The sequence below is a fragment of the Antennarius striatus genome, chromosome 15, assembly GCF_040054535.1.
Source record: "Antennarius striatus isolate MH-2024 chromosome 15, ASM4005453v1, whole genome shotgun sequence".
NCBI lineage: Eukaryota > Metazoa > Chordata > Actinopteri > Lophiiformes > Antennariidae > Antennarius > Antennarius striatus.
Window position 1 is genome coordinate 5,847,588 of NC_090790.1, and position 139,306 is coordinate 5,986,893.

The window sequence follows — 139,306 nt, forward strand, 5'->3', positions numbered from 1 at the left end:
AGACATGAGGCAACATCCACCTCCAGGATGGCAAAGTTTCTCCCCCAACCGCCCCAGCATCCCTATATATTCACAGGGGTGGCATCACAGGCTTTGTGGGCTCTTTGTGTTCTCTTCTTCCGCTGCTGCTGCTACGGGGAGAAAGTGACACTGTGAAGTCTTAATTGAGGTTTACCTGGTGTGTGTTTTTTTTTTTTTTCCTCAGTGTTGTTGAGGCGTTAAAGTGGTGGTTAAACTTTATAATCAGGCCTACAGGGTTTTTCAGTGTGAAAGCGGAGGAAAAAAGCGAGGAGCGTGTGATGACATTACAAACACTGTTGTTTACCGGGGCTGCTAGCTATCTTGCCACCTGCATCTGGCGGAAGAAACAACAACAACAACAACAACAACAAAACTTTGCGACATCATCGCTGTCAGTCAACAACTCCACAAACAAATGTCTCAGTGTTAACAGAAAAAGGAATTTAAGCAGAATGCAAATAATTTTTCACCCTTTTTTTTTTTTTTTTGTGTGCATGTTTGAATGGCTCTCGGTACCCCCAACCCACCACCACCACCACCCCATCTCACTTCTTGTCTGTCAGTCTGTCTTTGCAGAGATCTGGGAGGGACTGAGAGACTGATGTCTCAGCTCCTTCAGGATCCCACCAGGAACGCCTTTTGACAGTTGCAGGAGCAGCAGGATACAGCGCAAGGATGTTGCTGTAATTGCACCTGGTTGCGTCATGAAAAAGTAATAATTTGCTGTCAAGGACGTCAAGGTGTCAGCGTTCGGCAGGAGTTGATAAGGTATTGACTGCCTCCAGAGTGCTCACTCACTCACTCTGTCATACTCCTTTTATAAAGTTGACTCCCAGAGAAAGAGGGAGACAGCAGAGGTTTGGGGGGGGGGGCAGGGGGGTGGAGGGGTGGGAGAAAGAGGGAAGTGAAAGAGAAAGGGGGGAGATAAAAAAAAAGACAGAAAGAAGAAGAGAAATGAGCAATGGAAAATAGGCTAAAGACAGCCAATGTGCATGCGCTGAGCTCCGAGATGTTAATTGCACTCTATTTGCCACTTCACAAGCCCTGTTCATTTATAATACATGCACAGATTGTGTTAAATTATACATAAGTGATCAACAGGCTAAAGCAGTGTAGGTACGTGCCCCGCAAGTTGAATATTACACCATTACCACCTGGCTCACTCCTCTATTCACTTTGATTACTGTCACATGGGTCACGGCTCGCCACTGATTGACCCTCAAACCAGAGAAAAAGACCGAAAACAAAAAAAGCGGTGACTTCATGTTGCAGGCGGACCCCCGCTGATCCCAGCGAAGCCCGATCTAACAGCCAACAAGAAGCCTCATGGGAGTGTTGACCTGCTGACGGCGAGCACACAGGAGAGATGTGTGTCATTGTTTTTGTTGAATGAGAGGTCGAGGCACTGAAATCAAAGATGATGTGTGTCTGTGACGCATATGAATGACAAGATGGGTGTAAATCCAAAATGATTGTGTTTTATGGTTGTTCTCACATTCCTGGACAGTCTTATTTTGAGATTTAAAACTTGAAACTAGAGTTTCAAGAACTTTAGGAAAGTAATGCAAGTGTTGTTTAACTACTCTTTAAAGATCACTCAACAGCGCAGAAACAAAAATCCCTTCTCCACTTTCGTTTCTTTACAAAGAACCAAACAGGAAGACAAAATCCTGCTTTTTTTAAATTTTAGATAAGCAGCCCGGGTTCTTTTGCGTTTCCTAAGAAGAAGACGATTTAGAATCTCTGTTCCGGGATTGTTGATCCCATCCTCCAATCACATGATAAGGATCTCCAAAACATGTTAAGGATCTCCAAAACAGCATTGTCAAATGTCACTGCCCCGTCTTGTCTTTCTAACTCGTATTTGGCACCACCCCTTCTGATGACAGAGGAGGAACAAAACAGACATGGATTTTATACAAAACATTGGGGCTGAATAAAGGAGAACCATTCCCTGTGTGAATCTAGAGGTAGATAGAAGCAGAAAAACCAAACCAAACAAGTGAAGTCCTTTTTGGACAAAGCTGAACAGTTGGTCATCAAGCTGTTTCACCAAGTCAAATTGTCAGTGATCATTGAAAGAAAGCAATTTTACAAACTCCAATGACTTGTGTTGCTCTGTGCAGTCATAAATTAGAACACTATCTTTCTTCGTGTTGAGTTGCACCATCACAACAAACCGATTATGACCCAACGATAAACAGAGCAACAGGTTGTAGAGGTCTAGATGACATTTAGAGACAGCCGAACACTTTCAGTTGAGGGTTGAGGTATCCAGATACATATAAGAAGTGTCCCATCGTCGGATTGTCACAGCTTGATCATCGTGACGCAATAAAATTCACAATAATTACATTATCCATTCATCTGCATTTCCTGCAAACTTGGCATGTCTACCAACACAATGTGTTTACGATGGGACTCCTCAAAACTTGGGCAGTCTTTAACATTTCTGCTGCAATGGAGATCAAACATGCAGCCTTCATTTTTAGGGTAGTCTATCCTCAACCAGTATTCCACGCAGCCGCGCTATGATCCTCGACTCGCTGCTCCATCTCTGATCGGAGACAGGCCGTCTGAAGCAGGACGAAACCCCCCCGTCTCCAGCTTTATTGTCCGCCTCTCCTCTTGATGTTGTCCAGGCCCTCTTCATCATCATCATAGAGAGACAAAACGGAATGACGACGGCACGTTTGGCTGTTAAAACATGCAGACCAGCATCTACACCTGCTTCAAATCTTTTGCCTGATTCCCCCCGGCTTAGCGTAAGGGGAATGCCCCCTGCTTCAAAAGCTGGGGTGACGTAAGCTAAAAGCTCTCTCTGAGAGAAAAAAGCGAAAGCCACCAATACAGCAATGCAAGCGGTTATCTGTCCTCATTGTTGCTTAATGAAGCATCAATGGAGCAGCTTGGACCAGCTTATAGACTTCTCATTGTTGCAGGGGGGGCTCCTGGACTTGATAGATTCAGCATTAAGGGTCAGGATTTGCGAGGCCAGAGGCACAATCCTTCAGATATTTCCCAGAGATCTAAATCCAGTTAATCAGCTCTCCGTTCATGATCTCCCCCTGGCTGTTCATCTTCCCATGGATGCGTTCTATCAGTCTTTATGCCACCGGCCTCCTCGCGCTTTCTGTGCTTTTCTTCTGGCCGTGTTTGTGTTTGGGATTTGCCCAAGTGGCCCCCAAGATCAGGTGACCTGACCCCCAAGGCTTGGCAGAGAATGACTCTGGTCTTATTTGCAAGCCCATTTGAATCACAGCTCCCTGGTTTTCTGTTGCCGCCACACACACACACACACACACACACACACACACACACACACACACACACACACACACACACACACACACACACACACACACACACACACACGCACACACACACAGAAAGAGATGTTTTTCTCACTAGGCGAGGAGATGGACGCAGTAGATGATGTGATGCTTCTCTTTAACCCGTAGTTTTTACCGTGGTGAAGATAAACTCCTCTCTCCTGGCGCTTCCTGTAATTAAGCCCGCTGTCTTTACTTCTCTCGGATCACCTCGCGTTAAAAACTCTTTTCCTCTAGATATCAAACCCCCCCCCCCCATTCCTGTGCGGTTTGTCAGCTGAAATGATTGCCTCCCTCTCTTCTCGCCCCCCTCAGTGTCATTAAACTATTCTCATTTGCATGTACGTACATGCCCTCACTGTGGCGGCCCGTGGGCCGGTGAGATTGATCAACAATGCCGTGTTCTATTAGTTACCACAACACACCACGGGCACACACGTGTGATAGCACATGCTTTTGCTAGCATGCAAGGCGTTGCGCCGGTTGTGCCACAAACAAGTCCTCCCCAAACAAAGTCTGATCTCAGAGCACGGAATTGGGAGCTCTCCTGAATGTGACACTTTACAAACATATATACGTGTGTGTGTGTGTGTGTGTGTGTGTGTGTGCACGCTTGAGACCTGGTTAAAAGGTATTGAAAACACACACATCATCTTGGACTTGGCACCCCCCCGAGGGGGGCGGGGGGGGGGGGGCGTGGATGCTTAGCGAAGCCTGCGTTTACGGTGGTACTTTAGCATCGCCTCAGCCTTCATCTCCTCACATCACACACTGAGCTGACAGATATTAATATGCAAAATAGGAGGATGCTGAACAAAATGCTGATAATTAAGCGAAGATGTTCCGGGTAGAATCGCGCTTAAGAGTGTGCACGTGGGACCCAGCACATGGTAAGCCATATGCCTCCGCGCAGTTAGCGCTACCCATTGGGGTGGGGGGGGGGGTGGGGGTCTCGCGCTGGGGGTCTGCTTCCACAAAAGGCACTGTATGTACAAATGGAACCTCTGAGACCTGAAGTGTATCCTTATCACACTTTTATGGAGTCATTGAGAGAGTGTCAAGGAATAAGACGTGACTGTGTGACACACGGAGGTCAAAGGTCAGCAGGATCTCCTCCGTCTGACACCCCTGGAATCACTTTGTGAAAAATCGGATGCTGCGTTACATCTTCACAAAGACATATCTTCTTTCTATGAGGGTGGCTGCCTTACCCATCAGCTCCCCCCCCCCTCCATCTCCTGCTCTCCCCCCGGCTGATCTCTCCTTTCCATCCCCAGAGGTGGGGGGGGGGGATGTGTGTGAGGGAAGTGGGGGAGGATTTTCGTGCTGCCGGGGGCGACAGGCTCTCTGTGCCATCCACTTACACAAACGGCAGGATCAGCGCTCCACACAAGAATAATTAGAAGATAATGGGTAGTAATGCGGCCCGATCTGTCCCGATTATCTCCTGGCACCGACCGGCACAGCGCCATCTGGTGCCAGATCTCGGGGCAGCGGCTGCTCTGCCACATGAAAAGAAGGTGGGCTTAGGCCTAATCTCACACTCCGTTCTGTTATTGACTGTCTGCATGGTGCTTGTATTCAAAAAAAAAAAGAATGTGTGTGTGTGCATGTGTGTGTCAGTCACTGTCTGCCCCCTCTGAGATGGTCGATATATATCACAGAGAAAATATGAGATTGCATTTATATTACATGTATGGGTGACAGCCGGTGTTGCCGAGCGTCTTGGTGATCGACAGTAAAGCATAGTGTTGTTGAGAGCCCAGTGTGAGATTCTGCAGAGCTGTTACATGGACAAGTGTCTGTCATGCTGGGCTCTTTCTCAGCTTAACTCCCCACCCTGCGTCTTCTTAAACAGCCTCTCTCCCACAAGCTCTGGGCCAATTCAATATGACAGTCCATTGCATGGCCAGTGTGGCCTGAGGTTTTACTGCGTTAAGACTCTTTGTGCCTCGTGTTTACAGACGCTTTACATTCCCGGCAGAATTCAAAAAAACCCCGAGCTCAACCCGCACCTTTGCAGAAAACCAAACGGCCTCATTTGCGTAATGCCCAGGCTATTATCTGTTGGACTGAATGGAGGCGTGCTGCTTTACCAGTTTATCCTGTCACGTATTTCACACACACAGTCGGTGCCATTTAGAAGTTGTGGATGTCCAGCAGCAAGTCTAGAGTTGATCTGCATCAGTATTTTCCCCAGAAGTGGCCAGTCAGACGAGCTTCTGTTGTCATTATTGTTCCGTGACTGAGCCTTGAGAAGTTTTGTTTCGGCTTTAAAATGTTAGACGTCAATTTTTTTTTCTAATGACTCCGACTGACTGGTGCTAAAATGAGTAGTCAGACAGTTATAGCAACACTCTGACACATTTTTTAGTAATTTAGCTGACAAGAATGACAAAAATGTGAGGATTTGCTGCCTTTCACAGTTTATATCATTATTAATTGAATTATTTTTGTTTTTTTCAGACAGTTTGTCGGTTAATTGAAGGATCAACTTGGAAAGCAGTGATGTTACATTTTGACATTTTATGAATGAAACAAATAGAATATATATATGTATATGTGTGTGTATATATACAGTATATACACACACACATTCTATATATACTGTATATATATATATATATATGTTTGTATATATATGTATGTGTGTATATATATACTATATACTATATATATATACACAGTATATAATCTCTCTTTCTAATCGTATCACATCCTATTTTATGGTATGTACGTAATTTTCAATAATTCAGTAATCGAGTTTTATTTATTTCTATTATATCACAGACATAAATAACTTCAAAACACTCATACCATGTGCCGTGGTACCTTGATTTGTAATGATGTGATGTGTAAACTCAATATATAATATAATATGGAAAATTATTCTTGGCTCATTAGAACATAATTAAACACATTAACAACAAGATTATCTGTTATCTAATCTGAGTAAATTGCTCATACTTTATAGGCTACAACACATAAACAAATTTATTTTTATTTTTAGAATGTGTACATAGAGTATGTGTATGGCTTAATTTATTGCTGTAGCAGACTATATAAAATAGCAATAGCATACATTTAGTTGATACATCATTCAGCAGATAACTAGACTAATTATAAACAGTAATAATTACAGGCCTAATTACATTTTTGGAAATACTCACAAAATCATCTGAGTAAAAATACTACTTTTGTCCTTCAATGACACATGGAATTTACCTGCTTCTTCTCGTTCACGCTGATTTTAATGTTATATATTAATCTTTCCTCCAATAAAGTTTTTTTTTTTCACTGAAGTCTACTTGCTTATACTGTATGTTCTTAGCAAGATTAAGCAAACATATTTGATAGACTAGGTGGAGAGGTTGGGCTTGTTCCAGGTAAGAAACGCCTTTTTTGAATTGGATCCAGATTAAAGTGGTGGACTCAAGGTTTTTCCTCCACTAGATAGATAGATAGATAGATAGATAGATAGATAGATAGATAGATAGATAGATAGATAGATAGATAGATAGATAGATAGATAGATAGATAGATAGATAGATAGATAGATAGATAGATAGATAGATAGATAGATAGATAGATAGATAGATAGATAGATAGATAGGACATACCACAAGACAAACACTACACTAACAGACACATGCAGCATTAACAGTACATATACTAAACTATAATATTTGAACAGAGCTCAATACATTTACATTAAGGTTTAATTTAGCTAAATATGACCAATGGGACCCAGCAGAGGTTTACTGAATGCCCTTTTTACTAAAATCTAAATATCAATGAATGTGTGGTAAATAGAATATAAAGACCATTCCTCTGTCTAAACCACCGTGTTATTTATCAAGCAGGTCACAACCACTGTCCCAAAAAAACTTTAAAAAAAAGTTTCAGTAACAGAACCCACGTGGAATCGTCCAGATGGCGCCTGATTCTTGATAAACACAGCGCTGACTCTTCATCCCCTCCCTAACAGGCAGCATCACCTTCCTGCTTTCCTTCCAGTTCTTCTTCTAATTTGCTGTCTGTACCAAAAACCATTCCTGTTTATTGAGATGCTAACTCTCTTTATGAGCACCTAATCCCAGTTGCAGGGGGAGGAGGAGGAGGAGGGGGGGGTATAATTTATGAAGCATTTACATGAAGAAGCCCAGCTAATTGGAAGCATGTGTCTGGGTAAGCCTCGTCAGTGCAGACGCACTGCAGATGATGAGCGGGCGCGGGATTGTCGGCGCTTAGCAAGATAACATCATCATCATCATTTCATCTCAAAATAAAGATTTCTCTACGCCGACCGGCGGCGTTAGCCGTCAAAGGGCTGTCATTTGTTTGGCCTGGACATACGGAGTCGGTTCCTCTCGGGGCTAACTGGCCTCTCTTTTGTCAAGTCCGGGGGGGTGAGGTCAAAGGTCGAGCAGGCAGGTCGCCGACTATTTTAACGTCAGACGACACCTTGATTCTTCATTTGAGTGCGCCGCAGCATCCGTGGCCCATATTCTTTCCAAACCCCAACCCTTCTTCGAAACCCCACCCCACCACCCCCCACCCATTCTCATTCTCATTTACATCAGGTCATTTGTTATGACTTTATGATTATATATGGGGCTTTGTCTGGCTGTGCATGTACCTTCACCGTTCCCAGCTGGTCCCCATTAATAACAGGGCCCCGGTGTAGACAGAGCAGGATAGACGGAGGAGCTTGTTAGCGTCACATCCGAGCGCGGGGGGACTCAGCATGTGAGAGTGGAAGGGCCGACAGGACCGGGAGGGAGATGTACAGTATTGCACACACACACACACACACACACGTATGCAGTCACCTGGAGTATCCTCTCACACTCCAGCCACAAATTTGAAGTACATGACATGATGTCCAGCATTTGTCCTAGCAAATGCACAAAGCCACCGTAGCATATTTTTGTGAAACTACATGTGTAAATGTGTCAATCTTTCAGTGTGTGTGTGTGTGTGTGTGTGTGTGTTTTCCTGGGCAACTGGGCATGTGTTTTGGGGTAGAAAAGCATAATGAGGCTGACTGGACAGAATTGGCCGCTGTGTAGACAGGCTCCTCCATTGTGGTTCCCCCAAATGGCGACAGAAGCCCCCTTAAAAAAATCTGCGTCCCCTGATCTACGCTCCGGGAGTCGTTGGGGGAATAAAGGCGTGGAAATAGGATTTATTTAGCACGCCTCATCAAAAGGGAATTAGCAAGGGTTTGGGGATAGGGAAGACGGGGGCTCTGTTTAGAGCTAGGATGAATGCCTGGATCATCCCTGTAATCCCAGCCCCACCAGACCCTCCACACCCCGCACCCAAGAAAAAATAGAGGGAAAAATCGCCCACATTTTGCTCCCAAAAGGTGCCTTCTGTGGCGTCACCTGGAGAAACCGAAACAGAGACCCCAAAAGGAAAACCAGTTTTTTCATATCTGGAAGGAGGTTAAATCACCGGCCCATCTCTATCTTTTAATTCGTCCTCTCCCCTTTACAAAATGTGGCGGCGGCGGCGGCGGCGGCGGATGAGCTGTCAGAGTTGATGATAGCGAGTCTGACGGCGGAAAAAGCTGGCACGCCAACACGCAACAAAACAACAAGCGAAACGTGTAAAACTAACGCAAACAAAGCCCCTCTCTCCTCTCTCCTCCAAAAGGCGGGGATCCCCTCCCCACCTGCCACCCCTGCGCCGCTGATGAAACATACAGTAACAGAGAACAGCCATTAAATGGGCGAGCTGGTAAAACCCTAGTTGTACAATGTGAAGGGGGGGGGGGGGGGCTTGTTGTGGCACATCCTGCTCTCAGACACACACGTGAAGCTTGTTCATTATCATCCCCTGCTCATGTTTGTGTTTTTTCCCCCGACTCCTCACCCCCCCCCCCCCCCCCAGACATGGCGGCTGCTTTACACGCTGGAGGATTTGTTACCTGAGATAAGGTGACAGGCTAAAGGCTGCTTGACTGGCAAATCTCTGTCAATGAGGCAATGCGCTCAAGTTTTTTCCCTCAACTTTCCAGACGATGTCATCAACATTCCTTCCAGCATTTATATAATCAGATTTTTTATTTTTTTTTTTGGGGGGGGGGGGGGGGGTTGGGTATCGATAATTTGACAGGAAGCTCAGTTTCAAGAAGTTTTGGGGTTGGGAAAATGAGGTGTAACTATCTATTTTTAAAGTGTCACAGAAGAAAAAAAAACCTGTCGTGTTTATTGTTGTTGAGCTGTTTTCTGGTCAAATCAGTTTCATTTTTCCTGGAGTTTAAAAAAAAAAAAACAACCAAAGGCTTAAATGAGGCTAAAGTCTACGCATTTAGACGAATGAAGTTTTAATTGCAGAAATATATGCATCGGTATTAATCCACATTTTCTCCTCCCATGGGTTCATCTCGCTCCCAGTCTTCCTCCTCCTCCTCCTCCTCCTCCTCCTCCTCTTCGTCCCAGGAACAGAGCTGATATAATGGGGCTTGGCCAGAATAAACAATGCTTCTGTGCCCTTATACATATATATATATATATATATATATATATATATATATATATATATATATATATATATATATATATATATATATATATATATATATATATATATATATATATATATATATATATATATATATATATATATATATATATATATATATATATATATATATATATATATATATGTGTGTGTGTGTGTGTGTGCCTGGCTAATTCCAGCTCAGTTTATGTGTCCTCCAGACTCAACGGGGGCCCCCACCAGACTCATAGCTCCTTTATGTAACACCCAGGAGAATCTGCCCCCCCCCCCCCCCTGCACAGGTACAGGCCTGGGAGAAACAAACACCATCAGTAACCTGTCTGCTGCACGCAAAGGCTTGCCGGGCCCACCTTCACCCCTCCCACCACCACCACCTCCTCCTCCACATCTTCCTCCATCCCGATCCATCCCCCCCCCCACCCCCACCCCCACCACTGTCTCTTTTGCACACCGCAACCTAATCATTGCCGGGCCCCCATTCCCCATGATTTATCGCTTCGCACGCTGCTGAAAACCAATAGATCAGACATGCGGCAGGGGGGCCCCGGGATGTGGAGAGGGGACAAGGAATGGGGATGGTGGTAGGGAGGTGGGGGTGGAGGGGGGGGGGGGTGCGGTCTGGGACAGGAGAAAAACCCAGCGATGATGAAGTGTTCTGTGACACACAGAAAAAGCAGCGGCAACATTACAGCTCACGGTCGGTGTCCCGCCGTCCCTCTGAGCGCAATCCTTTTTCTCTTTTGCTCATCTCTAAGCATCTCTGTCTCTGGCGTCCTCCTCTGTGCCTCTGGTAGTCTCATCTGTTTTCTTTATGAATAGCTCCCTTTCTTTTCTTTTTTTTTTTAAAAGCTCTTCCCTCGCTCCATAAGGAGTGAAATTCTACATTAACTCGGGTATAATATCTACAATTAGCTCGGATCAGCTGCCTGTGATCAGTGATCAATGAAATGCTGCTGCATGGCTTTCAGAAATATAGAAACAATAAGTATAAATTCACTCAGGAGAAAGTGAAGATTTTTATGATGTTGGCATCAGAATCAGGAAGTCCATGGGATGTGAAGGTGGAAGTGGACATCATGTTCGCTGTTTAATTCTCATCATTCCCATCAAACATGATTATTGGAATGGTATTGGAGATGGTCATGTGAAAAGAAATCCCATGGGTTATTGGTATTTATTAGTATTGACTGATTCTCTCTTCTAGGCACTGTCACATTTTTTTTTCCATCAATTTGTTTTAAAAAAAAACCATTTTCAATCATAAACATGCAAAGAAGTCATAAATACTGTAGTAGGTCTATTGATACGTGAAGAAAGAAAACACTGAATTGGAAGTTTTGGTGTATTGATAAGAAATTGAAAGGGGAAAAAGTGTAATAGAAACGGATTCTGAAGATACAGTAAAGTGACTTTAACCTCTATAGAAACAGATCTGATTTGTGACCAGTGATGATGATGTTGAAGATGATGATGATGATGATGATGATGATGATGATGATGATGATGATGATGAAAAATGAGCTAAATTGGTTCAGTTTTCTTCTTTTTGGTTTGTTTGTAAATTAATTTTAAATTTGAGCTCATGTATGTACAGAAACGTGAATGCTTACGTTCTTGACCCCTGTTCTTTTTCATTTGTTTGTTTGCTTGAGTAGTTAAGCGTCTAAAAAGAATATGTAAAACCATTCTTAAAATTGTGATTACACTAATAAAGTTAAGGTTGTGCATCATGCATCTGTTGTTAAAAGTGTTTTCAAAAGATTTCAGGTCCTTCACCAAAAATCTAAATCAGAGAATCATTTTTATTACTGCGCTTACTCTCATTAAGCCTGCTTTTATTTTGATTTTCTACTTTTAAAAAGATAATTTTGTTAAACTGATACAAAAATTTTCAAAAGTAATGGCCATCACAATATGACAAACAGACTAAAACAATCCACAGCAAATCTCGTAATAGTCGTACTCAATTGAAGACTTACAATAAGTAATAATTTAACTTTTCAGTGCCTACATTACTAAATTACCCCATTCTAGTGATCCAATAATGCTGAAATAACCTGTTCTGCACATTTTATGTGAAGGCAGGAACTCCATAAACACGCCTAAACGTTACATGAATAATCTGTGAACTTTTCCACATTTAAAGGTATGATCCCACCTTACCAATGCCTTTACTTTAGTTGCGATACCCCTCATACTGACATGTTGGGTCCAGCTACAAAAACAACAAAATTTAGGGTCCATTTTAGGTCCATTTGCCTTTTATGTTCTTGTTCATCTATTGTTTCCTCAGTGGAAAAACTGACAATTCATGTTCTTCACATTTTGTACTCTAACAAGAATAATGCATTATATGAGGTCACATTTTCATTCCATTGGTGTTTCAGATCTCATGACAATACCTAACTTTGTAATATTTTCCATTATGAATCATAGGTTCTGTGTCGTCTGGATGTTCTAACTCTAAAGTGGAGGACAGGTGTGACAGCAGACCACATCCTGGGCCTGGAGAGCGCTCGTCGTTGAGCAGGTAAGGCCAAACACTTGACCTCCTGGCCACCTGGCCTCGGCGTTCTCCGAGGAACACATGGTGTTTCGTCCTCAGAGAGTACACTTCATTACAAACATAGATTGGATTATGTCTTCCCAAACAGACTGACCGTGTCCAATCACTCTAGTGAGGCTTTGAATGGAGAATACACACCTTATGTCTGGACTGGTGGATTGGGAAAGGTTGGTGCGCACACACACACACACACACACACACAAACGCACATGCACACACAGACTAAGAGACGGGCCCTCCTGGGGACTGGAACACGGGCTGACGGGGGGAAAAGAGGGGCATAAAAAGAACCGAGGGAGGAGAGTGAAATAAAGAGAAATGTCTTTTAAATGACATCCCCATTGTGAGGCAGACCAGGACGATGGCACTTTGCAAAACTGCTAACAATGAGCACAGGAGAAATCCCTTATCCTCCAGGGGCCCGGCAGCATGCTCGCCATTACCATAGTCATTTAAATACAGTAATCTCATTTTCTGCCTCAGCCGAGAGGGCATGCTAAATTTCCCAGTGTGATGGGAGAAGAGAAGGGTGTGTGTGGCGTCCAGGGCATGCTGGATTAGTGACTTTTCCCAGTGTGTATGTGTGTATGTGTGCGTGTTTGTGTGTGTGTGTGTGTGTGTGTGTGTGTGTGTGTGTGTGTGTGTGTGTGTGAGAGAGAGAGAGAGAGAGAGAGAGAGAGAGAGAGAGAGAGAGAGGTGTGGTGGCACACTACAAAAAAAATCCATTTTACCAGGAAACTTTAAGAATTCTGTAGAATTCTTAAAGTCTAATCCTGAAATAAAACAATTGGTTAAATCTGTAACCTGGTTTTAATCTGAGATGCAGACATGAAACTACAAACATGTCAAGAAACACAGTCAGACATATAGAAGCTAGTTAACAGTGAGATTATGACGAAGAAACACCAACATGCTGGTCTACTTTTAATGCACACACACACCTCTCTGTGCAATGAAGGGTTTTCACCATTATTCCAGCTGTGCACACTTTGATATCCAATAATTTGATATGGGTAATTTATCATGTCATCTTTTTCTTTTCTTTTTTACTGCTTTTCTGATTGTCTCAGTTTTTCTTTACTTTGGTTTGGTGATGCCAGATTCCCATATCTGAGCAATTCAGCGTTACTGTGATCCCAAGAAGGACACACGTACGTTTCTATGAGATCCACTACCCATTAAAATCTGATCGGGATCAATATTATTCCAGATATCAAAAAAATTAATGAAAACAATGATACAGCCTTGAATAATCAGATCAAATCGTAGGTCAAACTGGGCCGATTTAATTTATCTTTAGTTGTCAAGTTTTCAAACCTGAAAAAAATCTTCATAAAATATTGTGACATTGTCTTGAATACCCATCGCACTGATGCTGATACTGGTGTGTTATATAACTCTAGGGGTTTTCTAATGAGTTACATGTTGTTGGTCAAACCATCATGAGACTGTTGTGTTCAGGTGCAACGATTTAATGGGAAAACTGATTTGTCTTGGTCTGAGGTTTACTCTCAGATTGAGGACTGTTAAGGAATATAAAAAAAGGGATAAAACTAGAAATCTGGGATGAAAGTTGTAAAAAAAGAACCCACTTAAACTAGACATTAAAATTTTTTTTTTTTAAATCAGGTTTTCTCTACAAATCTACTTTTTCTGAAATGAAATCTCGCTAAAACTTAAAAGATATTCATATTTTAGGTTTTTCATAATTAATCTGTTGATTACTTGAAAATAACTAATAAAAATATTTGCATTTCCTTGAATTTCTTAACGAATATCCCCCAAAACTAAAATAAATTACATTTACAATGACATGAACATGAACTCTAACAAAGCCAGACGGAATATTATTGTCAAAAGAATGATCAGAGTTAAAAACTGTGTATTATTTTCCCATAAAGCAACTCACTAGTATGTTGTTTTTTTTAAATCAGGAGAACTCACGTCTGGTGATTCATCAGGAAACAAGTTCACTTCCGTACAAATGAAAACTATTTCAATCATCACAGCATGAACATCAGGTTATTAACAACACGTGTGATTTCAGAAGCCTGACACGAGCTTTACTTTTTGCAGTGCAGGTGTCTGTGGAGTGTGTGTGTGTGTGTGTGTGTGGGTGTGTGTGTGTGTGTGTGTGTGTGTGTGTGTGTGTGTGTGTGTGTGTGTGTGTGTGTGTGTGTGTGTGTGTGTGTGTGTTGCGTGTGGCTTGCTACAGCAGCAGCTTTGGGGAATATCATATCAGATTGAACAACAAAAGAGGAGCGAGGGAGAAAAAGCTGTTTCCACATAAGCTGTTTTCATTCTTCTCTGCTTCCGGTCCAGTGGAACAGTTGATGAAGTTTAAATGAAGCAGAATTAGGAGATCAAGCAGACACAGGAGCTGGTGTTGATGGGGCCCCCGCCTCTCCCTGCGCTAGGGGAATGGAACCGGGGGACAGCTGACCTGGATGGAATCAAGAGAAAGAGAGTGGAGGCGAGGAGGATGGAGAGGAGGAGGAGGAGGAGGGGGGAGCAGAGAGAGATAAGGGGATGAAGTATCTCCTAAATGTGATAATCTCCAATCACCTCTCACATCAATTCTGCCAAGACCCGGGTTAATGAGCTCACAGCCGATCAAGCGTTATGCACCACCGCCCCCTGATCCCCCCCCCCATTCTCCCCCCTCGCAGTCGCTCTCATCATCACTGTTGTTCTTTTGATTTAATCCCTCTTACTTCAGCTGATTTGAGCAGGAGGGATGGAGGGAAGCCTATTACCCAAGCTCCTCTGCTCTCAACTATCTAAATGCAAACGACGTGAGGGGGCGAGGAAGATGGAGAGGAGGAAGAGGAGAGGAGGAGGACAGGAGGAGGAGGAGAGGAGAGGAGAGGAGAGGAGAGGAGAGGAGAGGAGAGGAGAGGAGAGGAGAGGAGAGGAGAGGAGAGGAGAGGAGAGGAGAGGAGAGGAGAGGAGAGGAGAGGAGAGGAGAGGAGAGGAGAGGAGAGGAGGAAAATGATGGGAATGATGGGGAGGAAGACGCTGAGGGGGGAATGGGAAAGAGAGCGAGAGCGCGTCTGGCAGTAGAGGGAGGCTAATCTGTTGCTGCTCGGGGTCTCCGGGAGCAGTTTGGTTATTTTGAAAGCAGGTTAGCTGAGGAGAAGGCTGCCGTTCTGTGTGCTGACCTTCCGTCCTCCAGGGGTCAGAGCACCTGATCCCGGCTCTTTGCTTTCACTTCAGCAGGTCTTACACACACCGACATCTCTGGCCTTGATTGCACTCAGATTTACCTGCATTCCTCTTTAGTTTATCGATTAATAACAAGGGGGGTGGGGGGGTGGATCGCGTCTGCCTCCTTGCAGAGAATCCCACTTCATTCCTTAAATGTGATTCTCTCTAGTTGGGGTAGTTGGTCGGAAAACACTGGAGCGAAAAACTCGGGGGTCACCTTGAGGAGAGTAATGTTTCCATCTCTGCGAGGCGTTTTCAGATAGTTATGAGTTTTCCTCTCCTCCCTCCTCTTGAGCAATTGTTTTCTTAGTTAGGCTTCTTGATACAGTACCCAGAGGATCCTCAAAACAACTGAGTAAATATTTGGCGAAATGATATGCGCCAGCGTTTTTGGACGCGGTCGCAGGATGAGGCGCGTGTGTGCCGTCTCTCAAACCCGCTTTTAATTGGACTACAAATTCTCCACAGAGAGCTCACGCGTGCGCGAAAATCCGGTGTTTGCCTTGTTTAATTTAGTTTCTGGTGAACTTTACAATTACGCAGCGGTAGGTAGCGAGACACCTGCGCGTCGCCCAATTAATTTGCCTTGCCAGTTCACACGGCGTCTCCGCTGATTTTACACGACGACGTGAGGGAGAGGGGAAAAAAAAAAAACACGGGGCGTTTCAACTTGTAACAATCATTGTGATTTGTTCCCGCTGCCTGGTGCTCGCCATCTCAATTCAACTCGAGTACTCGGAAAGAATTTTGCTCCGAAACACGCTCCCGGTGCGCGTTCACGTTGGTGAGCGCATGCAGTCCTTTTTTTTTTTTTTTGCGTATAAGAAGTCTACCTCTCAGGTTTTTCCTCTTTCATGATTCCCCATTTGATATGATATTGGCCAGTGAAACAGTGCAGGGTGAGAGGCAAGCGAACAATCAATCTTTGTAATGTGATCCACGGATTGAGCGGCGGTGAGTAAATGTTTGCTCAGGCAGCCATCCAAAACCCGCAGTCAAACGAAATCTGCAGAAAAAGGAATCTATCCAGGGCAGGCCTCTCTCTTTATCTCTCGCCTGCCCCGACAGCAGCGGGGTATCAAGCACATTATATTCCATCGCTCTGTGCATTTTTCATATAGACTCGCCTTTTATGTTTTATGTACGCCAGCTCAGGGGAGAACAGCTGTGTGGGCGCCGCATCCTCTGTAAGTTTTAGAGGGAGAGAGGGAGAACTCATTTCAGTGGGAAGAAGTGGAGCAGAATGCCAAACGCAGCGAGCGCAGCATACCTGCGAACAAACAGGAGCTGCAGACCAAGGCCTGCCTCAGCTATTACATTACCATAATACTCGGAAACAACACCTCGCATGCTGTTACTGCAGTAATTTAAAAACAGATTGACAGGATTTACAAGTTGTCATCGTATCCGCGCTCTGACCCCCGTGACCTCAATCTCTCACTGTCAACTTTTTGGAGTAAAAATCCTGTTGGAGGCTTATTCGTAGTTTTGTTGTTGAGTTCCCCTTCATAATCTAGCATTCTAAATAATAATGGATTTTTTTTTATGTTGGGGTTATTATTATTATTATTATTTTTGTATATTGTGTGATTTTATTATAGACCGTTCTTGTTTCTTCATGCAGAGTTGATAAATCCCTCAGTTTAATCTGACACTGTCAGTCTATTTAAATATGTACTGCCTGTATAGAAGATACTCTTAAGCTTTTGTCTTTGAAGGATTAGGTTTTTCAGTGAATTGGTACATGTGAAAATTAAATATTAAAAGCAGTGAGTAAGAGCAAATGCATAGCAACAATCCCTACAAGCTATAGATTTCAAGGTCGAGCCACGAAAAGTGTTTTATTGGTATTTGTTGATGCAAATTCAGTATATTACTTCAATATATCAGGTTTTTTGTGTTTTATTTTATTGTTCAGATAATAAAATGATAAAAATACAAAAAAAAACCTCTCAGAAGTGTAAATAGTGGCATTCAGGTTTGTTTCAACATTTTGTGTTTAAAAAGACAAATGGCACATATCATTCAATCAACTCAGTTTCATAATTATTCATAAAGAATGCTTGAATTACATTCCTGTTATATAATTCACAGTTACGAAGAAACTTTTACAGAAGCTGATTTGAAATGTTTGTTAATTTCTGATTTAATAATTTTAACCAAACACAAGTCTTTATCCTTTTTTTTTAACTGGATGGGTAGATGTGAATATATATTTTAAATAAATAAATAAATTATATATATATATATATATATATATATATATATATATATATATATATATATATATATATATATATATATATATATATATATATATATATATATATATATATATATATATATATATATATATATATATATATATATATTAGACTATATAGAATATATTATATATATTAGACTGAGGTTTCACATGGATTCATTTTCAACACTGGTCAAACTGGGTTTAGGTATCAATGACTGGGCTCCTCTGCTGGAGACGGAAGGTGAAATATTTTGTTTAGAGGGACACACTGCCATCCAGTGTTACAGGCTGTGAGGCAGGACGTCAGCTGAAGTTTGTCCATTCCTTACACCTGTCACTTCACCTCACGCTTTCTCAGCATTAATGATACTGCCTGGTGTTCAAGAAGTCCAAAGATGCCGACTGTGAGAGGATGAAGATTTTCCACCGCAGTGAGCTTGCAGAGAAATAAAAGACTTGTGAATGCTGAAGAGAACACTACAAGCTCCTGACGTTAAATTAAGTCCACAGGCACGTCCAAATCTATCTTGACCTTCAAACTGAAATGGTGAGAGGATCACTAATGGCTTATGATGCACCACACATGCAGGTTTCTGTCTTTTTAATATAACCAATGGGGGCAGCAAAATCAAACATTCTAGTTTTTGGAAACAGTAGCTAAAGAAATATTTCAAATAGAATAATTCCTGCGTCCTGTTACTTTTCAATCCAGCTGGTAGAATATTAAAACAAATTTAAAGAAAGAGTAAAAGCATACTTGCATCTTCATTGATTTAATCTCTTATGGGACTGTAGATATTTTTAGATGTGAGTCATTTTTCTCATAGCTGTTAACATTTTGCATTTTTAACGCGACATGCCTCTAAGGTAACCCAATCTCAATGGAATAGTGTGTTTTTCTATATCACGTGTCTGTATGGTGACACATGGACACAAAGACTGGAAGGTACGAGCTGTAGAACCAGGTAAAATTTCAATTCCTTATTTATTCCTTGCTTGTATCTTAAGGCCTGTCATATAACATACAGTATATATAATAACCTATATTTAAATATTTAGTGTTTATTGTTGAAGATGCTGGAAGGCAGAGATATGAGCTGTGGAGCCAAATCACATCATGTACGCTGAAACAACAGTGAACCGGAGTGTTTCCTACTTGATTCATTTAAAATAATTCAAACTAAAGTCAAACCCAAGATTTGTGATCATCATCATCAATATCATCATGTGGGATCATTAGAGTCTGGTGTGCTGGAAGTCTTTAGGTTTCTGAGTGACTTGATAAAAAATGGGTTCCTTTTTAATGTCACAGGATCAGTTTGTGTACTTTTAAGCGACACCCCAGTTCACATTTTGAGTAGAGCTTCATCTGAAAACATGTGTCTGACTATGTGTTTATCAGTCCTGTATGATAAAGGCAATGATACTGTTTTGTTTTTTTTACTCCATCAGGTCACCAAATCAGCTCTATTTCACTCACTGCTGGTCGATGCAGTGAATGCCCAAGAGGAACACCTCGGTGACCCCCAGTGGTCACCGATCCAATTACTTACTGAACGTCAGTGGTGTCTATGGCCAGAATTTGTTCTACTTTTAACAGAAATTGAAGATTCACAACATGTTCCTTTAAAAACAATTGTATCCAAATTGTTCTCCATGCATTCATGTGTTTAATGCAGTATATTTTAATTAAAATATTTGTAATTTTCACAAGCCTGAGGGGGCAGCACAGACTATTTGGCTCTGAAGAGATTCTTTTGTTCCTCTCACTCTTTTCCAGCATGAGGCTTAACCTCCACTATTGGCTAGAAAAGGATGAATGATGGAGAATTTGGTCAGACCGAGCATGAAGAGAGACAGTACCCGGTAGGATTAGCAAAAAGGGTGGGTAATGGGAGCAAATGTCATACAGCAGACTGTCAAGTGAGAATGAAAAAATAGGGGATGGTTCAGAAATCAGCAAATCATATGCTGTAAATCATCTCCCTGCTTCACTGGAGATCAAATTGTATAAGGAGGCAGGAGGGTCAAACCTCAGGTAGACACTGAGAGGTGAGAGTATTCTCTATGTTTGAGGGGTCTGTGCTGTGACTGGCCACACTGGTCACCAGTCCTGTAAACTGGTCCCAGCTTGCTCCTTTGTCAATGTGCTGTGACTAATCCAGGAGGGGTTCCACATTTTATCTAACCCTAATTAAAAGAGGATTAGATGGGATGGAGCACTGGGCTACTCCAGCATGCATAACCACTGTTCCTCGACTTTCCCAGGATAATTACACTTACAGGAATCACCAGGATTCTCAGCAGGGCAGTGACAGCAGTCACTAGAAGAGATACATATATCAGCTGGTCAGATAAGGCTTCGTTACAATTTGTATATATAAGTAATTTATATTCTAGTTTTATTATAATATACTAGTGGGAACCCGTGGAAATTCCACGATAAAACAATAATATCAGACTTCATACCAATCATATGAAAACAAATATATTGGTAATTATAAACCAAGCGCACCCAATGTAGTCAAATATCAACGTGGTGACGTAACGACTTTGTGTTGACAAATCATGGATTGCGCTGGGCGTGACAGCGTGAGAATTTTTCAAGTGAGCTTATTCAAATATACATGTGTGTATATGTATATGTATATGTATATGTATATGTATATGTATATGTATATATATATGTGTGTGTGTGTGTGTGTGTGTGTGTGTGTGTGTGTGTGTGTATATATATATATTTATATACACTGTGTGTGTGTATGTATATATATATATATGTATAGAGAGAGAGAGAGAGAGAGAGAGAGAGAGAGAGAGAGAGAGAGAGAGAGAGAGAGAGAGAGAGAGAGAGAGAGAGAGAGAGAGAGAGACAGATATCTTTGTCTTCAGTTATTGTCATGACTGTTTCTGAAAGTCATGCTCTTTTCTATCAATCTATGACATACTCTGGACTTCATTAGGATGCCCCCCATAGAGGATTTTCCACTGATAGGAGACCCTAAGGTGGATCCAATGGAGGTATTATATGTATTATCCTGCATAGCAACAACTTGGGATGCACTAGGAGGGCCTGGAAAGTGGTGCTGAGGAGAGGGACACCTGGACTATGTTGTTCAGTCTGCTGCCACCACTACCTGGCCTCAGATAAGTAATGATGGATGAACAGATAGTGGATGGACGGATGAACAAAGGGATGCAAGTCTTTACAATCTTCAATTTCCATTTTATTCTATATAAAAACGATTCAACATAGCAGCACATACTACCATCGATCATCCCCCTGTCATTTACATTGCCTCATGACTTGAGTCTGACTGATGGAAAAGGACTCAAAATAACCAGTGTTCGTGGGTAAATTGGCCCAGAGTTCTGACTTGTTGGCATCAGGCCCACTCCGCTTGGCAGCTTTACTCACACCAAGGGTCGCTATTACTGCATTTTCATCCAAACACATTGGGACATCTTTATATATGACAGCAGGATGTTCATTTATGACTTCCTACAGTTCAGTTCTATTAGTTTTTAAAAAAATTATTGTTACTGTTATTGTTAGTTATATTATTTTTAGTAGTAGTAGCAATAGTAGTGGTTGTTGCAGTACTAAAAAATAGTTAGTGCAGGACTTAATCAAACGCTAAAATAGATAAACTGATATATAAAGTACTAAATTCTGTCATAGTGAATGTCTTTATGAATGGAAAAGTTGTGAAAATATTTGTCCCTTTGTAGTTGTAACTAATTCCTTTGATCCAAAAGAAGCGCTTTTAACGGCTTTGGGTTTTGTTTTTGTTTTTTAGTTGTTTCAAAAGGAGATGAATGGACAAGTTATGTTGGTGTGCTGTTTTAAAGGCACATCCATTACTTGACTGTCCTGGTTGTTCGGGGCAGCTCCTTCAAGGCAAAGTCCAGGGTGTAGTAACTCAGGCGTTTTGCTGTGGACGAGTCCAGCGACAGACACAGACCTAACTATACTGTAGTACTTTCTGTGGTACTTTCTGTAGTACTTAGTGTAGTACCAGCTGGAGCTGAAAAGATATTTTAATCGACGTTAAAAATGCCATCCGAGCACGAAACTGTGGCGTTGAAAGAACAAGACCGTCTAGCGGGTAAGTCATGCTCCTTTTAGGAGTGTACTATTCGTGGACGCTGGTCACCGCAGCGACGCGTCCGCAGCTAAATAGCGGCGAAACGCAGTTTTAGCGTCAAAGCCCGTAAACAACTGTTAGCTAACAGTCCCTGTGAGCTAGCATGGACCGGTCCGGAGCTAACTGTTAGCATGTGTACCCGAAGAACAAAACAGTCATTTAAGGCCTTTTGAGAGTTAAAACCTGTTAATTCCTTTAAAAAAAACCTTCTAATAATGCAACACAAGAACTTGTCGTCTTTTAAAATTAACACCGTGTTCGCATTTTGTTTGGTTTCTACCGGATTGGACCGCACACGCCCCTCTCAAACCAACAACCAGCAGCTTAACGAGACTAGTCAGGACTAGTTAGTACTAGTTAACACTAGTCTAGTCTAATACTAGTCGTATTGTTGCAGAATTATAACTAATCTGTTTGTTTAAACCCAGATAAATTTATTTTAATTATGGGTGTGGTCGTGGTTTTTTTTGAAGGGTTACGTCACTACAGTACAACATTACTGATAATAAATTATCTTTTTTTTATTTTTATTAACTTATTAGTAAATCTATAAGTATTGAAAAGTATTCATGTGTTTATCAGTAATTTAAAGGTCCCATATTATGTTTTTATTAACTTAATGTCATTCCGCTGCCAGATGTCCAACTAGACTGCATTGCAAATATTTTGGCACAAAGTGATCTGTGGTCCTAAATATTAAGATATTATAATAATATGATAATAATAATATCATAATATTCAGTCAGGTATGTCTATTATAACGCTATTACTACAGGTAATCCTTCGATGCTGTATTGACTTCCAATTTTGTTTGCAGGTTTAAGAAGACCTTCTATACATGGTATTGAAGGTATGGATAATAGCATTATTATTATTATTATTATTATTATTATATTATTGCATGTGGCTAGAGGTATTTTTAGACTACCATGTAATATATTTGAGACAATTTGATTTGTGTCAGAGCTGATCATAAACCCAATGAAGTTACCAATTTATAAAATATGGGCATTAAGAAATGAACAAGAGCTGAATTAGATGAACTATCTGAGTTATATTCAGTGCATGAAGGAAATGGAAGGTTGGATATTCAGTACATGTGTTTGCCTCCCTCCCCCAGATACAGAGGAATCAGATTCTGGCCTTGGGGTCTGCGGCTGGCTGTTGGTGTTATTGTCCCGTATTCTCATGTTGGTTACCCTGCCCATCTCCATATGGCTCTGCATTAAGGTCAGCTGCTGGTCATAGTTTGTGTCATTGGGCAAGGGGACAGGTATGGGAAAGTTCATTATGGACGAGAAGGCATTGCCCCATTGTTTTGTATTCACTCAAATGTGTCATCAGCTGGGAGGGTGATTTTTTTTTTTTCCACCAGCATATATGAGGGAGAAAAACATAATTTTGACATGGCCATGTGTGTGTTTGTCTTTGAACAGATTGTGCTGGAGTATGAGCGAGCCATCATCTTTCGTCTGGGGCGCATTCTGCCGGGTGGAGCCAAAGGGCCAGGTCAGACCATTTTTCACACACCACCTGTACTGTATTCTAGGTGTCCACATCTTAAGTTCTTTGGTTGAAACATACTGCAAATGTGGGTTCAGGGTCTGCATGTACCGCCTCCTACAGTCATTTCAAGCTCTGGGTTAAGAAGTCCTCGCTGATATTTTGGACATGACGAAGCTTAATAAAAATGTAGATGTTTCAGGACACTTTTTCAACCATCCAAACTGCTGGATATCATTTTCAGAATTAACTATTTTAAAAACATAGACCCGCTAACCCTAACCCGCAACAGCGGAAGAAGTGGGTACTGAAGATCTAGCTGAGAAAGATTAAAAAAAAAACTACTCAAACTCTTAACCGGCAAAAAGGATGTTCCGCTTGTTTTTCTTGGTGCCACATTTGCCTGCAGATCAAGGAGTTTTATGTGAAGACGTCTGGTATCTGTCCATGTGCTCCTAACTCGTTGACCCTACCCCGATGGAGAGTCGAGAAAGTGACTTTGATTTGCTGAAGCAAATTTTGCGCCGGTCTAATTTGTTTATGTTTGTTTAAGATAAGTTTATTTTGCTGTTGGTGTAATTGGGTAGGTTATGGAGTCACTGAAGTTATTAGGATGGTGAATAAAAAAATTGTAATTCATCGGTCGGGAGGAGTCTTGAATAGACACAATCCTACAATTTTCACCCGTTTAAAATCATAAATGGAGGAAAGCACGAGAAGCATTCTGTTGTACTTTCCCACTCATTCCCTTCCTGATTGTGAACAGGATGCTGAAACGGAAATTTTTTTTTTTTTTTTACAAATTTAGGAAAATATATTGGTTTCATGATAACAAGAGGATGTCTCACCTCTGGGTTCAACCACTAAGAACTTCGTAGATGAAGCCCAACATATAAAATATTCTATTCTTATTATGAGGTATGATTTTGAAAGGCAGAGATTTAAGTAAAAAATGCAGACGTCTCCAGAGGGAATACATCCCATAAGTTCCTGCCTCTCTATCTTTGATTTCCTATTTTATTGGATCAGAAAAACAAGCAGTGTCCTCTCAAAATGCTGAAATGTGACTACTTAGTGTGCCGGGGGACTTTGTTTAGTACAGTGTGATAATTATAGCTCTCTTCCAGCAGACTTCATTCACGTGGGCCCCCAGGAGCAAATGCCAGAGTGGAAGCCAGCATTTGGTTTCCCATAATTCCCCTTAGCCTCTTGTTCCAAATCCGGCCCCCTCTCTCTGTTAAAAACCACAGTTAGAACATTTTTATGTGTATTTAGTGTGAAACAGGCTCATGGGGTTGGTTAATAATAAAATGAAAAGTATATGTTTGTTGAACATTTTACATATGTGCTTATGTGAGAGGCAGTAAAATTTAGAATTCTGGCAACGTTACGATCTGAGTAGTGATGCTGTCCTGATTTGCCCTTTGGAACAGATGGGTGTGCGCTCTATCGAAGCACTAACAACCTGACAGGAAATGCAAACCCCCCTAGTCTTTAACTGGTGTGGCATTAATGTTTGCTAGATGACTGCACACCTAGCACATGTCGGTTTAACTCAGGCACATGCCTGGTATTGTCTAATGCAATAATTCGATCGCTGCGACTTGAAAAGAGCTTATGAACGCTGCAAATATTCACAGCTTTGCCTTGCTGTCAGCACAGTTGCAGTCTTATGAAGAGAGCTTTTGACTTGGCCTCCTGCCTGACTTTTTCATTCAGCCCGGTGTTTTCAAATATTTGTGAAGACGCTTCCTCATTATTGTGTTTAGGGGGGCTTTACTCTTTGTTAAAACTATTTGCATTTATATGATTTCACAGGGCTCTTCTTCATCTTGCCATGCACTGACAGCTTTATTAACGTGGACATACGCACCATCACCTTCGATATCCCGCCACAAGAGGTATGAAATGCACACATTAAGCAAAAACATTGTCACATTCACAAGAATTTAAAAGACTTTTTTTTAAAAAAGTACAAATTTCTGAACATCAGTAATGCATTTTCACCTTACATATAGCAGCTATTCATTGTGTAACTTTTGTTTTCATGCTTTCAGGTCTTGACCAAAGATTCTGTGACTGTGAAGGTTGACGGTGTGGTTTACTACCGGGTCCAGAATGCAACTCTTGCCGTGGCTAACATTGTTAATGCAGATTCTGCGACCCGACTGTTGGCCCAGACCACACTGAGGAACGTCCTGGGTACCAAGAATCTGGCAGAGATCCTGTCTGACCGTGAAGAAATAGCACAGAGCATGCAGGTAGGGTGCATTAGATATTATACATCCAAATTAAGATTCTAGTGCTAATATGCAATTTAAGATTTTCATTTAAACATAAGAATTTCTTAAAAATCCCCATTTTCCTCATTTGTGTGAATTCAAAATATGCTGTACATAAATGCATCAAAATCTCTGGAATAACTTGCCTTGTTTTCCAAAAGAGAGAGGTGTAGTATTCATCATTAGCATGAAATATTCGATGAAAATCTAAATCCAAGGACAGTAAGACCATTTGCTGACTATAAAAATAATCGGGTTTCTATGCAACAAAATGAGAAAACTCACCTCTTAGCTGTGACGGACCTGAAGCAGCAGGAATAAATGGCGCAGCAGTAACCATGTCAGACAGTCTCTGGCCACTGATGCATGTTTATGCATACATGGGCAAAGGCACACTTGCTTATTCATGGAATACACTGTATGGAATGCATTTAAATTCATTCTAGTTTGTAGAACCAGATCTATGTTTTTTTAAAACTGGCAGACCAAGAACACCCCTCTGTGGCACACCAGGTATTTAAAACATTAATACTGATAATACGTGGTCCTCAGACACTGGCCATTGCTTCCGCTCTGATGATGAACATCTTCCACAGTTCTTAGTCACCTTAGTTGGCATTACTTCCTATCAATTTTAGAAAACAAAATGTAAATAAGGCTAGAACTCTTTGTATTCCACACAAAGGAATTACACACTAAACCTATTTTGTAGTGAGTAAAAAGAAATGTAGGCAATAATATGAGACTCTGATAAGACAGGCGACTCAGAGAAAACAGAATGGGGGATTACGGTGGCGCTTTACTCCAGAGCCAGGTTTGCCTGAACTCCTGAGTTAAACTAACAAACTGCTGCTAAAAATGTGCATCAGCTTTAAACCGAGAAAAACATTTGGTAATCCTGTATTCTATGTAGAGAACAGCTGTTAGTTTGGATTTGAGTTCAATTATGTGTTTTGCATCAAACTTTAATTTCCAGTTGATGCTGGGTCTTTGCACGAATGAAATATTAATTTTTGATGAAGGCACAGTCTGATGGCTTGTCAGCAAACTAGTCTGTAGATCATTAATTACACGTCTTCTTGTGTTCAGTACGAAGCACGTACGCAGGTACTGTCAATATGTGAGCGGGGCTTCTATTCATGCCAACATTTTTAGTTAATTTTTAAAAATTCACAACCCCACATGCAAAGGGTAAAATGCAGATTGCTCCTCAGAGCATAACCTCAGACACTATTTGTTTCCATGGTTGAAGGTGTGTGATCACATGCTACAGTTGGATATTCCTCACGGCCATCATCTCTGTTTAAGTTATAGATTAACTCAACCTGGGAGTAAAAGCACACTCAGGTGGAGCGCCATCTGCTGGAAGGTGGTGAAAAAAGCAACACAACTGGTTAAAAGAGGACCTGAGGGCTTTTCTTGGTCTTTAACTACATGAACCTTTTGAATTTATCCCGGTTGCTTGTTTTTTTCAAATGTGGCTCAAAAAAAATAGAACTTTGCTTGTGCCAAATGTTGAATGAGCTATTGAAGCGAAGACTCTTCTACTACTGTCTGTCTTCTCAGGTCACTCTGGACACTGCCACAGATGACTGGGGGATCAAGGTGGAGCGGGTGGAGATCAAGGATGTCAAGCTGCCCCCGCAGCTCCAGAGAGCCATGGCTGCTGAGGCTGAGGCCACCCGCGAGGCCAGAGCCAAGGTACGGCAGTTTTCCTCCTGGTCATTGTGTTTAAACTGGGACATCCTCTCTCATCCCAGTATCCTTCTCTGAATCCTGATGGAGGTCAGTCCCGTATTCCTGACCCTCTGTCTCACTCGTTCGCTTCTCTTTCTCCCTGTGAAGGTGATCGCCGCCGAGGGAGAGATGAATGCCTCGCGGGCCCTGAAGGAGGCCTCCCTGGTGATCGCAGAGTCTCCGTCAGCCCTGCAGCTGCGCTACCTTCAGACCCTCAACACCATCGCAGCCGAGAAGAACTCCACCATCGTTTTCCCACTTCCAATGGAATTGTTGCAAGGATTCAACACACGTTAAGTCGGGGCTCACATCTCCCAGACACTCAAATTTAGGCCCGTTTTCTTTTAAATAGGCCTTTAAAACAGCAGTGCTGTTGTCCTACGACTGACTAACCTGTTTAACCCTAAGATGCACAAGTGGGGTCAAAAATGATCACAGGGGTTGTTAATCTTCAAAAGCTTTAAAACAAAAAGTTGTAATACAGTCATATTCCAGGTAGTCCTCATAAAACATGTTTGTGCAGTTTGGGTTTTTACATTCATTTTAAGTAATTGTAGGGGTTTTTTTTTTCACATCTGATGCAACTTTGACTGTTAATACTGTCCCACTTACACATCTGATGTCAGCAGTGGCACCAACCAGGCTCATTTTTTATATGATTAATAGTTTTCTGTGTATTTCAAACATCTTTTCTAATGTTTTCTTATTATTACTGTTATTTATCTCAACTACCATGGCTGCTAGGCGGCGGATGGAGTGAGGAGCCCAAAATCTAAATGAACATGAGCGCATGGCCTTCATTGGATTGACCAATCTAATAAGAAGTGAGAACTGGGATGTACCATTGCATGTGTTTTTTGGGAGTCCTCTGCATGAGCCATTATACAAGGCTGCTATGTCAATTCAAAGATTTGAAGATATTCGCTGTGTTTGGATGGCAAAGGGACGGAGCCTGCTGACTGAAAACAGACCATATGGCAGCTTTCTGCTACACATGGGACCTGGTTCATATGTAAAAAATGTACATGCCCAAAGTAAAGATAGTGTTTAGTTTGAACAAAACATACCATCTTAACCAAAAATGACAGAAAAGTCTTGTTTATTACAAAAGAAAATGCATTAATTTTAATTGGTGTCATTTTTGATCCCAGTTGTGGAAGAGTGGGGTAGTGATACAAAAGCTGCAATTTCCTAAAATTAATGATAAAATAAATAAAAATGCAAATGACCTCATGTCACAAACATGTTTTATGAGGAACACCTGGAATATGAAAACAACCAGTTTATTCCAGACACATTGATTTTAATTGGGGCCATTTTTGACCCCACTTGGGGAAGAGTGTAGGTATATGTAAGTTGTGCATCCAAAGGGTTAAAAGCTTGTAATTTTCCTCACCATTGTTGCTTTCAAACACACCTCATAAACTGCAAATGAAAGCCAGCCCACATTCATGTTTTATATCAGCTGGAGATCAACAACATGAAACAACCAATCATTTTGTAGTTCACCTATTTCTGGTTATTTCATTCCATTGTTAGTCAGCTGATCTACAACAGATTGACCAGTGCCAAAAATAAGTGTGCAGCTGTTATCACAAACTTAAACTGAATAGTTTGAAAGATCTTTAACCAGAAGCAGTCACAGTGCAGCTGGTTGTTTCAGTCTATCCTGCAGTTCTATTGTTGGATGCATTCTGCTCCAAATACAGAAGGTCACCCGTTTTACAGAGTTTATCCTATATTAAGTGCCTGCTGGATTTGTGGCCTTAAACACACACTATCATGTACCTCTTTGTGCAATATCTCCTGCGACTGCCAGGACTGTAGGGCTGCAGTTATAAAGACAACACAAAAGTGTTCTTTATTAATACACAAAAACTAATGGCATTAGTCCCAATTTCCAAAATCAAACTTCATGTATTTTTAGATGTTAAACGTGCCGTCACCTTTTTTTCTAGTGTCACCTCTATTCCCACACCACTGCAGTAAAAATGTAACCACTTATCGCATAGGATTTACTGTCCCTACCTTTGCCCTCATCGTCTTGTTTGTACAATACAAAAGAAGCATCATACACTGTCTGTTAAGATAAACTCTTCCGTTTTAAATAGTTCTTTGATTTTAAACTCGAACTGAGTGTCAGGTTGAATGTTACTCAGATGTGTTTCTACTGTTCTTTGTGTCCGTTCATGCATGTGTGTGTAGGTTCTTATTTATCCAGGTCATGGTTATCCAAATGTGTGTTTTGCTGCCAGCTGACTTGTCTAGTAGTAATGTGAAGAAAGAAATGCATCTGTCTGCCAGAAGCCTTAGCCTTGTGCCACCAGTTCATTGTAGCGGCAAATACTATATTTCTATGCACTTCAAATGAAGATCAGCTATTTAACTTTTATTAACAGCGCTGCTTTACTGTTACAGTGTTTTCAGGTATAAACTAATACGACAAGTTACTTAAACAGCCTACACACTGTCTGAAGTTGTATGTCTTGCATTTGTCTTTCTCAAATCATATAGAGAATGTTAGTGTTAAGTAGAGTGTTAAGCATCAGTGTCCAGTCAATTGTAAATGTGAAATGTTAGTATATTTAGTATATCCATACAGTCCTACTTAGAGTACTGTATTATAGTTTGGTTTTGGCTTGCCGTGCTCAGGGTAGAATCTGAACCCAACTTTAAAACGCTGCTTAATTTCCTTTGATATGGAATATGCTGCCTGTGTTACTCTGGAAAGTCCTCGATATTTGAGTTGGCACTGTTGAGTTTAAGCTGAGGTCTGACCTATGCTACTGTTCAAATCTATTCTTGGGCAGCCTCTCAGTTGTTTCACCTCTAAATTTGTTGGACGAGATGAGTTGATTTTCTGAGGTTTCCACAAAATGCTTTATTCAGAATTTCTTGTTTTGTAAAATTGAAAATGTTCAGTTTTATAAAGTTTGATGTGAATGTACTGGTCTCTTCATGTGTTTAACATGTGAATATGAATAAAAAGCAGGCCCAACTCCTTTTCTCTCTCTTTTTTTTTTTGTCTGCATGTATTGTCAAAGTTTAGCTCTACAAAAAAAAGGGGGGGTGTCAACTTTTTATGAGTGTGTGTAAAAGCAGAGATATAACAGGCAATGTATGTGTTTTATTTGGGTTTATTGAAATAACAAAGCACAGGAAGTGACAGAAGATTGAACTGGATTTTTTTTAAAAAAGCAAAGCGTCGCTTTCGGCTGTAATATTGGCACTTGCAGCATCACATACGTTTACTACCTGGGCATGGATCTGGCATTTATCTTCAAAAAAATAAATATTTCAAAAGGCATCAGCAATGACACCTGTAAAGGTACCCATTTAAAGAAGCACTGGAAACCAAAAGAAATATTAAGGCATCAGTTTTCTTGGCAGTGAGTCTAATGGAGACTCTTCTTTGTGTTTCACTAGTGAACAGATTGATTTGTCAACGTATAAAATAAATGAGAAAAACTGGTTACAGTAAAAGTCAAAGTAGCAGAGTTAAGTGCAAAACCCTACAGGAAGCCTGTGTGTATCGGAGCACTACTCACTACTTTCATGTGGGGTGTAAAGGCATCGCTGTAGAGGGGGGTACCCAGTGACTGTCGTGAACCTGATCCCCTAAAATCTTAAGGTAAAAAAAACCCAACTCCTCATTCTCTGGGTGCTTTGGTAGGGAAGAAGTCTGATTGGAGTTCAGTGCTTGCAGTGGAGCAGGGAGGGTCAAAGGTCAGCAGGTAGGGAAGGAATGGGGATGGGGGCGGGGGGTGGGTGGGGTGTGACCTCACATGGCCAGCTCAGCCATAGCACGCTCCAGGGGGTCGCTGGTCCAGTAGTCGTGGTCCCAGCCCAGGAACCAGCCGGTGAAGGTGGGCGGCTCAAAGTTCTGCTTGATCTGGACGATGGGCGTCCTGATGTCTCTGTTGGCTGGATCCGTCTCTATGTAACGGATCGCTGGGGTGGGGGTGGGGGGGGGGTCAGAAAACGTGTGAATTATCGCTAGCTAGTTAGGAAAATTTTAATTCAAATTCACTACTGATGGTGAATTTAGTTCTATTATAAAAAGGGAAGCATTGCATCGCGACTCAGAAACAGATTCGGTGAATAAGTGATACTGAGGAAAGTCACGACCAGCTGCTGAGTAAACCAAACTTCATTACGTTACAATCCTTAATAAGTAATACTTTAATCATCCAAAAATACGTTTTCATGACTGGATTTTTTTGAAAAGCAGTCAGAAGAATGAACATTAGTCAAATTATCTCAGAGAAGTTTGAATATTTTTTTTACAAAACTACAAAAATGGAGGGAGGCTCTAGTCACACTTACCCTTTTTTTTTCCGATCTGCATGATTTTAACTCTAAAATCCCATCTATTTAGTCTTTTTTGTTTAACATAATATTGAATTACATTTTCAAATATTTCACATGTAATCATATATAGTTTGTCTTTACCAGACTCCATTGCCTTGGTCTTCTCTTCCTCCAGGGCTTCATTTCCAATCCAGACAAACACCTACAGAGGAGAAGGTTTTTAGTACATTTATTCCTCTAATGAAACGCTCTAAATCCCAACATTATGGTGTAAAAACGTAAAGCTGTGTTTTCCTTACCTGCTCCCAGGTATCCAGGATCATGACATCATCAGTGGCGAGGTCATCTTGGGTTATCTCCCCAGGTACCTCCTCAATCTGACGGGGACACAAGCATTTAAAAATCGGTCACCAGTGAGTTCATGTGGATTATCCAGAACAATTCATTCCAGAAAGGGAAGGAGGAATGGGAAGACTCACGATGAAGTTTCCAGTCTTATTGGAGCAGGCGAAGAGTCTCGGTGGATGACTGTCCATCTTGTCCTTGAGGCGGGTGGATGTGCGATATGGAGCCTTTCCTCCCAGAGCGTTCCAGAACTGGTCTGTGAGAAGTACAGAAACATTTTGAAGTTTGTTCAGAGAGTATTTTACCTGAACAGAAACATTAGAAATGATGAATACCTTGGGAAAATATTGAAATTATAACTCTAATTCTGGTAAAAAAAAAAAAAAAAAACATATTAACGACTAAATCTAGTTAGGTTGTACTGAAGGCGAGCATCATCTGAGGTTCACTGATTCACGACATTCTAAACAGATCACACAAGCCTCCAACTCTCTTCTGTATTACATTTGGATCTTTTCTGGTCTGGTAACAGAGACCTGACTTATCAAACTGTTTCAACCCTTAATGAAACACAATGGAGGATTAAAAGAGATGTCAGCATTTCTCTTGTTTCGGGTTCGCTGATTGTTTTTTCATAGGGATGTGTGGGTCTCTGCTTCGGATGCTGTTATCCATTTTTATATTTTATATATCACATTGTATAAAATGGGGGGGTAATTACTCATTAAGTTACACCAAGTGATGAAGACAAACGCGTTCTTGAGTTGAACTTAAAGCCCTATTTTAAACGCTAACCCGACTCTTCGGATCAACATCATCTTTTCTTTTTTTTTCCTCACCGGTCTCTCCTCCCTCAGACAGCTCAGACGCCGACACCCCCAGGATGCCACACAGCTGCTGAGCCCCCTGCTTCTCCGTGTCACAGGCGCCTGTTCCCACCCACAGGAAGTTCCCTCCCGGGGTCACCAGAACAAAAGCATCGTTGGAATTCAGCTGGGATGACGCAGCATCAACCTGCATTGTCGTAAAGATAGTATCGGTCGATAAATGCTCGATCAATATCAGCAAACCAATACTTGTGAAATACTTCAGACGTGGATGTTGCTTCCAAGAAGATGTTGCCATAAAAAAAAAAAAACCTGTGATGTCTGACCGCAAAATAATTTCTCCTCAGTTTGTGTAAGACTCCATTCCTGGTCAGATTCACTGAAATCTCAGGAGGTATTTCCTATTATTTCATAAGATTTCTGGTTCTGGTTGCTGTGTCATTGGGACTATTTTCAGTAGCGGACTAATACATATTTGTTACTAGTAAATCAACTAAAGAACAGAGGCTGTTTTAAAATATTTGGTTAACATGAACCTCTGCAGGACAAACAAAAATGAAAAACAATGTAAACAGTACTTTCCACAGGGATCATTGCCTTAGGTCCTTGTTACTGTTATTAACAATAATTATGGTTGAAACCATCTGAAACGGTGAGGCCCGGCGGACGTCTCTCTTACCTCCACGGCTCTGGTGTGTCCTGCGGAGTTGGAGCGCACCTGGAAGAGTCGCGTCTCGGCAGGAGCGGACTGACCTCCTTCTCTGGACGTTCCCCCCTTGTACACCACCATGGGCTGACCTCCAAACAGGCTCATCAGATGGGCCGGCTCTTTCCCCTGCACCACCCTCACCTGGCACGCAAACGCCAAAATTAAAACTCCATAATGACGAGATAGTTGTCAGTCACTGTTTTCACATGCAGTATTATACAGTTAAAGTGGTGCAGTGACGTCACACAGTGACATCACATTGTGCGGGCCCTTCTCCCACCAAGAATGATCAAGGGCCAGGGCCCAACCTCTAACTAGTTGTAATTCCAGTTATAGACACAAGATGGCAGCATTTCACTGAGTTGTGTGTTGACTGTGTGCCTCAAGGTGATTTTTTCAAAAGAGGTAATGTCTGAAATAGTGTTGTGTGTCACTTATCATTGTAAAACTCTTTATAAATAATGTTCAGATAACTTGTCTTCAGGTTTAAACTCATAGCATATCCCCAGGACCGAAAGCAGTAGCATGAACACCAACTCTCTCTGTTAGAATTAAAATCGTGAAAATGATAAACTGGAAACATGCATTTTACATAATAAAAAGAATGCAGACTTATTGAATTTTCTAACTTTTCAAGAAGTTAGTCACAGAAGTGACTTTAACAAGACATACTTCCTTTTTTAAAATGAGAGAAGAGAAAAAACCCCCTAATGAAACACAAACGTATGACACAGATGATGCAGATTTCACACACTTGACTTCAAAGACTCGTGTCATAATTCCGTCACACGGAAAAAGCTTTTCATCACTGCTCACACCGACCATAACAAGTTCTTTTACTTTTTCAAACTCCCTCTATCTTCTTACCCACACCAACAAAGTTGAACATGCAAAGTGAGGACGTGCAGTAAATCTAAGCACAGAAATGAATGACGACTCTATGATTAAGGAGCCAGAAGTTTTTTAGTCGGCTTGATGTTGGAAACAGAGGGACTATTTATGTGGAGCAGACCAAGCAGGCGACAGAGGAGGAACCTCCCACGGACGTCCACATCGAACATCCTGTTTGTGTTTACCTTTACTGTTCATGCCATTTAACTCATAACACTAAACGTAGTCAGGAAAAATAGAATTATGTCTGAACGGTTTGAAAATCAAAATTGTTTGTCACTGGCTCCGGACAAAATCATAAGAGTCATTTTGTTAGGATGAAGAGCAGGGAAATACCTGAGTGGTTATAGGAGCACCACCGACCTGAAGACACAGAAAAGGTCAGAAACAAGGAGGACAGAAGACGCAGTGCAGGGGAGGGGAGAGAGGGGTGGGGGGTGGGGAGTGAAAGCATGTAAAGGTCAGAGAGAAGGCGGCTGCGCTGAAGAAGCCAGAGGAGAAACTTTTAATAACACGAATGATGAGAGGTCACCGAGGGGTCACTGCAGGAGCCACGTTGTTTACCTGCACAGGACTGTCGCCCATCTCTCGATCGAGGTCGGCAGTGAGGAGCGCGCACGTCCCGATCTCATCCCGACTGGAGTCCGTGCCCTGCCTGGGAAACGTTTCACGCATCATTCCAAGAGGAAATAATAGGGACTATTTCTACAGATTATTTTTGATAATCTGTCACTACACCAATATATGAAAAGGATATTCCCTTAAATCCATGCCATTCAAACTCATAACAAGAATTTTGACTGTACTACTGAATATTTATCATTTGAAAAAAAAAAGTGGAAAATTAAACATGAAGGTGAAATTATAAATTAACTCAAAACGTGAAGGAATTAATTTTAACAATTCATTTATGAGCAAATAATTTCTTGTGTCCTGTGTTTCTCTCAAACACTCACCACTGACTGATTAATGTCCTTCTTTGTCCTGCTCTTTGTTGTAAAGCATCATAAGTGGATTTTCAGCACAGATTGGTAATTCTCCAGTCACAAAATTATCTTTTAATCCTAAATCCCATAGTCACCATGTAACCAGATTTAATGGGTTTAAATGTCAGACTGAAAGCTTTGACCTGGTTTAGTTCAGTTGCAGCCTGCATACTGTCCAACAACTAAATCTGGATGTGAGCTTTATCTGCTATCAAACCGTCTCCGGTGTTCTCACCACATGTAGATGATGTGACCTCTGCGGCCTCCATGATGGTAGCTGTAAAGAATGATGTAACTGTCTCCTCCATAGAACTGTCCATATGTGGACGGATCCACTTCCACCTTTTCGGACCCCTCAATACGCCAGATCTGCCAGGAAACAAACAACAAACAATCTCTTTTATAATTCATCGCATTTGTTTTATATTTTATGTTTTATCCCATTTCCAGTAAATTCCATCAACACTGTTATGCAATTTCATAAAAATCACAAAAAACACACAAATATCCTTGTCCTAAAACAATAATATAATGTAAATGTTAATACTGTCAGAAAGGGGTTTAGATGATTAGAAATAGGTATTCTCTGAGATTTTATTTTATATCTGAGAATATCAAAATGTGAAATTATTTTTTAAAAGAATGTGAGAATTGTGTTATTTTTTTCCTCCATTTTTTCATTTCATGTGCCCCTATATGACATCACATGTGCCTCCATCACTAATCTATATTTATACTGTGGAGCTCTCAATCAGCTAGACGTGTGAAGCCTGCGCCCCCTACAGGATGGGAAAGTAATTGCAGCGTCTATCTCCAAACATTTACTTTCTGAAATCTTCTTGAGATGAAATCCATTTGAATTTACTGAGTTCCAAAAGTTAGCAGGAGGCAGGAGGTACTCAAAAATATCCCAGAATACTACTTCCTCACCGTTTTATCCCCGGATCCATCATCCACCATGCCGTGCTGCGCGGCCATGGCGGAGGAGTCGTGGAGCGTGGCAGCATCGAAGGCCACCTTCTCGATCTTCGCGATGCTGTTGGCGATGTAGGCGATGCCCATGCCCACCGTCTGATCTTTGTCGCGCCAGTTTTTGAAGAATTGTTTGAAGAGCGGCGTTTCGCCCATCTCTGGCAGGATCTGGATCTGAGTGTGTTTGGGATAGCCCATCTTCTTGATGAACTCATTTGCTGCTTTCATCGCAGCCTTTCGCTCATCCATGTTGGCCTCTTTGCCTGCGAGACAAAAGAGGAATAAATCAGTGATTGTTTATTAAATTTAGAAACTTATTTGTGTTAAATGTTTGAACGGTATAGGTTTAAATAAAAGCAACCAACAAATTCCTACTTTTATAAAGCTTCATTGAAAAAAAACATGTCATCATGAACATTTTTTGGGGACGTGAAGAAGAGTGGCTCAAAATAAAATTATCTTAATACTTTGAAAGGTGTCCGAGTTCACCCAGCAACACATTAGCTTATCTTACCATTATGACAGAGAAACGGGAAGTAGTTAGTCGGGTTATGTGTGAGCCTTCCAACTTTTAAAAGGTCACTAAAATATCACATCTTGTTTTAGTTGCTATCTAAGCAAAAAGTGAAGTGAAACACAGATAAGATCACGATGGTTCCGCCCTACGCCCACCTTTCCAGACAAAGATCCTTCCATCTGAGCCGTGGTCCAGAATGAAGCATTCTCCTGACTCCAGGGCGCTCTGGGCAAACGGGTTTTCTGCAGCCACGAGAGCGATGGTCATGCCTCCGCTGGCGTCGGATACCTGCAGGGTGAGGATGGCCAAACGGGTTTATTGTAGAATTGAGGAGTAACTCCACAAATAAAAGTGAACAATAGATCAAGTGACAAGATAACGTGTAATCCTGCTAACAAACAAATAAAAAATGATCACTTCACATCCTTATATGGCTGGAATAAAGAGGCGACACCTGATAATTAATGGAAGGAAATTATTCACCAAATCCTTTACAATTTGTACAAATCCATTATATTGTACTTATCCTTTAGGACTGGAGAGATACCAAAGGATGGGAAAGATGACAGCATCATGGGTCTCACCTTGTAGAGCTTTGCCATCTTCCTGTTTGAAGCATCAGCTACGAGATCATCAGTGCCTCCGACGGGCAGATCCGGTTTAGGTCCCAACACCTGAGGACGGGAGAAATAGTTTCAACACGGAGGCGTGTGAGACTTCCTCTGTGGTCATCCACTGACCTCACCTCCAGCATCCTCTCTCTTTCGCAGCCCTCATCGATGACGTGCACACGAGACCTGCCGCTGCGCTCGTTGTCACGGATGCCCTTGGATACCTGCGTAGCCTTTAGCTTCTCGAAGCGGTTGCTGTTGGAGCCACACCACTGGTAGATCTCCTGTACAAGCAAATGAAAACAGGTGAATTAAAACAAATGAAGATTCTCAGTCATCCGGGTCACACGAGATATCTGTGTTGAATAAAGTCAACTAGACTTGTAGGAAAAGCTTGAAGCTGACGTTCTTAATGGCTTAATGGGGACTTCTAGATTTTTCACCACTGACTGAAAACGTCCCCCATGATGATTAAACTACAGTATATGCAAAAAAAATGACCGTGAAGTAATAATCGGTAACTTACGTTTCCTAGGTCCAGGATGAAGCAGTCTCCCTGGTTGAAGCTGTCCCAGCTGACCGGTACCTCCGTTGCCCGGACGGATCGTCGACCTTTGACCTGGAAAACTCTCTGCACAACCACCTCATTGGTGACGACGTGCTTGAACCCAGAAGCTACGCCTCCTTTCTGAAACACAGTTGGATTTCAAAGTAAAATTACCACCTTGAAACAACAGCGACTCTGCCACAAGGAAGACAAGAGAATGGGGATATTTAGACACTTGGCTAAATAACGGCATCATGACACTGATCACACTTACTCTATAATTGTTTTTTCAGCAGATGAACATGTCAAAACATATAAAAAATTAAGAAGTTTTTCAACTTTAACGGAGAGGGAGAACTTTGTGTCTCCAGTTTTACAGATGTTGAATTAAAATGTCGTTTATGAAGAAAACAGCAATGAAATATTATCTTGCCGTACATACAGATGAGCCCAAAATGAGTCAAACATACATAGAATTCATGTAGAGAATAAAAATGAATCTTACCATGTATTTGATTCCAGATTTGAAATAGCCAAGAAACGTTTTGGACTCATATCCCTGGACCTCGCGGTACTGGATGGGTTTCCCCCCCAGGAAATCGTCCATTTGGACTGTAAAGATGGCCGCTGAGCCGCTCTCATCCTGGGAGCAGGAATCACCTGCATCAGAGGAACCGCATCCATGGATCCATTCATTCATTGGACACTTATCTGAAATATGACTCATGGGTTACGCTGGAGCCTATCCCAGCTGGTAAGAGGCGGGGTACACCCTGGACGAGCGCCAGCTCATCACAGAGCAAACAAACATTCACACCTACACCTACCAACAGTTTGGTGTGACCAGTTAAACTACATTGGAACAGAGATTCATTAAGGTATCTGTAAGTTTGATCAAACTAGATTTATTAGTTTTAGGGTTTCACATGTGAAATTCAACCGACAGCAAACCTTAAAGCACATCTCAACCTACAAAGCAAAAACATACTGTCGCAATTTTAGAGCCCGATGGAAACAAGATGAGGAGGAACAGAATGTGAAGCACAACAGTTTCTGTGACCGTCATGTGAAATGACTTTCCAGAAGCACAGATACTGATCATAATCTTCTGCTTGAATCTGGAAAAGTTAGATCAGCTCTTGTGTTCATGGAAACAAGAAAAATACAGTAAAAAAAATAAAATAAAAAATCAACGTGGGCCCACAAGTGTTTGCTTCCTGCTGTATAAAAGTTTATTAGAATTCTTTGTCAAATATTTTCCTCTTGTGTCATTATTTGAAAATATTTCCAGCAAACTTATCAGTTATTTGAACAGTTTAAGGTCATCTGTGCTTTTAATCCATTTTGGGGGAGGTTGGCAGTAATGATAATGATAATAATTAAGTTTGTCCCTGTTTACTTTGACACACAAATACACAGTGTAAACTTTTTGAGTTTAAATCACAAAAAAGCAGCAAAGCCATCGACTTTCAATCTGTAAAGCTACAAAAACTGCCGTCACAGCGTTTGGTCTCACACTCACCCAGCCAGAAATGGAGGTCGTACTGCAGGTTGCCAGAGCGTTGTTTGATGGTGTTAAGGATGAGGTAGGCGTCGCCGCTGTAAAATCCTCCATAAAGTTTCTCCGGAACCGGCACCAAGTCAAAGTTCTCCACCCTCCACACTTGGAGGCCTGGGTTCTGTCCGGCCCGCTCAAACTCTGGGTGATGCGCTGCCATCCTGGAAAATCAGACAACTTGACATTTAGTGATTTTTACACTGCATGGGTCTACGCATGTTGGTGCATTCCCATGGCAACAAGCTCAGCGGTCACACATTGCAGAGATAAGAGTCACAGCTTAAACCTTTCTTAATGTGAGGCTGTGACTCCCTTTTAAAGAGATATTTTCCCTGAAAGCATAAAACCACAGCATTTGCTATGGTTACAAAGATAAAGTTTAGTGCTACAGTTAGATATTAAGGCACAGCAAGGTGAGTCACTGCTGCTCAGGATGTTTCCTTCAGCTGGCAGGAAGAGGAAGTCCTGCCAAACATGACAATAACTACACATGATACACATAACTACAGTTTTGTTCCTCTGTCTCGCCTAATCATATACACAGAGACGGATCCCAGAACAATGATGGTGGTAGTCAGAGAAAACCTGTCACAGTACGTGTAACATTGGTTTTTTTCTCCTTACGTCAGTTACCTGAGATACAGTAAATGTCAAAAATGACAGACAAATCCCAGCAGAGACAATCCTCATCTATTGTTCAACGCAAAGCTGTCAAAACCTTTTGTATAAATGCGATTGTATTGTCTGCAAGAAACAGAATGCGAGTGAGATTCTTTGATGAATTATTTAACAAGAGGTATAAAAGAAGAGAGAACAGCAGAGGAGAAGACAGTCAGTCAGAAATGGCTCCAAACTGAGGGGAACGTCTGAGCTCAGGAAGCTCCTCACTGTCCAAACAGAAGACAAGATCAACCATCGCATGATGTCCCTCACATGGGCGCTGCTGTTTAGGCTCAAACTTAAAAACACTAGACACAAACACTAGACCCCACACTTCCCATGATGCAACTTGAAAGCTTCTGACATGGTTTAATTTCTCTGTCGAACTCCTTCAGAAGAAATTCTACAGAGGAGTTCTGCCACAGTGTTCCAAAGTGTTTCTGACCACGGAAGAATTCCTTTTGTTTTGGATGTGCTTCAAATCTAAGATAATGTTAAAAAAAAAAAGAAAAGAAAGAAAAAAAAGTAATAATTTAAAAAAAAAAAACATGATTTTTTTTCTCTATATTTTCACATAAATCAATTATCCTTGACTGAATAAAAGTAAATAAAAATAACTAAAATAAAGTGCACATTTTAAGAGGAAGAGAATTCAATCGATGAGGAAACAAACCTTCTTCACTCTAACTCGTGTAACAATTTATTGACTTGCAATTTCTTAGTGGGTCTGTTGTGGTTCTGCTGCTTTTATTCAAGTAAAAAAAAAAAATCAGTTTTCGTTTCTGAGAACTCTTATATATTTGGTTAGAAATGTTTGCAATGTTGATCCAGTACACACGTTCTACTGTTCAGCAACTTTAAAAAAAAAAAAAAAAAACAGGAAACATGAATAGGTATTTCTTCTGACATTTTGCAGCACACTCCTGACCTATCCCACACATTAATTGCACCACACAGAAAACTGAGCAACTACTGAGAGGGTAAACAACTTCTCTGAAGTGCAGCAGTGTTCTCAGATTTGAACCTGACCTCTCTTAAAAGAGCTTTTATGAGCTTAACTGGTGTATTTTTTATTTTTTTTTGATAAGTTATCCATTTGCCCATTTGTAAATGATGTCATTATAAGTTTTTCAAACCTTCGGTGTTCTTTACAATAAAGGACTGATGAAGATCACGTTCAAGTACCACAAAAAGAAAAAAGACTAAACAGAGGTCACCCAGTTCAAAATGGAAACAGCTCAGCTGCCTCTCAATTTTCATGACTAACCGTCCACACTGGAGCAAGAATGGTTCATTATTCTAGGAGGCCGTCTGCCCACAAGCATGGCAGGAATCTGTTCCTGACCTTGGAAGGGGGAAGAGCTTCACAATTCACATAAACACAGCAACAAATGTGGGATTTCTTTATCCCTGTTTCTGCTTTTCTACTGTATCATGCAAAACCTAGACTCACGGTAAAGTCTTTTAGGTCTATGGACTTTAGCCATCGCCATCTCCTTTCTTGGTTTTTGAATAGGTCGGGATATGAGAGGGGTGTTTTAATTTCTCTTGGATGAGTTCTCAGTACAGAGGCTATGAAGACAACACCCATTTCATCTTAGATCAGTGAGAACTTACAGTCAAAAACTGGGAAAAAGTTTCCACTTGACTGGGTAGCCTTGAGTCACGTGAGTCCATGTACTGTCTGATCGTCCATGACGCCGCGGCGCCGGTGTCCAGGTTTGGCCGGTCAAGGAAACTGGGCCTGCTTCAATGTTCCACTGGAGTCATTTTGGCTCAAGGGTGGGGGAAGCTGAATTTTCCTATAGTTTAAAGTAACCTGGTGGAATTTCCACCAAGTTTGACCACCATAAAAAGAAGACTGCAGATCTGCAGCATGTGATATAACACTGAAAGATTTAGATAAGCTTAAAATGAGCCTATTTATCGATCCTGAAAACAAGAGAATATTGACCATCAAAATTTTATGTCACTGAAATTATTGACAATGGAAGCTTTAAATACTGGCACACACAAATATCCATGGATAGAAAGTGTTGCATGCTGGAAAAAAATGTTTATTTAATCACATCCTGGGTTGCATAGGATCTGACACCAAAGGCCATCCAGCCAATCAGATCTCTACATCTGTTCAGGTAAACCTCATGGGAGCTGTTAGAGTTTATAAAGAAGGAAAACCTCCTGACGAATCTGTTCAAGATGCTGATCGGATCCAAAGTCAAGACAGGATGAGATGATGGAGGGTGCTGAGTTTTTATGTACAGAATCAGCGTCTACCGATATCTATATGAAGACAGATTATAACAATTATTTAACTTTATTCCACAAAAGAAAACCAATGGTACAGAAAAGAACCCTGAAACTTTTTTTTTTTAACGCTGGCATATGACCAGAATGATTTACAATACATGTCAGCACAAAACACCACCAGCTAACATTTGATTTCATCCTCCAGGTAATTGCCTGTTATGTTCTCTACTCCTTCAGTGCATGGGTATTCACTGAAAGCTGCCACAAACAGCAGCATTGGCGCTAGCAGTGGTGACTAATGGCGTCATCATTGGTGGCTGCTTTATTATCATGGCAACAAATGTCAGCAAAAGAAAACCTTCCTGCGTCTTATTTCACGTCCCCTTGTTTTGAGAGATATAGGAGAGGATTGATGCCACTGATATGTTTTTACGTCAGAGTGGGAGCCTGGATCATGGACGTGAGAAAACAGCTTCAGGCTCATTTGGTAATCCACCCACATTTCTCAGTGAAAGGAAAAATGTTTAAACAACAAAGACAAAAAAAAATCAGCAGAAGGGTATTTATGACTCAGTATCTAGTACATATAAAGTTACTGCTATAGTGTACTCAGTGGGGATCTTTGAGACCATGTATATGAATATTTCCTCTCCAGAGAAAATGTTATCTTCACCATGTCCACAAATATTTGACACGTCTGGCATGACTTCAGGCTTCCACTGCCCCAAGTATTTTCTGGTGGTACTGTACCATTTCATCTACAGCCATAAAATCTCAGGGAAAGTTGCAGACAGAAGGCCCTCAATAACATTTAGGACAAATGAGCTTGTTTATTGTGAGTCTATTTATTGCCGAATAACCACAGAACATAGCAGCATCCCCATTTTTTATTTTATTTTTTGTCACAGATAAGTTGTCAGTTCCTCAAGAAAAAGTGAAATGAAGTAACTACAACTAAAAACCACAAAGTAATATATCGATACTACATTACATGAAATTTACAAGTCATATTTTATGTTTGGACTGAGCCAGGTATTAGTGTACCTCCTCCTCCAGTAGACTAGAGTCCAACCACCAGCTCCACCCACCCTATATATCTTGGGAACTATCTCGACTGTTTCGAGAGATATGAATAAATGCACGTTCCAAAGTAAATGGCAATAAATCACTAGCTTCTGCTTGGGTTAGTACACACTCATTCATTAGGCTTATCCACCACGCCCTACAGTAGCATGATAGCATGCATTTGAGCTGAGCGTCCTCATTAAGGCCAGCTAAAGCAACCTCTGGTTGAAGCTCTGACGGTAACATGTTAACGTCGAAAACTCAAATCACGAGCAACAAGAAAACTTCAGTTTCACTTCCTTAACTACACTCGAAGTAAAGTTTTCCACGAGTACTTCAATGTGGTGGAAGTTTCGCGACAAAAGAAAATTTAATGCATTCAATCCCCATGATAAATATTCAAACATGCCACGAGTTGTGTAGCTTTTTACTGCCAGAACATAGAGCGTCTAAAAAAAAATTAAAAAAAAAATCCTGAAAAGTTGTTCAAGTAGACTTTTCATGGCACAGCAGACAAACACCTCTGCTTTGAAACATCTCACCCACCAAAAATATCACTTTTGTTCAACTTCTCATGTGAAAACCTTTGTTTCTGTTGCACCAAACACACGCGTGACTCTGATCTACTGGTGGAGAGGCATCTTCTGTCTGTCTATGCACACTGAAGCTCTTTATCTCACCGTTGGACGCTTATATCGTCTGCAACTGAACCACCCACGCTTTGAATAATCAAACCCAGACAACTAAATATCCATCAGGCATGAAGAAGAAGGTAAGACAACATGGTGAGTTTCTACAAGTTGGAATGTTTCCATTTTAGGATTTGGTGAAGTAAATATTAGCCACTGACTGTTTCTGACAGATCCAGGCTGGATAAAGAGCGCTGACTGCTCACACACACATGGTGTAACCGTTAGTTAGCGTTTCATGTCATGCTGGGAAAAAGCAGATGGGGCCTGCAGGGCCGCTGCACCTCTGCAGAGCCTCGTGCTGCCAGCTCTTTGTCCTCCTTTGCCTGCATGCGAACGCGAGAGTCTGTCACTCCGGACCTCAGCTATTCGATCCCCTCCCCCCATTCTTCACCAGCTTCAGTGCCTGAGTGAGTCTGACTTCGCTTCAGGCTCGTGTCAGAGCTTCAAACTCGATTCGTTGTGCAAATGGGAACGCTGGGTTCATGCCCTCCCTTTCGATTTCTCCTGCCGGCGTCCTGTTTCATCAACCACATGATTCTGTCTTGATTTTTTTTATTCTTTTTTTTCCCATAAAGAGATTCCTCCTTCAAGACAGAGATTGTTGATGACTCATTTTCTCCATGCGTGCCACTTGGAGCCTCTTGAGGGCTGTGCAGCTGTCGTTTAGGACGCATAACACACTATAGCAGGGTTGTCCAAAAACTATGGCCCATGGGCTAACTATGGCACCATTGGCTGAGCCACCCATATTCAATGAAGACTCATCGATGCAGAAGCTTCTACCTCCAAACTAATGAATGAAAAGTGTTGCAAGAGATGACCAAAAATGTCTGAATCAAAGAAACGCCGGACAGAAAGAAAGTACCGAAAATATCAAACATGGTGAAAAAAATTAAAATTTCTTTATAGAAGTCAAAAGGAAGTGTATCTGTGTGATCTGTCATAATGTTGTCGCAGAGATGAAAGAGTACAATGTACAGTATATCAGCATGATAAAACAACAAAGCAGGTCCTACACTGAATGAACAGATAGCTAAACAAATAGTAGACAGTCTGCAAACTCATTAACAGTATTTTTTCTGTGCTAACAACATACAAGGGAATGCTGCTATAGCCAGCTATGAGGTAGCTTGACTTATAGCAAGAAACAAAAAACCTTTTTTTCAGAGGCTGACTTCGTGAAAGCCTGTCCAGAAACACAGTTTCAAAAACATGTCTGTCTTAAACGTCGATGATTACATATGATGAGACGACTGGCTCTTAGTTTTCCGTGAGAAGTTGATCAACACTCTTGTATTACTGAGGAGCCATAATTTGATCGCAAAGGGCTCGACCACAGAGAACCGTCCAGTTGACCAGTTGTTGAAAGAGAAGGACCAACCAGTTTACTGATCATCTTAACACACTGAACAAACATCAGTTTGTGCAAAACTTTGTCTCTTTGAAACACAACTATGTAACTTCAATGGTGCCCGCTCCTCCATAAAATAAATGAATATGCATTAATGGCAAGTTATAGGCTGTTTTCAGAATACTGAATTATCAGGCACAGTTTAACTACAGGTGGCTGATTTTTGTTAATGTTAACGTTAACTACCATTGGACCAAGCCCTTTGTGAGTTTTTCTGTATGTAGCCCTCAGTGGATAAACATTTGGACACCCCTGCCCTATAGAGACACAGCAATCTCCAGCAGCTGCTTCCTGGATTGCTGTTTACACAGCAGAAACAATCCAAATGAATGTTTATGACTCTGTAATAACTGCCCCAATAGCCAGCTGGCTTCAAAACATAGAACGTATCTAGATCTGATAACTGATCATCAGGTATACGTATTTGCTTCAAATAAATAATCCTTATGAAACACTGGTAACACAACTTATAATCATACAAGATTTAACTGTAATGCCCCAAATGTTAGTGGATGTGTGTTTTGAGTGTAAAAATGTAAAAATGTGAAACAAGTGGGAGAACTTCTGGCATCAGTAACTAATTCAATCTCTTAAAATGAGTGCTTTGACTGTGATTTTGAGCAATTTTGTCAGGATGGACATACTGAGGACTTACAAAGGGTATGGTTGTGGCTGAATCCAATGTAAAAGTGACTTACTATTATTTTATTTATTTATTTATTTTTTTGGAAGGAGTGCTACGCCCAACTGTCTCACATGAACGTTTTCAGATCTGTCGACTGGAACATTAAAGTTGTCTATTTTGAGTGTGTGTCTATCTAAGTTAACCGTTGTTTCATTTGCTGCATTTCAAAAAACGGGATTTGATTTACATGAGATTTAAATGTTAAATCAATTCCCACAAGTTATATATTCAGCTGTCCTGTCTTGTGATCGTATAACATTGTCATTCCATTTGTGTTGGTCATAGCAGGTCTGCGTAATTGCTTGTAATGAGATGTACATGGAGAGATAACTATATTTTTTTTATCTGTAAATTAAATTCCAGATTAAAAATATAGTTATCTCTTCATGTGACGATAAAACCCCCGATTTTGGATTTTCTGAATCACAGAGTAAGGTAAGATGACTTTTCACTAAAACAGGAACAATATTACACACACACACACACACACACACACACACACACACACACACACACACACACACACACACACACACACACACACACACACACACACACACACACACACACACACACACACAGACACACACTGCCTCAGCTGTCCTGAGGGTGTGTGCACACACAGTTGTCTGAGGCTTAAATCTGAATCGGACGTTCAGGCATGTAATCTGTACCCATCTAACAAATGACTGTAGATCTGACACAGCACTTTCTGATTGGCTGTCTTTGTCGCCCCCCCGCCCCACACACACACACACACGCACACACACACACAGAAAATATGCACCCCACTGTCTGACACACTACTGACAGACATACTGTATACTTCTCTAGATGCTGTGACTAACTTCCTCTGTCCTGTTATTTGGTTGTGTGTTTCTATGGCAACAGATCTTTACATGGAGTTTAGTTGTGATGCTCGACCAAGTAACTTTTTCCATGCTGTTATGTTAGGAGTTTGCCGTCCCCTAACGGTAACCTGATCTAATTCTACAGTTAGGAAGGATGTGAGGAAGCCAGAGCCAGCTGGCTAAAGTAAATCCACACAACATTTTCAGTCATATTCCAGGGTTTCCACTACCAGGCCATATATGGAAGAAGCTTCGTGGCATTTGTACTATATAAAAAAAATAAATAAATAAAAAAAGCTCGGTTTAGACTTGTTTGAATGAGCTGGAGAAACAGCTTAACTTTGTTTGCACGCCAAAAAGAAGAGATATAATTAACCCCCCCCCCCCCCCCCCCGCAATATCGAATCTTTGTTCCATTCTGTGCGCCATTTAACGGTCCGCTCCTCCCCGGCTCTAATAACGCGTCAGACTGACAATCAGCGCTCCGGGCTCCACTGAGGCCCGGATGGGACAGGGTTTGTTCCTACCTCAATGGTTTGATCGTGATCGGAGTCGGACGCACGGACTTGGGATTCTTGACTGAGCCGCGTTGAGCGCTTCTAGCTGCAGCCGGGCTGGATGGGCGTCGAGTCGGAGGGACGGTGGAGCGAAGAGCCGCTGTTTATGCGAATGACCCGGGACACTCCCCGTTACAACACTCCCATAGCCAGACGACTGCAGAGGATTCACTGACGCGCACACGCACAGTTACGCATGCCTGAAAATGTCCACCTGCCTCCGCAACCCACACTGTATGCATCTAATAATCCTGGCAAAATATAGTAATTATAGTCAACATGAGTGAGATTTTTCACGCGGATTTTTCACGCGGACTACGTTGTTTGCGTGTCGTAACTTGAAACCCAGCTTGGATTGTGCGCACCAGCCTCCGACATCATGCGCTCCTTGTGCAACACTGCCCTTGCCTGGTTGTGCCGCAGGCCTGCTGCCAGATGATAATAAAGTAAAGTAAAGGCACTGTGTGCGCACTAAGTAGTAAGGCATGCTGCAGCATGTATAGCGAATGCATTAAATTCGAGCCCAGCATCAAAAAAAAAAAATCTTATTCAGTAAAGGTTGTGGCTAAAAGAACCACCTTTGTTTAATGTGATTAGTTTTTTTCTCTTCATGGTTTTCAGTAGGTCAAATATTTGGTACTTTGGGTTTTCAAATTCAATTTTTTCCCCCCTCTGTTTGGTAAATATTATTTAACAATAGTGAATCAAACATGTCTGCTTTCAAAGTTTGGCTTATGTCCAGAATAAATGTGGTAAGGCAATAATGAACTCATGAAAGTTCAGGTATCTGGGTTTCATGTTACTGTGCAAACAAAAACAAGCATTTATTTTGTTTTGATTAGGAAATTAATTTATCAAATCTTAAGGAATCAAAAACATTTGATTGAAAGTTGATTACTTTTGCAATCACAAAAACACTAGTTGAAAACATGTTTGTAATATTGTTTGACATCAACTGGAGCCAGTTATGATTTCACTTTATACATGTTCCAGGGTTATTCCATGGAAAGTGTAATGATTGGACATTTCAATTTTTTCAAAACTTCATACAATGCAAATCATAAAAAACTTAAATAAATCATATTTTTCAAGCCCATGGAACAGAAACCCTGGAACAGAATCACACAGAACATTAAATATACAATTCATCTGATGGAATAGCCATATAGTTTAATATGTGCTGTGAAAATAAACTATGATTGTGGTTTTGACCACAGTGCATTGACGCCCTTAAATACATAATACTTAATTTTTTAATACTTTTTGCGCAAGGTATTTTTATTAATTTTCCAGGTTATGTAAAGAGAGTTTACACAATATGTAAATCAGACTAAGAAAACTCCCACCCACCCAACCACCCCTTCCCCTTCCCTTGACATAACAGGCTCACAAATTCATTACAGTAACACAAATCATCTGCAAGATAGAGGTGAGCCTGTCACACTATTATAGAAATATACTGTACATACAACAACAACAACAACAACAACAACAACAACAAAAACACACACACAAAAAACAACAACATCAAATAAATAAAAACCAAAAATAAATTTAAGCAGAAAATTGCGTTGGAGGATTGTTACATAACAGCAACAGCATGGTATACAGCAAAATCTGAAAAACAGTGGTTAGGAGTTAACATTGCCCAATAATTGATATGGGTATACATATGTTCAATACATGCTGGATAGAAGGAAGGGGGGGGGGTTGCGGTGATTTCCAATCAATTGAAATTTACGTCTAGCCAGTAGAATAGTAGACACCACAGCATTTGTCTGGGTATGAGACAATACTTTTAATGGTTGACACTGTCCTTGTTTGTTAGTCCATGTCAATGTGATGATTGAGATCACCTACACTTGCTGAGATATACTTTATGTAAAACTGCTAGAATATATTCTGAATGTGGGGTTATAATATTAAATTATCAAATTAAAGTGTCTTAATCTCATCAAGACTCATCCGCAGAGCGGGCTCAGTGGTTGGGCTGAGCCTGGACTCTGTGGAGACACTTCTGGAGAGCAGGACCATGTCTAAAATTAAGGCCATCATGAACAACACCAGGCACCCCCTACACACCACCTTCTCCCAGCAGAGAAGCACCTTCAGCGGCAGACTGCTGTCACACAGCGCCTCCACAGAGAGGCTGAGGTCCTCCTTCGTGCCCCGTGCCATCAGGGGGTACAATGACTCTCTCAGGAGGAGCGGGGGGGAGGTGGCGAGGTCAGCACGGGGTTGAAAATGGATTTAATTTAATTTAAATTTAATTTTATACTGTTGTATATATATATATATAAAATTTATTTATTCATTTTTTATACTGTTTTTATATTTTAATTCAATTTTATACTGTTTAGATTTTATTTTATACTGTTTATATTTTAATACTGTAATATTTTTAAATTTTATACTGTTTATATTTTTAGTTATAGTTTAGTATATAAGTCCTGTTAGTGCTGCATGTGTCTGTCTGTTAGTGTAATGTATGTCTTGTGGTATGTCCTGTGATGTCAGTGTTTCCTTTTCTCCTGGTGTTTATCCAGTATTATTTGTTAAGTAATGCCTGAGCAGTGGATATATGCAATTTCCTCCGGGATTAATAAAGTATCTATCTATCTATCTATCTATCTATCTATCTATCTATCTATCTATCTATCTATCTATCTATCTATCTATCTATCTATCTATCTATCTATCTATCTATCTATCTAATCTTTCTTATTTAGCTATTCACTACTTCACTATTCACTACACTGCAGACTTTAGGTCTCAATGGGAGTGCTGTGTCTTTGATACAAGATTCATGCAAATCATGTTGCTTAATTAAGACAGATATTTTACATCAAAATCTTCCCACTGATTTACACGAGTGCCAACAAAATGGAATGAGATTTTTGATTTAACAGCATTCATATATAATAACTAAAGACCAATGTATCATCTTCAAAACAGCAGCCTGGGTCCAGAGGATAATCCACCTCACTGTGAACTAATAGGAAACATCCAGACATGCACTGGTCCCACTGACAAAAACTGACCATGAGATTTGTTTCTTATAAAAGAATGTATAGAAGAAACTGAGGCTGCCAGCTGGTCATTATAAGATCTGAGGCTTTCAGCGGGGACGCCATTAAGTACCGACTCCGCTTTCCCTTTTCTCCTCTGAGAGCTGTTGGAGCAGTTTGTCCCTGTGATGAGGCAGGTGCTGGGCTAACAGAGTGGTGCTCTGCTGCAGGTTATTTCAGACTGATGGGTATGCTATCTTTAGAACTGCCAGGTAAATGGTTAGAAATCGCTGTTGGCTGGGGGGGTAGTAAAAGAAAAACAAAAACGATGCATTTGGAGTGAATTGACAGCCTTGCTGAGGCTTATAATAAAATATTTCTGTTGGCAGATTTGATAGTTCCACTCCCAACTGAACAAGCTTCCAGCTGAGTTTGTTGCCTTGGTTTCTTTTCTCGTGGGCTCTGCATTTGATTTGATCATATCACTCACATTTCTTAGGAAACTACAGCTTAGGACTGCTGTATTTGTCTGTCCTCACTGAGTACACTTCTGCTAAAAAGATGAAGCAGCTGAAGCATCCATGTGGGTGGTGAAGCTATCACTTAGACATCTGAAAGCCTGGGTTTGTGGTGCTGAGACATCTTACATGCTCTTCACTGTTCTCCAGAGCCCGACAACAGATCGTGGTTCCTCTACTGTACACAAGACTTACTAAAAATAATGTGAGGAGATGAGTAAGACTGACAGGCAGCAGAAGACACAGCAGAAGTACTTCATGGATGATTTTGCTTTTAGTATAACATTACTATTTAAATGACAGTCCTCAGCGCAGCTCTTTTAAGTCTTGTTTTTCAGATGTAAACTTTGTCGCAGTCAGGAGGTTGAATTTAATCTAGCTTTCCCCTTACAGTCTGAACAATTTTGTGACCCAAATCTAAAGAATGCCACTTTTATTTCTGTAATGGTTTGGAACACTGTCTTACGAGAATAACAGTTACTCAGGCCAGATTATAAAACCTCACCCTGGATGTCACGGTCAAAGAAAATAAAGTTCACACAAAAATAAAAAACAAGTAAACCAACAAAATAAAAAATGTTTATTGTAAATTAATAATTATCATTCTGGTTCAAGTATTGGAACTTTCCAAGAAGCATCACCTCTTGCACCATATTTATAAAAAGTTATTACATAAGTTATTACATAACTCAGCAGAATTGTGCTTTTTGATATTAGAGGATGTGGAGAATTATAAGCTAGTGCTTCAACGATGATCATAATAAATATGCCTGCTTGGACTTTTCATACTGGTGCAGTTTAATTTCTTATAAGAACACAACTTGTCACAGCATCCCTGAGCTTGGATAAGTAAAAGTATTTCACTGTGATCAGATGTTACTGCAGGATTTTAAAGTGTTTTTTTTTTCTTCTTTTTTCTCGAATAAGTTTCAATACAAACAAGAATAATACGTCATAAAAATTCGTATCAAATACTAAATAAGTGTTATACGTTCAGCAGACACACACACACACACACACACACACACACACACACACACACACATGCCTGCAGCACACACAGGATCTCCACGAGCGCGTCGGCGGACCATGCTGTGTGCGCGCGCCTTATAAAAACCTGGCCTCACGTGCGGACGGAGCCTCGCGGGGTGGAGAAGAAATGACTTCTGGGATGCGGCGAGAGAAACAGAGGAGGGTAGTGACCGACACACTGACAGGAACAACAGTGAGAGGAGCGGGAAAGGGAACCAGAGTCCTCCAATAACCAGCGTTACTGTTAATTTTACCCCCGTCAGACAAGTTTTGCTCTCACGCTCACGGACTGCGGGAATATCAGCGGAAGGAAAAAAAGTTCGGATCCCGCAAAGCAGCGCGTGGGAGTGGGGAGACCGGATCGTGACTGACGGAGGGAAGCTCCACTGTCCGTCTGGTCATGGCAGGTAATCCACTCAAAACACTGCACAATATCAACACCCCGAGCAGGCTGGCGCGACTTCAACACGACCGTGTTCCACAACACGCCCTCCGCCCCGACAGCTGAAGATATCGGCAACCCGCCGGAATGTCAGTGACGCTAACCGGAGCAATTCAGCTAACGCTAACGTTAGCTAGCCGGTGTGCTAGCGTCAGCGCCCATCTGGCCTGTTTGACCGGCTAGAGCTAGCTAGCTACATGGTGGCTAACAGTGGATGTTTACCATCAGCCGGCCCGGGACTAGTGTCAGTGCTAACGCTGCCTGCTGTACCAGACTAACACTGGCATTCGCGACACTTAACTTTCAACTTAACCTACTGCTTCTCAGACTTGTGCACGGGGTTTTGAAGTTACGTTCTGCGGTTAACGTCGATGCATAAAGCAAACAGCTTGGGGTTAAACACCGGCGCCCGGAGCAAACATGCCATGACTGGCTTGACAAGCGAGGCTAGCTAATGTTAGCTTAAACTTTGACATTGTCCATATGCATGCTAATACTTAAGGCCTGATGCAGGCTGATTAAGTTTATCGATATTCTGTGCAATTTCCGTCTACAAAAACCATTGAACTAAGACAGTCAGTGTTGGAGACGTAAAAACTGTTCTGTATACCAAAGTAGAAAAATCTCCGCCCCAGAAGCTCCGGACAGTCCATGGTTTCCTCAGCCCGCTGCAGCGTGTCTCCTTTCATTCATCTGATAATTAAGCGCTGAATGTTTGCTATGATAAATATGCCAGACATTGATCCTGTGTTGTTTATTGTGATTGAGGGGAGATGGCTAGTTTTTTAATAACACAGATCACCAATAATATGCATAAGAACATGTATTTATTTCATTTGGGCGGGGAAATGGCACTAGTCTCCGGACTGAGGTACATATTGCACGTCATCCTCCTTTACCTGATGAGATCTTATGAACGTCTTGCTCTTGTGCTTTTACTAAATGATCTTAACCTTATGTCAAAATTTAGTAATTAGTCGTGGCTTAACCAAACCTGTTTTGGCTCTTTTGATTAAGACATTTTTTCATATGAAAATCTGATTATGTGATGAATCCACGATGACTCATAAATGTCCTTCCTTATTCTGCAGAGCTGCTCTGTGATATGATGGATATTTTTGTTAGGTCATCAGTCTCCATTATGTAATTACAAAAAATTATCACACTCAAAAATATGAAAAGTTAATGTTGCAATGTGTTCAGGTATGAAGGAGGAACCTGTTGCGACAGATGATTATTATGAAACAAGGCAGCTTATTTTTTTTCTCGGATGTTTTTTGAGAATGCGCCTGGAGCGAGAGGTTCTCCTGCTGGTGTAACGATTTCACTTAAAAGATGATTCAAGACCGAATTCTTATACTGGTAATACTATATGAAATAAAATTACTATTTGACTCATAGTGGGGAAAAACGCATGAGAAATAAGGCTCGAATCACATTTATGATTTAGTGGGTGCATTTCTAATCTCGTTGGACATCAACAGTCTTTGGCGTCTGCCTGCATTTCATTACAGTGTAAACTGAATGCCTTTGTCCCAATAACAGGACAGGTCTTGCGGCTACTGTGTGCAACTGTTCAAGGATATCTGCTTTTTGACTACTAGTTGACATCTCGTAAGATGTCAATTTAATAACGCCCCTGCAGGTAGGGGTCATATAGGGTTACACTTGTTCGTCTGTAGACAAAGAGGTAAAGTTTATCCACATCTGCTTTATTAACCATCAACACAAGTCATTAGAATTGGCACACGTCTCATCAGGGTCTGTCATAATTGTTGTCTCCAATTTGATTATTTTATCATTTGTACATATATTTTGACTTTGATGACTTTCATAACAATTTTTCATGTTCACCTATGTTAAGGGCTATCATCCATCTATGTATGCACAAATGGGTGCTTCCATTATTAAGGGCATCCGTGTCCATAGTCTCTGATTAGATGTGAACGTCTATTCAAAGTCATTCGTTATTTCAAGTGTTCTTTGTGGTCTAAAAGCAATCAGCATGTAGGGGTGCTTCTTTTGTAGTCGCTGCATGCTCTGTATGACCAAGGAAAGTCTAACCACACAATTAGTACAGTTTTGACATACCATGTCATTGGCACTACTGAGGTACTCTTATCAACAACATGTTTGGACTAGGGTGTCTCTTTCAGTGCCCGATAACTTAAAGCTACAGTTTGAGGAACATGGAGAAGCTTAAGATCCATTTTATTTTTAAAAGAGAATGTGAACCCTGTCAGAATTGTAATTGAGTAATTTTCATATATGTATTGTTAAATCTTTCCAGGATCTGGAGGTGACATGCAGTGGTGCTTTTCTCAGGTGAAAGGAGCCATTGACGATGATGTAGCTGAAGGTATGAACTCTCGCAGTCGAAAGCGCATTTTTAAGTGGGTAAAATGTAGAGACTGGGTAATACAAAAGGTGACAACACAGCTGCTAAATGCATTTCACGTTTGTTCAATTTTCACTCACTAAATATACAATTTCGCTGTGATGCTACACATTTCAGATACATACTCCGTGCAGCAGGACATTATCAAGGCCAGCGGCCCCGACTCACTCAGTTGACTGGCTCCTCTTTTGGGATCAACACGATGACTAAAATGTCATTTATAAACTCACTATGTTTAACTTACAGACATTTTATAGCTCCCATGTAACATAAGTCTGTGGGTCAACTCATGAGTTGTGTTTCTACTTTTATCACACAGCTGCCTTTTTTTCTGAATCCAAGGCTTAATTGGGGGCCGTATGTTATTAAGTTTTTATAACTCAAGCCCTTCTGTTGTTGCTGTTTTGTATTAAACTTTCCTCTGGCTGTTTTAACAGGAAGTTAGGGAAAAATCAGTGGAACAACATTTGAAATGAGCATTTTAGTTTTCAGTGAGCAGTAAAGCAATATAATTGAAATTAGTATCATGTTGCATTCCATTTCACAATGATGCTCTCTTTGTTTCACAAATCCAGTGCACTCTTTCTGCAACAGCTGTGTACTTTAGCCTCTCCCTGTAAGCCACAAGTCAGTCAGGCCAAGGCATTTGCAGTTCATCTCACTACCGGCAAGACTGCAAAAAAAAAAAAATCCAGTCAAACCAGCTGCTGCTCGGATTTATATGAATTCCTGTCCCTAACGTTAGAGTAAAAGTGATCCAATCAGCCAGAAAATGTTGTGCAAGTCACTTTAGAGAGACCCTTTTCCAGTAGTGACAGTAGTATGGGTAGTAGTGTTATTAAAAGGTTTTTTCACTCAGTTGTAATTTAAAATTTTGTGTATTTAAACACATATGTCCTAAAATAATGTGTAGTGCTAAATGTTAATGATGATTAGTATTGAATAACAATCATTATTCTGTTTTTTTTTTTCCATAACCAAACAGCCACACTGGTTGGTAATTGACTGCCCCAATAGAAGTAGGTCCTCTTATTCAGGGTCACGTTCAAATGTATTGCCCCCACACTTTGGGCCTCGGGGAGCATGACACACACAAAGACCTCCTTTTGCAGCATTGTCTTTCTGCTCCAGTGGGCAACAAAGGGTTATATGTGTGTGTGTGTGTGTGTGTGTGTGTGTGTGTGTGTGTGTGTGTGTGTGTTTGTGTTGCTATTTTCTAAAGCAACATACAGCTGCTGGGGAACATGTAAGGTTGTGTTTAGTGAGAGAAAAAAAGAAAACTAGGTTATGTGATGATTTTCCATCTGCTTTACATCCTTCTGCATGTCTGGTCTTCATGCTCGTCCGTGTAGCGCTCTGATTCCAGGACGGATGATTCAGGCTCAGCCGGGATGAGCTCAGTGGTTGCTCATTGTCTTTAAGTGTTGAGGAGATATGTTTTTTTCTTTGTTCTCTCTGCAGCTGACATCATATCCACAGTTGAGTTTAACCACACAGGGGAGCTGCTGGCCACCGGAGACAAGGGTGGGCGTGTAGTCATTTTCCAACAGGAAGAAGAGGTACAGCTGCAAATCCTGATTTAATTCCCTCATACTATCCATTCTAGAAAACGGTCACTGTCTCAACTTGAGAAAGTTTTTAAAAAGACAACTTTGTTCTTGAAACTATTCTATTACATTTTAACTGTGGAAGTTCAGAAACATAAATGTTCATGCCAGTTTTATTAATACAATATTTTCCGCATTATAAGGCTCAAAAACAGACAGTAGTGCGCCTTAAATATGAAAAAAAGTTTTAAAATAGGCCACAGTCATGATTGCAACCCCTTTAGTGCAGCTCAATCTAGTGAATGCATTACGCAACCACAGCCACTACAGTCGCTTTTTATTCTATGCGCCTTATAATGCTGGGCGTCCTATTCTGGTGAAAACCGTTTTAAAGTGGGCCATACAGATGCCTTATAATCAGATGCGCCTTATAATCCACTGCACTTTATTTATTTATTTATTTATTTATTTACAGGTATTTGAAAGTAGGTCATTCATTGAAGGTGCGCCTTGTAGTCCAGTGCGCCTTATGTTGCAGAGAATACTGTATTTAGGAAACAGTTACTAGTTATTTAAGGGATGATGTCTTTAAGGGAAGTAAAACAAAAATGATCATCAGTGACTTATTCCTGTCTGTGATCGGACGTCTTTGACTGATGTTTCACCTCGTTCCCAGCAGAACAAGAATCAACTTCAATTCCGAAGCGAGTACAACGTTTATAGCACTTTCCAAAGCCATGAGCCCGAGTTTGACTACTTAAAGAGTTTGGAAATAGAAGAAAAGATCAACAAGATTCGCTGGCTGCCTCAAAAGAATGCTGCCCAGTTTCTATTATCGACTAATGGTGGGTTTCAAAAGAGAATTTAACAGAGAAACGTTGGTCATCTGTGAATAAGAATTGTACTTCATAATTTTTGTGTTTGACAGATAAAACAATTAAGTTATGGAAAATCAGTGAACGAGACAAGAGACCAGAGGGCTATAACCTGAAGGAGGAGGATGGACGCTACAAAGACCCCAACTCTATCACGTCCCTGCGGGTCAGTCCTTGAATCAAACACAGAGTTACTGTGATACACCCCATAAGCATCGCTGCACATTTTAGTATTTAATACTTGATCTATGGAGGGACAACTACAGCACACATAGGTGGGTTAGGTTCCCTGGGATTTACAGTTTGATCAATGAGCTGGATGAAAAATTATCCCAAACAATGTTTCTATGAATACGTATGTTCTTTTTATTACCATCCATCACTTGTCTTCATCATCCTGGTCACATGTTGTAACCATTGAGCTGATGTTTCTCCTGGTTTGTTGTTCTGTTAGCAGAATGACACAAAACCTACTGGACCAATTTCCTTTAAGCTTGTTGCAATAATGAAGGATGTGCTTGAAAAAAAAATCTCTTAAACTTTGGTGTGGGGCCAGACAGAGGGTCAGGTCCTGTAATGTTTGGAGCGCAAAATTGTTCTTTTAAGAAAAAAAGTAATCATCAAATGACTACCTTCGAATTGTAGTGCATGCCAGTCTAACAATCTTTACATCTTAAACATTGATTGCCCCCCCCCTCTCCCCAATTTTTTTGTGATAACAAGGTTATTAATATTCTTTTTATTATTACACCAAAACTTCAACCATATAATATTTAGGGAGGAATCAAATAATTGAAACACATTTTTGAAAATGTTTGCTCTACTGGATTTCACTGTTCACATTGAAGGTTCACATTTGGTAAATTAAAGATGGGTAATTTGAGGTTTAATAAGGAACCTGAAAAAAGAAATTATAAATGACTACTGGCAAGTCATTATTTTTATGGCCTGTTTAGAAAGCTGTTTTTGTGGAATAAAGATGCTGATCCACTCATCACAGTCATTAAAAATGAAAATAATTATCATTTCATTGAATAGGGATTACTTTGCTACAATCTCGGGTGCTTGAAATCTGTAAGAACACCGTGAACTTCATGCTCCATGATGAGTTTCAGAGGATCATCAATCATTTTCCAACAATCCCTTTTTGTTCTGATCTCAGGTACCGGTTTTAATGCCTATGGACCTCATGGTGGAAGCCAGTCCGAGGAGGGTCTTCGCCAACGCCCACACCTACCATATAAACTCCATCTCGGTCAACAGCGACAATGAGACCTACCTGTCTGCAGACGACCTCCGCATCAACCTCTGGCACCTTGAGATCACCGACCGCAGCTTCAGTATCCTTTCATACTTGTGGGCTTTGATTTCTGTACAACCACCCAGTGAATTAAAACTTGATTCCATCAGGATCTGGATTTTGCATGCAGCGCCTCATCCAAATCATTCCAAAGGTTTATGGGTGTTAACCGGGTGCGCCTTCAGATATTGTGGACATCAAACCGGCCAACATGGAGGAGCTAACAGAGGTGATCACAGCAGCAGAGTTCCATCCACATCAGTGTAACACTTTTGTCTACAGCAGCAGTAAAGGAACCATCCGCCTGTGTGACATGAGGATTTCAGCCCTGTGTGACAGGCACTCTAAATGTGAGTTACCTGCTCTTGTCACTTCTAATCACCATTGCTCTACCTAGCAAAGAAGATTAACTAATGGATTAATAATTAAACTAAGCCCCCGCCTGCAGCTCTGTCTTCAGCTGTGCTGCTGCTGGCTCTGTTCTGTTGTCACGGGTAGACATGACAACAAGAAAAAACTGCCTGTCGATGGAATCAAGCCCATCTGGTGGTGTCCCGTCCCCATGCTGGTGTCTACAACAGCAGCACGCCCCATTGAAATGTGTGCAGCGTTTTAGTTTATACACAAAACATAAACTAGTTCAATTTTGTAGAAACAATGTTTAGTTGACGCGTGAAAGCCTTTGTCAGGTTGGATGTTTGTTTTTTTTTGTTTTTTTTTGAGTCGGCATGTATGAAAGTGAATCCTTTTCTTGAAAATATCAAATTCTATCTATCATATTTGTTGCATTACCGCCAGCCTCTGAAAGGACTGTGCTGAAAACCAGACAGCTTCAGCCAAGGTCATGCAACAACATTCTTTAAAAAAAAAATAAATAAAAAAAATTCACTCATTTAAATCACTTTTAAAGAACATAATAATATCTCGGATTGATCTCTGTATCAGCCCTAACTTCTGTTGGTTGTATTCTGACGCTTTGCTCATGTGCACAAATTAGAACAGAAACCAGTCTATTCTTCACGTAATTTGTGTATCCGACATCCTCCTTCCTCTTGCCCAGTGTTTGAAGAGCCAGAAGATCCCAGTAATCGCTCCTTCTTCTCTGAGATCATATCCTCCATCTCAGACGTGAAGTTTAGCCACAATGGGCGTTACATGATGACCAGAGACTACTTGTCTGTGAAGATATGGGATCTGAATATGGAGAACAGGCCAGTGGAAACGTATCAGGTGAGTTTGAGCGACTAATGGTGTCAGGTTTGTTAGATAAGCGTAGAGGTGACAAGTAATTTATTGTTTAACACCGGATTCACAAGTTTTGACTTAATTTAGTGTCGATCAGAAAGTGTAATTTACAGGGACTGTGTAATTTTTTACCATGAAGTGGAGAACAGCGCTAACTCCTCTGCTTATTAATTGTTGAGGCATTATCTTAACATTAGCTGTGACTATGCTCAACTTGCATTTATTATGACACTTCAGTTTTACACATCAAACATCCAATGTTTCATTTCACTCATGAATGTTGGCTCTTTTTAACTCCAGAATGCCCGTTAGAAACAAGTATCTTGTGATATTGACGGCTCTTATTTTTGTACTATTCCTTGTGTTTAAAAAACAAGTCACTTGATTTCCAGGACGTAGTTTACAAATTGAGTTGCTTGTATTTTAAAGGTTTTTTTGGTCATTTTTCTCTAATAGTGTTAATAGTAGAGAACCATGGAAAACCATTTTTTTAGTTGCAACACCTTTTTGAATGTTATTTCAGATGAAGACCACTAGGAGGCATCATAATGGGAAAACTCAGAAAGGGGCTTTTTCCCCCATGTGATTAGCTTCCATGTAAAATAATATTTATCAGTGAGTTTTATGTGGCCTGTTCACACCTCCCTCTGATCATACAGGTCCATGAGTACCTGAGGAGTAAGCTGTGCTCGCTTTATGAGAATGACTGCATCTTTGACAAATTTGAATGCTGCTGGAATGGAAATGACAGGTGGGAAAAAGCACCAAATGAGACTTGGAATAAAACTTATCTGCATATGCAATGTGAATTTAATTTATGACTCCAAACACGAGAAAACACATTTTTGTTGTTATCATTATTCCTTTCTTCTATTTTTCCTTTAGTGTGGTGATGACAGGCTCATACAACAACTTCTTTCGAATGTTTGACCGTGGCCAAAGACGGGATGTGACTTTGGAAGCATCACGAGAAAACAGCAAACCGATGCAGGTCCTGAAGCCCCGTAAAGTGTGTGCTGGTGGCAAACGCAAGAAGGATGAAATCAGTGTGGACAGTTTGGACTTCAATAAGAAGATCCTTCACACAGCGTGGCATCCCCAGGACAACATCATTGCTGTGGCGACAACCAACAATCTCTATATATTCCAGGATAAAGTGAACTAATTATGGGGGTGAGCTTACGTGAGATCTGGCATGGGTGACTACAAGTGTCGCACCTGCAGCCTTTTGCAACGTCATTCAGGGTGATCTGTGGTAACGCCGACTGCTAGCGTCTCTGTCCGTTGCTACTGGGTAACTAGTCTTTGCCACTTTGTTTTAGATGTGGACAGACGATGCCTTGTTCTTGCCTACCGTCAGCCTATCTGTGGCAGAGTAACACCCGCCTTGTTGTTCAAGTGATGTTGTGCCAACCCAACAACTTCCTTTCTCATTTAGATTTTTTTTTTCTTGTGTTTATGCCAGTCCACCTAACCTCGTCTTGCCCTTGAGTTAACATGGGCATACCATTGAGTTTCCTCAAAAATTCTGAAGACAGGAACATTTTTATAATTTTCCCCAATGGCTCTGTGGTAGAATATGAGAAACATTTAGTTAGTATATCCCTTATTGTTCTGTGCCATTCTAGCTTATTTTTCTAAGATTTATTTGTGTGTGTCCAACCTTTTATTAATTCATCTGTCATTCAGTCATAGTGAGTCTCTTCACATGTGGGAGACATGTGCTTTTCATACATACTCGGCAGTCACATACTACATTTTGCACACTTGCAGCTCACTTCGGAGAATAACGTGTCAGTTATTACCTCCAGGAGTTCGACAAGTACAGTGTTTTTAGATTGAAAGTCTAACCCATTATGGAGTCGTCCCACTAACTCTAGCCATACCTCTGGTTCTGGGTGCCCAAATGAATCCAGACCCAAGACATTTTTTTGGCTCTGTCTTAACATCTCCTGTGCTTTGGTTTCTTTCCCTTTTTGTTTGTGATCAGCAACAGTATAAGAGATAGCCTATTCAAAGATAGTTGTTCTGATTGTCATATTAAAGAAGTTCAAATGCTACCAGATATTCGCCGTCCTATTTTGTGAAATGAAGCTGGACCTTAAACTTTTATTTTCAGTGATCTTCTTTGTCTTCCCGTGCTGTAATACAGCTCTGAAGCTGTGCTTGACAACAGGGAAAACTGTATTTGATTTGACACTGGACTCTTATTGCACCAACTAAAATACATGGATGTGTTATAAGACTGCTAAAATAAAACATTATTTGAGGCATTAGGTCACTTAAGTGTTTAAACTACTGCAGATATTATCACTGTTACTGTATATGATGGTACAATAAGCTGCACAGGGACTTGCAGCAGTTGATGTTTCCATAAAATGTGGTCACGTCAGACTATATTGATGCCTTTAGTAATGTATTACAATTTTAATCTATGACAGTGAAAATAATAAAGGAATAATTTTTGCATACTTGTCATCGCCTCATTGTTGATGGTATCAGGCCAGCCTATTGTATTCTTTTATTCAGTGACATTCTGTAATCCCTAGAGTTCTATATCAGTTGTTAAACTGATAACGAGTGCAAATCCTTGACTTTGCATTTTAGATTCATGTCATTGATTAAAACAACCTTGGAGGAGGATTACATGTTTTGATGCCTGTTGGTTTCCAATCATTAGAGATTGCGCGCACCTGACTAGATGAAAACCAGGTGATCTGCGTCCGTGATTTCGACTGACGTGTCCTGTGTACGTGCGTGAACGGAAACTCCATCCGCGGGGAAGCTGAACTCGACCGGATTCCACGTTACAGGAACACCTTCGATCCTAAGACGAATCAGTTCGTATATGGGTGCGAGTGGTTTTTGAAAATCTGCTCATTATGTAATTCGACTTCCTCTCTTTTGTTTATCGACGGGGTTCTGTGACGTCATCACGCAGATCTGGCTGGGGGTCTGAGCCGCTCGCGACCTGAACTCCCAGACTGGCTGGTGAACGGAAGAGACCGGGACAGACGGACACTTACCTGCGTTGTGTCGCACGACTGAATGTATGCAGCCAATTTAGTGCGGATTTTGCACTGACGTAAGCTTTTTATGAAACCTGTCCTGCTCACCAGGCACAACGATGTCCGAGACGGCTAACACCGCTGCAGACAACAACGGAGACCCTGGGCTAAACGGTAAGCTAAGTGTTTACGAATGCTAAACTGGAACCGTCTGGCAGTGTATTTTCTTTTTGAAGAATACTGCAGACACATGGCAAATTGTTAAAAATAACTTTACTGACCCCTTTAAAACATTAGGTTTTTTTGGCGGAATGAATTTGTTTTTCCAGGCTACGTGGGGAAATCGCTATTTTCCGTGTGTTTATTGACGGTGGACGCACCAATGGGTTTTCGACAAATTTGACTGACGGCTCAGTTGTCCAATCAGGAGAAGCGAGGGTAGGTTCAAGATTTGTCAACAAGGCGAGATGGGAGAAGTCAAAACTGGCAAAAAATTGGGCCAGATTGTGTTTTAATAGTTTAGCGAATTAATGTGACTAACGCATATAACGAGTCTTTATATCGTTATGCCCTTTGTTTTGTATACCACCTTTTGTGTAATGTATTTTCAGATTACATCCGTATAGATACCAAGATTAATTTAAAAATGATAAATCTCGGAGTAATTAAGTTAGATTTTTAAGTCCTTAGTAACACGAATTATTAGTTGACTTTTGGTGAAGAGGGCAGCATCAATTCATGTGTGAGAAACTATATCACCCGTATATTTTTGTTAGTTGAAATGAGATACATGGAGGACCTTAGTTTTCATATGCCAATGGATACGTAAACAAAGCCAAGTTTATTGCATCGGTGCACTGGTTTAGAATCCTATTTAGACACTATGCCGTGACTTAGCATGCTATTTATGGCCACAGTGACAAGGAGACAGACGTTTTGGACGTGAAGAAAGTGTAATCCAGGACACAGCAGTGTGCGATCACGGTGGCCTGTCTTTTGGAGCCGGTAGTCTGAGCTGGGATCATATTTTCCAGGAGGTTTCTTATTTGAAGGGATACATTTTTGAACAGGATAGCGAGTGATAGATAGTTGTAAAAATCCTCCTGCTCTAAATACTAGCCGTGGATTAAACAAGTTGCGAGTATTTGGCTGGTGGATGGTAATGAAGATCATATTTGGATTCTGCCCAGAATTTATAAGTCATGTCTATGACAACATAGTATATACCTCCCGATTTTATATAAGAGAGAAAATGTTCCATTTTTCTGAGACAATTTTGTCACAATGTTCAAAAATTGTTGAAACAGTCAATATTTTTGTATCTATGTAAGTAATGGGTTGGAATGATAGATGTCAGAAGGAATTCATAATTGTATTTTGGAGGCCTATTCTGCCATAATTTTATAGCGCAACACTTGTAATTTCACTAGCTTCACTACAATATAAATCTACATATAAATTCAATAGTCTTTATGACGTATGACAGATTAGTTAAATGTTTGACATTATAAAATTTAAATCTTTAGCAACAATGAGACCTTAAACTTATTGGATAGAGAACACAGTTGCGATTTGTCATCTGAGACTATGTTACAGTATTTTTGGCCTTTCCTGGAGCTGTCACCTTGGTGACATGAATATTTTTATTGAATACCATAGTTCTTAGGACAAGAGGTGGCCCTTGCCTTCCTGACATACTTGGAATCAGCAGATCAGAGAGGTCACATCATGTCTGGTTCCTCTGAACTGAAACAACAGCTGATGACTGCTCTGTAGACAGAACGTTCGGGAGCAGAGACAATGAACTACAGACAGTGGCTTGTATTGCTGTTCAGTGTGTTTCTGTGTGAGTGCTGATCCCAAGCCTGTTTTGGTGGGTGGGGTTGGAGGTTGCATCTGAAAGCTCAAATGGATGTAGTCTTCACTTACCTTTATGGGGTTGCATGATATGTGGCTTTTTTTTAAATTTCGGTGGAGTGTGAATACTTTGAAGCTGCATCATAAGTGACACTGAATAACATTTTACACCACTCTCCAAATTTTTTGCCTTGTATATTCTACCTCTCCCCTAATATTGGTAATCCAACTCTGTCATGCTGTGAATCCTCAGCTGCCAGTTTGTGTCAGAACTTGTGTACATAGACAAGCTCTACAAGAAGCGTCAACACATAAATGTCCAGCTATTTATTACCCTTTCATCACATGGCAGTAAATAGTGCTTTACTGTCACACTTCTTTGACTGACAAACTCAGATTGTGCAATCAGGAAATTGTTTTGACATCATTTTTCTTTGTCACTTGGTGTACTGTACAGTATGTTATTTTTCTTTGGGCTTTTTCCTGCTTTGATAAGTCAAATATCTGCCATGAAGGTGTCTTTCAGGGCCAAGTGTGACTTTCTCTCCTCCCACTCTGAGGACTGAAATCTGCCTCTGTGGAAATTATATAAGACTAATTTCCTCTCTATACACTCAAAAACAGTCTATTGTGTTTAATTAACAGAGACTTAATTCTCATACACAACACATCTTAGTTGCAAATGCATGCACAATCAGTCCCCAAGGGTTAATGGACCAGGAAAGAGCCTTACATTTCAGTGCAAATGTGGATAATAAGGGGAGAGTCAGGACCCCCTCCCCCAACGTTGTATATTCAATTGTAAATTCCCTAATTACACAAAAACCAACAAACCAAGTTCCTCAAAACCTTGTGGAAGAGGATCACGGTTCAGCAAAGGTAAACAGACTCATAGGGTTGTTTGTTGAAGCCTCTACTCTATTTTATCCAATATCCACTTATGAGTAACTGCAGTTGTACCAAACACATAAGATTACAATAGAATTTTAGTTACAGGTGCGCCATACCTATGGAAACTGTTACCAAATGTTGCTAATATACACCAGAATTAAAAGAGGCCTATATGATGCTTCCTCTTTTTATGCTAAGCAAATAGCTCAGGTCTAATAATGAACAGATTATTGACTTATTAGTCAAGGACCTCTTCAGCCCTGGGACAGAATGCAGTGCCCTACTGGCTGTATAGAAGGTCATCAGATGTTTCCACATTCCTGTGGAAATTAATGAAAGTAGTTTGGAGAAATTATCCCCCAGCCCTGTGGCGCAGGGCTGGGGGAGTCTCCACCAAGAGGGACTTGGTTGAGATATATCATCTTATACCAGTTAGTTTACTCAATGCTGAAGGGACAGTCGTCTTTAGTGTTGTAACATGGATGTAGGACACCGTTTGAAGAGCTAAGGCAAGATGTCGTTCAAGGTATTTTAAATATAGGATGTTAGGTAAGTTTAAGTTGTGGTGTTTATAGTTGGATTATTCTGTCAGCTGATGAGGCCATTGTCTGTAGATGAGATTCCTATTTCTAAGGCAGAAAATATGTAGAACTTGTTAGAAAATGACTCAGGGTTCCACACTGCCTAAGTAATGCAGTGTATGGGAAAGGCATTTTCGAGCTGCTAATATCAAATCCCACAGAAGACTGAAAGTGTGCTAAGGTGTGGGTGGAATTGGCTCTCACTTAGTAAAATGACCCAGTGGTGAGGAGGGTAGCACCCACATTTAAAGCAGGGAGGGAATGGAACTCAAAAGATGTGGTACTGCAGGCACAAGCAGCCCTTAGGCGTAGGGGCATCATGGGCCATGTTCAGCCTGGGCAGGGTGGCTCAGGCTTGGGCACCGGGAAAACCCAGGTGGAGTAAGGCTCTGTAGTTAAAAAGAGTTAAGGATTCTTGCTAGTTATGATGTGTTCCCATCTCCTCAGAACCTAAATCAGTGGTTAGGTGAGGATGCAGCCTATGCGCACTATGTTCTTGTATAGGTAGCTTTCACCATATCCTATCAGGGTGCAAGATTACTGAAATGTTTGCCAGCCGCAGTTGATCACCTGTTGCTGAACCCGTAACTTAGGTAGGAATCTTGAGTGACACGTCACTTACCCTGCGGGATTAGAGTGTATATAAAGATGTATAACATACCTTTCAAAGGTATGTTATACCTTTGAAAGGTATGTGTTTCTTCTTACACTTTGTGTTGTACTACCTGTGTTGTACTGCCTGTGTTATACTGCCTGTTTTGTACTGCCTGTGTTGTACTGCCTGTGTTGTACTGCCTGTGTTGTACTGCCTGTTGACCGTGGGTCTGAGAGGACTGCAATTTAATCTGTGCTGTATGTTGTGCATATATGGTAAATTTGGCAATAAAGCTGACTTTGACTTTTACTTGACTTGATTTGCTCCTTTCCTCTCCAAAAATCTCCCCACTGAGTTTTGTTTTTATTTTTTTTTCAAGAGCTAGCTTATCGTTAGCTAAGAATTATAATTGTGGTCAAAATGAGACGTGGAAGCTCTAATAAAAAAAACCTAAAATTTGTACCATGAAAGATTTTGTTTGCAGACCGGTATCAAATGACCAGGGGCTGGGGACCCCTGTGCGAGAAAGATTAACTTTATGTGTGACGGGGAAAAGCTAGAGCAACTGGGGACAGGCAAAGACATGGATTTCTAAGTGTGGGAGGATTCTGGGAAATGAGAGCCAACCTACATCAGCGGTTGGCTGTTCCAGCAGATTTAGTTGGCACTTAATTACGACCTGATTTGTTGCTGTGGTCTGACAGTAGTAGTTTTGTGGCAAAAACCACTGCTGTTCTATTGTCTGAGTTGCATAATGGTGGAAGCGTGTTACCTGCGCCGCTGCTTGTTAAGGAAATGATGTTTGGCTTGGGTTGGTTTAGTTGGCTGACATGTTGCGGTAAGGTGATGGTTTATCCTACATCAATATGTTAATAAAATGGTATTTGGTTAGCTTCTCTCTTCCAAGTTGATTCAATGGGGATCTGAAATATGTTATATAAACTGAGCATTTAATGCCAGGACGAAATAACTGCAGTGACAGCAGTAGTGAATGAAATTTGTTTGCTTCTTTCCCAGGGTCCTGGGTGGAGTTGGAAATGAACAGAGGCACAGCTGGATCAGCCCAATCATCCACCACAGACAACACAGTCCTGGGCCTGCTGCCCCTCCCTCCAGTGGAGGAAGAGGAGGCCATGGTGGGTGGGCTGGAGCACGTCCCATCCTCATCCTCGATCCACAACGGAGACATGGAGAAGATCCTGCTGGACGCCCAGCACGAGTCCAGCCGCAGCAACTCCTCCTGTGACAGGTAGCGTTAAGGGGGAACGCCAGAGCTACATCTGACCTCCCTGCGGTTTCACATCTCATTTTATTCTTACAGTCATTTCATTATCTCATAGGTAACCGGGTAAGAAAAAGTTTGGAATATTTGCCCTTAGATGTTTTATAAACTAACAGGGCTCTATATCAGGAAATACAACATGTTTCGGCCAAAAGGCTGTCATATACCTGTAATCTGATAAACGTTACACAACGATGAGGGCACAGCAATTTCTATCACCAGGGGAAACGTTCAGAGAAAGTCATGGGATCATTGAGTCACACAGGCGTGTGTTAATAGCTGTGGATGATCCCAGTGCTGAGGAAACTGGTTCTTCTCTAATGTTCTTCTTGACTGTCACTCAGTGTAAAGCATCCTGCTTTACATGTGATTCTGTATGTACATTTTTTTGTGTTAGCCATAATTCTAGTTTAAAATGTTAAAAACGGACATTTGTAGCGTGGCAAAGATGTTAGAGATTTCTGTGTACGTGTGTGCTGATAAACTAGCCCTGACCTCTTTTGTTTCGTAATACTGAAAAAGGTCACCATGAAAAGTGATTCTCCAGACCGTTTTTGAAAGGGAAAATTTAATGCGTGCTTAACTGTGGCTTCAAAATGTTATTACTGTAAAAGTCAGCCCTCTACTCTGAACCAGTTTCTCTCACATAATTTAATTCTTAAAATGTTTACTCTGTGTCGACATCTGTCACGACTTGAAAATAAAGCATCTTTATTTAGCGCCCTTGAAAAATCCATGAACTTTTAGCTCCCAGCTGCGTCATGTGCTGATGGTCCTCCTTGAGGCTGTGATAAAGCAGAGCTTATCAGAGAGCCGGGGCTGTCAGCTGGGGGTGAGTCACCTGAGGGTGTTTGCGAGCCTGTGAGCCACAATATAAGTACTTCAGCACTCAGTAAACATTGTGTAATGTCCTGAAGGCGTCACAACACCAAGCTCCACTCACAACCAAACAGTAGCAGAGCCTCACTGTTCTGAATGCGTAATGAAGGCTTAATGTGAGTAAAATTAAATGCAACAACAATGAAAAATAGTTCAACTAAACTGACTTGTTCAGTTTCAGGAGCCAGAAGAATGTCTCCAAAAATCAAAATAAGAGATATAATAGGTTGGCTTTGGTTCTGCACGGAGCCTGAACTACATCAGGAGCTATGTAGTCATATAGGCAGAATCAACACTCGTGCCTGGAGGAGACCAGGTAGATGTTTATTCATCGCATGTTCAACTGATTGAGTGATTCCTTGCTGGTGAGCCAATCCTTAAGTCCATAATACTTAAAATCATGAAGTACACCATCGGTTATCAGCGAATTAGTTCTAAAGTTTTAAATCGTTGTTGCCCATCTTTGGTTCTAATCCACCTGAGACCTGTAAGAAACAATCTTGAGCCTTTTATTTCTTGGATTCACCTGAAGACAAACAGTTCAGGTACGGATGTTATTCATCTCATACCAGTGAAATAAAGGTTGCTGCTGTTACCTGGTAATACCTTCTGCGTGCTGACCTGCAGAGAACTCTGTTTTTATTTGCTTGCTACCAGCTGTCACGTGATTGAAATATTTGCCGTTCCTTTTCCATGAATCTTGGCTATTTCGCACAAGTGTTTTCCAGAGTGATGTCATGAACTCACGAGTCACCTGATAAGCCGGCCTCTGACGTGTTGTACTTGACTCCGCCCACAGCCCTCCGCGGCCCCACAGCCCCCAGGACGATGGGCAGATCATCTTTGACGTGGACGCAAACAGCAGGAGAGACAGTCAAGTAAGAGGTTCTCTTTCTGTTTGTTGCCATAGCAACCTCAACCACTGGCCCTGAAGTGTGTGTGTGTGTGTGTGTGTGTGTGTGTGTATAACACCTGCCTGCTTTTAGTTTCCATGGAGATGGCTGTCACGCCCATTGTACATATTTGATTCTAGACACTTTGGAAGCAGTTGTTTTTCCAATGACAAACACATGAATGTATAGAAATGATGAATAACGACTGGTGTGTTTAGTCAGAGGAGGATGGCGTGGACAAGGAGAGGGACATGGACATCCTGATGAAGGATGCTGACTGGGTTGCTGACTGGTCTAGTCGACCGGAAAACATTCCCCCCAAGTAAGTCTCGACTCATTAAACCTCAGTATAATGTTTCCATGGCAACTGAATGAACAATACAGTAGTTTGTCTGTTCTGAGAAAGTGTCAAGGCAATAACGTTGGTCTTTAATCCAGCTGCTGTTGTCTGGGAGGCTCTGATGCTAAAAAGAATAAGAAGTGAGATTGGAGGTGTTTCTTTATTAAACATATTAATAAAGACATACAGGATGTCAAAACAATTCAGGGGTGGGTCTTGCAGCATTTACACGAGTCACCAGAGATATTACTGTAATGATCCTTCAGCAGCTTTGATCTTAAACTAAGCAAAGAGTGAGATGGAATTTTCTTTTTGAAACCTGAAGTTGATACTGTATTTATGTTTTTAAGATCAAGTTAATTTCAGTTTATTTACTGGATCTTTACTGTGACATCATTTAAAACCACTGTAAGTTGTCTAAAGTACGTCTGATTTTGTTCAGGGAATTTCATTTCCGTCACCCTCGACGCTCAGTAACGCTCAGCATGCGGAAGACAGGGGCCATGAAGAAAGGGGGAATCTTCTCTGCTGAGTTTCTCAAAGTCTTCATCCCATCGCTGCTGCTATCACACATCTTAGCTTTGGGGTTAGGGTAAGAGAAACACACACACACACACACACACACACACACACACACACACACCGTCAACAGGTTCATCATGAGATGCATAGATCTGATAAACAAGGCTCATACTGACACGAATTAGGTTTTTGTTGTCATAACTTGATTTTCATGTTGTTTCAATTTTTACATTTTAATATTTTTAATTACACATACTGTCCAGTAGAGGGAGCTGTAAGTCAGTCTCCCCCTCATATTGAAGAACAAGGCAGTCAGAGACTGCAACATCCCACGACACCCCTGAATTCAAAATTTTACCCTGAGTTACTTTTAAGTTTCGCAGCAGTGAATTCTATATTGTTCTATTGAGTATTTAGCTTTTCGTTTCATATTTGTAAGTTGACCACTGCTACAGGTATACTGTAGCAGGCAGACTCAGGACAACCTACAATATTGTTCTTGGCATTAAAAAGGTATAAGAGTGAAAATTTGACCTTGACCTAGTTTTCTCAAGGTCAAGGTCATCATGTCATTTTCATCCCCTTTGCTGCCCGAGTAATATGCCTTTCCTTTCATCTTTCTATCTGCAATGGTTGTGAAGATATTTGGTGGACGGACAAACCAACGAACACACAAACACTGACAATCACAAGACATCACCGCTTGACGGGATGTAATAGGGACTGTGAAGCAGCACACGTGCTGCCCCCACCATCAGATTATGGGACTGGATCCTGTGGGATCCTGGTGTGTAACCGGTTGCCTGTCTGTGCTGCTTGTCTCCAACAGGGTCTACATTGGAAAGAGGCTGACTACACCTCCTGCCAGCTCCTTCTGAACGTGAGAAAGACGAAAAGTGCCTGAGAAGTGGCCACGAGTGTTTGGAGAAAGTTTGGCTGTGGCGAGAAGAATGTTTGTCCCCCCCCCCCCCCCCCCCTCTGGTCCCGCCTGCTTCCCCAATCCTTCCCCTGAGATATGACATGTTCTCAGAAAACATGCGTCTGCCTTATTCTTTTGCACCCAACTTTCCCCACTCCTCTCTTTCATGATTGCAGTACTACTACTGTCTGTAGATATCGCCTCTCTCTCTCTCTCTCTGTCTCTCTCTCTCTCTCTCTCCTCGTGTTATTCACTCATTTCTAAAAGATTGTAAAAGAATTATGAAGGTCATATTACCCTTTCCCCTGCAGTTAGTCTCCATCTTTCGAACTGGTGGCTTTCATTGAACCAAACTGGGGAGGACTGCCGGGTTTTAGAAGTGACTATATTGTGCCACCTACATGAGTAGCCCAACGCTTGATCTCGAAAGGGTTTGACCAAATTTGTCGGTTACACCGGCTGAAAACCTGATCATGCCTTTTGAAGAGTAGCCATTTTGCTAATTTAATTTAGGTAATATCACTTTTGTTAGTATTTATTTGCAACAGTTGGGGTTTACGTAGAAGGTGTGATGATGGGAGAAGTCACCATACTGGCCATCCTAAACCACTCACAGACTGCACTGGGTAGGAAACTCCGGCTGTGAGAGAGATTTATGACATGGAAGCTTCTGACATATTCTGCATTTGAAAGACTTTTATGTTGCAAAGTGATAAAAACTGGAAACCAGCATGTAGATGTGTGTTGGTCAGTCAGGCAGTGTGTTCACTAAAGTTATTTAATGGGTCTTAAAACAGTGCTACATGGTCCAAAAAAGTCCATGCTGGGCTTCCACCAAACCTCCTGGTTTGTCTTCAGCATATCGTAGAGCTGCTTTGGTCCCGTCTGCTTCATTTCTACTCGATTTAACTCCAAGATGAGCTGCATATAACTAGATTTTTATTTTATTTTTTTGGTAGATGTTAAATCATTAAAAAGCATCGGTACCAAAATGCTTAAATAATTGAAAGAGAATTTAGTTTGACATTTCTCTTAAGAATTTTTGAAGTGTTAAAGTATTCATGAAAGCTAAAAGTTCAGTATTAACTTTTACTTTGAAGGTATTGATTCATTAGGATCCCTGTATTCTAACACTCCAGCGTTTGAGGATCAGTCACAGATTATCGTCGCTTTCCTACAGCATATGAACAAGCAGTCCTTCATACATAAATACAGGTACTTAGGTAGCATGTGCATAGCTGCAGCATCCCTGCAGTGTCCCAAAAGACCTTGATATTTGATATTGTGATATTTGTTTAAGAAAGCTATCTCTTTTTCTGTGGGATACGTTTTTATTTGTTTTCTGGAACAAACTCATCCCAACCAGAATTAACGAATCCTTTAGATTTCTGCTATTTCAGTTCTCCAGGACTAAAAGCTGCTTTTCAGAGCTTTTGCAGTAATCCTCATAGCTGGTTTGTTGGCGGACATAGGAATGAAAGGTTTTGGTATTTAGGATGACACTGAGTTCTGGTCTAAAAATGCCACTTTGACATAGAACTGGCGTGGTGTTATTTTTAAGAAAAAAGATAAAAACACAGCGAGGCTTGCATGATAAAATAAATAGATTTTGCTTTGGTGCCATTTAAAAACCAGTCTAGCTGCAAATATCATACATCAGGCCGACTCAGGATGTCATCTCAACCTTTTACGACCAATAACTTCTATTTTGTCTAGCTGTACTCCACACTTGTTCAGTGTGTCTCTATTTGACGGCAGCACCTGGCTGGTTTCTTTTAAGTTGTCAAATTTGTTTATGTCCCCATCAGAGTTGCTTAAAGATTGTGAACGCACAGAGCGGGAGTCGAGCACGGCACGGACACACATTTGAAAGCGTGAGACTAAAAAACCCATTGTTGCCGACAGGTCGTAATGTGAACAGGAAATGACAGGCGTGGAAAGTAATTGTCCTCATTTTTGCAGCAGTTTTTGCTTTAATTTTTGTTTTCCCTGTACATTGGAAAAAAAATGATCCACATTTGGTCATTAAAATTGCCAGAATGAAACTCTTCAGAAGTCTGACTTTTTGTAATGTTGAGTTTTGAAGACATTGTTGATTTTATTTTTATATCCTTTAAGAATCTTTTGGTTTTCAAAAAGTTATTCCTGAATATTAACAGCTGAAGGCTTTTAACACTGCTCTTGAGTCACCTAGTAAGTAATTATGTATTATATATATATATATATATATATATATATATATATATAATGTATATAATTTTTTTAATCTGTTTTATTTGTCCTTAAATTTTTTAGTTTTGTACCAAGTCTTATTTTTGATTGATCTTTTAGGGTCAGTGTTTAATTTGGCCAGCACGCCAACAAAACCTGCAAAATTTTGATATACTATGATTTATATGCTTCATGGTATGGAAGTACAGTACAGTAGTCAGTGATGGACCTGTATGTTGCACCGTACCAGGGTCAAATTGTTATTTGCAGACACCTCACCCATTAAACCTTTGACCCTCTGTGACCTACATAAAGCTGCCAGACAGGAAGCAGGAAGACGACATGGTAGATGTGAACCTGGTGAAACTGCTCAGTCAGGCGTCAGGGTTTCTGCCGTACGTTTGCTCCCGTGTTCCACAACTTTCGCTGAAGTACATCATCTCGACAGACTTCCCCATAAATAAACACTGCTGTTCTGTTATGTCCTGTAAAACATTCAACCACAACTTACATAAAATCTTACTTAAAAGCATGCAAAACATTCCAGATATATATTTTGTGGCAAACTTTCCTGTTATTGAAATGTTAATTTGAATTTTTTCTACAGTGTACAGCCTGATGCACAACAAGTAGGAATTTATTACCATAATGTAAATGTCTGGTCTCCTTTGAATTTGATCTAAATCCCACTTAGGTCTCAGATCTCACTCTTTGCCATCTCTAGGCTTTGTTACCTCAGAAGGCAGTCCGGTCACTGCGGTTGTCTCTTGGAGGAATGGAATTGTTGGTGGATGTCTCCTGCTCCAACTCCTTGAACATTATCTTGTTTTTGTCCAGATGATGGCGTTCATGAGGAAGAAAAGCAAAATAAATCACTTTAATTAAATTTATTAATGTTGGCATCAGGATAGAATTTCAGAGACAAGAACAAGGACCAACAGCAGTGAAACACAAAACCTTGAAGGTGCTCCTGAATTGAGAAATAGAGGTTTGCCTCACACACACATTTAACATGCACACAAATTGTAGTATAAAATACACAAGTGAATTGAGTTCTGTACAACACAAATCAAATACTCTGGGGTAAAGCAGTGAGAGACTATTTCACTCTTACGGTGACCTGTGTGCAGCCAGGTTTCTGACACTGTCACGTTGGTTTCTGTGGTGAGGAACTCCTACAAGGAACCCAACCAGTGATATTATTTTCAGTGCTTCCTTCTGAAACATTAAAGAAAGCATGTGATGATCAATGATTCCTGTTTGGTTCATTCCAAATGATCTGACAGTAAAAACAGCTGAGTTCTTCTTCAACAGGGTCTCATCCGGTCCTCCTCCTCCACCTCCCCTCCATGGAACCTCAGAACGTTTGTTCCCGGCCAATCCAGACACAGTAATACATGTGGCTCCTCCCACTGCAGCTGATGGCGTTACCATGGGTTACAGGGTGGTGGCCGGCTCCATCTCCATCCCTCCAGTGAGGAACACTTTCCTCCTCATCTCCTTAGGGATAGCGGTCCCGTTCTGCAGCAACGTTCACTGCCAGGTAAAAGAGGGAGAAATCACAGAGTGGATGATCCACCAATAATCAAACAACTTAGAGCGGTCACATGACACATTTTCTTTTTGTATGTTGTATTCAAATAAAGACGGCTAGTGTGTGTTGCAAATGTGAAGTATGGACTGTGCCAATCCTTTATTTATGAAGTGTTAATGCTGACTGGAGACACGAAAACACAAATTGTAGGAGGAGCCAGATCTCTGTTAATGGTTTTGGGAGTTTCAGTAATTTAGCCAATCAGTTTTCATGGTTTCATTCCATCTCCTATTTACCTGCAGCACCAGGTGCAAGATTAAATATCTGATATCAGGTAAGTGGTTCTTGTCTGCAGCATCTCCTGATCTGCTGCCCTATCAAACCCAACATTTGACTGCACAGGAGGAAAGTTTGCCGAGGAAGAGAAGGACTGCTGTGCAAACGTGGTGGGCTTGAAGCAGTCTCTCATTTACACACAAGACACAGCAGCTTCAAAATGTTTTGAACACGGTGTTTTAGACCAAAACAGTGGCTAAAACACTGTTAAAAACTGGTGACGCTAACATGGTGATATTTGTCATGTTATTCCACCTTAAAATGACTCCTGCAGAATGCAATGCCATGTTTCTTGTGTAAATTTCATTTCATTTTGATGTAGGCCTATTCCTGGAGGTACTGACTTGAACAAGAGAGTAGAAAAAGACTGAAGCTGTGTCTCTATTCTCATTTATTCCATCAAACTTCTACTTCTCCTGGTTTTTGGGTCTCTTTAAACACCATGGCTTCAGCTCTACCTATTTTTGGATTTCATTCCTACAAATGAAATACAAGAACTCACATTGAGTAAAAAAAACCCCAAACTGAACTAATAATCTTATATCTGAAGAACCTACAGTAGTCTTCCTCCAGCAGCAGCAGATTAGAGCGTCCACTAATACCAGTGATCTCACCGCTCGGTTTACATCTGTTCCTGGATGCCAGGACCGTGCCCTTCCTGTCCAGAGACCAGACAATCTCTCTGCCACCTCCAACTGTTTATCGGGCATGCGGCCAACTTTCCCCTCTAATTATCCAACACCCCCCCCCCTCCCCTGTGTCTGCTCCCAACAGGCTGCATTTGTTTCCTTTTGTGGAATGAGAGTTCAGTACCGAGTGAGACGGGTGTAACAGCGCTGTGTCTGACTCTGGGGCGCGGCTGCAATTTCAATTTTTAGAATCTACCTTTGGCAACCAGATGGAGTCTGTCAGCCTCTGCTGCAGAAATGACCCCCACCTTCTCCTCACACACACACACACACACACACACACACACTCATACACATACAATATAACTGACAGCCCGATGGGAAAGGAAATAGTATCAGTGTTTGCCGCCCAGCACGTTGTTATGGAAACTGGGATGACATGGAGTCAGCACTTTAACGTTTTCCATGGCCACTCAGGAAAAGGTTTTATATGTCATATATTGAGTTAAGATTTAACAGCATGTTTCAGAATAAGATGCCTGCTTTTCTAATCACGACGCAGCTCGGATCTGCGTTTACATCTCAGCCATCTGTTCTCTGAGGCTCACCGATGTAGCTAGGATTTAAACTGTGACACCCAAACCGTGTTTTAAGAAATTCCTAATGTGATATTAGACGGTTTTGTAAAGTAATCAAGACAATATGTGTGTAGACTTTGAATTTTCAACATGCTAAAAGGTTTCATGTGTTTTCTCGATCCTCTCAATGTCCCACCTTTTCTTCCTCAGCTCCTTTCCTTGTATGGTTTCCACTACCAAGTTCCTTTCTACCCATTCCTATCCACCAATAGCCTGTTCCACCTCTTGTCTAAAAGTCGCACAACACTCTTCCTTCCCCAGCTTCCACCACATGGTTCTCTGCTCTGCCTTTGTCTTCTTAATCTTCTTCCCCACTACCAGTTTCATCATACAGACCAACATCCTCTGCTGTCTAGCTACACTCTCCCCTCCCACTACCTTACAGTCAGTGACCTCCATCAGATGGTGTTGTCTGTACGAAACGTAATGCTTCTACCTCCATTCTTGCAGGTCACTGGGAGAAGGTGTTCACTATAACCATGTCCATCCTTTTTGTAAAGTCTGCCATCATCTTCCCCACTCCAACTTTCATTTGACCCTCATCACTCGATCTGACACTGTTTTCACCTTCAAGATACTCTCTTGTTTTAAAATGAGCCCTACTCCATTTCTCTTGCTTTCAACACTATCTTCTAGTCAAACTTCCCTTCCACCTGCTCTCCTGCACACACAGTAAATCTATGTTCCTCCTGATCGTCATGTCAACCAACTCCCTAACCTTTTCTTGTCATAGTCCGCACATTCAAAGTCACCATCTTCAGATTTTGGGGCCTTCCTTTCCTCTTCTCTTTCTGTCTTGTGTTATGACGTCTCAGGTGTTACTACTTTATAGTTAACAATTTAGGTTGATGCTAATGACCTGATGGAGCTGGAAAAAAACGTATTCCCACATTCAGCCAGTGTTTGCTTTCTTTGCTTCTTATTATGAGCTAATCCAATCCTGTCTTTTTTTAAGACGGGATGGGCAGTGAAGTGGAATGGGAAAAATACAAAAAACACTTCGAATCAGTCTTTAAGTTGGGTTACAGTGTTTCTGATGAGATAAGAATTGTATTGTTGAGTTATGATCTTTGCTTACTTGTTTGCTTCTTTAATTATCTTGTTTTTTGTTTTTTCCTTGCCTTGCCGGAAATAAATGAAATGAAATGAAGCTCATGTTGTCAAAATAATTCTGCTCATGCTATCAATCCTACCAGCTGAGGTTACCTTGAATGTATGGCTAGCCTGCTAGCTTGATGATGACAACAGACCCAGTCACCGTATTTTCTGCTCTGAATTTCTCTGTTGCTGCCATTCTCTCTGTCTGTCCCTCTCTTTTTCATACCCCATCCTTGTCTTCATTGCATGTCTTTTCCAATCAACCGGTCAAGACGGATGACTGACTTCCAGAGTCCGGGTCCTGGCCGGAGTTTCTTCCTCAAATGAGGGAGGTTTTCCCCGCCGCTGCAGCTTATGCTTGCTCTGGAGGGTTCTGTTGTGTTTCTCTGTCTGTTAAATGTCTGTGACGTGAATTAGTGCTTTTAAATTAAAAATTGATTGATGTTTGATTGATTGATAATTATATTATGTATATTTCTATTCAGTGTCTAAGGATCAGGACAGGGAGCAGGGAGCATGAATGTTTATGATGAGGCTTTGATGGCGAGGAGAGAAAACTGACCGGGGAAACATCTGTAGGGAAAGATGGAATTTAAGATCCATTTTTACAGCTGTTGTAAAAGTACTCCTAATTGTTGTAATGTTGTGTAAATGTAGTGTACTTTTTTTTTTTTTTGAAAAGGGGAGGGCTGCTTATGATGATGAAACTTGAACAAGTGTTCTTGAAGGGAGATGATCTGTCATTTCCTTTGTGAAATTGTGGCAACACCCCATGCTTTTATTCTAAATATAAGTGTTACTCTTTTTTTTTTTTCAACAAATGTGGCAAAACTACAGTTTTTAATCAGTTTCTGAAACCCTTTGAGTGTAAGAGACAGAAATCAAAGGAAAAAGTGAAGAAGAGCTGTCTTTACTGCAGCACCTTGTGCTTCATCCTCTCAGACTGGGTTTCATGTGTCAGAATAAAGGCTGGGCTCGGTTCTGGTGTGTCAAATAAAACAAAAGCTACTGATCTAGAGCGGGGGTGGGGTGGGGTGGGGTGTGGTGCTGAAGGGACAGCGTTCATCCTGGTGGGGCTGGGTGTGACTCTGAGGGAACTCTCCGTGGTGCTGATCGCTTTTTGACCTCAGACTCCCGTCAGATCGGATCACCAAACTGCTGGACATTGATTAAACCCCGCTGCTTTCAGCCTCACTGGTAGACAGGTCACTGGTTACCCCTCCCGAGAAGAATTGGCTATTACTTTTTGAGAGAAAGCTCCGATCGTTTCTGGATCCTGTCCTTCCCTGGACGCGTCATCTCAGGCTGCAGGTAATCCCTCACCGGGACGCGTTTTCCTCCTGTTGGATCTTTATTCCCACAGACAGACCGGATCTCTCCTAACGCGCTGCTGCCTAGAAGCTAATGTAGACACATGAGTAAGCAATTCAAAACTGCTGATCTGTAGCGTCAGGAAAGACAGCGGGGTTTTTTCCCAGTATTTCCCCCCCAATAGGAGAGAGTAGTCGCGGTGCAATAGCACCTAAACAGAGAGGGTGATTTCACGCAGCATTAGCCTTACAGATTTGATTTTATTTCGATTTTTTAACGCTTTCAGTGCGACTACCTGCGCTTGAAAAGGCGGTAGCTGAAAAAAAAAAAAACTAAATAAAAAAACAACAACAAAAAACCGGGACTCTGAAGATTTGAGCAGCTGCCCCCCTAGAAACCAAACAACACCCCCTTTTAAAGCCTGTAAGCCATGTCGACTACCGAGGAATTGCCAGACTTCTTCAAGGGAATGGGCTCTGACAGTCCCGCAAGGCCCAGGCAGAAATTCTGCGGTGTGTTCTGCCCGGTGGAGGGCTCCTCGGACGGGAAGACGCTCGACTTTGACGCGCTCTCGGCGTGCAGGGGCCGCAGAGACGGGCGCGTCATCGACCGGCAGACCGACATCTCCCAGGCGAAGAAGGTGGAGATCAGGGAGAGCACCGGGAAGGAAGCACTACAGAACCTGGATGACAACATGGTAATTGTCTTGAAGGATATATATATTTTCTTTTTTTTTTAAATTTCTTCTCTCTTGATCTTATTGTCCCCCCCCCCTCCACCTGTGATTTCTATCATCCCATCTTTAGATCGTCTCACAAATATGCGTCATTTTAGTCTACCACGTTTTAGCAACAGCCCCCGCATTGGAGTTTCTTTAAGCTTGAAGTCTCAGTTTGACAACTCGCCATCACTACATTTCCCAGAAAGCGCAGTGGGATAACAGAGGGCCACGTGACACAGCAGATTCTCTTAGTATCAGTTACTGAAATCTTACAGATAATGATTTCATTTATTTAAATATTCCTATGATGGTTTCTCGTTCATTCTGAAAAAAAAAGTTAAAAAAAAGTAATAAACGCTGATGTGGTCAGAATGAGGTTAATGCGATGATGTAATAAAAAAAAAATCTTATTATGATAATTATTATTCATACAAATGATACTAAAAAGAAAGACATCTTTATTTTAAACTTACATCTGATGCACATCTTGCAAAACTTGCCTTTAGAATATTACCCAGAAAAGCTGCCGTGCATGAGGGAGTGGCCCCTGTAAGTTTTAGTGTGTGTGATTCAGCTCCTCTGCTGGACAGCACAATGAGCCAGATGATAAAACAACACTGCAGAGTGTGAGTTAGTGGATTAGTGAAGTGTCTTTGAGCAACACGCTGTCTGAATGAGAAAAAAGGGGGCCTGCATGCAGACAACCAGCTCTATGCTGTGTAGCTATAGCAGCTAATGGACGGCTCTGTGCATGACTTGCAGGAAAAAAAAACAAAAAAAAAATCTTTCAACTTGTGTGCAGCTGGTTGAAACAGTTGGGTGGCGAACCGACCATGACAGCATCAGCGCTTCCTTTACTTAATATTTGAGCACTCAGGATGCCGTTAAATGCTTTGAGTAGTTGTGTGGTATAATCATAGTGTCATGTTACGTATTGATCGGCAGCATTACAGCTCTTTACTCCCTCTTGTTGAAGACTTTCATGTGTAACAGAGGCCCCATCTCTCCTGTGATAAAATAATGTACATTTGAAATGCTTGGTTTGTTCTTGCACGTGAATAATAAAGCTGAATGATGGGATATTTTAAAGCTAGTGTATTCTTGGAAGCTGCTTGACCATTTTCCACTCCTCTGTTCTTCCATGTCTTTACACCTCAAAAGCGAATATTGCATATTTTACTGCACTATATTAAATAATAAATAAAGTAATACAGTACATTAAGACTTTATTAATCCTCTGGGGTAAAACCACGCTATACCAAACAATGCAGAAAATAGTAATAATTAACTCAGTCTCTTTATGGTCTAATGTAAGGTGCACTTTAAAGCAAAGCTAATCAACTTTAATAATATGTAGTGGTTTATTAAATATTTTTAACTCCCACATCCGCCCTTAATAACAAGTATCTGTAGTACTTTGTAGACATTTTGCTGCTATGACCTACAACAACCATGATGCATTTCTAGAAACCAGTGTCTGGCAGTGCTCCCGAGGAATCTTAGCTCATTCCTTCAGGATAAAAGCTTTTAGTTCTGTATTATGCCTGATTGTATGTGCAGCAAACACCTTCTTCAAATCCCAAAGTAGATTTTGTATGAGATTGTAGTCATGTGACTCTAGAATGATCCGGACCTCCATATGAAACCTAGTTGCAGGGGACTTTGAGGAATCTTGCTTGGGATCATTGTCCATTTTGGAAAATCCAATGATTTCTGTGCCTCATCTTCTTCACGGATGGAAGGCCGTTTCTCTCTTGTGTCACTGTAGGTCTGGTGTTCTTTTCAGTGAGTCATTCTCACTCCAGACATACTGCGAATCCCTAAAAGCAACAGTTTTGTTTTTTTCGCTCCACAGAACAGAACCTCAGGTTTCTCCTATCCAGACAGTTTCGTGCTGCTGGAACAGCTTCTGTTAATAAACCCGTTACACGCTGAGGCAGAACAACATCTCTACCAACTTTAGCTGAGAGCTGCAGCTCATAAGATCTTAATATCCAGCTCTCAGTCGAGTTAAAATGGCTGCTTCTTCTTTCTTCATTTGTTCACTCTGTCTTCACTAATCCGAGGGAAAGCAATTGATGGTATTAGCGGCCTTCTCCTGTCAATGGAGCAGGGCGAGGCTCTGCGCATGCTCCGTGAGGCTCCTTTATGGGGCACAGGCGCTCCAGTGGACCCTCCCTCTCCTCTTGTCTGACTCCGTCTGGGAAGGAAAGGCTTGGCGCATCGGTGGAGACCGGGAGTGGAGAGGCACTTTGATTCTTTAACATATTTTGGCCTCCACGAGGATCAGTCTCTTGGCGTCTTCTGTCTTCATCCTCTTCCTCCTCCTTGAGCAGCAGTAATCCGCACACACACACACACACACACACACACCCCTTCCTTCCTTCCTTCGCATTCGTAGCGGTCCGCGGCGCAAGACGAACCACCGGTGAAGATGTCTGGCTACCAGGGAAAGAAGAACATCCCCCGCATCACAGTGAGTGTTGGGATGTTTTTATGATTCAAATGTTTGATTCATGTGAAGATGTCCGGTATCCGGTCCCGGAGGGGCCTGGTGTGGGCGCGGGATGTCACCGGGGGGGGCTGGTACGGTCTCTGCGCCGCCGTTGCGCACCGCGACAAATCTGAGATGGGAATCGGAGGCTACGGCCGCAAGAAAGGTCTTCTTTTTTAAATGTAAATGTTTACATTTAAATGTTTGCAGAAATATTTATATTATTGAGGAATGTGCTGTACGGACACAAAAAACAAACCATCGTTAGGGTGGATAAACGCTTGAGGACGCAGTGACGCTGAGAAACGGGATTTTTTTTTTTTTTTTTTGCAGCATCTTTGCGACAAGTGCTCAAATTGGGATTTAGAGCTGGAAATTGAATGTTGATATAATTTCCACGACTGGTTGAACGGCCTTTGTTCATTTTTGTGCGTGTTAGTGGAGATTTCACACCGGTGGTCTTTGTTCCAGGCGGTGCGTCTGGTGGCCCGGGTGTCAGCGCGCACCCAGCGGCGGGCCGAACGCGTCTCTGCATGTCTCTGTAACCCTGAGAGGATTTTTTTTTTTTTCAAGCTCCTCTTACTGGAAAAACTGGCGTCAATTCAGTATTTTCAGCGGCGCAGGGGTAATTAAGGGCACCCTAATGGAGACAGAATTTCCCCGGATTCATAGCGGAGCTGCAGGAGTGGTGGTGCTGGTGGTGGCGCTTGAATGGAAAGTAGAGAATAGGGAGGGGAATGGAGGGGAATGGAGGGAGAGGGGGGGCGGCTAAAGGAAGGGAGGAGACAGTGGGTTCTATTTCCTTCCATGTTTCTCTCTCTGCTGTGTAATGAAGGGAGGATGTAGGGAGTGCAGCAGGAAGGAGGTTGATGTCTTAGCGGAGTGAAATAACTGGGTTAGAGTGTCCATTTGGTTCAGAGCATGAAGAATGAAACCCCCCCCCCCCCAAACTGGGAGCAACACATGTAGCCTCTTACCTCTGTTCAATATGAGGGAATGTGTGTGTCAATGAAAGGATGTATTGATAAATAAATGATTTGTGTTTCATCCATTATCCAACAGACCCACCAGGAATGTGCAGAGGGGCCCTAGTGGCATGTTGTGGGTTAGGTTTAGGGGTCTTTAGGGGCCTGGACTCCCAGCCCATCATTTATTTTACAGTAGAATATGCCTCTATCCGCTCCAGACCTGGTGGACACACTTTGGTGTGTGTTGTCCTCAAATGAACCGCAAGTAGAAACACTTGACTTTGTGATGTAGACCCTGGTGATACATGCCCAACTAAGTGTCCAGACATCAGTAGATTTTCTACTTTTCTCTACTTTGCATCAGTGTGAAATTAAATATCTTTAAGTTTGGGTCAGCTTTAGGTCCGGGAATCTTTAAGGAGGAGAATAAACACAAAATGATGAATAGAAAGAAAAAAATATGCATCAAATGAAGTGATAATGAGAACAGGTTTCAGCCCTGCTGCAGGGAGAAGAGATGTCCAATAACTCTGAGATTCATCTAAGTGATGTGAATGGAAAAAATGTCTAATGAGGCTTAATGGAGGAAATTTGAATTTCAGCTTCACTCTGAAAGTAAGACCAAAAAAAAAAAAAAAAGTTATGTGATAATAACTTGCTGATAATTTGAACCACATGTTGCTGTGTGTTGGTATCATGGTTTCTGTGGTGAAAACAGTCAAACACTTTGGTGAATCATTTTTCCTCTCTGCTCTCTGGAGGCTGCTTGAGATGCAGCAGCCGGCTGGTGGAGAGATCAGAGGATTAGTGGGGGTTGTAGTCCAAACAGTGATTAAGTCAGACCTAAATGGATAGACTTCTTATCCATGAACAGTGCATGAAAGAATATTTGGGTCAGCTGCAGACAGGATTTCTCTGAACGTGATGAATGTGTTTATGTCAGTGTGTAGCTTTTGAGCAAAATCTTATCTTAGATGCAAATTTCTTGTTTTCCAAAGGGTCCCAGGTGTCAGCCTTGTGAGCTTTAGGTAACAAAACTGGTCCTCTGGCCTGTGAGCAGACGTCAGCGCGAAGACAGGATGAATTCATTAAACCAGAGGCTGCAGAAGAAATTAATGAGCCTAAATTAAATTAAAGGAATTAAAGAGGAAAGACTTGCAGCGGTGAACAATGACTTCTGTGTGCTCTGCGCGCGAGGCAATGAAATTTAGAATTTGGATCATACATAATGTGGAAATATGACTGTTTCCTCCATCCAGCACCGCCGCTCATTATGGGTGGAGTTGCTGCTGGAGCCGGGGCCAGATGGAGCCAGCTGCACAGACAGGGATGTATTTAAAACAGATCTCATCAAATATGAATGGACCTCGAGAAGTTGACCACCTGGGATTCAAGCTTCTGTGTCTCTTCTCTACAGACTTCTGATGTGAGTCAGGCTGGCTGGAAAAAAGAGGGTTTGTTGAATTGATCCGTTTTTTCTAAATTGTACATGTATATTATGTGAAAGGAAGCCACAGGAGGAACCAAAACAGACACAAGGAGAACTTGTAAACTCCATGAATGGACCCAGGTTGGGATTTGAACCCACATCCTTTTTCTTTATCTGAAGTGACAGTGCCATGCTGCTCAGAAAAGACTAAAAATACTCCTGCTTCAGAAGATCACTGATCATAATATGTCTACTTCCTCACATCTCAGCTTTACTTCACTATAAATTGAATTTCTTTGAGTTTTAAACTGCTGCTCAGAAAAACAAAAGCAAACCGATGACCCCTCATTGGAAGAAATCAATAGATTGAAAAACTGATCATTAGCTGCAGCCCGAAACGACCTTAAAGGGAGAGTACTTGTCACTTTCACTGTGTATTGAAGAAAAAAAAAAGCCCCTCTGATGTCAAAGGGAGGTAAAAATAGACTGTCCTGGATGAAAGTCGCTGCGACTCCAATCCTCAGAGGATCAGAGATGGGTAGGCGGTTTGCTAATACGCCTATGATACAGTAGTCGCCCCCCGTGGGCGGCTCAGTGTGTGTGTGTGTGTGTGTGTGTGTATTGGTGTTATTCACACAGCGACCTGGGGCGTTGTGTTGTATGTTCACACATCACACACAGTCTGCCACACCCGCCTTCAACATCAATTCCCTCGTCATAGTAGGAGCCAGAGTCACAACATGGTGGGTTTTGGGCTTCTTGTTAATTTTTGTAAACAATAAGAATAAAACAGAAAAAGTAAAAATGTGAGTGCATATTTAATTCTAAACTGCATTCAGAGCTTTGCTTTAATACATACATTAGTAGGCAGCTTTCTGACTGATTTTAAAGTTTCCATAGTGATACGACAAATGACAGAAAAGGCAAACGGAGTGCTTGGAGCCACTCAGGGACCAGCAGTGTGTGACACACACTCAAATAAGTTGTGTACTGCTGGAAATTTTGAGGTTATGTTTCTGAAGAGGTTGAAGCTGGAAGCTCATGGGAAAGCTGTGCCACCAGAGCGCATAGCCGCTGTGTCGTTACCATAGCAACCCAGTCAGATCGGGTGTTCACATCTGGACACACACACGTGTGTGATCTAATCCTTGTTTCAGTCATTTTTGGACTGGAAACTCTTCAATGAATGAAAGAATGATTCCTGCCTGAACGCTCAGAGGTGATTTTTTTTTTGGTAGCAGGTTGGTTTTCCAATAAAACACAACATAAATCAAAGGCGCTTGAATGTCTGACCTGGCAACATTTGCCACCTGACTTCACAAATGATCTCAGGATATTTTTTCCGTGTGGATGGCAACATACAAAGTTGCCAGGTTACTGGGATGTTTTCATAGGTCCGGAACAGATTTTTTTGTCCTGTTTTCATTAAAACCCTGTCTCCCCAGTCTCTCAGGTGTCGCTTCAGTTTTCTCCTGTGAGGTCCGCCAGTCCTTTTATCCACAGTGTTTTAATTATGTGTAATAAACTCCAGGAGTCATGTGATATGTATGATTGATCTGATTGACTCAAATAGAAAGGCTTCCCGTTCCCAGCTCTCTACGGTATCTACAAAGCCTTTTATTATCTGTTAGATCAATGTCTTGGTTTCTGTTTTTTTGGCCCACGACTTCACTCTCAATGTTCTTGACTGCATAGTTTAATGATGTAGAACTGATCAAGATTGATTCTTAGTAATCAATGAGGCTGATAACCGATATCTGGAACAGATGAACATTTGAAAATCAAAACATTTTGAAATAACCTCTCATGGAGTGTGAACACATTTACTGAAGTAGTGCACTCGAAGATAATCGTTGGAATTTCAGTTTTCTATTCCATGATATTTAACTAAAGAGCTACATTAGAACCTAAGAGGAACATTTCCATAAAAACGTAATGGTCTTGTTTTGCTAAGAATGCTAAAGCTAAGCTAAATCCAGCCAACCTTGTAGTGCTGTAGCACACATGGGTTCCCATTCATACATGTTTCCAAATTTACAGATTTTTTTCTTGTGTTCACACAGGCCTCCACTTGATCTGTTTACATCACCCCCCCCCCCACACACACACCCTGGATGTTTGTTTCAAAGAAACAAATACAGATCAAATGCCTTGAACACCATGATCAATGAGTGTCTAAACATGTCCAAATAGTCTCAAACACTGTTTTTTTCCATCTGCACTAGACAAATTCATCTGACATTACATTTCCAGAGTTCCTTTGTAGTCTGAATGAAATCACATAGTTTTAGCAACAGACAATCCATTGAATGTTGTTCACATCCTGTTTGTGAGGCCCAGGAGGCTCCAGTGAACTAAAGGTCGCTGTCATTTTTGGCTCCGATCCAGTCCAACCACACTCTCTCCCACCCCTGTGAGCTGCACAACAATTAGATGATTATACTGTAAGTCTGGATCCTGTGCGAGTAGCTCTTCTGCTAATTTACTATCATTTCAAAAGGAATCCTTAAGAGACCTCCACAGAAACATTTTCAGAATCCTCCACCCCTCGCCAACTTAAATAACCCCTAGGTCTGTGTGAAAGAATGAACATTGGTTTGATACCCATAATGCCTTAGTGAGCTTCAAGTAATGTGATAATGACAGTCATGATGAGGAGTACGATGATGTCACTGCATATTTCAAAGCAGTTGCTGGGATGAGAGCAGGCCAGCATTGGGCTGGAGCAGGGCCAGTGGCCCCATCGGAGAGGTCTGCTGCGCATAGACTGAAGATTACCACATAATCTGTTCGCATTAACCCCATCAACGCTGTCAGACCATCGCCCACACCTCTTACGTGACAGCTGTAGTCAGCTGTGTGTTGTCATGATGTGTATGCGTGTCTGATTGTGATTCCTCATTCATTCAAGTCGGATTTTTTAGATCCCACCACATAAAAAGACATGAGGATCTTTGGTTGAATTAATTTTCATATTCACTTCTTTCAGATCTTCATAGGAAGATGCAGAATTCTATTTAGATATAAATCTTTCTGTAGCTCGGGGGGGGGGGGTGCGAAATTCAATCTATTGCCTTTTAGTGATGTCGCTCGAGGCAGTCGGGTCTCTAAACAACAAGTTTGAAAATGCAAACCATCTCTGGAAGCCAAACCTGCCTTGCAATCACTCTGCTTGAGGCTAGCTCAAAGGAACATTAATATGAGTTGCATCATGGGTAACGTAGGCACCAAGTTTTGCAAGGAAGAAGTGGAGTGAGGACAATGTGGTTCTGCTGCCTCCATTGTGAATCTGACGCTGTTGGACGCACGTGGGTGTAGAACTAAGTGTGAAACTCAAACCCTAGATTGCGTGACATTAAAGATATTGAGGAATGTAGCTATGGAAACCGTCACATGATAGTTTGGATGGCGCTTCACAGTTTACACATCGTATAAATGAAACAGAGTTTGAACCAGACATCCACCTGTCACTGGTTGTTCATGCAAAAAAAAAGAAGAGAGAAGTGTGTTTGTGGGCAGACTGTTCTGTGATGGACAGACAAGGTAAACGGGGGGTTGCATGAGTTGGTTCTGATGCAGGGCGGGGTCCTGAGGACAGTCTTTGGAGAGCAGCGCTGTGATTGGAGCCAGAGCTGCTGGCTGTGCAGCAGCGGTGGCGACTCCAACAGAGCAGCCTTTGTTAGCAGGGGATGCTGGGAGTCCTTGTGACCAGAGCCGCCACGCTCTGTTAGATGAGCCTGGGGGGTGGAGTGGGGGCTCAATAGGCAATGGACATTGATGATTGATTACACAGTGTGAGCTCTGATTGGGCCTCGTGGCATCGCTGTGACAACCACATGAGGAGGACAAAAGGGGTGTGTCTGGAGGCGGGGTCTTCTCCTCATTGTTGCCATAGTGAATACCTCCCTTCACTTTGGTGCTGAAGTAGAACACTGGACTGAAGAGTGGCGATAACCCCACCCTCCACACACACACACACACACACACACACACACACACACACACACACACACACACACACACACACACACACACACACACACACACACACACACACACACACACACACACACACACACACACACACACACACAGCATCACCGAATTATTAGTGGTGGATTATCCAATTAACACAAATAAAGAATTTGCATACTGAGAATATCAGAAAAAGCACCTGAAAAGATAAATTAAAGCGTGTAAAATAAATTCAATATTCTTTCATTGAGGAAAGAAACAAAAGCATAAATTTAAAAAAAAATAAAGCGGTGTTTTTAAAAATCTCTCTCCCTCATAATGAAAGAAAGCTGGAACAAAGAATGAGTTTGTCCATCCATCCCATCCGTCCGTCACATTTTGTGTTTTTGGAGCGCAACTCAAAAACGACTTAATTCTTTCTCATGAAACCTCGTGCATGCGTCAGTCACAGCATGAGTAATGTTTTCTGCTATTCAAGGATTTTTGTTGTTGTTGTTCCCCCTCCATCTCCATGGTTACTAGTTAAATTTCAGCTCCTTCTTGGGAGTGTTTTTTTTCTCCACCAACAACCAAGTACAGATGTCTTTTTTGCTGATGATGGACTTTTGTTGCGTCTGTTATTGGGTTAACTTGTTTGTATGAAATTGTAATTATTAGATCATCCAGAAGAAAACAGGTAAAACGGTAGTTATCTTTTCCCCAGTCTAGAATGCGTTATAAAATACATCACTCATTAAATTATCATTTGTGTTATATTCTGAGGTGAAGTATCTTGTCTTCATTCATTTTAGTCTTTATGTTGTAGAACACCAAACAGAAGTCAACAATCCTACAGCATCATTGGTTGAGTTCAGGTCTGGTTCATGTCTTTGAACAGTCACTTCCTGTGATATTACTGTGGTATTTATCGCTCTAACAGGGCAGCAATGAGAGACAATACAGTAAAACAGGATGACGAGAAAATGTGAGGTGTACTTGCAGCTCAGACGCTGCTAGTCATCAACTCTCCAGTTTGTGTTACTGCAGTCAGACTGTACAAACACCAGACTCACGCTCACATCCACAGCTTTTATTCCACTTCTTCCCTTTCCATCTTTCTCTGGGGTTTCTATCTCGTATTCTTCTTGCTTTTTATAAACAGTGTCATTATTCAAGAATCCTCACAAAAAAACCCTGGTTCTTATCCAAACTTGACAGGTCAGTGTCTGTGTCTGTTTCTGCTTGCATTAGAAGTGTGTATCGCCACTCTGTAGGTGTCTACATGCGTGGAGATGAAGAAAGCCAGTATCATCTGAAGGATGCTGCACAGCCATGCTGTCCTTATCAGAATGCATCCTAAAAAGGCTGCTGTCTGTTTTTAATGTGTTTAACATACACATTTTTGTTTAAGAACATGGATCCATCATTTATGTAACATTAAAAAAAAAAGTCTTCCTTTAAATGCATTAAATATGCATCTTTTCAAGCCATCTTGAATCTTCTCTCTCATGAACATATTTTTACATGGCATCCATAAAACCTCAGCAGTGTTTATGTTCAGAGCAGTGTGTGGTCCCCATGTTTTATCTCTTTTAACTGATGTTAAACGCACAGGGACTAATAGTCGTCTCTTATTTCTTCGCAGAGCGACCGTCTCCTGATCAAAGGAGGGAAGATCGTGAATGATGACCAGTCCTTCTGCGCTGACATCTACATGGAGGACGGAGTCATCAAGTGAGTTTTCGTCTTTTTGAAGATAGTTGAATAAAATACAGATTTTATCATGTCTATTATAGTCAAAACACTTTTTCTGAAGTCAAAAGACTTTTTTTGTGGTCTTATTAAAAAAAAATCATGACTCAGTTACAAAAAAACAATTTTCGTTTCGTTTCTGTTTATCCTCTCAGACAAATTGGGGAAAACCTGATCGTGCCTGGCGGAGTGAAAACCATCGATGCCCACGGTCGCATGTTGATGCCGGGCGGCATTGATGTGCACACGCGTTTCCAGATGCCCGATCGAGGTATGACGTCAGCTGACGACTTCTACCAGGGCACCAAAGCAGCACTGGCCGGAGGCACCACCATGATCAGTGAGTAATTCAGCTGTAGGATCCTGCTGTGTGTCATCACATTCATCTGTGAGTTCCATTCACTTTCCATTTCTTGGCTTCATCAAAAAATAGAAAGTGACGAGACAATTCACTGAAATGAGATTTAAAAAGCCAGATAGAGACTAAACCTCCAAGTCTGAGTTTGAGCTCAGTGATTCTGTGTAATGTTGTCTAAAGTGGATTTAAATCCAGTCTCAAAATGCCAGAAATCAGATGGGATGCTGCAGATTTCATATTTGCGTAACCACAAAAAACATTTTACAATTATTTTATTATCATTCAAGTCAAGCAAATTAAATTTTTACTGGACTTTGGCCCCTCACATTGGAGAATTCACTGGTTTGAAAATCAATACTTTTGATTTGAGCAAAACAAGTAATTTGAAGTTGTTACTTTGGGCTTTTGTTTTTGCCATTTTTTTTGACAACTTACAGACATAATAAAATACACTTTCTTTAACAGAACAAGCCTTCCTGTTGTTAAGCTTATTTTACCTGAGTTTCACTCCTCCAGAAAGAACGAACGGGGTCTTCTGTGGCCAAAAATCACAGATCCATCCATAATATTTCAATGAAGATGTGTGTGTGTGATGTGTGTGTTGTGCCCTTAAACAGGGAAACAGTAGTGTATTGTATTGAACCATTTTTCACATCATACAAAATTTATATTTAACAAAAACAATAATACATTCACTAACCCAGTGTCAGTAACACAAATATCATTACAAATACGCTTTTGTTTTAAACTATTCTATGGCCAGCATATTATGAAATATGTTTTTAGTTTACCAAATGTCTTGTAATGATAGATGAATTGCAAAATTAGCACTTTATCCTCAATGTAGACGTGTTAGCTAGCAAACCCGGAAATGCAAACTGTCCAATATAGCCGCGCCACGGTGCCGCCTCTAGCTTAAAACTTAGCATATGAAACTCTTTTTAACAATAAAACAAAAGGAAACATGTCATTTCTACCAACTAAAATCACAATAACACAGGGTAAAACATTGCTAACGTGTCATATGAAGCTGCTCTGTGAACGGAAATTACCTTAAACAGGGGAAAAATAGTGAGAGAACTGAGGAAAGTCACACGCAGCTCTGTCGTTCACTTATTGTATTGAACGAAGCAGCAGAGCGCGTCTCCCCCTACCGGAGCCCTGAGGCATTACCAACCGATCACCGAGCAATCGATCTTCCTCCACACAGCTCTGAGGCATCACCAGTATATTACTAAATAATCAAACTCCTCATATGAACAAACAACATTAACAAGGTATGATGGAATTGCCCTGTATTTTAAATTAACTATGGGGTGAGTGATTCACAAAATAACCTGTCACATGTGCAGAGACTCGCCTCGAGTGTGTGGTGCTGTGCGCAGATCAGTTCGCTCCACGGCTTGAGATGAAGTGGAACATATCTGGTGTAAACACAGTCAGTCTCCCTCAGTGGGTTTTACAATACTTGTTTGGGTTTGTGTGTGTGTGTGTGTGTGTGTGTGTGTGTGTGTGTGTGTGTGTGTGTGTGTCTCCAGTCGACCACGTGCTTCCTGAGCCCGGCGTCAGCCTCATCTCGGCCTTCGAGCAGTGGCGGGAATGGGCCGACAGCAAGTCGTGCTGCGACTACTCGCTGCACGTCGACGTCACCGAGTGGCACAAAGGCATGCAGGAGGAGATGGAGGCGCTTGTGAAGGATCACGGTGCGACCCCACCCTACACAAAAAACACATCTAGATGAAAGTCATTATCGGGGCAAGCAGCATAATTACGAGCCTTACTAGTGACTAAAATGCTCTCAGAGAGTTTTTTTTCCTTTCTCTCCTTTTGTTTTGACTGTTTTTGTGTTTTTAGGTGTCAACTCCTTCCTCATCTACCTGGCTTATAAGGATATTTTCCAGCTGACTGACTCTCAGGTGAGGAAATATTATTGGAGATGCAGAAGTGAAAATTAAAAGTCAAACCTAAGTCATCTTATTCTGCTTGTTTTTTGATGATGAAACATGTGGGACTGTAAAAAGAGATTTATTTGTCTTGTTCTGATGCGGCCTCTTCCAGCCAAGGAGTTGCACATCAGTTCCAATCAGATCTACAAAAGTTTACCGCGAGCTAAATGGTCATCAGTGTTACAATAGTTACGCAAAGATGTAGAAGCAGTAGTCAGATGAGTCTAAATAACAACCCATGACTTGTTTACTGCTCCTTCATCCTGAGATCTCAGCCAGAGCAGCAGCTGTGGTTTATATTTTTCAAACCCGTCTGCCAAGATATTCATTATGTTTGAATGTGTTTTCTCTCTGGCAGCAAACTGTTCTAGTGTTGTAATAAGTAATAACCAGAACAAGCACATGGAGGTTGGTGGCCTGCGATCGGTCTGCTGTAGATGATGTAGAAATCAAAACCACAGACTTGATTTTGGCTCCTGACCTCCAGGCTTCATGGCGGTGCGGTCATCGTTCTCGTGTTTGCGTTGGCGAGGTTTTCGCTCCGTTCTGGTTTTTCTGCGTTGTGTTTCTCTGAGAGGGGACGGATAACGAGAGCCATGTCTCCCTTTTTTTTTTTTTTTTGACTCATGGTTGAATTAAATCCTGCTTGAAAGCTGTTTTGTGAAACGGACCCGTCAGTCGTTGCACCTGTGTGAGGAATGCTGTCGGCTCGGTGCAGCCAGAGTTTATCCCCATTCTCCGATGGCTCTTCATTGTTGCATGTTTGGCCCCCATTGGACGATGACTCACTCGACAAGTCGGCGCTAATGAACACATTAATAAACAATCAGAGCAAAGGAAACCTCCCTGTGCTGTGTGGAAGTCAGCACTTATATTTAATTTCACCTCAGGAATATCCAGTCACCAGAACAATCTAGTCTTTTAGACTGCTACCTTTCCCCCACTTGCATTAAAACTGAAAGTCTAAATCAACAGATGACCTTCAAAGTATTTCATATTTGAATTACACAGAAACATTCTTTTATTCAAGAAAATGCACAGGAGCTTTTGAGATGCGCTCATGTGACAGGTCACCGCTATTCCTTCCTCCCTTCTGCAGGTGTACGAGGTGTTCAGCGTGATCCGCGATCTGGGAGCCATCGCCCAGGTTCACGCCGAGAACGGAGACATCGTGGCTGAGGTGCAACGTTTCACTCCTTCACAATTTACACACACAATTTTCAGAAATGCATCATGCAGAAAATCTCACATCTACACAGACGATCGCTTGTGTGTGTTTTCATCTCTCTTTGTGTGTGTGTGTGTGTGTTTGCTTTAGGAGCAGCGCAGGATCCTGGAGCAGGGCATCACTGGGCCTGAAGGTCATGTTCTGAGCCACCCTGAGGAGGTAAGACTGACTTTAAGTACGTAAGACTCCAAATGTTCTTCTAGACTTCTGGGGGTGGTTTTCATGGTCTATGTTTTCCCTGGAGTTATTTGTTCTAGTTCTTTCTCCTTGCTATTGGACGGCCATTATTACTGCCCAGGTTAATCTGATCCAGACTTTTATAAAAACTGTTAGTTTTATTGATTTAAAAGATGGAAAGGAACAAAAAACACTCACTCACACTCAATAATACCAAAGAGGGATAAAAAAAACCAAACAGAAATATTGCGATCCAAGAGGAATTAGAGTGTGTTCTTTTTTCTTGGAACATCTTGTTTGTGTTTGACTTTGGAAAATCGCAGTCTTGTCACTTTATTTTTCAAAATAAGTTGCAAAGTTTTACTAAGTGTTTTACCATAGTTTTGTTGCTATTGGAGAAAAACATATTTGTCAGGACCATAAAGCATCCAGCTTATCATTTTGGCAGCTGTGCCTCCTAGCTGTGTTACCAAGAGTGAGATTGATGTTGATATTGATATACTCACATGTATAACGTAAATACATCAATAATACAATAAATATAAGTTAAAGCCAGCAGCTGATCTTACAGCAGCTTGATGTAAAGACTGGGATCTGGGAAAGTAGTTAATCTGACACTGTTAGCATTTAGAAAGCTATAAAAAAAACCCCCAAAACGCCAGAATCCCATTCATTCAACTCTTATTTTAAACTCACATTGATTGTTTAACTCGTTTTATCCACCTTTAATTTATTGTTCCAATCATTTTCAACCACACACATCTCATCCACAAGGTTTACATCTTCATGCTTGTCATAGTGGGAGGAAGAACACGGAAATGATGAGGAGGAGCACATGAAGTAGGACATCAGTAACTGTGGAAGAAGACCAAACCACCTCCACCTGCTCACTGATCTGAACAAACTTGTCTCCACCTTGTCCAGGTGGAAGCTGAGGCCGTGAACCGCTCCGTGACTGTAGCCAATCAGACGAATTGCCCTCTCTATATCACCAAGGTGATGAGCAAGAGTGCTGCTGATGTCATCGCTCAGGCCAGGAAGAAAGGTGAGACCCTGACTGACGTCGCTCATAGCCATTAGCTCAGGTTTAGCTTCAGAGAACGCCGTTCATTGGCGATTACTGCTGTGACTGGAGTAATAATAGGATTGCATTTTTAGGCACTGTGGTCTACGGAGAGCCAATCACTGCCAGCCTGGGGACAGACGGATCTCACTACTGGAGCAAGAACTGGGCCAAAGCCGCTGCCTTTGTTACCTCTCCTCCCCTGAGCCCCGACCCGACCACACCAGACTATCTCAACTCCCTCCTGTCCTGGTAGGGACACTTGACAATTTCAGATTTTTGAGTTCCAGCCATCTTAATTCTGCTCCATGAACACGTTAATAATGACTCTCCCCCAGCGGTGACCTGCAGGTGACGGGGAGCACACACTGTCCCTTCAACACCGCCCAGCGCGCCGTGGGCAAAGACGACTTCAGCCTGATTCCCGAAGGCGTCAACGGCACCGAGGAGAGGCTGTCTATCATCTGGGATAAATGTGTGGTACGTGTCTACGTCCTGAAAGTTTCTTTTTCCATTCATAGCAAGAAGATGCACATAACAGTCCACACCAATAGAGAATGATGGATTAAAATATGCAGAGATGATCAAGATCAGCGGACCACATGAGAGTGTCCATTCTGTCAGTTTCACCCTCGGCTCTGATCCGTTTTCAGGTGACGGGTAAGATGGACGAAAACCAGTTTGTGGCGGTGACCAGCACCAACGCAGCAAAGATTTTCAACCTGTATCCACGCAAAGGTCGCATCGCTGTGGGTTCAGACGCTGACCTGGTGCTCTGGGACCCGGACTCAACAAAGATCATCTCCGCCAAGAGTCACAACTCGGTACGGTTACCATCAGATAGAGTCGTCTTAACCCTGAATGTTTAAGGTAATCTGGGCACGGTGGAAGTCATCGCCATCTCAACATTACGTTTGTGGGGGTGCCGGACTGAGATGCTGTGAACCTTCAGTACAAAACTCTCTTAAAGGCTACATCTGACTAGTTTTGAGAATGTAGATGAGAATGTAGAAGATTCAACAGGTCTTCCTAGTCTCTCTTCTTTTTCCCCAAGTCCTCTTTGTTCTTGAAGTTCGTTTCATTTTCCCTCCAGCCTTCAGTCAACACGGGCATCAACTTTACCAGACAGGGCATCACTGAAATGAAAAAACCTAAATCATGATTAACACCCCCTGACCAACAGAATGTGTCACGGTCTTCATACTTTTACCGTATGGTGCAAACGTGTGGCTACAAAAGTTTAAATAACCTCAAATTATAAAGTATTTTACACTAATATACTAATATACGAAGCATAAAACACATCTGCTGCGTGATCATGGTGAATTACGCTCATGTGACTGCTGACAGCATCAGCAGCGACGTCTATTAGTCCACTTTTCGCTGCGTGGCTCTGACTCTCAGCAGGGTGTGGCCCCCACACTCCGTCAGGAGAGTGAAGTCATCCTCAAAATCTGCCTGTGGATGGAACACATTGTTTCTGACTGTTACCAATCAGATTGATGTGTGTGTGTGTGTGTGTGTGTGTGTGTGTGTGTGTGTGTGTGTGTGTGTGTGTGTAGAGTATGTGTGTGTGTGTCTGTCATTGACTAATGCAGCGCATGTTCTTGGACTCTGTTTGCTTAGGTCTGTCATGTTCTTTGGTTTCTTTCATTTCTGCTTAGTCAGAAAATTCATGGAAGAAGCTGCTCATGTGGAGTGTGTGCGTATGTGTGTGTGTTCATTGTATGTATGTGTGTGTATGTGTGTCACAGTATATCCCACCACACTGGTGATCTCATTTAACGCCGTCCACCAGATTGCCATGACCTCAGTCTCAGCTCCGGTAGGTTTTTTTTTTTTTTTTTTTAACAGAAAGCAGTCATTCATCCACATTAGCCCCCACTCTTGCTGTTCACTTACACCCCTAACACCTGCACCACCCAAAAACGACCCCGCCTCAACCTTCCTCTTGTCTGACAACCGCGTCCTGTCCACCACATCGCCATCGGAAATCCACGGCAATCAGCTTGACTTTCAGCGTTCAGCTTCACGAGCCAAAGGGGGATCCGCTTTTAACTCTGAGCAAGTCGAATCGGCTAAGCTGCTCTCCTAAGTGAGCTTTAATCCTTAAACGTTCTGCCAGTTTTACGTGATGCCATCGTGTGAACACAAACTGGAAGTTATTCAGATAAAGTCTCTGGGAGATTTTCATAAATCTGTGAATTAAATCTCTGCCAGATACAGCAGCGTGCTGCAGGGAGGTTATTACATCATCCTTAGCCGAAAAAACGATGAATCACTTCATCTGTGCTTTGATGGTGTTTCTGTGGTGAGTTTATTCCTGCAGTTGTTTCAGGAGATAAAAGCAGAGCTAATAAAAATGTCACGGGAAGGCAGCTGTCTCTAAAGTCACAAGGTGGATCTGCAGACTAGGTTTTGTGTCGCAGTGAGGCCTAATGTACTTTTACGACACACTATAATATGTTATAGTATAGTTATTACACAGAAAATACAGGACAATGTTGACAACCATGTGTTTCCAAAATAGGATAATGTCCACACAGATCAGAGGTCAGGTTTGGCGTTCATTCTGATAGTTTCACTTCTGTCTGGCAACTTTTGCCAACTGCCGTGATTTCATTGTCTGGACTTTTGTTACTGAGCTTCAGACACTGACTTGATGAACAAAAACAGGTTATAAAGTGTTTCTTTCTTTCATTTCCGCTCATTTGAAAGGGATAGTGTACTGGTTTTATCACACTGCCCTATTACTCATTTCATATCACATCATTTTCCAGATTTATGGGTTCTAGAAAGCCAAAACAGTCCATAATAATAGTAGAATTAACAATATTTGGTGCTGTTTGCATTAATCTAAACTGAAAGTAAGCACATCTTCATTATAAAGAAGAAAGTATATTAAAAAAAAGGGTTTTATTAGCTTTTATTATTGATGAAAACGGAATCTTTATTAACTTCCACACCCCCTTTGTATGTCATTGCTCTCCTTGCAGACTGTGGAATACAACATCTTTGAAGGCACGGAGGTGCGTGGCGGACCTCTGGTGGTCATCAGCCAGGGTAAGATTGTCCTGGAGGACGGGAACCTCCACGCCACCGAGGGCTCAGGACGCTACGTGGCCAGAAAACCTTTCCCTGACTACGTGTACAAGAGGATAAAAGCTCGCAGCAAGGTACAGCTACACCTTCAGACCTTGTGCAGACGGGTTCGATTTCTCTGCCATGACTGTTGCCTCCGTTTCCTCCCGCTGCAGCTGGCTGAGCTGAGGGGTGTGCCCAGAGGCCTCTACGACGGGCCGGTCTGCGAGGTGTCGGTCACACCTAAAGCCATGACTCCTGCGTCCTCCGCCAAGACCTCCCCCGCCAAGCAACCTAGCCAGCCCGTCCGCAACTTACATCACTCCGGGTTCAGCCTATCCGGTCAGTGAGACCGTCGTCTTTGTTTATTCTTGGTCACTTCTCTCTTATTGCCTGAGGCCTTTCTGCTGTTTGGTGCCATCCATAATATGAGATGAACCGTGCTAAGATCACAAAAAAGGCCTGAAACACAAAGAGCAGCATTCACAGGAACTGGACTCAACAGAGTCAACACACACACACTCTTCCACACACACTTCGTCTCATGACATTTTAATGGGAAATCCTGAGTTTACCTGAGGTGAACTTAATAAGAAAATTCACACTGTTGACCTTTGCAAGCAGTTTATGTAACGCCTACACACACACACACACACACACACACGCACACACACACACACACACACACACACACACACACACACACACACACACACACACACACACACACACACACACACACACACACACACAGAAAAACACTATATAACTCCCGATTCATTACAAAGAAAGCTGCTGCCATAACATTTAATAAAAAGTTTTCCATCTTCCTCATTTACTTTGCAGCCTATGCTAGCGTCATTTTTCCCATCTAGTAGCTGCGTACTAATGTTTTTGTGGTCTGTGGGAACACTTTTTTTTATTATGACGTCTTATGCGGGATTTTTTTTTTGTGAATTACGTAATTCCACAGTCGAGTTTTGCCAAGACTGTTATCTAGTTCTGTTAGCATGATGGGTCATCAAGTATAAGATGTACATGCTATATTGGATGCTAGTTTGTTAGCAGTATTAGCTTGTTTTGGAAGTTTTTTTTTTTTTTTTCCATTTAATGGCGTCAATAGAGTCAGTATTATTTCATGATACAAGCCGACGTGCTAGTGGCCTTTTATGTGTTTTTTCTGAAAAAAAAAAAAAAAAATACACATAGGGAAATTCCAAATGGAAGTTAATGAACAAATCCCAGCTCTTTATTAAGTATTTTTTTCAGATTAAAAAAACAATCACTAACAACCATCCCCCCATTTGATCTGACAGGCGCTCAGATCGACGACAACGTTCCTCGCAGGAACACCCAGCGCATTGTGGCGCCACCCGGTGGCAGAGCCAACATCACCACCCTGGGTTAGACGTCTCCCCCCCTCGGCTGCTGAGGAGGAACTGAACATCTGTGAGAGGACAGCCGACGGGAGCCGAGCCGTCAAGATCCGTGTCGTCGACATCAGGAGTTAACCCTTGCCGCGGCACCTGAAGGGGCCGTCCATCACCTCCTCTGCCGCTGATTTTCATGCACCCACTCTCCACCTCCTTAAACCCTGACCCTAGAGGACACAAGTTAGAATTGAAAACAAACAAAAAGAAATGTCTGCCTCAAATGATCAAATGAGAGAGAGAAAAAAAAGAACACACTCCTTATTTGAGCACTTTTGACTGCATTGTTTTGTTTTGTTGTTTTACACCGTGTTCCCCAGTGTTGTTGTATCCTGTTGATGTTTGATTTACTGTCATTAAGTGAAACTAAACTCAAGTCACAAAAATTAAGGAAGGTTCATTTTCATACATGTATTTTTTATTTTTTTTCCTTTCCATGTCGGGTGTAGTCTAAATGAACCCGAGGTACAAAGCCAGTGTTTTTATTTCTGCTCTCATGCAGGCCAACAATCGTTTGGTTGAAACTGAACAGTCTTAATTTTCTCCAGCTGAGAATGGTTCTTCACTTCCCGGTTCATCTCAATTCACCAAACACAGCTATCAATATCATATTGATTTTTTTTTTTTTTTGCACTGAGGATGGCCTTAAGTTTTTTAGAAATGAGATTAATTAGGGTTATAGGGTCGTAGCTGCACTGGCTCTCATTTCATGTTTTCTCACATGTGGCTTTGCTTAGGTACATAAGTGAAAAACCATAATGCATGTTTGGCAGCTGCCTCACACAGCCTGTGAGTCCTGTGGAGCAGAAAGAACTCTGGAAGGTAGTAAATACAGCTTTATGCCTCATCTCTGAGCTTTAGCGCACCCCGAAGTGCAAGAAGTGAAGGAAAGGTTTGTGGAGAGGAAAGACAAGGTTCAAACTCAGCCTTTTCTCGCCTTATAGTTTATTAATGCCGTCCTGTTGGAGGAGAAGGGAAGGTACCACTCACGAACACATCTTTTCCAGCTCATTTTGCATTTCCTTGAATTGTAAATATGCGTTCATCACCAACCAGTGCATTGAAACACGGAATGATTCTCCTACCCACACATGTGACCGTTTTTATACTCATTGAAACCCTTCTCTCTTCTTTTCGTTCTACCTGTTATGTGCCTGAACCCACAGAAGTTGTACTGATAGTCTTTTTTTTCTTCTTGTTTTGTTATTGTTATTGAGGTAAGTGAAGGATGTAAGATAAAAAAAAGATGTAAAATAGCCAGGATTAACCGATTCAAAGGTGCCAGATTTTGAGCTTTCATAGGGCCTATTCTGAAGGTAGAGCCCCTGTAAAGAAGAAAAATGCTCGATATCTTGAAATGTTCTAATGTTTTAGACTTTTTAACTTGTTGTCAGATGTTTTTTTTTTATTTTTTAGTATCAGTCTGTAACTAGGTGCCTAAGGGCTGAGCACTATTGATTTACGCTTGGAAGTAGACATGAGCTAATGTGCTTATTACTAGTGCAGTGTTGATGTGCGAGGGATGGGACACGAGCAGCAGGTTATTGTACAGCACGCATTACCATCAGGCCATGCTTGCGCACTCGTATGTTTTCTTTCATCTGTTCCCATGTTCTGGTTTTCATTAAGCCAAACAACTGATTTCCTGTGTTAGGTCCTATGTCAACCGAGTCTTGGCCACCATCTGCCTGCAGCTTTCTTTCAACACTGAGCCTCAAGCTGACGCTGACACAGCCAGAGTCCAGTTACACAGACGTGTTATGACTTTTGGACCGGTCTGATTCGCTGTTTAATTAAGTCGTTTTATATGAAGTATGTTTCGTCTCCGCAGGAGCCCGTCTCCTCCACACTTACATTCCTACATGGTGTAGACACACAGACTCACACCCCACCTCTTGTCCTTGCCTCCCTATCTGATCTAACCGCAAGGCCTGTAGAAGGCAAAAGCCTGTCAGCGTAACGAATGGAACACGCATGTAAGGAATCCGAAGCGGGGGAGACGTAACGCATGCATGTCCCTGACAAATTCAAAAGACGAGTCGTGCTGGAATTTAGAAATAGAAACTGTGTGGCCCACGCATCACAAGCCTTTCACAAGGTCTACCTGACTAAGTATGTTCATAGTCGTAGCTTCGCCCCTACTCTTCCTCTCTATTACTTGTCGCTACTAGACCAAAGCTAACTGGGCCCTCCAACGCCGACACAATTCAGCTCTCATTACAGTCGTAGTATTCTTGTTTTTTTTTTCCAAGTCACTTCTATTCAGCATGTCTTTTTTTTTTTTATTCCTTTCATTCCGCCCCTCCCTCCTCGGTTCTTTTTTTTTTTTTTTTTTTGTTTCTGGCTGTTGCCTTGACGACAGACCCCCTTTCTGCTTTTTGTTTGTCATGGCAACCCATCCTGACCTGGTGCTGTTAGAACAACTTTGCGCCCACACACACACGCGCACACACACACACACACGCGCACACACACACACACACACACACACACACACACACACACACACACACACACACAGACACACACACACACACAAACAGCCGTTGCTGTGATGCAGCAGCCACGCTGAAAGAATTGACTTGGATATTAAAAACCAGCTGCCAGAGCTGACATCCTGGACGTGTCCCATGCCTCCTCGATTTACACCCACTAACACACACACACACACACGCATATATATACTCCTTTAATGCTCTGTCAGCTTGGATGCTTTTCTATGCCATATTATGCTAATGATATATGAGTGAAATGTATGTATGTACGCAACATGCTGCAGACCGAGAGGAGCTTCCCTCCACTCTGAGGTGGCAGACGCAGTTGAACACCATCTCGCTCCAGAATCCTTTAGTTCCCTTGTGTGAGCCTTCCCTCCTCTGTGAAAGTGAAACTGTGTGATGGTATTTGTCTTGGTGGCTTTGGGGTTTCTGGGATGCTTGTTCACTATGGGAAAAGTGTCAAATCTCAAGGATGGTGATGTTAAAAGAATACAAAAAACAAAACAAAAAACCAAACAAAAAAAAACAAAGCAAAAATAAGCACTTCAATTAATTAAAAAAATAAAAAAGAATGGAATGTTTCTTTTGTTTTTAATTTCATGGAAGAAGTTGCGTGTAAGCCAAAACATGAACAGAACATGTTAGACTCACATAAAAGATTTGTGGTGAAGTATCTCAAATAAAATCTCACACTTTCTAAAAAGATTTTTCTCCTTTCAAAGACAACAAAAATTAGGTAACTGCAGTAGCTCTTAGCTAATTTACATCACTTGTGCTGAACTGATCTGTATTTTTAAGAAATGCGGTGTGGCCTCATCTTTAGAGGTGTTCAACGTATGCACACATTAATCCATTAACACGACCCTTCATGTGTCTGAATCAGTGGGCGTTTGCTTCAGTTCTCCACAGTCTGATGATCGAAAGCAGCATCAGGTCAGCTGTTATACATTAATTCATCATGCACATCCTATAGAAAGATCTTCAAAGCCAAAGACCTCATCATGTCAGACAGGTGACTGCAAAACTACTCTGACAGAATCCATCAGAAACTCTAGTGGGCTTGACATAACGTTTGTACACATCCTAAAAACAGCCTCTCTTGTGAAGGATTTCTGACGCTGCGCTCAGTTAAACATGAAAAGCACATAAATAGTAGCTGTGAAGAATGTGGGAATTTTCATGATGTTAGATGACAACACTTTGTTGGAACTTTACACTAAATTCTATAAAAAGGCTAACAAACATCTATCTACAGCACTGTTGTTCACCAGAGGTGTTGCTGTGAAAGGAAATATAAAGTATAATAACAAATAAATGTGAGTAAATCAGCAAACAAAACTCTTTTAGAGGAGTGTTGTGATTGGTAATGCTGATGTCTCAGCATCAGAATGGCCGTAGCTTCATAACTGAGTATGTTCTTTCTGTGCTCAACGTTTGACAGACTTAAAGGTTTGCCGAGCTGGAATGGTTAAATGACTTAAATGAATTGTCATGCCTTTCTGTCGGTTAACCCCGCATCATGCTGGAATATTCTCCTGCTGGATGGGATGAACATGTCACAAACAAAAAAAGCAAACCAGCACACTCCAGCAGGGTGTTACCACACCACCATCATGATCCTCTTCGATTTGCATGCAGCCCCTCACCATGAGTCAGTTCAATGTTTGTCCACTAGGTGGCAGTGCTGCCATCTTCTCTCCTCCACTGGACCAGTCTGGTGGGATTTCCGTTTTATTTCGGAAGTTAAACGATTTACGGTAGATTTTCGGCTGTTTTCATTATGAATCGACCGTATTAGCAAATTAACAGACTAGAAAGTAAAATTTACGAATTAATTGCTAATGTGCGTGTTAGATTAACAAAAAATTAGCCGTAATTGAGTTGTGGAGTTCTAAGTGGTGAGTAATGCTCAATCTACGATTCCTGAGAACATTCCGGGGGAAAGAGAGATTATTTTTTTGCACTGCAATGAATTTAAACTGCTTGAAACACTGAATTATTTTAGCTTCATTCTTCAGAGCAACCTGGAAAGAAAGCACACAAAAAAAATCAATAAAATATATAATGAAATAATCTAATCTACTTTGCATTTTCATGAGATAAGCCAGTATTCACAGTCGTGGAAAAAAAAAAGATGTATGTTGTGACTTATCAAGTTGAACGATCCTCATTTTGTCAGGATGTGGATTGTGTTGCACAGGAAGCACAGTGATCACCATGTTGTTTCTTAACAGTAGTGTCACAGAGAGCCCTCTAGTGGTCACCTCACATCAGGTCTGTCATCTCTGTCACACAGCAGGGTGTACGAGTTCACACCTTTTTCTCCCACATTCTCCATTTCTATCATCTGAACAGCTCCCTTCTGACTTTTCATTTTCCGCACTCACTCTTAGTGGTGGTGGTGGTGGTGGTGGTGGTGGTGGGGCCAATGTCTGCTTGGCGGGGATGCTTCTCAGTGCCATGTAAGGCTTTCATCCTTTCAGAGCTACGGGTAGCGTAAGAGACTAATTTAGATGAGCCGTAAGGATAAACCCAGACAGGAGGGAGGGGAGGTCAGGCAGACAAAAAGGCTGCTGTCTGCTCATCTTTGAGCAGAAAAAGATATATTACCTTCTGTTACCTCCGACATCTCTCTGAATTAGATTTGTGATGTATGAGGAAATGCAGCGGGTGATGCATGTGGAGATTGCGATGTTTTCTAAGCCTGGAAATGTCATGCACCAAGTTTAGGTCATTGAAGGACTAGTTCAGTCTTAGAGTAATCGTCCAACCAAAAGTAAAGGTGCTTATAAAATATGTGTGGGTTGGAAATGATGCCAAAGATGCTGTCTGTTTTCTTGTATGAAAAAAAAAACTAATTTCACAATTTTGCGATCAAGTTTGGGATGCTGAAGTTTATGTGATATGACTTACGTAGTCCTTACTTAATTAGCTGCCCTTGCTTTATGCAGTCTTTTATATCAAAGAATTCAGTTACATCAAATTTATAATTGTAAGTAAATGGCTACAGACCTGATAGTTGCTGTACTTGTTTTTCTGGGGTCTCTAGAGATTAGACTTTGGCATGACTCAACTCACTTACTGTGAAATAGTGTTTCTAAAGGCAACTAAAGGCAAGCAGCAGCTCTACTCAGAGTTCCTAGTTGATGACTGACCCAATCTCACCCACTCTATGGAGGAAATTCATTTCATAGGCTTGTAACCAAGATCTTGTCCTTTCGATCATGACGCATGGTCATGACTGTAGGTGAGAGTAGACACAGACTGACTGCTAAATTGAGAGCTTCATCTTTCGATAGCGCTTTCTTCGTCATGCCAAACCTTTTTAATGACTGCATCACTGCAGCCGCTGCACCAATCCATCTGTCAATCTCACGCTCCATTCTTCCCTCACTTGGAAACCAGACCCCACTCAAACTCCCACATCACTGTAATGTTCAGTTCAAGGAGTAAGTTAATTCAAAGAATCATTTTTTCAGTGCACGAAAATCGCTATTAGCCTCACCCATCTAGTTTAACAAGTCACTGACTGTATTCAGGTCTGTGTTTGACACGACAGATGCCAGTTTATCTTGATTAGTGGTGAAGTCCTGAAGATCTTGTCCCTGAACTCAGACTGAAAATTTTGTCCCTGAGATCAGACTCAAACTCGTCTTGCTGGATGGCCTTCCTTCCGTCATATGAGGAAAGAGGAAATGAGGGGCACCTGGAAGCTTAGGTGGTGATCAGTGTCTCCTTTTACAACATCCATTTATTTGAGTCATCTGAGTCATTAAAAAGGTATTAAATGACTCTTTTGGTCTGTTTATCAATCTGAATATGCTCGGTTGAACAGTGCTTAATAAAATGACTCAGCTAACACAGATGGAACACTACGCCTTCCAATGACTCAACAATTGAAGCTGCTGAGTTGTTCTCAAACACTTTTTTGAGGTTATTTTTTACAGTCTTAAATGTACCTACTGTTCAATTAATCAAATTGAATAACTACCCAAAGCATGTTGTGACTGGAAATTTATGAAAACCTTTTCTCCAAACTAGGAATAAAGAATTGAGGAACATTCATGTTCCATTTAGTTTCTACTGGGAGACAAGAATTTGTCACCTCTTGTATTAAAAATATTAACTCAATTAAACTGAACATTGTTAAACAACACAGTGGGGCCGTTGATGGCAATGATAATGCCAGGAGTTGCAATTGCAAGTAGGTTCCCCACATTTGCATACAGATGCATTATGTTGTCACACCCAGAGTAATTTTGCTCCTGGACTCATTACAGGGAGTGCTTCTAAGATATTCCAAATTGATGCCACTCAGTGTTTGGCAGAAACCCAAATGAAATCTCTCAAAGGAAGTTTTAAACAAGTCTTGACGGTTCGATATTTAACACAGACTGTATTTCATTCTCATAATGAGGTCTTTTAGACTTCTTCCAATCCCTGTCACCTGTTTTACTCCCTGATCAACATTGTTCTTAATCACAATTGCTATTTGGAATGAATCACTGAGTCGACTGATCGGGTTAAACAGCACACACTCTCTGCCTGGATCAATTTATCACAGAAGCGTCTGACAGGTGCTGCAACACTTTGAATCCTGCCATGCTTTTCTGAAAATGAGAGGCAAATGTGAAACAGGGTTGTGTTGCATTTATTTCCATAAATAATATTGGAACTGATGGGAGCAAACACTGTGCTGCTTGACTGCACATATCCATGCACACACTAAGAAACCAAGTAAACCTTCAACACAGATGCACACACACACACACACACACACACACACACACACACACACACACACACACACACACACACACACACACACACACACACACACACACACACACACACACACGGATGGATACAATCTAACTTGGGCATGGGTGTACACACATACAAAAAGGGAACTGTGGTTTGATGATTCCCCCACTGCTAGACTCCTTCCAGCACTTATTCTGTGTTATGAATTATTATTTTTCAAGGTTTTTGATTTTTCTTTTCCCTTTGGAAGCCAATAGAAAGAAGAGTTGGTAATGTGAGGCTGTAGTTTCTAGAATTTGTGTGTGTGTGTGTGTGTGTGTGTGTGTGTGTGTGTGTGTGTGTGTGTGTGTGTGTGTGTGTGTGTGTGTGTGTGTGTGTGTGTGTGTGTGTGTGTGTGTGTGTAGTCTTTGAATTTGCAGAAGAATAACCAAATATTAAAGTAAAATAACTTATTTGCTCCCCAAACGGATATAAACTGAGCATCCATAATATTATGGATAAAACTTCCCTGACCCTTTGAGGCCTGGACTCCATTCTTCTGAATGTGTGCTGTGGGATCTGGCACCAAGACGTTAGTTACTTTAAGTTCTGTCTGTTGGATCATGGATCATGGATCACGAGTCCAGCACATCCTACTGATGCTGGATTAGACTGAGATGTTGGGAATTTAAAGGCCAAGTCAACACCTCAAACTTCTTGTTGCATTCCTCCAATCATTCCATTTTGTCTTTGTGCTGAAAGAGATCATTACCATCAGGAAATACTGTTGTCCTCATAATCCTGGGAGTACCCAGGATATCCAGCTGAACTTCACCCAAAGCATTGCATTGCATCCACTGGCTTGTCTTTATCTCATAATGGATCTTAGTGCCATGTGTTCTCCAGTATTATCATCTTCAACAATCTGAGATATAGTATGGATCTGACCACATGGGCCAGCCTTCACCCCCCATCAATGAATCTTATCCACCATGATCCTATCACTGATTGATCACTTTTTGCTCCTGTGACGACCTTTGATGGATTCTGACCCTTGCAGACCAGGAACGCCCCACAAGAGCAGCCGTTTTGGAGATGTTTTGACCCAGTCGTCTGGGTTGTCAAACTCGCTCAAATTTGTACTCGCACATTTCTTCTGCTTTCTAACACACCAACTTTGAGGACAAAATTGCTGCCTTGTATATCCCACCCACTAGCAAACATGATGAAGAGGTAATCGGATCATCTTCACGTGTCATAATGTTATAGATGATCAGTGCCAACATCACATTATAGCCTCTGGTCCTCTTCCACTCATCCTGAGTTTTGGTGAGATACTGGATTATGTGAACATGTATGAAATGAAACTATGTGAGACATTTAGAGGTGAAACTCTTAACTAAAACATTAATATCAACAGTAACAAGAAACTTATCCTGCTAAATAATTGTAGAGTACACTACTGTCAAATCACACTGTCTGTCTGCACGATACTGCCGCTGTCTTTGTGCCTCTGTTCCACAGGCGGAAAACGCGGATGGAAGACAGGATACCCAAAGGCCTAAATCCCACCACCAATTCAGCAACAGCGCACTATGTGCTTGAAACTCAAACTGGCCTATCTGCCACTCTCTCCGTCTCTTTTACTTGACCCATCTCTATCCCCAATGTATTTCTATTTCCCAACCAACAGGTCAAGGCGGATGACCGCCCTCCAGAGCCTGGGTCCTGCCCGGAGTTTCTTCCTGAGGGAGTTTTTCCCCGCCACCGTCGCTTATGCTTACTCTGGAGGGCATTGTTGGCTTTCTATCTGTAAAGCACTTTGAAATGTCTTCTGATATGATTCAGCGCTATATAAATAAAAGTTGATTGATTGATTGACTACCTTCTCACCTTGCAAACTATGAAGAAGCTTGAAATACAACTTCAGCCAAGCACTAGTACTTCAAAATCACACTAAAGTACAGTGAATATAATCAGCACTACTGCAGTAGCAGAAAGTATAGTGCTGATAGAATGAAGGGGTCCTATTATGAAAAATAGTTTTTTTCTGGTCTCAACCTATAGATAGTGGTTCTCCCTAACCCTACCAACTCCTGGAATCTGGAAAACAATCATTTCCTGCATCACTACGTTGGAATTTTGTAGTGATGCAGGACTTGTTCTTGTTTTAGAGATTATAGGGAAAATACTGGTGCAGTAATACCGGAACAAAATCACTTTGTAATAGAAAACAAAACTCAAACAGCTGTTAACATGTTGTTCAGACTCCCTGAATAATGAAATTCAACACATTTCACCTAGATGTCTGAACAGAAAATCAGTTACTGGGGATGAAACTGAATTTTTTATGTTTACACTAGATTGAAAATAAATTTAGTCAAAGCATGAAACATCATTGCATTTACTTTCTAACCGTTTGACAGCCTTCTCAAATGACAAGCCAACACATTTGCTGCCTCTTGCACAATCTGAGAAGATAAAGGATGTGTGTTTATTGGGAATCTGATTCACTACAGCAGGCGAAACAATCTGAAATGTTGGAGTTTAAAGTGTTTTTCAAGTTTAAACACAGATGTTATCCTTCTGAATGATCACATTATGTCACGGTGGTTAAAACAAATCTGGAACGGCACTGCAGGATGAGGGACGTGCATAACCTTAGGTGACTGTAAAATGATGAATCATTCGTCTTCTACAAAATCTGTTAGCATCCTGCGTTTCTCCGATAAGTGCTCACATGTATTCATCAGTGTTGTCTGTAGGATAGAAGAGTCATTTTAATCTAAGCACAGGAAAGAAAACAACTCTGGTCAGAACAGAAGATAAATAGCCAAGCATAAAAACGTGTTAAAAAGATAAGACATCCTGGAACATGTTTATGAAAATTATCACCTAGCATTCATGTTTTGGATGAAAATATCTTTGTACATAATCTTTTGCACATAATGTTTTTTAATAATTCTGAAATAAGATGGGTTTTTTTCTTACTACTTGATTAAATCAAGTGGGTTGGCCCGTCATGGATTTCCACGAGACATAATTCAATCCAGTGTCATAAAGCCAACCCTCTGTAAAGATGTCAGTCTTGTTGTGATGTAATGGAGCTTTTTTTAATTCGCTGAGTGCATCCGATGTAAATGAGGGTCCACATGCTGGTATATGTTATCATAATCTTACAACACTTTTATTAAATATATTCCTGTGCCATCGACAAACTCAAATATCTTTCAATAATGTCTCAATTTTTTATTTTTATAATGTCCACCTTATCTTGCACATCACACTTTAAAAACTGCAATTCCAGTTATCTGTTAAAAAAAAAAGGCAAATTCAGCCTTTAAAGGAAGGTTTAAAACCTAAAAAAAGTGTTTATTCAGTCAACAAAGTCAAATAGGTAATTAAAACAGAAGAACACCAACTCTGTAAAACTGGAGGTTTTTTGGCCTCTTTTAACTCTTTGTTTTGGTTGTTATGGTAGAGATTAACACCAATAGGCACTCAGTACCTGAATCTGGGATCTTTATCACTGCAAGACTAAAGTGTTTACTGTTGCTGAAACTAGACAGGTGATGATATCAACATGTCTGCACCCTAGTTCCACTTCCCACCAACTAGCTAGACGTTCAAAGACAGCAGCTTTAAAGACGACACACAGTCTGTTACATTGAAACAAGCACGTCAAACAAGTCACTTGACTTGTGCTTCAGTTTCAAGCATTTGCACTGAGGGAAAACAAAGTTCTAGAACGTCAAGAAAACAAAAGGTACTCACATGTAGTCATTCACCCAGAAAACAGTGTGAGGAAAAAAAAACATCTGACACCTTTTCAATTATTTATTAAGACTGGAAGCAATGATTCCAAACACTGAAAGTTTATTCAATAGCATAACATTAATGCAATCACAGGTTTAATTAACGCTCCTGGAGATGTTTGCCTGCTTTTAACCAACAGTTACACATAATGACAGAAAACAAAACACACTTATACTTCACTTTCTCACAGCTGTCAGTGAATTCTAATTGTGCCGGGACTGATGAGTATGTCACCTTTGAGGGATTTGATGCAATTTGCAGAAATGCATTGGAGATCTTATGAAGCCTTTTCTATTCACACCTCTTCATCTCACTGCCAAGCACAGATTCTTATCCCTACTAACCCAGCTTCTAGACTTGTGTTTTTTGTTTTGTTCTTGATATGTGTTCATATTACGCAGTCTTCTCCTTGTATATGCAGAGGTGCATTCCAGGACTGCTCAGCACTGGTTGCTGGGTGTAGATGAAGTACTCCTTGTTTAGTTTCCCTACGTGTTTAGGACTCACTTATACCATTTATTCTGGTATTAGACTCCAAGGCAAAAGAGCTAACCTCAGATTTCTGAGGAATCAAGTCAGCCAGCCATCATTCTGACACCTCAGAAGAGTATAAATACACATGTAAAAGTTCTGATAATTGCCTTGAGGCAACACAAAGTTTTTCCATTGAATGATCGTGTCAATCATACAGCCTCTCCAGTAATACTGAGAGAAAGGCGTAAGACCTTGGGTGATCCGTGACTGCAGGATTTCTGTGGCAAGGGTGTTCGACTTGCTGAGAAGCACCACGCTTTCAGCAGGCTTTTACTCTGGATTCGAGCAACCTGATCTGGACCACTGGCAGATGATGATGAGCTTGAAATCTTCTTGCAGCAGCACCAGGAGGGAGCAGCATCACTGCTTTCAGCTGAGAGAACAGATGGATTTGACATGGAATGGGTTTTGGCAGCCCCAGTTCTCAGGCAGTGGCCGCGAAGCACATTGTGGAAGGCTTTCTTGAACTCCTGGCTGAAGCAAGGGTAGATAATGGGGTTAATGCAGCTGTTGAGGTAACCTAGCCAGAATGTTATCTTAAAGATGGTTTCAGAAGGCCTACAGGATGGGAAGATGGATCCTAGAGAACACACAAATAGACAAATAAATAAAAAATAATTATTCAGGTACGTAGAGAAACCTTTGAGAATATTTTGCAGCAATTTATTGTGTCTCAAAAACACTCAGTTAACTTAAATACTGTGACATGGCCAACCAATCCAGGACGTCATGTATGCCTACTTTTCCAGGATCCAAACCTCCAGAAAGATTTATAGAAATAATCTCAGGAATTTTTAGTATTGTTGGGGAAAAAAAGTCTTTCTAACAGTAAAGGAGGATTAATAAAATCAAATCAAATCTCGGATCCACCCCACTATCCAGAGCAGCTGCAAAATGTAAGTGATCATTGTCTGACTTCCAGCAAAAAAAAACAGGTGGAAAATTCTGGGATTCACCCTTTTATCTGGAGCTGCATCAAAATTCATTGGATTCTGAATTTTTCTGAAAATTTCTTGAATATTTTTGAGTTATCCTGTTATAAATCCAACCAAGCAGCCCAGCAGTGAGGAATTATTTAGCATTAATCTATTATGACCATTAAAATTAGAAGCTACTATTTTTATAGATTATTTAATAAATGACCAGATAATCCAAATTCTAATCTAAGCAGTTGGCCTAATACATCATATATATATATATATATATATATATATATACACACACACACACACACACACACACACACACACACACACACACACACACACACACACACACATACACAAATACCTTGGAATCCCACAAGCTAATGGAAACCATGAAAGTAAGGCAAGTCCTGAGAAGTCAGCTGAATGGCAAGAACAAGGTCCGAGCCATCAACATGTATGCACTGCCGGTCATCAGATACCCCGCTGGGATCATAAGCTGGCCAAAGGAGGAGATAGAAGCCACAGATATCAAGACGAGAAAGCTCCTCACCATGCATGGAGGGTTTCACCCCAAGTCCAGCATCCTGAGGCTGTACACTAAGCGGAAAGAGGGAGGCCGAGGACTAGTGAGCATCAGGGCCACTGTCCAGGATGAAACATCAAAAATCCAAGAGTACATCAGGAAGATGGCCCCAACAGATGAACTGCTCAGTGAATGCCTTAGACAGCAGAAACCTGAGGAGGAAGAGGAGGTGGAGGAGGAGACAACATGGAGGGACAAGCCCCTACACGGCGTGTACCACCGTCAGATAGAGGAAGTGGCTGATATCAAGAAGACCTACCAATGGCTGAATAAAGCTGGACTGACAGACAGCACAGAGGCACTGATCATGGCAGCACAAGAACAGGCCCTAAGTACAAGAGCAATAGAGGCCAATATCTACCACAGTAGATCTGACCCAAGGTGCAGGCTATGTAAAGAAGCCCCAGAGTCAGTCCAGCATGTGGTAGCAGGGTGTAAGATGCTCGCCAGCTCAGCATACATGGAAAGGCACAACCAAGTATTTGTGATAGTGTACAGGAACATCTGTACCCGGTATAGCCTAGAAGTACCCAAATCCCAATGGGACATACCACCAAAGGTGGTTGAGAACAACAAGGCTAAGATCCTGTGGGACTTCAGCTTCCAGACCGACAAACAGCTACTGGCTAACAAACCGGACATAGTGGTGATGGACAAAGAGCAGAAGAGAGCAGTGGTGATAGATGTGGTGATTTCAGCTGATGCCACCATCAGGAAGAAGGAACATGAAAAGATTGAGAAATATCAAGGGTTGAAAGAACAGCTGGAACAGATGTGGAAGGTTAAGGTTAATGTGGTCCCCGTGGTAGTAGGAGCACTTGGGGCAGTGACCCCCAAACTGGAAGAGTGGCTCCAGCAGATTCCTGGAACAACATCTGAAGCCTCAGTCCAGAGGAGCACAGTCCTAGGAACAGCTAAGATACTGCGCAGAACCCTCAGACTCCCAGGCCTCTGGTAGAGGACCCGAGCTTGAGGATGACACACAGATACCACTCCACAAGGGTGAGAGGGACTTTATTTTATCTTCCACCAGCTTAATTTAAGTCTAGAGAGGCTTTTAAGCAAACGTTCCTCTATAAGACTGATAATATTTTCTTAAAAAGAGCAGTTGTTAAAATTCACTGGCAGGAATACAACTTTTGTTTTTCATATGATAACAGTGCTTCACAACATTTCTATAGAGCTGCTATTGACAAATGGCAGTCACTTCATTTTAAACACTTGGACAAATGTCTTCTGCAGTCAAGTCACCTTCAACTGCTTTGGCAAAAAACAGGATTTTCAGGTATTTGGAGGAATTACAAAATGGAAGTATGTTAATGTTGTCAACCCTTCAGTCTGAGAACCCCTGTCTATCATCACCTGAGAGCTCCAGTGAGTTTGATGCTGTCAGCCATGAAGGTCTGTCTCAATTGAAATGCAGAACAATTCCCCGTTGACTGGCTGCCTTGGGAGGCTTCAGGGTGACTGAGGATGCCTCCTAGCATTACAGCCCATTAAGCCTCATGCTTGTTATCTATAATAGCTTTCAAAGCAATAGTTTGGTTCATTCCATTTCATATCACAGACCATTCTGTTCCGACGTAGTGTTTTATTTGCTCTATTTGTTTGCTTGTAATTGGATTTTTTTTGTTTCCCTTTGGAAAAACTCAAACAGTAGAGTCAAGACACAGCAGTGAAGGTCCTTCCTGATGTGTTCAAAGAGCGAAACATATCATAAAGCAACATCATACAACAGTTTCAGGCCTCAACAGCTTTTCAATTACAGTGGTTTCAACTGCAGTGTTAAACCACGGGAGGCTTGCAGTGAGATGTTCACGTTAAAGGCACAATCTAGAGGATATTTTTAACCATGACAGGGATGCAGCTCTTAAGATTACAATGTTGGTCCGTTAGCTGTTGTTTTTTGACTGAAACATCTCAAGAACTACAAGACAGATTGCTATGGGAGAGCAGTTTTTCCCCCATGGCCACCGTGAAGGCTGATGTTTTTTGGCGTTTAATAAAGTATTCTGTCAACCTTTGTATTTGGTGCAGATATTCATCACGTCTACCAATGAATCTTAATTACTTTGGTGATTTTTCTCCATCACGCTTGAGATTAATTAATAGGCAGTCTAATGTTAGGGGTTGGAACCACGACCCTGTCCAATCTAGATCAAGAATATACAGTATATGTAGCCAATTACTTACTGCTAAGTATTACATTTTGATAGAGTACTTGTATGTCACTGGAGCCCAGAAAAATCACAGATCACAACTGCCTTGCTTTGTGATTAATCTTATTCGATGTTTCATGTATGATCAGATTTGGAGTTACATCTTAGAGGGAGACAAAAACAGACATACTGGAGACGAATCAGGTGCTAATGAAAAACAAGGAGGAATCTTACATGGCGCGCTTCCCACAGGTGTTTCATGGAGGAAAACTCATATTTAAGAATTTTTCTTACGTAAAAACAACAACAACAAACGTGTTAAGACATAAATTGAATGGATGTTGAATTCTACTTATTTTGATTGAATTTTAATCAAGTGCTATCAATCATCTGTAAAGAAATTAGAATAGATATAGCCAATCATGGGAAGATTTTTGTTTCCTCATTGATTTTTCAGCATCTAAACTGTGAAATGTTCTTTAAAATTGTTTTTTTGCTCCTGTCAAACTGTCAAATCCAGCAACGCCAAACTGCTGTTAATGGTTTGAGTCACGCAAATGACAATTTCAATTTAAAGCATGGCACAGCTGATACTTTTCATAAAGCGACCCCCTTGTGCATGTTTAGATTCCACTTGAGGTTTTCCATTCTGTAGTTAATAACTTCAATACTGTCAAATTGAAGCGAACAAAGACAACACATTATTTGTCCAGATGTGTTCCTCCCATGTTTCCTCCCTCCTATACAGCTGACTTCCTCCTTAAATGAGATTTCTGCCTGTGCAGCGGCAATAATCTCACCATCTGTGACCTGGGAGGTAACTGCTGCCAGACTGCTACCCCTAATTACACAGAAGTCCACAATGAAATTCACTGATCTCAGTCAGGCAATAAGAGTTATTTCAGAAGCAATTAAGATCGAAGATTATCCTTCACAGCAGTTGTTTTTGATGGTACTCTAACATTTCTGATAACATCACTGTTATCACCATCTGTGACAGTCTGACAAAAGGCCAGTTTAATTTATTTAATAGAATGTTAAATAAATGTCTACACGACACGCATCCTTTCATGAGCTCCTGATATTTTTAACTGAAGCTGACTCCTACGGTGCTGTTTGACGATAGCAACAAAAACTTTCTTTGTGAGATCAAGTCAAATTTCTGTGGGAGGTATTTTATATTTTAGTCAGAATAAAGCTGGCTTCTGTCAGTATTGAAATTATTTATGATCTCATTCTAATATAATGACAGAATAATTTAAAATCACTTTAAAGTCAGAGAACATTACATTATCCACTCCAAAAATTGAACAGAAGGTCAGTCATTGAAAGGTTCACTTTTCTGGTGCTTCGTACAAATTTGTAGCTTTCATAATGTCATTATTGTTTTACCATCACTCTGGGTTAGTCAAAAAAAGTCTAAATTCAGTTTGAAGAACTCAAATAGTTCCATCCATTCAGATTAAAAAAAGTTTTTAAAAATCAAGTGAAAGTAGTGCATCAAGTCTTGCATTAATAAATCTACATCAGCTAAAAGCTTGACTATTATTAGCAATAAACGAATAAAAGTAAAAAAAACAAACAAAAAAAACCTTTTCATATCAAGAATGGCTTCTCAAAGTGTTACTTCAATCATGTCCCGAGACCTTTAGAGCTTTTAAGACCCGTCAGCCTGATGATCCACAGCCACTTCAGCCATTTAACATTTTAATATGTGACTGACAGTTTCTCCCCTGACATAAATTTATGGGTGGATAGCATTGCCAAGCTCTAACGTATGCTAGCAATATATAAAAGGCAAATCTTAATTATGACTGAAGATTGTGTCTCGTGGCGCGGTGTCTATCACTGACAGCTTCCTCTCCAACTCGGAGGCGACGTGGGTGCAGAGTTTTCCCCTTTTCTTAACCCTCAGGCTGTTATTTGTACCCTCACCCAAACAGATCATCACCTCTCAATGGCAATTAGTGCCAGCTAATCGTGGGATGAGTCAGTCCTTTACCAACTAGGGAAAACTGTTTGTTTTTTTTATAGCACACTAATAAGCGAATTATATCAACGGAGCAGATATATGAATGTCAACAGAAACGTAAGAATGACACCTTTGTTTACCTGCACAACACCAACTCTCTTCTGAACCTGGCCTGTAGAACGGTCTTTTTAAAGCAATCTGCTCAACCACTGACGGGACTCCCTGATGGAATAATGGAGCATGGACAAACTCCTGAAGTATCTACTACATCAATGCTGAAGCACGGTTGGAATAATGAAGTCGCTTCATATCTCATGGATTTTAATGTTCAGAAATTATACTTCTATTTTTGTGCCCACAAAGTTCAGGTTTAAGAATATAATCTAAGTTCAGGATATAAGTTTAATATATTATGAATGCCCTTGCAAACAGGATATTTCTCATAACTGAACTGAACAAATATGAGTTACCACAAGCTGAAAATGAAATAGATTAGTGGGTACCTACCGATGGGTAAAACCAGGAAAAAAGGGAGCCAACACAGAATGAAGCACCCAACAACGATGCCCAGGGTCTTGGCTGCCTTCTCTTCTTGTGAGAACTTAAGCATCTTGCGCAAGGAAAATTTGGCGCATTCATGTCTCACAGGAATTTTATTATCCTCCTGCTTTTCCATCTGAGCAGCATTTCCTCTGTGTATCCTCAGCGTCACTCCCTCCGTCTCAAACATGTCTCCTTCACTTCCCTTCCTGAGGGTTTTTGTCTCTCTCTTTGCCACTGTGTAAACCCTGCAGTACATGGCCAGGATGATGGCCAGAGGTATGTAAAATGATCCCAGTGCTGAGAACACAGCATAGCCGGGCTCCTCCGTGATTCGGCACACCGTTTCATCTTCTGGGTCTGGCTCTTTCCAGCCAAAAAGGGGCCCCACAGATATGGCTGCCGAAAGGCCCCAGAGCGCAGCCACTGCAGTCAGGCCTCGCCTCCCCGTAGCTATAGCAGGGTAGCGCAACGGGTAGCTGACGGCCAGATAGCGGTCGATAGAGATCACACATAAACTGAGAATGGAAGCAGTGCAGCAGAGGACGTCCAGGGCAGCCCAAACACTGCAGAAGGATCGCCCAAACACCCATCTGCCAAGAGCCTCGGAGGTGACGGAGAAGGGAAGTACGGCAGAGCTGAGCAGAAGGTCCGCCGCTGCCAGGTTGGCGATGAAATAGTGAGTGACAGAGCGCCAGTGGTTGTGAAAAATCACAGACAGGATGACCAGGATGTTGCCAAGGACCCCAAACACAAGAAACAACATCAATACCAATCCCAAAACCAACGCCTTGGCTACATTCACCTCTGGGTAGGTAACGGAGCTGCAGTTGGGACAGAGCTCTGCTGCAGATGAAACGCTCATGTTCTCAGCAGAAATCATTTTCATCAGTTATCGCACTCATCTGTTCCGTACTCGCCAACGCTTTCTACCCCTTCTGAGGATAAATATTTTTCCTGCCGCATAACTTGCCCTCAAGGTTTACTTGTAGATGAAGTGACTCCAAAACTCCACCAGTCGTGTATTTGGCTTGGGCTCCTTGGCGAGAAGTAAAATTGATAGAAAGAAAAACTCCCATGCGGTTCATCATTTGCAGTCCCAAATAGGGTAGAACAAATGACAAGCACACTTTAAGAGGCAGTGGCTGATGGATTCCAGGTCTTCATGCTTGTCCACACTGACAGATTTAATGTGGAAAACCTGTTAAAAGCAGAAAGAGAAGTATTTTGAACAACACCTCCACAGATTTCCTGAAAACCCCAAATAGGATCTTAACCTCAGTTCTGTTGTTGGCAGTATTACAACAAATAAAAAGTTATAGATAAAATAAAAGCCATTACGGCCATTGTTACGTTGCCAAAATAATCATCCTGCAGCACCCAGTCATGATTAAAAGGTAGAAATATCATTCAACAGCCCTGTTTCCAGAAGAAAAAGTCTTTCAATGTGGAAATTATTCACCCTTCATTACAGACACATTAGGGAAAACAGAGGTTATGGTTGAATGAATTAAGTGGCATTCACAAATTCTCTTTCATCCAAAAAAACATTAAGGCCCACTTGCCTTTTTGCTTCTGCAAACAAAAAGCTGGCAAGCATGAAACATCCCATTATTAATATCAAATCTTTGTTTATGCTTTACTTAACCAGACAGAACAATTACAGGAAAATATCTATTCCCAGTGATTGCGAGGAGGAAAATGGAGCTCTTAGTCAGAAGGGGAGCCGGGGATCATAATAGGAAACAAAAAAAAGGAACAAGATATATAATCAAAAACAACAGGGGTAATGACGAGGACATCACAGTGGCAGAAATAATCCTAAGGGGGGGTAAAGCGAATCATCTATGTCATTATGAGAAAACTAGCCATAAAATAAATAAAGGAGAAGAAGACTGGAAAGTAAGGATTCCGTTAGGAGCAAACACTCATTTGAAGCCTTGATGGCTTCTTTGAAGATCTAGAGACTGGAAGCTGGGCTCTAACTCAATTTCAGGATGACAGGCCGGGAATTGAACCTTGAGGAGGGTACTATATTACCGTGGCGATAGCCCCGCTCAGTACCACTCTCGGCATACGTGTTGGAGATCTGGGATGTCACAGAGAGAGATAAACGCAGATGAGGAAGACGAGGACGTAAAGGCGGCTGAGATAAAGGCCTCTGAGAGCATTCATGCTTGTCACAGGTCCGCCACGGATCAAAGACGTTGTAGCCCCACACACACACACACACACCCCACCATGAGGTCCAACAGAATCCACCCGAGTAAACATAAGATGCTGGGATCAGTAGGAGGAATGGAAATGGGGAAAAAACTGAGGGGGGGTGAAAAATTGTACTGAAGCACATGATATTTAGAAGACATTTTTGTTGTAATGAGATTTCCCAGCCCGCTGCGGAGCCACTTCAAAGATATTAGCCCATCTGTGTTAAAGGACTAGTGTTACTGTGAGAAGTGTCAAGCAGGAAATGGATTTGCATGGAAATGAGGCAAAACTGGAAAAAAAAAAAAATCCAATAAAGGTCAAACAATATTACACAGGGACATGCAAGATGGCAAACCATGCTCTGCAGCGCAGTACCGTTTGTCTCAAAGCAGCGCCGTCGCCATCTTTGTTTACGCTACGGTCGAGAACGAACATTTATAGCTCCCCAGTATGTCTGTACGCTTCATGTTTCATTCATGTGTCTATTAGTATGGGAGGGGGTTGGGTGATAACTGAGCTGTGACAAAATAATGAACTGAACTATGATGTGTTAAATGACCTTCTCAGTCTGTTTCTGGAATCACCTCCTCATTTACTTCCTCTGGGAAAGAAGTGTTGCTACTATCAGTGGAAATGATGTTAAGATGCTTGAAGTTTGATAAAAAAAAAAAAAAAAGGGAATTGGTATTTGTGAGATAACACAAGAAAAAAAAGAAGACACAAGATCGCATTTCAATGGAGAAATATGCATTTCTACAGATTTGTAAAACTTGAGTTAAAAATGTCTCAAATTTGTGTCCCCAAGGACAAGCTAAGGACATATTTAAAACTATTTTTTTTTACAAAATATTCTACCAGAACCAATAAAGTAAAAGAGACTTATTTGAAATCTTAAGATGTTGACAAATCCATCAACATATTCTGAATTGGACTTCACCAAAAAACAATGACTTTTAGCTGCTGTGGTACTGGACTAGTGACATGGTCTAAAAAAGTTGACGTATTTACTTATTTTCTTTTTTCAATCTAGGTAGAAAAAAAGATCAAATACAGGTTTAGTTCGATTGGGTAACTTTTGATAACTGGGGGTTATTTTTGGTCAGTTGATAACGACGCTGCTTTCATTGTTCATTCTTTGAACATCACTGCACATTTTATCCACTTATTGTATTAGTGCATCACTCCGCCCTTGGAGAAAGCCACCCTAGACTGCTTGGCCTTTGCAGGGTTGATACAAGCGGTCCAGTTACGTCTACGATTGGACGGATAATTAGCGTTTTGTTATCGTAAAGGGAATCTTTAACAAGCATATTAAATGACTTAATGCAGCCTGACCACGGGCATGTTCAATCACAGCAGTCGTTTGTATGCAAAGGACATCATTATTACCTCAACAGTGATGTGCACAGCATTAGTATAAGTCTTCCTGACAGTACTGTGTGTGCAGCAGACCAGGCCCGTCCTTAGACTGGGAGAGAGCTTCTACCGCTCGTCCAGCCTGCTCACCTGGAACATGTCAGATTTACTATCTCTTGTGCAGAAGGGCGAGAATTGCCAAAAAAAATATTTTAACTCACATTTCACAGATTGATTAATGCGGTAACCTATTACTCATGAAAATGTCAGAGTTACTATTTCACCGAGTTATGTGATGATTTTGTAGTACAACACAAGGATTTCCTCTACGTAATCTGTTTGGTTATGTAGTGTAGGCCACGAGGCATTCCTACGCATTATCACACCTAATCAGAATATTTGGCTATTCCTTAAAAGCTTTTAATTGTAGAAGATACAATTTCTAGATTCAAAGCCTTCATGAGATCCATCGTGATATTTGTATTGGCGTCATCCTGTCCTGCTACAGATATGAAGTGTTATGTCTTCAGCATTCTGATCTCGTCTGAAGGTCTAAGAATACAGAGCTTCATGTGTTTATATTAAATGAAGCTAAATGTATTACCTGTAATATCTGACAACGTAATTACTTTGACTTTCATCCACCTGAAGAGATTGTGTTACTATTTATTCCAAAATAGCACTGCAGCAGGATGATGGTTCTTTTAACTTTAAAATAATCAGCCATTGCAGTAAAACTACAAACATAAATTACTTCCTTTATGCTTCTTTATTATCTGTGCATCTATTAATAGTCTGTGATTTCATACTAAGGTGCCCTACTTGTTGACTTTTTTTTTTTTTACCACGCTTTTGTACTTTTGAGAAATGCAATAAATCACAACAGGCAGATCGATCGCTTCTCGGTGTCAATAAAGCAATTTTCCCTGTGCTAGATGTTGCTCATCCGTGGCTTATGAATAAATAAAAAAAAAAGAAGAAGAAGCAATCAACGCCTTGTACGCCCGATTAACAATAATAATTAAAACAATCACCAGCACCAATTAGGGAAATGAAAAGTCACTCAAACTGTGAAGTGGAAACTGTTGAGATGATGAGACTTACCTTCCTCAGAGCGGAATGACTTTAAAAGAGGGTCCCTGAACGCAGCCAGGCGGTGTTTTTCCCGCCGTAGACCGTGCGGGAAGCTTTCCCTGAACGCAGCCATCCTCACGCGTCCTCCGGTGGCACAAGTCACTGTGGACCACCCGACCTGGTCTCGTAGGCTCCGCCCCCTCCAGAGTGGCGCATACCTTGTATTTACAAGTGTCACGTGACACGCTGGAGCCTTGACTTACTTAGTTACTGCAAGTTACTTACTGACTAAGTTACTGTCTGACTTAGTGCATGTGATCCACAAGAGGAACAATATTCCAGCTTGTATTTTTAGATAGTTAATACGAGTTTCACGCAAGAGAAGTAATTTTTAAAGACTAAATATGTACTTTTGAATATGCAACATGACTATTGCAAAAAATATAATGGATCTTTTTTAGGTGTACACTGAAAAATAATTTAAAAAAAAAAAACCCAAACAAAAACAACCCCCCCCCCAGATCTGCTATGTGGTAATAAGGAGACAAAACTATTGTGATAAAACTTTGTTTTTAAGGTTTAACAATCGGCCCACAGTGCATCCTCGTTCTTTGCAGTTAATGCATTCCTGGAACTACACGCAATTACCGAATTCTGCAATCGAGCGACAAACTATTTATCTTATTATATACTGTAATTTAAACGTTTTTGAACCCTCCCCATACTGATATTAAACCACCTTCTATCTGTATTACCTTTTTCCCACACTCTTATCGACTGTTTAAAGCTCTTTTGTGTCTTGCAGAAATCCAAGACTCACGGAACATAGCGCACTTCCGGATGCCGTCAGCCAATAGAATGCATGTACGGTATCATGTGACTGCCCTACCAAAAATCCGCAATGAGGCAAAGTCACGAGTGTTGATGCGCGAATGCGTGAGGGCGCACTGTAGTCCAGGAATACATATAATTTACAGTTCGATGTGTCATATGCAGTGTTTATACCGATGCATTGTCATTTTTGGTTTTTGTCCAATGTCAGTGAGTGGAAGGCACACACATTAGTATTGGCCTGTGATCCTGGTGCTCTAGTGTGATTTCTAGTGGCATTGATTGTTGTACATTTAATACATAAAGAGATAACAGGACAAACATTTTGGAGAATTAAAAAGAATTAAAACAACCTCACAAAAATTTCCAAATGCACTTAGAAATGATATTTGACAGACACTGACAAATTCCCCAACCTGCCAAAACCGGACACGATATATTGTTATTAGTGTAGCTAAAGGCTTATATAGCTCATTCTGCTGTGCCACTGAGCAAAGCTGTCATAAAACCATTAAAAACACATCAGCTTGAGCTAAGCCATTACTGTGACTGACACATTCTTCCCTACTGTGAAAACACACACAGTTTAGTCTAATAGAAGATGAGACATTGATATACTGCTGTTGTAAATACTTCCCAGAGTGACAACAAAACACACATATTTCTCCTGATGCCCTTCCAGCAACCCCCACCGCTTCACGACAACGTCCAGCTTATCAATTCACCACAGTAACAAAGTTAAAACCACAAAATCCCTAAAGGCTATCTGAGGCAGGATCCAACTCCCTCCTAGTCATGTTGAGGTTGAGGCATTAACAATTAAACCCAGAAGATTTTGAACTGCCTGGGCAAGTTCATGCCAGATAAATAACTAGCGGAGGCCTGGTGGGTCATTCAGCCCTCTGATTCTGGGTATATGTAGAACCAAATGAGAGGTCCGTCCCTTCACTGTTGACCGAAAGATAACTGGCACCCGGAGCGTCAAAGTTATATCTGGAAAAGAGAAAGATTAGACATCCTTGCACTGAAATGATCTCAATCTATGTTTAATCTTCACATTGGTATAAGAACTTTTGTTGCATGTTTGGACGTATTATCAGCAGTTGTTCAGAACGGACACTTTCGAGAAAGCCTTCTTCATAATTAAAATGAAACACTGCCTCTTGACACTCCAGGACATATTCATGAACACAGAATAGCTAACAATCCAGTGGGAACACTGGAATGCAACTAGTAGACCACTCTTCAACCCGCGTGGGATGAACCTTCTTGTGCTTGAATAAGCCCATTAACATTAAAGTGCAACTTTCACCAACAACTACACACTAAACTGCCTGATGGCAAGGTTAAAAGACGCACTTGGACACCCAAAGCTTACATGCATACTTGATGTCTGAACATAGTATTCCAAAAGCATGCCACAGGCATTTCTCTTGTTGTAACAATCTCTGCTCTTCATTTAAGGCTTTCCTCAGATTTGATAATCTGACTCCAGAAGATTTGCTCACAGTCACCCATGAAAGCGTTATTTTATTTCCAAAACTGAAACCCATTTTTAAAGTGTGGTTGGCTGTCAGAGTTCATCTCAACGGTGTTGGATGAGCCTAAAGCTGCCACTGTTTCAAGTTATTTCCTCTTTGGCAACGGAGGTTAAAACATGGAGGGACCTGTGCATAAACTACTGCCATAAATTTGGAAGCACATCGTCAAGAGGACTTTTAGTCGGTCAGAAGATGAGCGATACGTGCTACCCTAAGGGAACAGCTTCTTTTACATTGCAGGGAGACACCATATATACTGAGACAGAGACTGACCACAGTTGGGAGTACATCACCAATACATCAAGAATTACAAACAGGCAATTTGTTCTCTCAGGCTATTGTTTCTGGCTGAGTTATTTCTGCCTTCTGCAGCAGCTCTGTGACCCGATCACAGGTGCCTCAGATATCGCTGATGGACCCGACAGCAGTGTTCTCTTTGAGAATTTTTTTTCCCACTGTTGTCTCAAATGCCCCGGTGATTCATTCATCATCTTCAAAAGACAGACTTGTCTCATAAGCCTGCGGCTGGCGGGGGTATTGATATAATGTATGGATCTTTCTTGTCTATGACTTTATGGTTTTACTGTGGTTGTCTTTACGCTGCCTGGAGAATGGTCTCCTTCTCAATAACAAATCTCTTGTAATTAGGAATCTGTTGAATTTCATTTATGATAAATGTTACATGCTGAAAATTGTTCTTTTAGTTTTTGCCTCGCTCTGCTGAGGGCTTTCGCGAGCTGCTGAACTGATGTTTACCCAAAATTTTGAGGACAATAAACAGAAACTGCTTATTTATATTCATCTCGTGGAAACTGCAACTGATCCCAGTAGCCCAGAGTGTGGTGAAGAACATAACAGCTATGAGGATGTGACGGAGCACTTGGTATTTTCGTTCATGACGCAAGAAAATAATGTGCAACTTCTACAACTGTATGATTTTCATTATTTTGGTCTTTCCATACACTGAACAAAAATATAAATCCAACACTTTATTTTAGCTTACATTTTTCATGAACTCAACTCAAAAGATCTAAAACATTTTCTATGCACACAAAAGACCGTTCCTTTTAAAAATTGTTCACAAATCTGTCTAAATCTGTGTCAGTGAGCACTTGTCATTTGCCGAGATGATCCATTCCACTTCACATGTGTGCCTTAGACTGGCCACAGTTAAAGGCCACCCTAAAATGTTTATTTTTACCACACACCACGGTAAAATTGGTGTACTGACGGTAGGAATGTCCATCAGAGATGTCCATCAGAGCTGTGTCCAAAAGGATTTCAGACATTTTGGCAGGACATCCAACCACAGACCACGTGTAACCACACCAGGCCACATGTTTACCTCCTCGATCGTCTGAGAAGAGCTACTCGGACAGCTGCTGAAACAATTGGCTTGATAACTAAAGAATTTCTGCCCAAACTGTTAGAAATTATCTCAGGTAAGCTCATCTATGTGCTCATCGTTCTCCTCTGGGTCTCCACTTGACTTCCGTTCGTTGTTGTAACTCACTTCAGTGTTTAGATGCTCAAATAGTCCCTGGCATGTTGAGGAGGTCTTCTCTTCACAGAGATTGGTTTGCCAGGGTCAGCGTTGAGGATCAAGGGGCCCATGATGGTGAAGTGATGTGATGGATAACAAACAGGTAGATCTTATACTGACTTGTTTTCTGACCTGCCAAAGTTCCCATTTCAGAGTGGTTTTTATTGTGCCCAGCCTAAGGTACACCTGTGAAGTAATGATGCTGTCTAATCATCTTGATATGTCACTCCTGTGAGATGGGATGGATCATCATGGCAAACGAGAAGCGCTCACTAACACAGATTCTCACAGGTTTGTGGACAAAATTTGAGATAAAATGGTCCTTTTGTGAATTTAGAAAATTTATAGTTTATATATACTGTAGTTTCATTTATAGTTTGATAGCCACCTTAAAAAAACCACTTTTAAAAAAATAAATTATGGTTACAACACATGCGCTGTCCTTTACCCAGTTTCATGGCAATCCAAGTTGTGTATGTTTTATTAACAATAATACAAAAAGCCCCATCTTCCAACCATCTGTCCGCCCACCCAGTAATCCATCCTTTTCTATCATGTCTGGCAAAAATGGATGAAAGGTAGGGTTTAAGGTAATTCGTTTGGAAATATGCAAATATTGATAATAAAATCTGAATCTAAGACATTTTGGCTAATAACAAAAACCTTTAGGGTATGTGTCAAGTTATTATATGGAAAGATCTGAGTTGTGTAAAAACTGGGAGGCCTGAGGCAGGCTTGTTGGAAATGTGTTTCAAATCCTCTGAAGATGTGTCCTCATTTGAATGGGTGACGCAAAGTTGTGTTAAAGAATGTTGCTTTCCACCCTTTGAATAGCCTGACAATTTTTTTCAAAGACTAGAGAATGACTTACATTTTCACTTAGAAAAAGGTGTTTCTTCATCTTTCCATTGCCTAGTTTGTTTTTGGGTTTTTTTTCATTTTCATGAGTGATATATTTACCCAAAGTTATCCAGGTAATCACACTTAGAAAGAACTTTGGACCATGAATAAATAATCTGGCACATATGTACCTTTATAAAATATTTTCATCACGTCTAAGCTTTTGTTTACTGAATCTGTGTTACTCTATTTAAATAAGTAAATACTCATTTAAAGGAAAAACATCCACAGAAACCAAGAAAAGAAAAAAAACATTTATTTGTTATCAGCTTCAGCTGGTCTCATGCTAAATTATTCATGGGGAGGTAAAGGCTTGGCCTCATGAGATTACCACAACTAATTGTTCATCCAGTCTCCTGCTTCACTGCAGGAGCAGAACTGGCTGGACACCAGCATCCTGGATGATTTGTTTAAAGAGAAAAGGAGGCATGACATTCAGAAACAATTTACAGAACTCCCTCAACTAAATTAATTCAGGGATAATTATCTATCTGTCTGTCTGTCTGTCTGTCTGTCTGTCTGTCTGTCTGTCTGTCTGTCTGTCTGTCTGTCTGTCTGTCTGTCTGTCTCTCTACCTACTTTAATACAGAGTAAATGTATTTGACTTGTATATTTGGTGTTAAACTTGTCTATTCAAACATGAAGCTGGGATGGTGGAGCTGCGGCTGATGATAAATCCATGGGCAGCACTTGGCTCACCGCTGTGAGCCTTTTTTTTTTTTTTTTTCTTAAATTTTTCCTATGAGTCAGTCTTAAAAATGTTTGTGCTGAAGGCTGTGGAAAGAGAGAGTGTGATACTGCAGTCTCACTACATTTTGCAGTGAATCATTAAATGCTCATTATACTCAATTTTATGGCAGAAATACATGCTCCTCTATGGGACACAGCTGATTGTGTCCCCAAACGGCTTCTTTAGATTGGATAGAACAGTTTTATGTACATTTACACTTTGAATGGATTGATGTGATTGCTCAGAATCACAGTGTGACTGTTTTTTTTTTTTTTTGGCCATTTTTATCTCATTGCTTTGATTTTGGAGCAAACATTTGGCAGGTAGCTGGACAAGAAATTCAAATGTATGTGCCAGATTTTTATTTCTTAGGAGTATAGCTGAGACCAATTCAGACCTTAAAATCTTAAAATACAGACTCATCCAATTCACTTACACGCTGTGCATGTAAGTGAATGTGTAAACATGTAGCAAGTTAAAAGACTCATCTTATAGAAAGCCCATTTCTCTAATGGCTTATAAAAATTCTTCTTCCGTCACAAGCGAAAACCCACCTTGCAGTTTTGACATCAAGTCAAGACAAGTTTTGAGTCACAGATATTAAAGTTTCATGCTATAGAAAATATTCTCAAATATCGCACACCTGCACAAACCAGTGCAACAACCATGCATTATTGTAATCATTTTCCCACCATACTGCGGAAACTGCTTAATATGTCAACTAGCTGTCACACAGCTGCACCAACGTGAGCTCTGAGAGTTGTGCATTGAAGCCAGTATTCATCTTTGTGCAGACTTTTTATTCCATGGTTTGTTTTTTATAATAGACCCAGGTGCACTTCAATCCATCAAATAAACGACCCGCTGTAGAAACAACAAGGTTGAAGTTTCAAAGAAAATGATGTCAATTCTAATTTGATTTCCGGTGCAGGGAAAAGCTCTGCAGAGAGATGCTGGTGGATGGCTGGGATGCCAGGGGACTTGTTCAGGGAAAAAAAAAAAAAAAAAGATATGGTGGGTCCAATTAATCGTGGAATGCACTTAGAGATGGGCAAATGGAATTTGAAATGAGCACTTTTGTTTCATTAACTTATAAAGCCTCTGGGGTTGACAGAAAATCAGGATGGATACATCAACAGTCGGGACAAAAAAAGGAACAAACACAAATTAAACTGAAGAAAAAAAATAAACAGAATGGCAACCGGTGACGTGTAATTGATGGCAGGCTGAACCAACTTGAGGAATGTCCTATTAACCGCTGCCAATACAGCAGCTGCTGCATTCGATTTTGTGAGCAGGTAACTGGGTGTATAACTCAGTATATGTCTAAGTACTCAATTAATATTCTTTTTTTTAGCATTTCACATTAATTAGAAGTTAAATTTAGAAATGTTACTACCCTTCTATCTATTTTATTTACCAACATTTAAAAGGCTGCAGGTGAGCTGGAGCTTATCTCAAATGATTTTGTAGGAGACGTTCAAGTACACCCACGAGCAGGTAAACACTTCAGCGCTGACACATATAAAGAAAGTAAACAATTGTTGCTCTCATCCACACAAAAGGAGGATTTTGAATGATTGATTCATCTATATATTCAGTTTTTAGACCGTGGGAGGGAGCAGGAGCTGCCTGAAGGGATTTGAACCCAGAACTTTCTTGAAATGAGCTGACACTGTAAAGCACCACATGATTTTCTTTGTTTATTTGTGATTGTTTATTCATTATCCTGAGTACACTGGGGTTTACACATGGCAAAAGATATACATGACAAAGAATTGTACCAGCAACATTCTGTCACATAAAGGATTATTAATTTCATCAATTGTGTGACACTGTAGACTTAAAGAAATGTAGGACCAATATCTGAGTTTGTTATAATCAAACAGACTTCAGCCGCTTATCCGACCTCATGGACACGGGCTAAGCTGAAACCTGTCCCAGTCGACTATGGGTGAGAGGTGGGGAACATCCCAGATGAAACGCCAGCTCGTCACAGAATCACATTCATATTTACTGAATTTATTCAAACATTATTGATGACATAAATATCAGGTGGAGCATTATTTGATAACTACAACATGTATATCAACATGGGCTATTGTTCCACCAACCATGCTGGCATTCTATGGCTTGTCTTGGCATCACATGTAAAAACACTACAATATATATCAGCACCAGTGTGGACTTGACTGTACACTTTCTCACTCTCTTCTTGTCCTCTCTTTATTTTTGTACACACATTTTCTATCACATAAAAGGGCGATTTTGTCACAATGTTCATCATTTTTTTGACATTTAACAGTTGAATACGACAACAAAGCAGTTTACAACACAGCAGTCGTTGTATAATGAGTCTGTGGAGGTGAACAGTTTGTCCTGCCAGTTCCTCCACAGCTGGCGACGCACAACGTTCAATCGAGAAGATTCCATTAATGATAGATATGGCAGCTGCAGTAACATCTTTTGAATATCAGAAATATGATGGTTCAGGGCATGTAATGTTTTCCATGGCACCAGGCTTACTTTGGCATTACGTCTGGTGTTCATTTTCCAAACTCTTTTTCCAATGATTGAAATCCTTTTTTTTGTTTTTTTTTTGTTTTGTTATCATGCCATGAAGAGTTTGATAGATGGTTCACTACATGCTCATCTTTCTATGTAGAATTTAAATCATGAAGAATGTTTAAGACTTTTGCTTTTTTCAAACGTTATAATGATACCAGACCAGCGATTTTTGTAAAGCTCACATTTTCTGAAAAAATAAAACATTTAAAGCTTCCAAAATTTTTAACTGGTCTGTAAGAGAACTTGGATTAACAACAAAAAGAGACCCTAAAGCTCCACAGTGGCAGGACACCGGGGGGTGGAGATTTGCACTGAATACCTTAAGTCTCTGTATGTGCAGGGGGATTGGTAGGCCGTGGTGGTCGTCCTCATGTTCAAGAAGAGGGACCGGAGGGTGTGCTCCATGGGTTTTGTGGAATTGGAAAGGGCTTTCGACTCTCCCTGGTGGTAACGAGTGAGGAGTGCGTTGTGAGTATGGGGGCAGGAGCATGAGATTGACAGGCAGGTGGGTAATGGCTCAGATCTTTTCAGATCAGATTTATATAGTGCTTTTTCCTAGAGACCCAAAGCACTTCATAGGGGTTTCAGTATTCATTCACTCCTCAGTCACACTTGATGATGGTCGACTACATGTCAATCAATAAGATAAGATAAGATAAGATAAGATAAGATAAGATAAGATAAGATAAGATAAGATAAGATAAGATAAGATAAGATAAGGGAGGCAGGCAGATAGAGATCCTGTGTTAGTGGGTTGAGCAGTTTCATGTTTGTTCATCATAAAAATTATTTGTAATTGTCATCACTATTTTATCAGTATTACAGGATCTGATTAGAATTCCTGAACTGTACCACCTCTTCATCTTTCATTGTGACTCCAACTGAACAAAAAGCTCGCTGGAGGACGAAGAAGATGGTTGAAAATAGTTTAGCAATGAAACTATCATGAGTCCTTCCTTCCCTTCAGGTCATATGATGCATCATACTGTATTCCGTTCAAGCCAAATTGATAAATGTTTAAAGCACCTTCAGGCCTATATGCCCTTCAAAGGATGACTGTCAGTTGGCATAAGACAACACCAGATAATATGGTAAGAGATGATCTGCAGACTTGTATCAGGGCAGAAAGTAGTTAACACGATTTAACCTGGTTCATAAAGGCTGCAGTGTGCCTAGTTTCCATCCTGAAGCGAATGTGTGGGTTTGAAGAGTGAGTCACCATGTCATTTAAGATTGAGCAGTCATCATACAAAGACTTAAAATCTGATGGAAATACTGAAAAATAAATTATTGTGAATTTAGAGATGGGCGCCATGGTAGAGCAGTGGGTAGGGTTGTTGCTGCACAGAAACACGGTCCTGGGTTTGCGTCCAAAGCAGAAGAAGATGAATAAATGAATGAATGAATGAATGAATGAATGAATGAATGAATGAATGAATGAATGAATAAATTTAGAGATTCACAGCTCATAACAGTCACCATCGTATTCCTTCAAAAATGTGTAACATTTTAAGAAAGTTTCATACAAATTATGTGATTGCCTGTGGAGTAATAGCAACTCTTTATAAATATCTATTTCTAAAATTGCACTGCCATTTTCCTTGCATTTAGTGAACTGAACCATGAGAAACAGCTATAGGTATAGTTTTTGAAAAAAAAAAGTATATATTTCATGAAAAGAATATTTTACAAAGAGAACACTGACAATAACAAGGACGATGTCTTTTGTGGATTGCCAGACCTTCAGGTCATGAATTCAGTTTTAAAAGAATCTACACATATTTTCTGCTTAGGAACAAGGGAGCAGGAAGATGGAATAGAGCCTTGTTCCATCCCCTATGTAGCACTATCTCCTCTGCGATGCGCTGCTATGCTTTTAAATTAATTACAGATTTTGATTCTACTCTAATGTCTTGTTTTCGGGTTCTATTTGTCAATTTTTGTCAGAAGTGTGACAAGCACAGCTTTGACTTGAATTTGTTGATTGCATGGTAAAATGTTTTCCTTTTGCCTTGTCCCTTGCATATAGAGATTTCGCTTTATGCTTAACAGGCTTTACGTTGTAAAGGTGGGATCTTTAAAATTTTTGCAATACATATTACATTGAACATATTTCTAAAATTGTTCTATAATTCTTAGATACAGATTGGTGATCTTTTGCGCTATTGAGAGCCTGTACTGCTCTGAAATGCTGCTTTTATGGCCGGTCTGTTCCTGACCTGTTGGCAGTTCACTTAACTAGTTGTCAAATGATGCTAAAGTTGTTTTTGATTATTTTTCCTTTGCATTTCATTGCCCCTTTTCAACTTTTTACTGGCAACAAATTTAACTGAATTTGGATTCAGTTTTAACATTTGATATGTTGTTTTTGTTCTATAATAATATTTGAGTTTATTTGCAAATCATTGCATTCTGCTTTAATTTACATTAAACAGTGTCCCAATATATTTAAGTGTGTTTTTTTTTAAATATTCCAGTACACAACCTGTTTATTTATTAGATAAAACCTCCTGTAGCCTTTCATTGAATCAATAGGTTGAATAACTTACAGTATTTCGCTTGCATGCATGGACTCTTAACCATCGGCTCAATGATAAACACAACATGATCAACGAGGACCCCACATTTGAGCACGGGACAGTTACAGAACGGGAAACAGTGCGCATGCGCAGTACGTGCTAATAAGGAAGTTGCGGCTTTCTATCAAAGTCAACAACAAAGATGTGGCGGTTACGTTCATGATGCGACACTCCAGAGGAGCAGTCTAGAAAAAAAACCTTTACGCTGCCAATATAACTAAACCTCAAGTGAAGGTAGGTAGGTAAATGAATGAAGAAAAAAAACGAGTTTATTATTATTATTTATTTTTTTTGTTTCCCCCCGTTAATGCCATGTTACGTTAGCTTAGCGTGTCGTAGGTTGTCTTCCAGGAAGCTAATCCTGCTGCTGTTAACGCTGGGATGCGTTGAGCAACCGAAGCGCATGAATGTAGCTTGTCTCTCAGCAGTACTCATTCTCACTGCTGGCCACATAAAAGTTTCAGCTGCATAATATAATAAATCACAGAAGCTAATGTTACTCACCAGTAATTAGCTATAGGCCGTCGTGTACATGGAGGACTGAGTGTAGACTTCATGTGCATGTTTTACGGTACACCACCTTATGAGGAGACAGAACGGCACGTTAGAGTTAGGAGAGCTTAAGTATGTAAATTGATGTACTAACATTCATATTAGTGATTTATTCCTTTTATTGACAAGAAACCAAACAAGAAAATCTGTTTTAATGGAATGAGATCAGACAAGTTTTTCCTATATGCTGTGGAAAGCTTGTCCAGCTCCTCACACTGCATTCCTGCCTCTGTCTTTATGTCCTTCTGTTCAGATGAGCAGTCACACAAACTCAACAGTGGAAAAGCATTTGCATGAAGGGTTCTTTTGCTCCCTTTGAAAGCAATCCGGATGATGATGTTACTCCCACGTGTATTACTTCTTTTGGATAACACAAGGACATCCAGAAATGATCTTGCAAACATTTTCCCCTCTGTGTTTGTTAAGTCCACAGTATTCCCTCGCTGCAGTGAGTTGTCAAACAACAGCTATAACCTGCAGCTTTCCTCATCAAAGAGGGTTTTGTGTTGATTTGATGTGACAGCTGCTAGCAAAATAACAGAATGCTTGTGAAAGCTCCTCCACTCTCTATTCAAGCAGTATCATCAGTTTTTATTCATGGATTTAGTCTCTCATGGGGGTACAAGTGCATCAAACCATATAGTAGAATTTTCATAAATAAAAGTTGAGCCTCAAGGAAGATAAGATTACACATATTGTTACACTTCTATTTGTGTATCAGTACCAGTAATATGTTTATCTAATTCATCATTCTTTGAGAAAGCTGGACCTTGTATGATAAATTCAAGAAATAGAATGAGGGTTTTTTTAGCTGAGAAGATTAAGACAAATTTCCCTCAGCAGAAACATTGATAAATGATTTCTTTCCCTGTTACGCCTGTAGACAGTGCTTAAAAGTAAGGGAAAAAGCTGCTTCATCTTCTCCCAATGCCCACCTCTAAATCTCCCAATTTAAACAGAGACACTCTTGATCTTGCCCTTATTTAAACTGTGAAAACCCAACTGGAAATTTTTTTCAGTTGTGCTGACGTATGGTTTTACAGCTCCAAGAAGAGGTCACACTGCAGAACTGTGAAGAGGGGATGAAATCCTTCTGCTCGCTCACCAAACAAGGTGTGCTGCATTTTTAAGCCCTCAGTGAAAGGGGAACATAAAGTGAAGTCTGTCCACATTACCTCAAAAATTTCCTTACAGAATTCAGTGAAATGTCACTTATGCTTTGTAGAACGTTTAAGGTGTGGCTCTCATGAGTGAGTGCTACAATTTGCTTTGACATTTGTTTTGACATTTTTAGAAACAGTTGCACTGAAAGCAATTTGCATTAAATTTTCACATATATCTTTTCCGATTGAAGAAGCATCTGTGTTCGAGGACACGCATTTAAACTCTATATGTGTTTGTGTGTGTCTTTTTTCCCCTAACAGCTCTCTTACCATAATGAAGGCAGCTCGAGGCAATATTTTGGGGGCAGGAATATCCAACCACAAGGTCAAGTATTCACGGCTGGCTGCTGATGATGATGGTTACATAGACCTACAGGTGAGGCGTGCTCGTCTTCATCAGTTAATGCTATAAGCCTGTTATTACCTCTGCTGTCTTCCTTGGATTGTAGGGGAACCTCGTAATCAATTTATCTGTAAGTCTGTGATTATACTAAAAGGAAGTCCTGTTAACTAAGAGGTCTGAAAAATCTTTTTTTTCTGTCTGTTTTTTGCCTTCTACAGTTTAAGAAAAGCCCACCAAAGGTCCCATACAAGGCAATCGCACTGGCAGTATTTTTGTTTTTAATTGGCTCCTTGCTGATAATCTTCGGAGGCCTTCTTCTGTCTGGAACCATAAAGGTGGAGGTGAGTAATGTCAAATGGCAAGAAGCACATTTTCTGTTAGTGCTGATGCTTTTCTCAGTACTTTCCTTTTGCAGAGATATGTTATGCTGTAAACCTCATTTTTCATTCAGTATTTATTGAATGTTGAAGGTTGTTTGAGCAAAAACAGCTACAGGTAAAAACATCCTAAAGAAAAAAATCAGTAACATTTGTGAACCAGGAACTATTTGATCAAACCATTATGATCAAAGATTTTGATCTGGTGCATTTTTGACTGAAAGCTTCCATTGCTTGACAATTTTTAAAAGCGTTTGCTGCAGTAACAAAAGGTTTCAGCCATGACCAGAGCAGTGCTGCACTGACACATGCTGAGTGCCAACACAATCTTCAAAATTTCATCCCAGATCAAAAAACAAAATAAAACCCAGCCTGCTGTTAATCTTCCCTTTAAATAGCTGTAACTGAATAGTTGCCTTGACATTTTATTGCCTTGCTGCCATATTTTTTTTGTGTGTGTGCTTGAATGCAGTTAATGATTCTGATATTTCATACCTTAAAGTGCCAATTTTGGTCAAACTCCTACTGTGGTTTCCATTTTCTTAGTTCCGGTCTATGTGGGTGAGTCTGCACATATTATATTTGTAATTATCACTAGGAAGTAAAAGCCAATGTTTTTTTTTGTCTTCAGTCTGCAGATTCTATTTGCAGAAAATCTGACCTGACATTAAAGTAGCATTGGAGTATTTGAGCTGTTGACTTGACAAGTAGCTCGCCCAATTGAGAGTAGCATATCGAATGTCCTGAATTACACAGGGGCCAGGAAGTGCATAATGGATAAAAAGAGCTGGCTAAATACCCACTGTTACATTGAGATGATACCCTTTGGGATGAGTTCAATTGTGTACATTTAAAAAAAAACAGAAGGTGTAACTCAAGACTGCCATCTGGTGTTGAAATGGAACTCTTCCCTTGCCCTTGATGTTGACTGCACCTCCTGGTGGTTAGAAGCTATTTATATATATGAGATGACTGATCTACATGAAAGCAGACCCCCAGACTGATGAAGTCATCCTGTCTGCGTGCCCCCGGCTCACCCTATTCATTTACTGAGCTGGCAGACGACATCTAGATAAGCGTGTTAAAGCCGGTCTAGCACATGAAGGGCTGCCTCTTAACCAAGGACAGTCAGCCACTGTTCAGATTGGAAGACGTGTCGACCCTCATCACTGCTTCTCATTGTTTCAGCACCCAGACCGCACCATTCCCGTCATCATCATCGGGGTGCTCGTCTTCCTTCCTGGATTTTACCATTTGAGAATCGCCTACTATGCTGCCAAGGGTTACCGGGGTTACTCCTATGATGACATCCCAGATTTTGGTGACTGAGACAACGACGTCTGTGGAGTGGTGGAAAATTCTCATGCTCTTTTAACAGCAGACTGTTGCCTGCTGTTAAAAGTTCTGAATGTATGTGGCAAATGAAGCAAAACCTTTAAGACTCTCCTAGAATGGAAACTTGTGTTTATTAATAGGTGCACTGGTAAGATTTTAAGTTACTGATTTCTTTCTTTTTTTACATGTATATGTAAATTTTTATGTTTATTTCCTTTTTTTTGTTGTTCTACACAAAGGCTTGATATTTGGGACATTTAGCAGGTTAGATAAATACTTTTAAAGTACTCGTAATGACTGCAGGATGTCAAATTGAGACCAGATTAATGCAGGTGGTACAAGACATCATAAACATGATAATTTTTCTGAACACTATATGGAAACTTTTTTGTTTTTTATTGCTTGAAAATCCATAAGCTGGATGACTGAAGATCTTTGCACAGTTGCACAACCCTTTCATTTTGTATTATAAACAAATATTTAATTGTAACTTTAGTCGATATGATATAATGAAAAGCTCTGGGCTGTATTTCTCCTAAATGATTACTACTATCCAAAGATGAATGACTCCTGTCAAATGTCAGTATATTTTTGAATGGATTATATTACTGTCTGAAGTATTGCTATTAGTGCAGTCTTTTTTTTTCACATCAGAGAATGATATACTTTAAAAATATTTTGCTTGACAAAAGAAATAAAAGATCTCTCATCTAGAATTTGAAATAGGTTTGTGGTTCTTGTCAAATCTTTCGACAGCGATGATGAATTAAACTAGTTACACGACAGAACATACATGTGGAATTGAAGTTAGTCAATCCCCCGCCGTACATTTGATTACTTTGCCAGGAGCAAAATATTTATGAGCTTGTTTGCAACAGTCAGATCACACAAACATGAACAGCTCAATACAACTGATAGAAATGCCGACCCCCCCCCCCACCTTCTTTTTTACTGACAGCCTCAAAGTGGTTACAACTCCTTCATTACATTCATCTCTAGTTCTTTAGTGTTCTGCAATGTACTGCATACATGATCCACATTCAGACACCAGCTTCTGGTAGCATTCCTGAGGAACTGCATCCCATTCCATATGGAGGAAGTCCTCTGGTTCTGGAATATGCTTGATTTACGCTTGATTTATGAATGATTTAAATTCTGCTTTCACCTTCAAATCTGAAGAGAGATTGATTTTCTGTGGGTTTCAAGTCTGAAAACTGATGACCTCTTGAATAATCCTAAACTTATTCAAGCCTTGGTGGCGCTGAGGTCTGATTCGAACTGTAGTCTTTTTGTAATGTCAATTGATGACCAAAGTTCACTTTCCTCACAGATGAAGATTTGTTTTATCAGTAGGATTTCCTGATCCTTGATAGAATCCATCTGATTCTCTACAAGCTGCAGGTTTCCAGTGTCTGACAAAGTGAAGCAGCAGCAGAGTATCACCGAGCCACTACCATGCTTCAATGTAGGTACGGTGTTCTCTTTAGCATCAGCTTCATTTGTTACTCATCCAGATGTGCTGCTGATCCTTAGACCTAAAGAGTCCCAGTTTGTGTCTTTGCTCCACAGTACAGCATCTAAACCTGGTGCTTGTGATCAAACTGGAACTGAATTTTCTTCCTGTTAACATCTTGGAGTTTGGGTAGGAAACCTTTATGTAAACTTAGGCCATAACAGAGCAACCCTTGGGACTGGACTGCTGACAGCGTGTGAAGGTTGGCTCAGTGTTAAACCATCACGTTTGCAGCGTGTCTCTTCCGAGGGATGACATTCAGGAAGTAGAAGCATTTTGGACTGCAGTAGTCAATAAACACATTTTATCTTGAGGAAGAAACTAATAACCTGTAGCATTTAACCATTAAAAACCGATTTATTTTTTTGCAATTGCAAACAGCTCAATACAATTTTGCCAATAACTTTAC

The 139,306-nt window shown here is 41.0% G+C and overlaps 7 protein-coding genes across 16 annotated transcripts; 5 read left to right on the plus strand and 2 right to left on the minus strand.

Annotated features, from left to right (window-relative positions):
• The first annotated feature begins 21,767 nt into the window (after window positions 1-21,767).
• On the plus strand, window positions 21,768-30,588 carry stom (stomatin). Its single transcript, XM_068333951.1, has 8 exons — window positions 21,768-22,014; window positions 22,871-22,903; window positions 23,174-23,283; window positions 23,490-23,562; window positions 25,375-25,457; window positions 25,614-25,817; window positions 27,405-27,539; window positions 27,684-30,588. Exons 1-8 carry the CDS (start codon window positions 21,963-21,965, stop codon window positions 27,870-27,872), a joined length of 879 nt encoding a protein of 292 aa, XP_068190052.1. The 5' UTR covers window positions 21,768-21,962; the 3' UTR covers window positions 27,873-30,588.
• A 108-nt stretch (window positions 30,589-30,696) lies between these two features.
• gsna (gelsolin a) lies at window positions 30,697-48,171 on the minus strand. The gene is made up of 16 exons (XM_068333950.1): window positions 47,991-48,171; window positions 39,814-40,010; window positions 38,797-38,951; window positions 38,271-38,432; window positions 37,879-38,028; window positions 37,718-37,807; window positions 37,289-37,421; window positions 36,575-36,879; window positions 35,880-36,013; window positions 35,223-35,313; window positions 33,738-33,908; window positions 33,071-33,245; window positions 32,366-32,487; window positions 32,186-32,263; window positions 32,028-32,088; window positions 30,697-31,526 (listed from the first exon to the last, which is right to left on the minus strand). The coding sequence occupies exons 2-16, from the start codon at window positions 40,007-40,009 to the stop codon at window positions 31,357-31,359; spliced, it is 2,193 nt and encodes a 730-aa protein (XP_068190051.1). The 5' UTR covers window position 40,010; window positions 47,991-48,171; the 3' UTR covers window positions 30,697-31,356.
• Window positions 48,172-52,845: 4,674 nt separating this feature from the next.
• ppp2r2ab (protein phosphatase 2, regulatory subunit B, alpha b) lies at window positions 52,846-62,844 on the plus strand. Of its 3 annotated transcripts, none has more exons than XM_068335330.1 (10): window positions 52,846-52,985; window positions 55,311-55,379; window positions 56,880-56,977; window positions 57,642-57,810; window positions 57,894-58,006; window positions 59,003-59,180; window positions 59,326-59,490; window positions 60,201-60,370; window positions 61,045-61,136; window positions 61,271-62,844. In XM_068335330.1, the coding sequence occupies exons 1-10, from the start codon at window positions 52,979-52,981 to the stop codon at window positions 61,548-61,550; spliced, it is 1,341 nt and encodes a 446-aa protein (XP_068191431.1). In that variant the 5' UTR covers window positions 52,846-52,978; the 3' UTR covers window positions 61,551-62,844. The 3 variants fall into 3 exon arrangements, with proteins under 3 accessions (XP_068191431.1, XP_068191432.1, XP_068191433.1); XM_068335331.1 differs by having other exon boundaries at window positions 57,645-57,810; XM_068335332.1 differs by having other exon boundaries at window positions 52,852-52,981.
• Window positions 62,845-63,141: 297 nt separating this feature from the next.
• Window positions 63,142-79,620, plus strand: bnip3lb (BCL2 interacting protein 3 like b). 5 transcript variants are annotated; one of them, XM_068334995.1, is made up of 8 exons: window positions 63,142-63,237; window positions 63,327-63,435; window positions 63,505-63,567; window positions 68,335-68,566; window positions 70,278-70,356; window positions 70,590-70,693; window positions 71,154-71,303; window positions 72,063-75,616. In XM_068334995.1, the coding sequence occupies exons 3-8, from the start codon at window positions 63,513-63,515 to the stop codon at window positions 72,109-72,111; spliced, it is 669 nt and encodes a 222-aa protein (XP_068191096.1). In that variant the 5' UTR covers window positions 63,142-63,237; window positions 63,327-63,435; window positions 63,505-63,512; the 3' UTR covers window positions 72,112-75,616. The 5 variants fall into 5 exon arrangements, with proteins under 5 accessions (XP_068191096.1, XP_068191092.1, XP_068191094.1 ...); XM_068334991.1 differs by having other exon boundaries at window positions 63,149-63,237; window positions 63,327-63,567; XM_068334993.1 differs by having other exon boundaries at window positions 63,152-63,435.
• Window positions 79,621-82,698: 3,078 nt separating this feature from the next.
• Window positions 82,699-103,660, plus strand: dpysl2b (dihydropyrimidinase like 2b). The gene is made up of 14 exons (XM_068334989.1): window positions 82,699-83,106; window positions 91,121-91,209; window positions 91,383-91,567; window positions 93,124-93,288; window positions 93,440-93,501; window positions 94,631-94,711; window positions 94,850-94,918; window positions 95,861-95,981; window positions 96,095-96,251; window positions 96,338-96,479; window positions 96,653-96,823; window positions 98,996-99,175; window positions 99,257-99,422; window positions 100,397-103,660. Exons 1-14 carry the CDS (start codon window positions 83,065-83,067, stop codon window positions 100,486-100,488), a joined length of 1,722 nt encoding a protein of 573 aa, XP_068191090.1. The 5' UTR covers window positions 82,699-83,064; the 3' UTR covers window positions 100,489-103,660.
• A 7,915-nt stretch (window positions 103,661-111,575) lies between these two features.
• Window positions 111,576-119,204, minus strand: adra1ab (adrenoceptor alpha 1Ab). Its single transcript, XM_068335152.1, has 2 exons — window positions 118,252-119,204; window positions 111,576-112,681 (listed from the first exon to the last, which is right to left on the minus strand). The coding sequence occupies exons 1-2, from the start codon at window positions 119,171-119,173 to the stop codon at window positions 112,251-112,253; spliced, it is 1,353 nt and encodes a 450-aa protein (XP_068191253.1). The 5' UTR covers window positions 119,174-119,204; the 3' UTR covers window positions 111,576-112,250.
• Window positions 119,205-133,710: 14,506 nt separating this feature from the next.
• tmem230a (transmembrane protein 230a) lies at window positions 133,711-138,107 on the plus strand. Of its 4 annotated transcripts, none has more exons than XM_068334859.1 (5): window positions 133,711-133,848; window positions 135,210-135,279; window positions 135,591-135,705; window positions 135,891-136,013; window positions 137,238-138,107. In XM_068334859.1, the coding sequence occupies exons 3-5, from the start codon at window positions 135,604-135,606 to the stop codon at window positions 137,376-137,378; spliced, it is 366 nt and encodes a 121-aa protein (XP_068190960.1). In that variant the 5' UTR covers window positions 133,711-133,848; window positions 135,210-135,279; window positions 135,591-135,603; the 3' UTR covers window positions 137,379-138,107. The 4 variants fall into 4 exon arrangements, with proteins under 4 accessions (XP_068190960.1, XP_068190959.1, XP_068190962.1 ...); XM_068334860.1 differs by having other exon boundaries at window positions 133,773-133,852; XM_068334858.1 differs by lacking the exon at window positions 135,210-135,279 and having other exon boundaries at window positions 133,725-133,848.
• Window positions 138,108-139,306: the final 1,199 nt, after the last annotated feature.

Bases quoted from the DNA above. Each gene is read 5' to 3' on its own strand.
- stom (XM_068333951.1), top strand. From the start codon at position 21,963: ATGCCATCCGAGCACGAAACTGTGGCGTTGAAAGAACAAGACCGTCTA. The intron at 22,015-22,870 runs GTAAGTCATGCT...TTTTGTTTGCAG, and splicing joins AGAACAAGACCGTCTAGCGG to GTTTAAGAAGACCTTCTATA. The intron at 27,540-27,683 runs GTACGGCAGTTT...CTCCCTGTGAAG, and splicing joins CCCGCGAGGCCAGAGCCAAG to GTGATCGCCGCCGAGGGAGA.
- gsna (XM_068333950.1), bottom strand. From the start codon at position 40,009: ATGGCAGCGCATCACCCAGAGTTTGAGCGGGCCGGACAGAACCCAGGC. The intron at 38,433-38,796 runs GTAAGATTCATT...ACTGTGTTTCAG, and splicing joins AATCTGGAATCAAATACATG to AAAGGAGGCGTAGCTTCTGG. The intron at 33,909-35,222 runs GTAAACAACGTG...TTTGCGTGCCAG, and splicing joins TGGGCGACAGTCCTGTGCAG to GTGAGGGTGGTGCAGGGGAA.
- ppp2r2ab (XM_068335330.1), top strand. The intron at 55,380-56,879 runs GTATGAACTCTC...TTCTCTCTGCAG, and splicing joins TGACGATGATGTAGCTGAAG to CTGACATCATATCCACAGTT. The intron at 56,978-57,641 runs GTACAGCTGCAA...CCTCGTTCCCAG, and splicing joins TTTTCCAACAGGAAGAAGAG to CAGAACAAGAATCAACTTCA.
- bnip3lb (XM_068334995.1), top strand. From the start codon at position 63,513: ATGTCCGAGACGGCTAACACCGCTGCAGACAACAACGGAGACCCTGGG. The intron at 68,567-70,277 runs GTAGCGTTAAGG...CTCCGCCCACAG, and splicing joins AGCAACTCCTCCTGTGACAG to CCCTCCGCGGCCCCACAGCC. The intron at 70,694-71,153 runs GTAAGTCTCGAC...GATTTTGTTCAG, and splicing joins CCGGAAAACATTCCCCCCAA to GGAATTTCATTTCCGTCACC.
- dpysl2b (XM_068334989.1), top strand. From the start codon at position 83,065: ATGTCTGGCTACCAGGGAAAGAAGAACATCCCCCGCATCACA. The intron at 94,919-95,860 runs GTAAGACTGACT...CACCTTGTCCAG, and splicing joins TTCTGAGCCACCCTGAGGAG to GTGGAAGCTGAGGCCGTGAA. The intron at 96,252-96,337 runs GTAGGGACACTT...ACTCTCCCCCAG, and splicing joins CTCAACTCCCTCCTGTCCTG to CGGTGACCTGCAGGTGACGG.
- adra1ab (XM_068335152.1), bottom strand. From the start codon at position 119,173: ATGAAAATGATTTCTGCTGAGAACATGAGCGTTTCATCTGCAGCAGAG. The intron at 112,682-118,251 runs GTAGGTACCCAC...TGTGTTCTCTAG, and splicing joins TTTCCTGGTTTTACCCATCG to GATCCATCTTCCCATCCTGT.
- tmem230a (XM_068334859.1), top strand. From the start codon at position 135,604: ATGAAGGCAGCTCGAGGCAATATTTTGGGGGCAGGAATATCCAACCAC. The intron at 135,706-135,890 runs GTGAGGCGTGCT...TGCCTTCTACAG, and splicing joins ATGGTTACATAGACCTACAG to TTTAAGAAAAGCCCACCAAA. The intron at 136,014-137,237 runs GTGAGTAATGTC...TCATTGTTTCAG, and splicing joins CTGGAACCATAAAGGTGGAG to CACCCAGACCGCACCATTCC.